This window comes from Pinus tabuliformis, chromosome 2_2 (assembly GCF_031772625.1).
Source record: "Pinus tabuliformis cultivar Carrire ecotype Pingquan chromosome 2_2, CPIR1, whole genome shotgun sequence".
NCBI lineage: Eukaryota > Viridiplantae > Streptophyta > Pinopsida > Pinales > Pinaceae > Pinus > Pinus tabuliformis.
Window position 1 is genome coordinate 1,016,429,844 of NC_142300.1, and position 144,179 is coordinate 1,016,574,022.

General features: G+C 36.5%; 1 protein-coding gene across 1 annotated transcript; it reads right to left on the minus strand.

Annotated features, from left to right (window-relative positions):
* Nucleotides 1-32,362: 32,362 nt before the first annotated feature.
* Nucleotides 32,363-97,993, minus strand: LOC149196819 (GATA transcription factor 28-like). Its single transcript, XM_089408440.1, has 2 exons — nucleotides 97,134-97,993; nucleotides 32,363-32,442 (listed from the first exon to the last, which is right to left on the minus strand). The coding sequence occupies exons 1-2, from the start codon at nucleotides 97,780-97,782 to the stop codon at nucleotides 32,363-32,365; spliced, it is 729 nt and encodes a 242-aa protein (XP_089264566.1). The 5' UTR covers nucleotides 97,783-97,993.
* Nucleotides 97,994-144,179: the final 46,186 nt, after the last annotated feature.

Consider the following 144,179-nt stretch of genomic DNA (forward strand, 5'->3'; position numbering starts at 1 on the left):
ACACAAACCTAATCGCGTCGCTCTTGTATATATTCCTACAGCTGTTATAATCCCATATAGGTATAAACCTCTTGTTTTACCTTCTATTCTTCATGCTTTCCCCAAAAACTATGATCTATACTTGCCAAGATTTGATGGTGAATGTAAAAATGTCAATGCTAAGCAACATGTGCAGAATGTTGAGAATTTTCTAGACCTTTTTGAAATTGATGAAGGAGATGTCAGTATAAGGATTTTTTCTCTTTCTTTGCAAGGCAAAGTCAAGAGTTGGTTCAAAGCCCTGCCGGATGCGAGCATCACAGATTTACAATAGTTCATCAAAGTTTTTCTTGACAGATGGAGGATCGGACAAAACCTTTTCCTTATCGTAGAAGAGTATAATCAGTTGAAAAGACTGCCAGGGGAGATAGTACAACAGTTTTCAGCCAGATTTAATCAAGTTTATTATTCAATGCCGGTTGATATAAGACCCACTCCTGGATCTGCTCTCTTGCACTACCCGGGTGCCTTTGATCCGGAAATGGAGTTTCAGCTGAGAGAAAAGAATGTCGCAACACTTGAAGAGATGCAGAACAATGCAGTAAATGTAGAGGCTCATTTGCTGATCAGAAGGGCAAGGTTGAAAGAAGAAGAGATGAAAAACGTGGATCCAGAGAAAACTACACCTTTAGAGGAAAAGCTTGACATTTTGGTGAGTGCAGTAGAAGAGATGGTGAGGAAAATGACTGCAAAAGATGAAAATGACGTTCATGAACAAGTGGCTGATCCAAAACATTTTGTTTCTTATCTCAGTAGTCATAAGGATTGTTTTGTAGATCATCTTGGAGAAGAAAGACCTGTTGATATGACATGTATGCTTGACGACGTGTTTTATACTGATGATTTGCCTCAGTTTGATCAGTATGATGATGATGATTATGCTCTCCAAACAGAAGCTAATCTTGCAAACAAATCAGTAGTTAGTTTGTGGGATGAGGAAGTTCGCTTACAACAGCTTGAATACAATGATCAAACGATGCATATCAGCTATGGAAACGATGAGGAAAGTGCAACAGATTTTGAAGTAAGTGAAGGATCTTTGCCTTTGTGCTTTGATTCATGTCAGTTCATCAGAGATAATTTCCATGCAATCAGACATCAGCGATCAACAAATCTTGAGTTGGATCCTCTTGAGGGAGATGAAAACTTTGTTCCAGACTTCTTATATTCAGAGTTCCAGCCCCCAAATTCCATTAATAGTCAGGTTGCACATGAAGACATAGAAGCTGGCTTATATGATCAAACGATACAAGAAGATTCCTTACCTCTCTGTTTTGAATCATTTCAGTTTTTGCGGGGTAAATTAAATAGTAAATCTTCAAATGAAAAGCTTGTAGGAAATCAACAATCTCTCAGTTTTAATGTTGAAGATGAGACAGTTGGCGAAATTTTTGAGCAGGTCGTTAATAAGAAATCTTCCCCTGAAATGATTGATGAAATCATTTTGGATATAGAACCAGATTTGTAGCCACTAAACACAATTCAAGGTCAGATTACAGATGAAGGTGAGGCAACCGAAATACATGATTTAATGATGCAAGAGGATTCTATACCCTTGTGTTATGAAGCATTTCAGTTTATAAGGCAGAATCTTCATAATATCTCTAAAGAAAAGGATGAACAACCAATAGGATGTCATACGGTTTCAATAGATACATCGCAGCAGTCTCCTCAAGTTTTTGATGATCCTTTCGCTCAAGTGTTAGATTTTGTTTGCTGTAAAACTTCTTCTCCATCAGCCAACCAGAGACAAAAGAGAATGTTGGTAATCACCTGTTTCAAGGGTCACCTTCATTGTCTTGTTTAACAGATTGTTCATTTCATAGCCCATACCAAAGTTTGCAGTCATATGAGGAGATTGATAAAGGAGGCTTTGGTTCTATTTGGAATCAACAACAGAGTTTGGTTCTTCACGAAATTCAGGATCCTTTTGACCACTTGCTGCAATCATCAGAGAAAGACAGTGCTGATGTGAGGAAAAGTTTAATATCCAGCTATGAAGATTACTTGGACCAGAGTAGTAATGTGTTAATGGAAATCAATGGCGATGCTTATGAAGATCCTTTTGCAATATTCTTGAAGTCATCCAGCCAATTCATTCTTTGCAAGTTTGTCAGCAGTGAACTTGATTCCAAGTTTCCATGGGAGCTGCCTTTCGATTCTTCCCTTTTCCCGCACATCAGAAAGAATTTGGGAAGAAATCAAATATCAGCCATAATGCTTACCTGGTTGCATTGGCTATTCCATCTCACTTGACCGAGTGGTGGAAAGAGTAATTAGGGTAGGTTTGCTGAATAAGCTCAAATATGAGCATCTTTCCAGTTTTTTAGTTAGGATTTAGTCATGTCTGGTTTTATTATGGTTTTCAATTTGAGTCTTCAGTCAGAGTTCGTTTGCATAATGCCAGTTTCCGTGTTTTGACTCCATAGCCCAATGGAAGAAGGCACTGTCTGCTCACCCAAATATTTGCAGTTCTTGGCACCTCCAAGGAGCTGGAGTTGCCATCCCTATTGGAGCCAATGTTAGTGTCAGTCTTTGCAGCCTTCCTCCAGTGATCAAACATGCTCTTACAAAGTGATTTTAAAGTGTCAAGGTCAAATTTTGTCATTTCAGTGAGTCTTCAAGCAAAATTTGGTCACTAGGCATTAGGTCTAGGGTTTGATTTTACCCTTGTCAAAGTTGTCCAAATGACGTTCCATGTCACCATTCAACTAAGTGTACCATCATTCAAAGGGTTTTCATCATCATGTCAAGTTCCACTGGGCCATTTTACACCTTGTTCATGCTTCAGTTGCGCCTAGGCAAGGTTCATTTCCCTCTCCTAGGGTTTTGAAGCTAATTTATCTTGGATGGTCAAATCATTGGAAAAAATTGTATCCTGATGTTCATACACCTTTCCCTATCCATAATTTACCTTATTAAACACTTCCCATCACTAAAATCCCCCAAATTCCTTAGTTTCGCACAAACCCTAGTTTCTTGCTACAACTTGGCAATTTTCTAGGTTGGACCTGTGTTTTGCCTTTTTGGACCCCTTCCCTCACTAAATTTCTGAGAGTCCACTTTCCCCTACTTCCTAACATCCCTCCCTACTTCCCAAAATTTTCTCAAGAATTTAGAAGCCCCCTATGCCCTTCATTTCACTTCATTTCGGCAAATCCCTTGTCCCACACATCGGGATATGTTTCACTCAATTGATGCTTCTGAGCAATAAAAGATGAATTTGGGACAAATGAGAGAGGTTTTGATCCACAACTTGAAAAGGAAGAAAAACCTCCACTTTTTACATAGGTGTCATGGTTTTGGAGAAATGTCAAAAATATAGTTGCCTCGGGAGAATTGATGCACCTTTGAAGTGACCTTGGGAAAATAAAATTTCCTCCTAGCTCAGTTGGCCAAATGACTTGCTTGATGAGTCAAATGATAACTAGACACAAAGAGATTTCCAATGAGCTATCATGAGCTCAATTTGGAGTTGAGAAAGGCATTCAAAAGTTGACTGTAACAGCACTATGCCTTTAGGCAGCCTCATTTGGCACATTTTGACCAGTCTTGGGAGATTTGATTTTTGACAGGTCAAATGAACTCCAAATTGAAAAATTCAACTTGAGTTGGAAATTAGACTCAAATACCTCTCCAACGCGCTATCCTGCACCCAATTTGGACACCAGGAAGGGCTCCAAAAGTCTCCTGCAAAAGCCGCTACGCACAGGCTATATGCACCGCACCTTAAGCCCAGTGCGCCGCGCCACTTCCCTGTGCACCGCGCACTGGCGCGGCGCTAAAAATTTGGAACTCCAAATGAGGAATGGTTTGAATTTTTGGATTAATCATGAAAAATCATGACTACTAGTGCCAGGACAAGAAATTTGGGCAAGATTTGAGTCTCCAGGAGGTCAAAAACACCCCAAAAATGGCCTCTCTGCCCCTTTTTTGACACACAGGAAACAGTCTTGGGAGAATGAAGATTTGGAGAGGAAAATGAGCACCAAATTCATAAATTCTAGTTGGGTTAGAAATTAGATAGGACAAGCTTTCCAACAAGCCCACTTGGGCACATTTTGGACACCTGCAAGTGCCCCAAAACAGGCCCCAAACTAGTGCGATGCACAGAGAAAATGGCACGGCGCACAGAGGAAAAATTGCCAAATTTGCTTCCGTTTCGCGAATTTTCGATTCGCGACTTCTCCAAGTGGGCCCGCTCATCTACACTTCAGTTTTTTGGCACCAAAGGTGGCATTTAAATTATTTTTTCCCCAGATTGGCTTCTATCTAAGTGGCAAAGGAAGGAAAACGGTCACCCAAGCCATTTGTCATGTTTGTAACGCTGCACCTGTAGCTGATGGTTGGCTCTTCATCTCCATTTTGTAATGATTCGAGTAACTCCCCAACCCTTGGGCGTTCTATCTCTTCATGGCACATTCTATATATTGTATGCAAGCTATTTGCAAAGGGTTGGTTGGTTTGTAACTTCTGGGAGACTGTGGGAAAGAAACTTTGTTTCTTCACTGTGTATTTTTGATAGAGAATTAATGAAATGCAGCGGCTCTGTTTCATGAGATTCTTGTGGTTGTGAGTGTAGAAAATGTGTCTCTTATGTTTTCATATGTATTTCGTTATGTTTCATAATTAAATTCATGTTCATTTCTAGTGAAATTTTCTGAGTGAGATTAGGTAGAATTCAATTTTATTGCTCTGCCTGTGGGAAAATTTCATGTTCAATGTTTTTCTTCTGTTGAAAAGGATTCATGTTCCTATGCCCTTTTCACACTCCTCAGCAATCTATTCATTCCACTTTTACTTCAAACTAAATTGCTACATTTTTCGTCTGCCTTGCCTCACGGAATAATCTATGCCTTTGTATTAAATTCTCTGTTCTTTGCTGACCATTGGTCCATACCACCCCAGAAGCTCGGTCATTCATAAAAATTGTTTCTTATACCCATATTCACTTACTAGCCTAAGATCAATATTCCACTATAAGTCATCTCAGACCATTTTTTGCTTATCTATTCACCGAGCGTGGCTCGGAGAGAGCCGTCTCCTGTTCTGGTAGGGCTAGCTACCAGACTGAGCGTGGTTTGTGGTTACCCTAATTTTTGCCTTCCTTCAGCCTAAGGCAGGTTTAGGTGCTAACAAATCTGATATGGTGCATCAATGGATATATGATGCTTGGTCACCAGACTATGAAATATACTTGTGCCCTAAAGGATTCTTTATAGTCCAATTCAAAACAATAAAGGAAAGGGAAAATATACTTAACAAGGGACCATGGTTCTAGGGAAATGCAAGACTTTTTATGACCCCTTTGTTTCCAGATTTCGACGCCAACACAATGGTGGTATCAAAGATGCTAGTTTGGGTTAGGTTACACAACCTCCTGATACATTTCTGGCACCACAATGTATTAATCGCCATGGGAAATACATTGGGAAAATTCCTTAAAATTGACGAGGACAGAATTACAAGAGGAATATTTAATTTTTCCAGGATATGTGTTGAGGTAGATCTGAGTGAAGGATTACCAGCAAGCATAACATTGAACTTTAATAATACATAGTGGACACAACAGCTAGACTATGAAAATACAGCCTTCCGATGCCGTGGGTGTTCACAAACAGGACACTAGGGAAAATTTTAAGAATCCCCCCTAAATTTATATATATAATAAATGGGCGAATCTCCATAGTATATAGGAAAAATGGACGACGATTTTATCAATAATATAATATGTATATATAATTTTTTGGCGAATCTCTCACCAGGCATGGCGAATATTTTACTCAATTATAAAATCTTGTAAGATCTTGGTATTACCATGGGTCAATACCATGGGTTATTATAAACCTAGAGCTTAAAAGTTAGTATTAGTAATTTATTAAAATTAATAAAATTAATAGTTGATTTTTATTTTATTTTTTATTTTAACCAAGCTAAAATGTTTAACATACATTAAATTACAACATCCATTTTAACTCTTGATCCACCCCCGAGAGGGATCAAATATTTTTTCACTCTATGCTAGTTTGTGTATCACGATATTTGATACCTCTCCGGGGTTAGTAGATCCAGAGTAAAGATGGATCTATGCTGGTTTAATTCCCCCATTTAAATAGGCTACATTCCAGGTGAATACCATGGGTCAATACCATGTGCCATTTTGGTGAATACCATGGTTCAATACCAGGTGCCATTTTGGTGAATACCATGGGTCAATACCATGTGCCATTTTTATTTTTATTAATACTAATATTAGGGTTAATAATGTTTTTTTGCATGGTATTAATAACAATCTAGTCCATGGTATTTGTCCCATAGTATTTTGCCCATAGGTTTCACCTAAATATAACGCATTTTTTGAGTGTTCTTAAATATAAGGTGACTTATGGAGTAAATATAAAAAAATGTTTTATTTGTTTACCATACTTCTCGTTTATTTATATTTTTATTAATTTACTATAACTCTTTTACAAATATGGTATAACCTCTTTCTTGAGCCTTCATAAATAGAATGAGGGTTATGGACTAAATATAAAATGAGGTTTTATTTATTTACCATACGTCTAGTTTATTTATACTTTTATTTATTTACCATACCTTTTGAGTAAGTATAAAAAGACGTTTTATTTATTTACCATACCTCCACTTTACTTATATTTTTATTTGTTTACACCCTTGCATGTATATAAGGTGACTTATGGAGTAAATATAAAAAATGTTTTATTTATTTACCATACCTCTCATTTATTTATATTTTTATTAATTTACCATACCTCTTTTATAAATATGGTATTTTGCCCATAGGATTCACTTAAATAAAACCTATTCTTGAAAATGGGCGAATGGATTCACTTAAATAAAATCTATTCTTGAAACTGGGCGAATGGAAGGTTGTAACTCCTAATTTCAAGGGCTAAATTTACCTTTTTTACCCTCTCCCTTAAAATAAGGTGGGCTATTTGAGGTGATTTGTAAAAATGTACTATGATACAAAATATTCGCCCATTAAAAACCCCTTAATTTCGCCAAAGGGCGAACATTAGCCCCTAAAATTTTCTATGCAGGATACCTCCACAGTGCATGTCTGAAAGCCAAACAAACACCCAAATGGAACAAGAAGCAACAAAAATAGCCAAAAGGATGTCAATACACAACCCCCCTGGAGGAAGAAGTAGAAGAAGCAGAAACAACAGAATACAAAGCAAAAATGAAGGAGCAAAAGACACAGAACAACACACCCAATGAGAAAGACCCCAACAACCCATTGCAGAACCAAGAAACTCAACCAACAGGAATGGAAATAATCGGCACCAAGCGAACTCATGGATTAGAGGGATCCAAATCTGACAAAGACTCTCCCAACCATACAAGTGAAAATCAACTTTCCATTGTAACCACCCCCAACATCGGAGGTTGGCGAAAAGTGGAAAAAAGAAAGGGAGAAAAAAGTAATATCAATTTTATTTTATTTTTTATTTTTTTCTTTTTATTTCAGTGTGCCTCATGCACACGAGTCCTGCTGCTCTATGTGCTTCATGCACACGAGGTCCTCCAGGACAACTCTGGAATTCTTCATTGCAAATACTACAAAGTAACTCTTCGTTTTAATTAATAGAAAGTTTCTATAAGTATAAATGTTGGGCGGTATAAATGCAAGATTTACACCAACATTTAATTTGTCAATCCGGATAAGTAAACTTAGAGGTGTAGCACCCTCCCCTCCTACTAGCAACTAGATCCCCTATTTTGCAATAAAATATGAATTACGAAATGTAATCTGGCATCCTCTTCACACCTATGTTACTCCTCTCTTTTTTATTGTTTTTACATGATACTTTCCTTAGAAAATAACATGGGGATAGAATCCCAACTGATTTTCATCAATAGGATATCAGTACAACCATTTACCTATTGAAGGAATGAAGGTTTGACACGAATTTCCCAAATCTTGCCATTTGCTACAATTATGGAAAAATCGGTTTTTTTAACAAAATGCCTCCAACTAATGTATATCTCCTTAACCATTACGAATTTGGGAAAGTTGTTTGGAGGCAACTTTTTTTCTATATTTTCAACAATAACATTTCTCATAATTTTCTGGTTTAGCTCCATTGCCTCGGAAATCATGTCTGAAAATGATTGTTTGAAATCTGAGATCCTAAAATTCTAGAAAAATAACATATTTTTATAAAATTGCCTCAAAGAATGTTATGTAACTTTTAGATCATTACGAATATTAGAAATTTGTTTAAGGCTTAGTCAATTTTATATATTGGGACCGAAACTCATGTCCCATAATTTCTTCATTCACCTTCACCTGTATGGAAAATGAGGTAGAAGTTGACAGTTTGGAAACTACTGCAAATTCGGGGCTGAAACATTAATAATTCCCTAAATATAAATCCATATGACCTGGGTGTATCTTAGCTTATGTGGATGTGTTCAAACAAAATTTTGAACAAAAACCTCTTTCATATTTCCCTAGAGATGTGTCAATGTATGAAAGCCCCAAATTAGTGCACGCATGTTGGTGCAGGCAGAGCTAGTGTAGGAATGTTGGTGCAGGCACAACTAGTACAGGAATGTTAGCACCTACCACAAAAGATCCTAACATTAATGACATTCTCACATTAAATACTTTCAATTTAAAAAAACAAGGAGAATTCATAAATCAATAACTGTTAGCTCTAAATGCCTCTAAATAATAACTTAATAATGTGTAAAAGGAATAATAATGATTATAGACACTTAGTACATGCATAAAATTACTCAGTAAAATCATGAAAATTTGGACAAAATAGAGGCTCAAATATATATATATATATATATATATATATATATATATATATATATATATATATATATATATATATCAAGAATGAGTATATGTATATTATTAAATCTGTGCCTGGTCACAACAAGTACACAGGAAATGTATTACATTCTTGTTCCTTCTGCATCTTATCTCTTTGATGAGTATTGACTACTAACACTTTTGAGAGACTACATAGTTTCTCAAAATCGATTACATTACTGTAGGGATAACGCCCACAAAAACTTCCTAATAAAAGACAAAATTTATAACAATGCATATATAAGTTGTGTTTATCATCTGCCTCCACTAATGGTTTGCTGAGGTCTAGACACTTTCTCACTTATAACTCGTAGAACTAGATTCACTAAGGATGGTGTATAAAATTTGAACTTGTTCCTACAAACTAAAAATCTGTATAGGAAGAGCCTCTAACTCATCCTCTTACCTGGATGACTTTTATTTTAGAGCTTGTACCTCCCCCACCATATTAACATTTGTCTCCAACTGCTCCATTTTTATATTCATCACAATTAGATCAAGTTGGAGTTCTTCCCTGGATGACTTTTATTTTAGAGCTTGTACCTCCTCCACCATATTAACATTTGTCTCCATCTGCTCCATTTTTATATTCATCACAATTATATCAAGTTGGAGTTCTTCCATTTTCTTTGAAAACTAAGCACCCCTTTCCTTGCATTTGCAACTAGTGTGCCTATATTTGCTGTTAATGGCTCATTTTTATGCCACATTCTAATCCAATCTTTCTAGAGAAGTAGCTACAAACTGCAAGTTTCCACAATACCCCACCTTTAGGAGTCGAGTTTGCCTACATCTTGGGATACACTCAGTCACATCTCCTCTTATGTACCACTTAGTGCAATGATCTATTTCTTGAATCAGTTTACTGATATCAAATCCATTCAACCCAAAGGCACAAAACACCTTCTCCTCCCCCCAATCTCCATTTATTATCCCACTTTGAATCAGATGTGCATCCTTTCAAGAGTTTGGTGTTTGTTCTCAAGCTCAGTTTTGTAACCAACAATTTCAGTCCTAGTTCTATTACAAATGATGTCCTTAAACCATCATCTAGCCCAATTCAGAAACAAACCCAATAGGGCCAACCACAAACCACTCTTTTCTTCCTAAGTTTTCTTGAGTTCTAAGACCATCATGAAGTCCTATCTATTAACCCCACACTCATTCTTTCAACAAATTTTTTTCTAAGACGAACCTTCAGAGGTCGAATACATTCCTAGATTTCCAAGACTCTCCATCAAGTTACAGAGATAACATAATCCAAATGCTTTTCTCCTGCACGACATATTCAGAAGGCTATTTGATTGCAAGATGTAATCGAGGTGCCATAACTGAGGAAGATGTCGCACCAAACTGGCTTCTAGGTATGCTCCACAGAACTTTCCAAATTCTCATGTGATTCCCTTGACTTTTTGTTCCTATATTACATCCTGAAGTGGTAATCCAAAATGATTAGTGATGTTGCTGCATCATCAATCCATACACCATTGCTCGTTTCCCACACGAGTCCAACATAATAACGACATTACTCTTCATAAATGCCTCCCCCTTGATTGCCATCATCACTAAGTGTGGATGTGCCTTGTCTCTGTACTGCATCCTTTGATCTGTGTCACTCCCTTGTATAAATTGTGAGGGTGTGCCATTTGCATGCCTCAAAATTAATTGGGGTGCCATGACATCCATTGGCCCCCCTTCCCAAATTTTATAATGAAGCCATTCCCAATCTTTATTCAATTATAATAGTCCTTGTAATAAATTTTTAATAAGGAAAAATAGATCATATTTGCTTCCTGTTGTGCTGTACAACAACCCCCCATTTCATACAAATTTTTATACAAAATCTTAATATGAAATGGGTCCCTCAAAAAATAAACTTAGTTAGATGTGTGAATAAAATGGTATGTACCTCATCACAAGAAAAATCCTTGTTAAAACCCCCGATGTAAATAAATCATTTTATACAACCTTTTAAATAAGAAATAAAGTGTTCCTTTATAATATTAAAAAATCATTCTATATTGCGATAAAGCGATCGGAGATCGCATATCGCAATATTAAAGGAAACACACAAAAAACAATACCTCACCCAATTCTCCAATCCGAAAAGGTAATCGCTATCGGCAAATCGGGGAAAACAAATGCCGACGCATAATAAAGCAAAGCCCCTCAATTCCTCCGATGCGATAAAGCAAATCGCAATCGACAAATCGACCGTGTCAATAATAAAGGGACCTATGAAGAAGCCTAACCAAAAACTCCCGATGCGATAAAGCTAATCGCAATCGGTGATCGGCACTCGACGGAGTCACATGATAAAGATATGAAAGACCATGTCAAATCCCGACTGCGATCTATTAATTGGGTGCACATCTTGAAAAGAAAATATACATTAAGAAAGTCTGCATGCATTATATTGTATCACCTTTCGGTGATTGGAGATATTTAAAGAAAGTCTTAAAATCCTTCCCTTTGACACTCCCGATCGCCGATCAGTGATTTATTGCTGATCGTCGATCAATAAAATCTAAGGCATGCTTGAAACAATCATTCGGCATATGGGCAATGTGATGGGAATTTATGATGTTATTTACCACAATTGACAGTTTAAATGGCTATTCAATATTGTAGTTAAGGATGGATCTTTTAAAGGATTTCATTCGTGGTGATCCTTAACTAGATTGTATTTTATGCCAATCGACGTAATTCTATTCATTATCATATTGGCTCGTAGCAACATTTTCTTTGTATCACTGTTTGTGTAGAATTCTTCCGAAACTAGAGAACCAGAGAAAATGGGTAAGAAATCAAAGAAGTCCATAGCAGCAGGTCCCACAGTAGCAGCTCATCCAGTCAAAGATCCCAAAACAAGCAAAAAAGGATTAATCTCAGATACGACGTGCCTTGGTCTAGGAAACACTAGCTGGGAGAGAATTTACATTCTAATAGAAGCAGAGGAGCCTGAGGAATTATTAGAGGAAGCCACATCTGATTCAACTAACAAATCGGAAGGAACTCTTAAAGAGTTAGCTTGTTCCTATCTACACAGAATAGTAGCGCGAGCTAAAATCCTGCCATATATGGATGTAGTAAGATGGGTGGTTGAAAAATTCCAGTTTCGGACAGAACATTTTGCACAACCGATGGGAGAATATTTGGCTCATTTCAGCTTGAATATCTCATGAAAATATACCACTTACCTCGACCTAAGAAGCGATACAACAAGGTGTTCTTGGAGGTGTTTGCAAAGGAGAATGATTCAGAGTTAGCCCCGATAAAGCAATGGAGACATTTCCCCAAAAAGCATAAGCACGAGTCATCGGGTAAGTACTTTGTTGACTCTTTGGCTTCTCCTTATTGCTATGTTGAGGCTATGATGTGTAGGATGTGGGGAATACATGATTCAGCCAAATTCACCATAGAAATAGTTCCCCTAATGGAAGCTGCAATCAACAGTTATGTGATGGATTGGGCTAATATCTTGTTCGATAAACTAGCCACAACAATTTAAGAGTACAAAACAAATTCACATAAAACTTCCCGGATTATCCCCCCGTTCTATTACAGTGCTTATATTATGGATACTATTTGCTTTAATTTTGAATATCCAATACTTGGGTGGAAATGGACTCCTCAAGACCTGAATCCAATCCATATTTACCACTAACAGTTATGGAAGGCGCATTACAAAAATCATTTGTATAAAATTTGCAATGGTTTTATTCTCATTGTATATTATTCTATTTTTAAATAAACTTTCTCCAAGGATATCCCCAGAAGCAGGAATTGATTTAACAACAGTAAGCAGTTGGTTCAGCAAGGATAAATTTACTTATATAAGGCTTTTTGGTAGCCTTACTAAACCCCATGTTCTTCCCTTGTATGTGCCTGATAAATTGTTAGCTTGGGAGTTGGCCTACCAAATAACAGTAGAAGGGATATCTAGAACCCTTAAGGATTCAAAGAAGCACATGTGGCCAATCTTCCCTTTACGGTGCGGCATTTTCACTCTGCATGACTACAAGCATGCAGAGAAGGAGATAGAAAAGATGCTAATGCTGAATCTGGCCACAATTCCTAACAGGCCATATGATCCAAGACAGGTTGCTTATAATGTCACGTCTCAAGCCAAACATGCTAAGTTTGATCATAAAGCTGATGAATTCGATGATCTATTTTCCTCAGCTGAATTATTATTTCAAGTTAAAACATTGGCCAGGATGAGACATCAAGATGAAGGGATAGAAACGTTTAATATTCTTAGAGACTAGAGGTTGCAAACTCTGCCTCTAGACCTATTAGCCATAACCCCGACAGTCCAGTTAAGTGAAACTGAACAACAAAATGTTGACAAAGCTCCTGCAGTGGAAAAAGTTCCTAAGAAAGAAAAAACACCAGAGCAGGAGCAAGAACAAGAAAAGGGCGGTGAACTTATTGATTCAGATGTTCATATTGATCCCAAACTACTCAAAGAATGGCAACAGTTTGACTCAATTATCAGCAATACTGAGAGCTTGCAAGGATTTAGTACACTTGAAGTAACAACTAGACAGAAGACAGCAACTAATATAGTTCCAACTGAAGGAACTAGCGGCCCATCCATGACCCAGACAGATGTTGAAATGATTCCAGAGAACCCTTCCAATGAGATTGTTCTACGTGTAGAAGAAATACCACCCTTAGATGTCTTCTACAGCCCTAAGCATAGGGCTGTAATAAAGAGACAAAGGAAAAAGAGAAAACTTGATCAATCTTCTCTTTTACCTACATAGATGGAGATAACTAATGTGGTATGGAGAGAGGAAGTCAACCCTTTCGAAGATCTTACTAAACTCTCTCAGTATGCCAGGGCATATGCAATAGCTACTATGGACAAGACATCAAAAATCAACAATTTGCTTAAAGAAAAGGATCAAGCAATCATCTCATTAGAGACACAGGTATGGGAAAGACAACAGAGGATAGAGCAGTTAGAGCAGCAGTTAGCAGCACAAAAGCAATCAAACGAGCAATTAAATGAGAAATTGCTAAAAGAGAAGCAGAGGATAGACCAACATGCAGTGCAAAAGCAGAAAGAGCTATCTCAAGCATTGAACAAACTGAAGACAATGAATGAACAATTGAGCAAATCGAAAGATGAACAGATCGCTCAATTGTCATTACAAATAGAAAGGTTCAAGGAATTTCCTAAAGTAGAGGAATTCAAATCAGAGGCTCTCCAAATTACTAAGGCACTATCTACTCAGTTGGACTTGTTATGTAAGAATATTTCTCTTGTTCCTCCCTTCTGTGAAATTTCCTCGTCCATGATTGATAAGTCAGTTGACGACAGAAAAAAGTTGGAGCAGGCAGATGAAACACTAACAGAGTTCCTCTCCTGGCAAGAAACCAAGGAAGGACAAGCTGCAAATCTGCCTCAAATTCTCGAATCACACAAGGAAATCCTGTTCCTTGAGTGGAAAACTCAACTGATGAAGGAAAAAAGGGCAACATTGAGATGTAGATTTGCGACTGGTAATTTAGTAGAACTGATTAATAATACTCTTTATTTGTCAAATTTAATTTCAGAATGTACCCCAGGGAAATTACCATCAGTCAAAGCATTGGAGCAGACATGGAAGCAGGAGCTAGAAAAGAGGCAGAGATTAATCACGGGCATCCAAACTTTAACATGGGAAACCTTTTGGTTCTTCCTTGTGAAACCATATAGTCAAAGGACAACAATCAAATGCCTGACCGATGCAATCGGTTACATGATTCCTGAAATTACTGATGCCACCTATACTACCCAGTTGCATTCGTGTATGAGTCATCCTCTAGAACTGCAACCGATGCTCACCATATTCCAACTCAAGCTGAAATATAGTCAACCGAAATAATGAACCATCTTTACCGACTGCAAGCATGTCTATTTCGGGGATATTTTCATGTATTTGTGATTTGGTTACACCAGCTCACAACATTTTTATTTCATAGTTACTTAGTCTAGATAGTATTTATAGACCCTTTCATGTTTTTAGAAAGGGTCCTAAAATTTTGTATGAAGACTTGGATTGGAAGTTGCACTATTATACTTCCAATATATATATTATTTATGAAACTAGACCTGAATTCTGAGCTTTTAATAAATAGTACTTTTGTCTGATATGCACTACTGCTTCCAATAAGAGTATTTCTGAGTTAGAAGGTGGAATCCAAATGAAAATTCATGTCGGAGGGGATTCAAACGCATATGGTACTATTATCTATGTTTTGCTTCATTCTTTTATGTGAACTAACATTCATTCATTTTTGCTATTATTGATGTATGTATAAGCTCTTACAACAATCTCTTTTAGTTATCACTATTGAATGTTCAAAAGTTGTTAGATTTCATCTATATATGTGTCAGTGATATATAAAGATCAGTGCAATAATGTTTTAATTATTAATTTGTTCAACTATTTGAACAAAGTAATTATCATATGAATGAATATTTTTGTTTAAAAGTAAAGTTATCTACATGCTTACTTTTCAATAAGAAACATTAAGAGTTGCACTAAAAGAGAGACTTCCCAGGATAGATTAGTTAATTACATTATTGCATTTTAGAATAAATCTTTCACCATTTTCCATTAGATATAAGTAAATTAGACAATTATCCATCCCATTCATAAATCATTGGGAAACTAGTCCCATTATATCCAGTCGGAGCCACCACATCAAACGTAAAAGGAGTTGCCTTTAAGGTCTGGGCCGAGTGATTTTCCCTGATGTCGATGCAGCAATTTTTTAGGCTTCAACATTTTTGGCACTAGAAGGAAGGCATGAGCTATGAATGGCGAGAAAACCCAAATATACAACCCATTCTGAGAGTAAATCTCCCTCCACCTCACCTCCCACTTCTCCCTTGCAGGCTAGAACTCCAATTTCCAAGGAAGAAGTAGAAGAGACAACAACCACTGCTCAACCCCAAAATATCCTAGATAAATTAACTCCAGAATCACCTAAAGTACAGTCTCTCATCCAAAAACTTCAAGGATTCTCAATATCTCCACAGAAATCTGAGGTATCTCAAAGAAGTGTAACTTCTCAATTCATTCCTTCTCACCCTCTCACCAGACTTCAGAGTGAAAAACTTGGTATTGAACCTACTGAGTTACATTTTCCTAAAAGGAAATAGGCAAGGAAAACAACTAAAGGATCTCATAGTGAAACTTTTTTATCATCATCATCCATTTAATCTTCTCTAGTGCGAAGTCAACCATCCACTCCTCCACTCCAGATTGTTGTTCAACAAGGAACTGGGACTTCAACATCTATTTCTCAACCTCCTCAAACTACAATATTTGCTCCTTCCCAATCATCTAGAACTTCATCGGCGTTTTCATCTAGTAGTATTTTGACAATGGCACAGAATCCATGGAATAATCCTGGTGCAGTCACGATGCTTGCACCATTACACCCATTGCCAGCTCATCCTGAAAAATGGTTGCCAAAATTTAATCCAGATGCAGGCATATAGGCAGATGAGCACATTAACAACTTTATGTTGTCAGTCAACTTAAAAGGAGTTACAGAGGAAGATGTGGTTGTTAGGCTTTTTCCTTATACCTTATAAGGATCAACTGGGTCTTGGTACTTTTCATTGCCAACAGGATCCATTACCAGTTGGAATATTTTTCAAGAGCAGTTCTTGACTAAATATGGTGATGACAGATATCTAGCAACGTTAATTAATGATCTTTCAAATCTTAGGATAGAGTCTAAAGGACCTATAAAAGAGTTCAATTCATGGTTCAATAAACTCTTGAATAAGATTTCGACTGCCTCTAAACCTAGTGAGCAAGTTAGAAGCAAATGGTATATAACAACTTTACCCTCAAATATAGATATCTTTGTAGATAGAGCTACAAAACCAACTCTAGCAGAAAATATGAAAGAGGCCCTTGCTAGAGAGAAATGCATCATTGCCTTAGAAAAGAAAGCTGCTCTTGAAGAAAGAAAATAAAAAAAGGTCTCCTTCAAAGATGATTCAAAAAATAAAGTGGCTAAAGATCCCTACGATATAGAAGGTCTCCAAAAAGTTCTCAAAACTATGTCAAATGAAATGATATAAATAAAGAAGAAAGTAGTTGAGACTTCAACAAAAAGGCCATTTAGAAACTTTAAGAAACCTAAATCAAAGCCTCCAAATGCTATATCTAATGCAGACTCAGACCTCAAAGAAGAAGATGAAGAGACAGTCTTATCATCTGAAGAAATTGAAGAAGAGGTAACTGTAGAATGTCATGGGATGTGGGACTTTATCTTGCCTAATTATGATACAGAAAATGAACAGGAAGCTTTTCCTATAACTACCAGGAGTGAAGATACTCTTGCACCTGTTCAAATAACTCAAAAGAAAAGGAATGTAGGTACCACTACTAAAGAAAAAGTTCCCACAAAGAAATCTAAAGTGGTACCTTTTCAAAATCAGTCATCAGCCTCAAATCCACCTTCAACATCTAAAATGTTAGTAGTTACAGACTCTATGGATTACAACATTATTGAAGACATGAAGAAAACAAAGGCAAATATCACAATGTTTGAGCTTAGTAAACTCAAACATCAACAAAAATTGCTACTCAAGGAGTTAGATGCAGTACCTTCTTCTCCTCTTCCAAATGCTGTATTGTCCAAAGCTGCTAATGAAATAGGTAAACCACCTCCTGGTAGGGTAGAAGCTACTGATGTTGTTTTAATCAGAGATAGATCAAATTCCCATACTCCTCCTTTTCTCTTGACCTACGAGATTTATAATAGAAATCTGCACAATTGCTTGATAGACTCAGGGGCTTCTTCGAATATAATGCCAGCCTCAGTTTGTTCTAAACTGAATATTGAACCCCAAAAGTCTGCAATCCATATTGTCCAGTTGGATAGAACTAAGGTCCAAGTATTAGGAGAAATCAATTCAGTTACCATCAGGTTATCAGCTGACCCAAGAGTTGTTCAGAGAATTGATATCTTAATCACTGATATTCCTGAGTTCTATGGTTTGATTTTAAGTAGAGACTGGTCTGAGAAACTTCATGGTTACATTTCCACCGATTGGTCGCACATGTGGCTTCCCTATAAAGGAAAGCCAAATCAGATCAAGATTGATCGGGAGAAACATATGACTCATACTGTTACTGAGTTTGAGCAAGAAAACCAGCCAATAGCATTCAACAATAATATTCTGGGTAACTATTCATCTGAATCATTCTTTGGAAATTTTACTACTCAATCATCACCTTTCTCAGTTAATAGTTTCACATCTCAAATTGAAAATTTTTCACAAACAGATACATCAAGGTGTGTTAAAATTGCTGAAGAAACTGTAAATAAAACTGTAGATAAACCTTTGTTTTGGTCATTATACTTTGATGGGTCTAAATCTAATGAAGGTGCAGGGGCAGGATGTATTTTGGTTAGTCCTGAGGGAGAAAAGACCATGTTATCATGCAGATTAGAATTTGAGTGCACAAACAATACTGCTGAATATGAAGCCTTGATTCAAGGACTTTATAAAGCCATCGGTCTTAAAGTTCAACATTTGAAAGTGTTCGGTGACTCTGAAATTGTTATAAGACAAGTCAGAAATACTATACATTTCCTTTCTAGTCGACTTAAACATTATCAATCCTTGGTGCAATACCTTGTATCTCATTTTATAGCATTTAATATTTCTCCCATCCCGAGATCTCAGAATGCAGCAATAGATTTACTAGTTGATGTTGCTTCTAAACTCCTGCCATCTGAAGATTACAGTCCCGATAGATTTTCAGTAGAGTTAATTTTTAGGCCATTGATTCTTGACAATGTCACTAAATGGCGAGTGTTTAATCATGATGATGACATTTTAAATTTCTTAACCTCTGATAAGTCCTATGATGATCAAATTATAGATGAAAGTGAGCATGATCTTCAAATGAAGGAAAAGCTTGAAGAAAAATCAATACTCAAACCAGTGGTTAAACTTGAAGATCTTTATGACATCAAAGATAGGTTTAAACAGGTTACTAATTCAAAGCTTCAAAGTTCTACTTTGAGATTTGAATTAATAAACCTTGGTACTGAGGAGAATCCACAAAACATCAATTTGGGATTAAGACTTACATCAAAAGAAAGAATTGCATTTATCAGATTATTGCACAAATATAAAAATGTCTTCGTTTAGAAATATGATGATCTAAAAACGTATGATACATCTATCATACAACATACAATTCTGATGATATCTGAAGAAAAACCAGTACAACAAAAATTAAGGAAGATTCATCCTAACTTAGAGAGTCAGATAAAAGCTGAATTAAACAAACTCTTGAAAGCTAAGATAATTTTTCCTGTTAGACATTCAAATTGGGTATCCAACATGGTGCCAGTAAGGAAAAAAAATGGTGACATTAGAATTTGTATTGATTTTAGAAATCTTAATAAAGCAAGTCAAAAGGATAACTTCCCTTTACCTACCATGGAGCAAACTCTCCATTCGGTGGCTGGTTCTGAATTAATGTCCTTCCTAGATGGTTTTTCAGGGTATAACCAAATTTTGGTCCACCCTGATGACAGACTTAAGACTACCTTCAGAACCAAATGGGGAACTTATGCCTATCAAAAAATGCCTTTCGGATTAATCAATGCTGGAGCTACATTTCAAAGAGCAATGGACATCGCATTCAAAGGCCTAATCAATAAATCAGTAGTTGTCTATTTGGATGACATTACTATTTTCTCTAAGAAAAGATCAAATCACTTACATGATTTGAAACAAATCTTTGAGCACTGCAAAAGGTATGGCATTTCACTCAATCCTAAGAAGTCCTTTTTTTCTCTTGACCAAGGTAAGCTCTTGGGTTTCATTGTTTCAAAGGATGGTATTTATATTGATCCAGAAAGAATCAAAGAGATTTCTGATATTCCATTACCACATAATAAAAAAACAATGCAATCATTTTTAGGCCAAATTAATTTTGTAAAAAGAATTTGTCCCAGATTTTTCACAGATTGTTTTACTATTACAAACCATGATTAAGAAGAATTCACTGTTTAAATGGGGACATATAAAAAAGGAAGCTTTTGATTCGATTAAACAAGCAATCATAAATGCTCCTGCATTAAACACTCTTAATTTTCCAAATTATTTCATCCTATATACTCTCACATCTTATTCATCTTACGCAGTAGTGCTGACACAAATCAATAATCAAAACTTGGAAGCACCAATTTCATTTTATAGTTCAAACCTTCAAGGTGCTGAACTCAATTACTCCAAAGTTGAAAAACAAGCCTTTGCTATATATAAAGCCATTAAACACTTCAGGCCCTTTCTCTTAAAGGCTCATACAAAAGTTATAGTCCCTTTTTCAGTAGTAAGATAGTTACTAATTCAAAGGGAATTGGGAGAAAAAATGGCAAATTGGGTCACAACATTACAAGAATATGATTTGGACATAAAACCAGCAAAGATTGTCAAAGGCCAAGGTTTTTGCAGGTTGTTAGCAGGAGCTTCTAATATTCAGGAACATGAAGGTACAAATGGTATTGAAGAAATCAATGAGATAAGTACAAACAATCTTGAATCCCAATATGCAGATTTGATATTTTATTTAAAAAATGGGTACGCTCCTTCTAATCTTTCCTATAAAAATAAACGTGCCATAAGACTAAAGGCAAAGAATTTCATGATTGTTGATGATGTGTTGTTTAGATGGAATTATGATTCAATTTTGTTAAGATGCTTAGAAAAACCTGAAGCGCAAAAGGTCTTGCAGGAACTACATGATGGTTCGGCAGGAGGACATTTTGGAGTTGATACAACAGCCCACAAAATCATTCATGCTGGGTATTATTGGCTCACTTTATTTAGAGATACTCATGAATATGTAAGGAAATGCCAGACATGTCAAACTACCAGTGGAAGACAAAAGAAGTCAGCTTTTCCTTTGCAACTAGTCAACATTGAACAACCCTTTGAATAATGGGGATTGGACATCATTGGAAAAATTATTCCACATTCATCCAAGCAACATAGGTATATCCTTACAGCTACCGATTACTTTACTAAGTGGGTGTAAGCCATTCCTTTGAAGATAGAAAACTCTGAGGTAATCATTGAATTCATAGATCAGTTCATTATTACCAGGTTTGGTGTCCCAAACGCTCTTATTTTGATAATGCATCTTACTTTTCTAGTAATTCTATACTGGAATTTTCTATCAAAAGAGGACTCAAATTGAAATATTCTGCAAACTACTACCCTCAGGGTAATGGTTTAGCAGAATCTACCAATAAAATCTTATCAAAATCATTAAGAGAACTATTGAACAAAATCATAAAAACTGGCATAAATCTTTGATATTTGCATTATGGGTAGACCGTATAACACAGAAGGCCTCAATAGGCACTTCTCCATTTAATCTAGTGTATGGAAAGGAGGTTGTCATACCATCAAATTTAATACTTCCATCACTAGCCTTAGTGCAGTTTATTGAAGAAAATCCCTCATCTTCTATTCAATTAAGACATGATCAGATTCTGAAACTAGAGGAAGAAAGGGAGAAAGCCCGAATTACACATGCAAAGCATCAACAAATTATCAAATCTTCTTTTGATACAACTTCAACAGGCTCAAAACATTTACAAGTTGGTGATCTAGTTTTTAAGTGGGACAAGGCCCATGAGGATAAAGGAAAGCACATTAAGTTTCAAAAAATGTGGCTTGGACCATTCCAAATCAGTGAGAAGATAGAGCCATCTACATTCATATTACAAGATCTATCAGGAAAGAGAGATTCTCTTCCTGTCAATGGCCTTATTTTGAAAAAAATCTTCAATTGAGGAGGTAACCCCTTCTCACTTTGTAAATATTCAATTTCCAGTTATATTTCTGTAGTTATTCTTGTTTTAAGAAATAAAAGTTGTAAATAGCCTGCTATTGGTTTTTACTATATTGAAAAAGTCACTCAAAAGAAAATAGTCTTAATATTTACTTTTGATAGATGAAAAGCCTTGAAGGAAAAAGAAAATTCTAGGGAATTAGGTATGATTGAATTCTGAAAACCCTTTTCATTTTTGTAAAATCTTCTCAAAACTTAAAAATACTGTAAATCATTCTAAAAGTTTTAGAAGCCTAAAAATGGTTATCAATACAAAGCAAAGACTGATTCAAGCCTAGCATCTTCAACTCTCAAAATTGTCATCCATGTTCTCTTAAAGAGAAAATTTTTAACCTTGCCATCAAAGTTTATGATTTTTCAGAGTGTAATTCTAAAATATATTTGATATAAAAGATAAGAGGTCTTATCATAAGCCTACTTACCATGTTCATAGGGGACTAGTTCAACTGACATTACCAATACTGCATACCAAAACAAGGTAATGGCTTATAATTATAAGACAAGGGGTCTCATCACGAGCCAGCTTGTTTAGTTAAATTACAACCAGTGAATGGCATTGTCAACAACTGGCCATCAAACCAGGACAATGGCTTTTTATCTTACAAAATAAAGGAAAAAGAAAATGAAATACAAAAAATATGGAAACATGTCTTTTGGATTCATTCTTTTAAATTATACTCTGAAATGGATGGAACAATGAATAATTAAATGGTTAAAAGGTAACCCTGCCGAGACTATGGACGTTTGCTGGCAGCAGTGGCTCTACCTGTGACAAAGGAGTCATTATACAAGCTAGGTGAGAGAAGTATTTTGTTTTATCATTATCAACCAAGTAAGGTTTACTTAAAACTTAGGATGTATTTAATTTTGAGATGAGAAAGAAATAGCAAAAATAGTTTTCATTACATTCAGAATTTATAATTACCTAGTTATATTAGATTTTCTCTATCTATTAAGGTTTTCAGATTAAGAAGTTAAAGTATTATATTATTTTCTTAGAGATAATTGTTTCTCCCAGTGAATCGCCAATTGTTGTGTTGTACAACAACCCCCCATTTCATACAAATTTTTATACAAAATCTTAATATGAAATGGGTCCCTCAAAAAATAAACTTAGTTAGATGTGTGAATAAAATGATATGTACCTCATCACAAGAAAAATCCTTGTTAAAACCCCTGATGTAAATAAATCATTTTATACAACCTTTTAAATAAGAAATAAAGTGTTCCTTTATAATATTAAAAAATCATTCTATATTGCAATAAAGCGATTGGAGATCGCATATCGCAATATTAAAGGAAACACACAAAAAAATACCTCACCCAATTCTCCAATCCGAAAATGTAATTGCTATTAGCAACTCGGGGAAAACAAATGCCAATGCATAATAAAGCAAAGCCCCTCAATTCCTCCGATGTGATAAAGCAAATCGCAATTAGAAAATCGACCGTGTCAATAATAAAGGGACCTATGAAGAAGCCTAAATAAAAACTCCCGATGCGATAAAGCTAATCGCAATCGGCAATCGACACTTGATAGAGTCACATGATAAAGATATGAAAGACCATGTCAAATCCCGACTGCGATCTATTAATTGGGCGCACATATTGAAAAGAAAATATACATTAAGAAAGTCTGCATGCATTATATTGTATCACCTTTCGGTGATCGGAGATATTTAAAGCAAGTCTTAAAAGCCTTCCCTTTGACACTCCCGATTGCCGATCAATGATTTATTGCTGATCGCTGATCAATAAAATCTAAGGCATGCTTGAAACAATCATTCGACATATGGGCGACGTGATGGGCATTTATGATGTTATTTACCACGATTGACAGTTTAAACAACTATTCAATATTGCAATTAAGGATGGATCTTTCAAAGGATTTCATCCATGGTAATCCTTAACTATATTGTATTTTATGCCAATCGATGTAATTCTATTCATTATCATATTGGCTTGCAGCAACATTTTCTCTGTATCACTGTTTGCAACTGTTTGCGCAAAATTCTTCCGAAACTAGAGAACCAGAGAAAATGGGTAAGAAATCAAAGAAGTCCACAGCAGCAGCTCATCCAGTCAAAGATCCTAGACCAAGCAAAAAAGGATTAATCTCAGATACGACATGCCTTGGTCTAGGAAACACTAGCTGGGAGAGCATTTACAATCTAATAGAAGCAGAGGAGCCTGAGGAATTATCAGAGGAAGCCACAGCTGATTCAACTAACAAATCAGAAGGAACTCTTAAAGAGTTAGCCTGTTCCTATCTACATAGAATAGCAGCGCGAGCTAAAATCCTGCCATATACGGACGTAGTAAGATGGGTGGTGGAAAAAATTCCAGTCTCGGACAGAACCTTTTGCACAGCTGATGGGAGGATATTTGGCTCATTTCAGCCTGAAGATCTCATGAAAATGTACCACTTACCTCGACCTGAGAAGCGATACAACAAGGCATTCTTGGAGGCATTTTCAAAGGAGAACGATTCAGAGTTAGCCCCGATAAAACAACGGAGACATTTCCCCGAAAAGCACAAGCACGAGTCATCGGGTAAATACTTTGTTGAATCTTTGGCTTCCCCTTATTGTTATGTTGGGGCTATGATGTGTAGAATGTGGGGAATACATGATTCAGCCAAATTCACCATAGAAATGGTTCCCCTAATGGAAGCTGCAATCAATGGTTATGTGATGGATTGGGCTAATATCTTGTCTGATAAACTAGCCACAACAATTTTAGAGTACAAAACAAATGCGCATAAAACTTCCCGGATTATCCCCCCGTTCTATTACAATGCTTATATTATGGATACTATTTGCTTTAATTCTGAATATCCAATACTTGGGTGGAAATGGACTCCTCAAGACCCGAATCCAATCCATATTTACCACCAACAGTTATGGAAGGCGCATTACAAAAATCATTTGTATAAAATTTGCAATGGTTTTATTCTCCCTGTATATTATTCTATTTTTAATAAACCTGCTCCAAGGATATCCCCGAAAGTAGTAATTGATTTAACAACAGTAGGCAGTTGGTTTGGGGAGGAGAAATTTAATTATATAAGGCTTTTCAGTAGCCTTACTAAACCCCATGTTCTTCCCTTGTATGTGCCTGATAAATTGTTAGCTCAGGAGTTGGCCTACCAAATAACAGTAGAAGGGACATCCAGAACCCTTAAGGATTCAAAGAAGCACATGTGGCCAATATTCCCTTTACATTGCGACATTTTCACTCTATATGACTAAAAGAATGCAGAGAAGGAGATAGAAAAGATGCTAATGTTGAATCTGGCCACAATTCCTAACAGGCCATATGATCCAAGATAGGTTTCTTATAATGTCACGTCTCAAGCCAAACTTGCTAAGTTTGATCTTAAAGCCGATGAATTCGATGATCCATTTTCCTTAGATGGATCATTATTTCAAGTTAAAACATTGGCCAGGGTGAGGTATCAAGATGAAGGGCTAGAAATGTTTAATATGCTTAGAGACCAGAGGTTGCAAACTCTGCCTCTAGACCTATTAGCCACAACCCTGACAGTCCAGTCAAGCGAAACTGAACAACAAATTGTTGACAAAGCTCCTGCAGTGGAAAAAGTCTTGAGAAAGAAAAAACACCAGAGTAGGAGCAAGAACAAGAAAAGGGTGGTGAACTTATTTATTCAGACGTTCATATTGATCCCAAACTACTCAAAGAATGGCAACAATTTGACTCAATTATCAGCAATACTGAGAGCTTGCAAGGATTTAGTACACCCGAAGTAACAACTGGACAAAAGACAACAACTAATACAATTCCAACTGAAGGAACTAGTGGCCCATCCATGACCCAGACAGATCTTGAAATGATTCTAGAGAACCGTTCCAATGAGATTGTTCTACGTGTAGAAGAAATACCACCCTTAGATGTCTTCTACATCCCTAAGCATAGGGCCGTAATAAAGAGACAAAGGAAAAAGAGAAAACTTGATCAATCTTCTCTTTTACCTACACAGCTGGAGATAACTAATGTGGTATGAAGAGAAGAATTCAACCCTTCCAAAGATCTTACTAAACGCTCCCAGTATGCCGGGGCATATACAATAGCTACTATGGACAAGGCATCGGAAGTCAGCAATTTGCTTAAAGAAAAGGATCAAGCAATCATCTCACTGGAGACACAGGTACAGGAAAGACAGCAGAGGATAGAGCAGTTAGAGCAGTAGTTAGCAGCACAGAAGCAATCAAACGAGCAATTAAATGAGCAATTGCTAAAAGAGAAGCAGAGGATAGACCAACATGCAATGCAGAAGTAGAAAGAGCTATCTCAAGCATTGAACAAGCTGAAGACAATGAATGAACAATTGAGAAAATCGAAAGATGAACATATCGCTCAACTGTCATTGTGAATAGAAAGGTTCAAGGAATTTCCTAAAGTAGAGGAATTCAAATCAGAGGGTCTCCAAATTACTAAGGCACTATCTACTCAGTTGAACTTGTTATGTAAGAATATTTCTCTTGTTCCTCCCTTCTATGAAATTTCCTCATCCATGATTGATAAGTCAGTTGACGATAGACAAAAGTTAGAGCAGGCAGATGAAACACTAACAGAGTTCCTCTCCTGGCAAGAAACCAAGGAAGGACAAGCCACAAATCTGCCTCAAATTCTAGAATCACACAAGGAAATCTTGTTCCTTGAGTGGCAAACTCAACTGATGAAGACAGAAAGGGAAAGATCGAAATATAGATCGATGACTGGTAATTTAGTAGAATTGATTAATAATACTCTTTATTTGTCAAATTTAATTTTAGAATGTACCCCAGGGAAATTACCATCAGTCAAAGCATTGGAGCAGACATGGAAGCAGGAGCTGGAAAAGAGGCAGAGATTAATCGCGGGCATCCAAACTTTAACATGGGAAACCTTTTGGTTCTTCCTTGTGAAACCATATAGTCAAAGGACAACAATCAAATGCCTGACCGATGCAATCGGTTACATGATTCCTGAAATTATTGATGCCACCTATACTGCCCAGCTGCATTCGCATATGAGTCATCCTCCAGAGTTGCAGCCGATGCTCACCATATGCCAGCTCAAGCCAAAAGATAGTCAACTGAAACAATGAACCATCTTTACCGACTGCAAACATGTCTATTTCGAGGATATTTTCATGTATTTGTGATTTGGTTACACCAGCTCATAGCATTTTTATTTCATAGTTAGTTAGTTTAAATAGTATTTATAGACCCTTTCATGTTTTTAGAAAGGGTCCTAAAATTTTGTATGAAGACTTGGATTGGAAGTTGCACTATTGTACTTCCAATATATATATATATTTTTATGAAACTGGACCTGAATTTTGAGCTTTTAATAAAGAGTACTTTTGTCTGATATGCACTACTGCTTCCTATAAGAGTATTTCTAAGTTAGAAGGTGGAATCCAAATGCAAATTCATGTCAGAGGGGATTCAAACACATATGGTACTATTATCTATGTTTTGCTTCATTCTTTTATGTGAACTAGCATTCATTCATTTTTGCTATTATTGATGTATGTATAAGCTCTTACAGCAATCTCTTTTACTTATCACTATTGAATGTTCAAGAGTTGTTATCTTTCATCTATATATGTGTCAATGATATATAAAGATCAGTGCAATAATGTTTTAATTATTACTTTGTTCAACTATTTGAACAAATTAATTATCATATGAATGAATATTTTTGTTTAAAAGTAAAGTCATCTACATGCTTACTTTTCAATAAGAACCATTAAGAGTTGCACTAAAACAGAGACTTCCCCAGATAGATTAGTTAATTGCATTATTTGATTTTAGAATAAATCTTTCAGTATTTTCCATTAGATAGAAGTAAATTAGACACTTACCCATCCAATTCATAAATCATTGGGAAACTGGTCCCATTATATCCAGTCGGAGCCACCACTCCAAACGGAAAAGGAGTTGCTTTTAAGTTCTGAACCAGGTGGTTTTCCCCGATGTTGATGTAACGATTTTCGAGGCTTCAACACTTCCTTAAACAATGCTTGTGTCTTTAAGATTAGGGTAGTTGCACAACTCCAATTCTCTATTTACTTTTAATTATCATGCTTGAACCTGGAAAGCTTGATTGACACACTTATTGGCTTCTTCATTTTGACTTCTTACTAAATGAAAGTATTGTTTTTGCGGAATGTCATCTAGAATCCTCCTTATTCGCTTCAATAATTTCTACAAATGCTTGTCCCGAGGTGAGGTTCCTTTGCATAAGTGTCAAATGATGATAATCAAGTCTCCCAAGATTATAATGTTGGACACTTGAGTGGTTTTGGCCAATATCAGACCCTACAAAAACCAATGTTTTTTTGCGAGATTATTTGTCATTTGTCCTAATACCCATGCGTACTTCTTAAGATAATTTCCTTCGGGGCTATACCCATCAACCTCCTACCACCCTTATATATATTATTTTAATTAACACAACAATATACATTAAATCGCTTATAAACACTAATAAAAATCAAAATACTTTTGTGTCATTTGTAATTTTTAGAATTTGTAAAGCTAGGAAGAGGAGTGGATCCTTGGAAATCGAAAAATTGTTGGGAAACCCTTAATTTCATCCGTTATGTTGTGTATTTGCCTCAAAACATTCTTACATTATTAAATCTAAACCATCCATAATTTCAAATTGTTAAAAATTCCAATTTTTAAAAACTTATTCTAAAATAAAATATATCTACTTTTTATATAGCAATTCTTTTAACATACATATAAACAATTATTATAACTTGAATTATAATTACTTACCTATATAAATGTTAATATCTATCTATATATATATATATATATATATATATATATATATATATATATATATATATATATATATATATATATATATATATATATATATATATATATATATATATATATATATATATATATATATATAAATAAAAGTTAAACTTAAAGTTAATTAATTAATCCCCTGATCGGGGTGATGAAGAGGGAAAGTACGAGAAGGAGGACAACGCAAGGGAGAGGACGGCTAGGACGACCACCTACTGCCCTCATCGTAGATCAAATGGTCGTGGTGGCATCTTGCATGCCTGCGGGAGTTTCGAGGCAGCGTAGTGGCAGGAGAGTGGGGGGAGAGGAGGTAAGAAACGGCGACGGTAGTGGGATGGGACGTGGGCCAGATGGGCTGGGGTACATGAGGGTGGCAAGGGTGGGAAGAGAGCTTAGTATGCAGCGAAGGGAGGAGGAGAACAGAGCAGCATGGGCGTTGGGATCTTCGGCGGTCGAGCGTGATTACGAGTATGTCTCCTTTGGCTCACCTCCTGCATTTCACTCTGGCTTGCTTAGTATGGTGGAGGAGGGGGGAAAGATGGGAATTGCAGGGGAGGGGTGGCGTATGAGCGGGCTTGCAATTTACTCTGCCATGCATAGTAAGGCGGAAGAGGGGGGTAAGCTGGGAATTGCAGGAGAGGGGCTGTGCCCGAGCGGGTCAGAGGTATGCATGGTGAGGAAGCACGAGGATCAGAGCATAGGTATGCCGGGGAATTGTATTAGTGGGGCAGAGGGTCAGCCCGAGAAAACTAAGAACCCTATCCATGCGGAGGACAGCAAGATAGAGGGCTTGCCCATCTACCTTAGTCCCAGGAGGGGGAGACCATCGACTCTCCAGAATAACGGGGGAGGTCGGAGTGGGGCAGGAAGGCTAAGCGACAAGGAAATGTTGACTGATGGGAAGATCGTAGCTCCTAGAAAGCTAACTTTTGCTATTGATAATTGCAAGCAGGAGGTAATAAAGGAAAAAATGGCTCGCTTGGGTAGAGGCAGGGGTCGTGGAGGCAGAGGGTGACAGAGCCAGCCAGGCAGAAGTGATCCGTCAACCTCGGCGCCAGCAAGTCAGAGGCGAGGAAGGAAATCCATGAGGACGGCAGTCCAAGAAGCTGCTCGCGCTTATAGAGAAGGGACGGACGCTGACATTCGTCAGCTAATTCAGGAGATGGAAGACAACGTAATGGAAGAGGATTCTGAACCAGAGATGGAGGAATGGGGGGATATTATCCCGATCCAGGGCACACCAGAGGTAGAATGACGCTTTATAGGCAAGCTCTGCATGTGTACTAGGTTTTGAAGCGTTTACTAGCTAAGGCTCTGGAGCAGGTGGCAGGAGAAGTGGTAGCAATAGCCCAAGGCATGCCCAATATAAAAAAGGACATGAAAAACCTACAGATTATCATGATTATGCAAGACAGTAAGCTGGATGAGATCCAACAACGTTTGATGAAGCTGTCTCCAACACCAGGCGACTCGACCGCAGCACCTGCTAATGCGGAATTCAACAATGATGACTGGAAGGATTAGTCTTTTACAGTTTCCTGTTTGATCATTTTGTGGCTAGCTTTTTCTTTTTAGACGTTCGTATGTTAGTTTGTAGCATGATTAGTGTTTTTAGATGTGTAGTTCACGTAGCTTGGATTGAAAGATTGATTAAATTTTGTTATTGGATGGCATATAACAAACTCAGGTGGCTAACAGATTTGGTTTCCCATATGGGCAAGTTGAGGCCACCAAATTACTATATCTGGATCAACTTATTTTTGTAAATAGAAAAGGAAGGTACTACCCTAGCTTACAAAAAAAAGTTAATTAATTAATTAATTACTTTTAATTATACTGATTTAAACGTGCAATATATAACTTTAATTATACCTAGTTACACATATAAAACTATACACATACATATACTTAAACATATTTAACCATTCTTTTAAAACTGTAAACATGCATACATGTATATTTACCCATTCTTTCAATTCTTCTAATTTTGTTATAGTGATTTACACATATAAAATCTAATTTAAAAGTTAAGTTTTTTTTAATATTTTAAACAAGTATAAATATAATTAAAATTATATATTTTTTTATTAAAAATCACAAAATAAAGAAAACATTCTTGTATATTTTAATAGTTATTTTTTTAACAAAAAAATTTCATATATTAATTTAGTGTTTTATATTAAATACATTTTTGTATATTTTAATAATTGTTTTTGAAATATATATATATATATATATATATATATATATATATATATATATATATATATATAAATTTATTGTTTATATTAAATTTAAAATTAAATTATTATTTGTATTATTTATATTTTAAATTTTTTTTGATGATTTAAAATAAATTATTAAGAAAAAGACTTTGTTTAACACATACATATATTTAAATGATCAAAAAAATTTAGTAATAAAAATTTTCTTCCCTAAAAAATAAAACATTTTTGATATACAAAGTTATTAGCCTAGTGGCATCCTTAAATTTACAGCTACATTATTCTATACAAACAAACTTAATTATCTATCATAATTATTAATAATTCATAAAAATAAAATAAAACTCCTTAACATATTTCTTTACATCCCAAAAAAAAAATAAACTAAACTTTTACCTGAACAAAATTAATTTAAAATTTTAATTCAAAAATTAAAAATAATTTTATATAAGTCATTGTTGAACTACTTACAAAAGAGTTACAAATAGTTTCTTTTTCTTTTTTTTTTTTTTTTTTTTTTTTCAAAAGGTGGAAAAACCTATCAAACTCAGTACCATCACAACATACATTAAAAAAGATATTAACCTTAATTTTAATTTAACGAAATGACGTAAAAAGTTTTATATTGAATTAATAAAATATATTTTACACCCTTATCTTAGCCTTAGCTCGTGGGATTCCAAAGATCAGCTCAAAACGGTTTTTCCTCATATATAAGCGATCCTACCACGAGAATGGTACTTGTGAATTTCAGCAAGCAACCTTTAAAATTCAAAATTCAAAATATAAAATATATTTTTGGTTGTGTTTTTTATTTTAGAGTTTGTAAAACATATTTATATGGAGTTGTTTTTAGTGTGATTTTTTGGACTTTCTAGTGTTGAAATCTGACGGAAAAATTTGACTTGAAACCTTAATTTGTATTATTTAAATTAGTTTTTTGATTGTATATATGGCATCTAAAAAACCCTTAGGGCACTTCCATTGTGCATGGATTACCCATCAAGCTTGTGATTTCAATAAATTCCTGCCGGATTTTAGAGAAATTAGACTAGAAAAACCCACCAGAAAAACTTCCAAAAAGTCTCACTAAAGACAACTCTTATATATATATATATATATATATATATATATATATATATATATATATATAACACTCATTTTCAATAATACCTATTTCACTCGAGTCATAGAACAAATGAATTCAATTATTATATTAATATGGTAAGGTGTATTTCTATGCGACATCGGATAACAAAATCTGTATTAATTAGTTTATTCATGAGCTGCATTTTATGTTGCACCTACAACTTTGTTTAAAGGTTTCATTAATATTACTACACCGAAAGGACTATACAGCCACATTTATGTGACAACACCCGCCTTGGGATTTTCCCGTTGAACTTTCTGGACTCATGCACAATCACGACCCCTAGAGGCATGCTAGTATTGGGATGACTAGGGTTTCCATCGAACAATTCAACATGGTTTTCACAACAATGATAACTATATTCCTATAGCCGGAGACCCGCTTGGCAATTCATTGCTACTCTCTGCGACGGATTTCCCTGTATCCGAATCTAAACCTGTTACATTGCACAGAGCTGTGCTTGAAAAGGCAATTCGACTGTTTCTGGGAACTTATACTAGTTCGTTGACTCCGCCTAATAGGGAGACAATCTCCAATGCTACATGGAGCATTGTCTTGTTACCATTATCAGTGAATTCAGGTTGCAGCCCCTACCCAGATGAATCTTCGTTACAACTCCTCACATAGGTGAGAGGTTCTACACCTGAATCCTCAATTATTCATTTATTCCAGTGTTTAGTCTTACAAGGGTTTTGTTTATGTGTATCAGGTAACTATTTGAGCTTAATTCATGTGTGTTGGTTTACAAGACAATCTTGGTTCTTGATTAATACTAGGTATTATTCTGTTCTCGGCCAGGTTTATTGTTCCTCAATTAAGTGATGGCGACTAGGCAACTTCCTGTATCATTTGATTTTCTCTGGCCACTCACTGTTATTCTAGTCGTGCCTCACCCACATCTGGAGTAGGGTTTTGATTCTGGTTTACCACACTGTCTATGCCGTGACTGAAGGCTTATGTTTATCAATTCGACTAAGAATTAATTTTCTAGGTAATAATTTTAAGGGTTGTATTTTAAACTAAATGTAGCTATGATAATTTGACTCTTTCCCCATATATGTATAGTCTAGTTTGTTTTTCTAAGTACCACATGGTTCAGTTTCTGATTTAAAGTATCAACTGGATAATATTGATATTATGGACTGTACTCTTTTCGTTCCATGAATGGCACAACTCTCATATCGTTTACAACTTGTATGATTTAATGTATAATTTTGTTCTTCTTTCCAAAGAAAAGAAATGACAGCCAACACATTATCAATGATTTTGTTTTGTTTCTTTACTAGTAATGATATTAAGTTCGTCATATGATTCCTATGGTTTCCAGTCTCTGCATTGTACCATTGGAAAACACAATCTTTCTTTTCTTTAGTATTTCTCTGATATTAAAGTTTTTGTTTTCAGATTCCATGTAATAGCATAACCCCATTTTCTTACTACTAGTTCTGCATTAACTATACATTTATCTCTATTTCTATTTTATGGAAGTTCAATTCATCCTCGCAATGGCTAAAAGTCTCTTATGTTTAATTTACTTCTGTCTAATTTCCTGTTTTACCTCCTCGACTTGTAGGTCGGGGTCCTCCAATGACCTCTTCCTAGTCCACGAGGATCATCATGAATTGGGTATAGGAGTATCCACTATGGGTTTTCTCCTAAAGAGGACTAACCTTACCCCTATTGATTGTTTTGACCCCTTTAATTCCAAGGATTCTGTCTACTAACAACAAACAATTTTGTCTTACAGTAATTTAATTATAGAGGAAGGAAATAACGCAATAACCCAAGACTTTTCCTACAAAAAGAAATACAACTAAGTCACCCTATTAGATTAGAATTTACACAAATAAAATTTATTCTCAAGAAAAAAAATAGTACTAATACATACTTATATGTTACTGCTGGTTATGCAGTCAGGGAACTCTGTCTGAGCATGCTCTCCTCCCTACCAACGAGACTAGAAATTATGTCCGAGTCTCCCTCGAGCCCCTAGACTTCCACAGTTCCTTTATAGTCTTTCTTGAGTTAATCATTTAGATGTCAAGACCGCCTGGGTCTAATCTGAAATCTCTAGACCTTATCTGTAAGATGAAAAACTCCACTGGCTCAGACCAGCTCAAGAGGTATACACCTAATGTAGCTCTAGGCTACTTTCTTGTCCCATTTGAGTCTTCTCTTAGTTATCTTTCTTTTATTTTTCCAGATTCTAAGAAGAAGCTATTTTTCATTCACTGAGATCTTTATTCTCCAGAATGAGGACCAAACTCATAACTATCATAACTACTAGGAAGTTAGGTTTTTCTTGTCAAACATGAGCTCCTTCAAGAGTTCCTTTTTTGTAACAAGTATTCTTATTTTCTTTCAAGAAAATAAGAAAATTTACTTTTATCATATGTGTTTCCAAAATTAATATAATTAAGTCTTTCAACTGTCAACTTTTGCCTACCGTAAAAAACTACAAACAAAAATTACCAACAATTACTAGTATTAACTGGAGGTGTTACATCTTCCCCTCCTGGTTTGAAACATTGTCCCCAATGTTTAATCCTGTATTTGAAACAGATGTGGATATGCTTGTTGCATCATACTTTCCTCTTCCCAAGTAGCCTCCTCCGGGGTAAAGTGCCGCCACTGCACTTGGGTGATAACTCACTTCCATAGCGTTACTTCTTTTCGGTCTAGGATACAATTGTTCTAGCAAGAATTCTCCATCCCATTCTACCTGCATCCAAATAGGACATTATTAAAACAAAACTATATAAGAATTAATTTTAGATCATCATGTACGTTATACAAATATTATGCTTTTACCTGCACTTCCTGCCAGTTTATAATATGCCCGAGATCATATATATATATATATATATATATATATATATATATATATATATAGTAAGGAGATGTGAAATACGTTATGCACCCGCATATAACTTGGTAATGCGAGTCTATAAGCTATAGGCCCAATTCTTTCTAGGACCTGAAAAGGTCCATAATATCGAGGACTTAGTTTGGTGCAACCAACCCATCTCAAAGTACTTCTTTTGGGCTTAACCCTTACATAAACGTGATCTCCTATTTGAAATTCCTTAAATGTCTGCTTCCTATCTACATATACCTTCTACTGATATTGTGCTGCTCTTAAGTTTTGCTTTACCTTCCTCACATCTTGTTCCATTTCTATTAACATGTCTGGCCCAAGCATGAGTCTATTTTTGGGACTATTCCAATTAACTAGAGTTTTACATTTCCTTCCATATAGTACTTCAAATGGACTCATTTTCAATGACTCATGGTAATTATTGTTATATGTGAATTCTACTAAGTGGAGGTACTCCTCCCATTTACTTGGTTGTTGCATTACATACATATGCAACATGTCTTCTAACACTTGATTTACCCGCTCTATTTGTCCATGTGTTTGTGGGTGATAAGATGTGCTGAATCGAATTTGAGTTCCTGACCCTAAGAAAAGGGATTTCCAAAAGGCAGATGTAAATTTTGCATCCGTGTTAGATACTATAGCTTTAAAAATTCCATGGAGCCGGAATATTTCCTTCATAAATATGTTTGCAATTTGTGCAACATTGTATGCAGATTTAACATTGATGAAGTGGGAGAATTTACTCAATTTTTCCACTACAACCATGATAGAATCATTATGTTTTTGTGTTTTTCACAGAAAGTCCATTATGATCGTTTCCCATTTCCATTTGGGTATGGCTAATGGGTGGAGCAAACCAACCGGGTCCTGATGTTTTGCTTTCACTTGTTGTCACTCCAAACACTTAGCCAAGTATTCCACAATATCTTTTCACATTCCTAGCCAGAAATAATTCCTCTTAATAGCATAAAATAGTTTCTGATAACCTGGATGTGCATCATAAGGGTTCCGATGTAATTCATCTAACAACAATCGCTTAATGGATGACAGGTTTTGTACGTCGATCTTTCCTTTAAATGTCAGCAAATTTTCATTGTTAATACCAAAGTCAGTCTATTTTCCTCCATCTCGGCCTTGTTTTCTCTGCTACCATAAAAATTCATACTCTGGGTCTCGATTTGATGCTTCCTTAATTTGTTTTGAAAATTTAGGTTCCACTTGACTGTATTTTATCTCATAAATACATTGCAACTTCCTACTGAGTGCATCCACTACTCGATTTTCCTTTCCTTTTAGATGTTTAATATCAAAATCGAATTCACTTAAAAATGCAGTCCATCTTGCTTGTTAAGCATTTAAAGTAGGTTGTCTAAAGAAATTAGTTAAACTATTATGATCTGTCATAAGTAGAAATTTCTTTCCCAACAATAATGTCGCCACATTTTGAAGGCACGCACCACTGTTGTTAACTCCAAATCATAGGCATTGTATTGTTGCTCATGCTCCTTTAGTTTGTGTGATTCATAAGCCACCACTCTATCATCTTGCATTAGAACTCCCCCAACACCTTCTATGCAGGCGTCCGTATAGACGACAATTTATTTTCTTGGATTAGCAATCTTCAATACCAGAGCTGAAGTCAACCTGTGCTCTAATTCTTCAAAGCTATGCTAATACTCTGTCATCCACTTGAATGCTCTTCTATTCTTCTCTAAAGAAGTGATGGAGTAAGAAATTCATGAAAATCCCTCTGTAAAGTGGTGGTAGTACCTAGCTAATCCCATAAACGATCTAATGTTTGCCATATTCCTAGGTACTGACAATTCCATGATAGTTCTGATTTTCTCAGGATCCACTGCTAATCCTTCAGAGGAAATTACATGCCCCAAATATTGAATCTGGTCTTTATAAAAGTCACACTTTCTAAGTTTAGCATAAAGTTGGTTTTCCCTCAGTGTTTGCAGCACTATCCAAAGGTGTTCTTCTACAATTTTTGAATAAATCAGAATATCATCTATAAAGACTAAGAAAAACTTGTCTAAGTATGGATGGAAAATTCCATTCATCAAACTCATAAACATTGCAGGGGTGTTAGTTAGGCCAAATGGAAGTACAATAAACTCATAATGGCCATAACGAGTTCTGAATGTGGTTTTGTTGATATCTTCTTCCTTTATTCTTATTTGATGATAACCCGAGCACAAGTCTATTTTTGAGAATACTTTTGCTCCCTTCACCTGATCGAATAGATTATCAATCCGGGGCAATGGGTATTTATTTTTAATGGTTAATTTATTTAACTTTCTATAATCAATACATAACCGTAATGTGTCATCTTTCTTCCTCACAAATAATACTGGGGCACCCCATGGCGAGACACTGGGGCATATGTATCCTTTGTCAAGTAGCTCTTGAAGTTGTAATTTCAATTCATTCAGCTCCGGAATACTCATATGGTAAGGGGTTTTCGACACATGAGCTGCTCTAGGAACCAATTCGATTGTAAAATCAATATCTCGCTTGGGCAACAACCTTGAAATTTCTTCTGGAAAAACATCGTTGAATTCCTGCAATACCGGTATATTTTCTAAATAAGAAATATTTCCCTTAGAATTGGTGTATCCAACTTGCATAGTGTAAATCTAAAAACCTTTCCTCATGCATTTACTTAATTGATTAGTTGTGGTTGGATGTAGTCTAATTCCTTTCTTAATGCCCTAAATTTACTGTCTATTTCCTTATTCTGTGAGGAAACTGATGGTATTCTCTCTATAGTTGACCACAGACCAATGTTTTTCCAACTAGTCCATGCCAATCAATATGTCATAAGATCCTAATGGAAACACATTTAAAGTTTCCTTAATCTGCTGGCCACCGATTCCTATCACACACTCCTCTACTTTAGAGGTCACTCTTCGTTTTGTTCTGGTAGCCAATTGTACCAGCCAAGCGTTATTAAACTTAACACTTTGTAAATGACATGATTCAACTACCTTAGGACTAATGTAACTTAAGCTTGCACCAGGATCTATTAAAACAGAAACATAGCGGTTGGCTAATTTACCTTCGAATTCGACCATTGTTGGTTGATATTCGGCTTGGTGATCCTCCAATGCTGCATTAATTCGCAGAATGTTCCTTGCCACCTCTCCAACTGTAGAGGCTTCTTGAATATTCGTAGTTTTCTCTGGTTTTCCCCGATGAGGATAATTTTTATAATAATGAGGTTCTCCACAACCCCAACACTGTGGAGGGGGTTTCAAAACTTGATTTGGATTGGGCTTACTAGATGCCTTCGTTTGTCGGGTCTCATTAGGAATGCAAGTTTTCTGCTGATTCTTTTCCAAAGGTCTGTAAAAGGGTCTTTTTGTAGAATTCCTGTTTTCGATAACTTTAGTCCCTTTCATATTCTGTATGCTTTTCTTCCCTTTTTTTATGCAACCAACCCCTATTGTTCTCATTTTTCAACTTCATTTGCTGATAGAAAATCCTGGCTTTCCAAGTAGCTTCATCCATTGTTTTTGGATTGCCAAATTCCAAACTCCCCTTCATGAATACTGGTAGACTATTGATAAAGCATTGTACCTTAGCTATCTCTTCCTGAATATAGGGAACGTATCTCAACAATGAGGTGAATTTAGTTATAAATTCATCCATGGTTTGCTGACCCACCTTTAGATCATGGAATTCCTTCGATTTTTCATCATAAAAACGTTCTGTCAAATACTTGTATTCAAAATGATTTTGGAATTTGTCCCATGTTACTTCCTTCTCTTCAATCTTTTGAATCTATTTTATCTCCTCCCACGACAGGGTGGATTTATTTTGCAATTGATATATTGCTAGTTGAGCCTTCAAATTATCATCATACTCATATATCTAAAAATACTTATTCATGTTAATCAGCCACGCTTCTGCAGCTTCCTCGACCTCCCCATTGAATGTTGGGGGTTTCATTTTCTTAAACTCCCCATGTAGTTCTACTTTTTGTTTCTTAGTTTTACCAATAGACACATTTTCAGACTCCTCTTCATTATTCATCTGACTTCCTTTGACTTCGGGGTGTCCCTCCCCTTAGGGATTCATTTCTACTCTATTTCCGTTATCTGCGCTTGAGTTTAGATTTCTTTGGTTATGTATGTATGTCAGAGTTTTTATGATCCTTTCTTATTCTAACCTCAACCTTTCATTGTCAGCTTGGTGATTGGTCATTTCTTCCCGCAACTCCTAGACTATTTCCAGTAGTAATTCATTTGTATTTTAGGTGTTTTCCCCTAGCTAAACCCACATTTTTGGGTTAGTTACCATATGGAGTCTCGACTCATCTCTCGGTCATCTAGATAGGCTAGTTTCCACTCCTCTTCGCATGGCACCTAGCTTCCACTTGCTTAGTATCCCTTTTCTGCTGTGAATCATACAACAATTTTATTTTGTTATTATTTTGTGTGCCTATATAGGCCTCAACTTGTAACTAGACTCTAATACCAATTGTAAAACCCATTTTCAATAACACCTATTTCACCTGTCATGATTAATAGTAATAAATATAAAGAAAATTACATTGAATTAAATAGATATACCCTATGTAAGAAATATAGAACAAATGAATTCAATTATTATATCAATATGGTATGATGTATTTCTATGTGACATATAATAAAAGTCATATTAATTAGTTCATTCATGAGCTACATTTTATGTTACACCTACGACATTGTATAAAGGTTTCATTAATTGATCCGAATTTAGACATGGATGCAACAAATTATAGATATAACCATAGATACAGAGTTATAACAGAAATAATACTTCATTTCATTAATATAAAATACTAAAATATGCTTACAAACAGAAATGAGAATAAATGTTATATATATCTAGGGGGGATAATATGGGGTACCAAGGGAGGTACTCAAGGTAATAATGTAATAATGGGATGGGCCATAGTAATAAATAAGGTGGTTAACCCATATCATGTAAGGGACCACAAGTAGTTAGTAATAATGTAATAGGCCCATGGTATTAGTTGATGGTATGAGAGAACCATGGTAATGACGCATGGTATTGTATATATGAGGCCTATATAGAGGCTAGAGACTCCATGTAAAGGAATTGTGTCAAGGATTATTGTACGAACAAGCATATGGCTTGTGGAGTATTCTCCTTCCTTAAGGGGTGAATGTATGGTGTTGCCCTACCATAAGGGTTTTTATCAATAAAGAAGCATTTTTATCTATTTTGATATTGTTATTCTTGGGTTTCTTTATATTATCATATATTTCTGGGTTAGATCCATAACAAGTGGTATCAGAGCACTTTCTTGGGCAAAAAAGTGGAGAAATTTTATTTTATTTTATTTTTAATTTTTAATTTATTTATTTTTGCAGGATTTTGGAGGCGGTGATTTTACAGATCATATCTGTATGTTTTGGTACAAGATTTGCAAAATTTAATTACAGATCTGGATTCTATGTGAAAAAATACCCGATTTAAAAAAAAATCGGCTGAATTGGAGTTTGGATGAAGGAGATATCACTAATCTAAAAATCGATGGTGTTAAAAATGTAAACTTTGAAACGGGAACTGATACTGTTACCCGTTTCGTAGAGATAGCAAAAAAGTGACCTGATTTTGAAAAGGGGTGATGCAGAACGAACATGTTTTTTTTAGAGCATAGTTTTTGGCACTTTAATTCTTTTTATGTACATTACGTTTTAGAATCGTTTTAGAATGGTAGTGATTTTCATGCTGATTTTAAAAAGTGAGTATTCTGCATCACCCCATTTTTTTAAAAGACCTGTGTTTTGGCTTTAAATTTTCTAATGTATAAAATGTAAATAATTATTTTGTAAATTTGATCATTTTTGAAGTGGCTGTTTTCTTCACATTTTTTTGTTTTTTTATTTTAATTTTAATTTTTTTTAGTGAGGTTTTTATTGTTTTGCATTTTTAATTAGGAGGTCGATATTTAGAATTTTCGATATTCTACATATTTATACATCCTTAATTAATTTTTCAATCCACATGAAATAATTGTTTCTAAAAAACAATATTTTTTAACAATGAACATAAAATTAACCATTTTAAACATAAATATAACTAAAAAACTACACGTTTTGATAATTTTTTGCTAGAATTGACATGTCAAAATCACAATTTTTATACGATAATTTTAACTAAAAATGGTTAAATAATAGTTTTTTTTTATGAATTTCATGTCAAAAAAATAATAATAATCACTTTTTTCTTCAAAAAATAATGATTAACTTAAAAATCAATGCGAAAATCACATATTACAAATATTGAACGTACAACAACCCTAATTGAGTGTTTATTCTTCTCATAAAATGTCAAAGTCAAAACATTGCAAAGCTTGATTTACAAGCATAACTTAAATTTAATCAACAATGTCACGTAATCCAAACTCTTCATCCTCTAGAGTTTCATCATTGTCTTCTTCCACAATATTTTCTGTTTCCTTTTGCTCACTTTCCTCTTCTAATGGGTCTTTGATGTCTGCGAATCTCCCAATGTATGTCTTTCCAAACATTACATGTAATGGTGGTTGGGGTTTCTTTGCCTTTTTTGCCACACGTGATTCACTAAAGTCCCCTTTATTCAACCCAATTTCTTGCATTGCATTTGGAAGAAATTGAAGAACATTAATTCTTTGCTGAATGAAATTGCACTGTACTGGATCTTTTTCAATTGCAGTGCAATTTCTTCCTTTTTGAAGGAAACATGCTAGCATTGCACCTAATTATAAAGCAAAAAATAAATAATGAACTAAATTAGTACAATGGCATATTAATTAAAAAATAACATATTGAAATTCAATTCCATATAATAAAACTTACCTAAGCCAGAAAATAAATCCAGAACCCAATCTCCTTCATCTGAACAAATGTCTATAAGATAGTTAATCAATAATTGTGGTTTTTGATAAATGTTAACTATCTCTCCTTTTTCTTTTGATTCCGGGAATCAACCAGTGACCAGCCTGGCGGGCAGTTGGTCGCTGGGTGATTCCCACCAGCCAGGCGGGCGGCTGGTGGCTAGGTGATTCCCACCAGTGGGGCGGGCGGCTAGTGGCTACTTCATTCCCAGAATCACCCAGCCACCAGCAGGGCAGGCAGCTGGGTGATTCCGGGAATCAACCAGCCACCAGCCGGGCGGGCGGCTGGTGACTCCAGAATCACCCAGCCACCAGCCGCCCGCCCGGCTGGTGGCTGGTTGATTCCAGGCGGCTGGTGGCTGGTTGATTCCGGGAATCAACCAGCCACCAGCCAGGTGGCCAGCTGGTGGCTGGTTGATTCCCGGAATCAACCAGCCACCGCCCGGCTGGTGGCTGGTTGATTCCCGGAATCACCCAACCACCAGTCGGCCGCCCGGCTGGTGGCTGGTTGATTCCGGGAATCAACCAGCCACCAGCCGCCCACCCGGCTTCACCTAGCCACTAGCCGGGCAGTGAAGCCGGGCGGGTGGCTGGTGGCTGGTTGATTCCGAGAATCAACCAGCCACCAACTGTCTGCCCGGCTGGTGACTGGTTGATTCCGAGAAGCAACCAGCCACCAGTCGGGTGGCCGGCTGGTGGCTGGTTGATTTCGGGAATCAACCAGCCACTAGCTGGCCGCCCGGCTGGTGGCTAGTTGATTCCGGGAATCAACCAGCCACCAGCCGCCCGCCCGGCTTCACCCAGCCAGCCGGGCGGGCGGCTGGTGGCTGGTTGATTCGCGGAATCAACCAGCGACCAGCCGGCCACCTGGCTGGTTGATTCCGGGAATCAACCAGCCACCAACCGCCCGCCCAGTCGGGTGAAGCTAGGCGGGCGGCTGGTGGCTGGTTGATTCCGGGAATTAACCAATCAACCAGCCACCAACCGGGCGGCCAGCTGGTGGCTGGTAGATTACCAAAATCAACCAGCCACCAGCCGGCGGCCCGCCCGACTGGTGGCTGGTTGATTCCCGAAATCAACTAGCCACTAGCCGGCGGCCCGGCTGGTGGCTGGGTGATTCCGGGAATCAACCAGCCACTAGCCGGGCAGCTGGCTGGTGGCTGGTTGATTCCAGGAATCAAACAGCCACCAGCTGGCCGCCCGGCTGGTGGCTGGTTGATTCTCGGAATCAACCAGCCACCAGCCGGGCGGGCGGCTGGTGGCTCATTGATTCCCGGAATCAACCAGCCACCAGCCGAGCCAGCTGGTGGCTGGTTGATTCCGGGAATCAACCAGCCGCCCGCTGGCCGCCCGGCTGGTGGCTGGTTGATTCCGACAATCAACCAGCCACCAGCCGCCTGCCCGGCTTCACCCAGCCACCAGCCGGGCGGCCAGCTGCTGGCTGGTTGATTCCCGGAATCACCAAGCCACCAGCCGCCCGCCCGGCTGGTGGCTGGGTGATTCCGGGTTGATGCGGCTGGTGGCTGGTTGATTCCGGGAATCAACCAGCCACCAGCGGAATCAACCAGCCACCAGCCGCTCGCGCCTGGTTGATTTCGAGAACCAACCAGCCGCCCGCCCGGCTGGTGACTGGTTGATTCTGAGAATCAACTAGCCACCAGCCACCCGCCCGACTGGTGACTGGTTGATTCTGAGAATCAACCAGCCACCAGCCAGCCGCTGGTTGATTCCGGGAATCAACCAGCCACCAGCCAGCCGGCGGCCCGGCTGCCCGCCCGCTTAGTGGCTGGTTGATTCCCGGAATCAACCAGCCACCAGCCGGGCGGCCATCTGGTGGCTGGGTGATTTCGGGAATCAACCAGGCACCAGCCGGGCGGGCGGCTGGTGGCTGGTTGATTCCCGGAATCAACCAGCCACTAGCTGCCCGCCCGGCGGGTGCTTGGTTGATTCCCAGAATCAACCAGCCACCAGATGGCCGCCCGGGTGGTGGCTGGTTGATTCCGGGAATCAACCAGCCACCAGTTGGCCGCCCGGGTGGTGGCTAGTTGATTCCAGGAATCAACCAGCCACCAGCCCGGCAACCAGTCGCCCGCCCGGCTGGTGGCTGGTTGATTCCAAGAATCAACCAGCCACCAGCCTGGCGGCCATCTGGTCGCATTTCGGGAATCAATCAAGCACCAGTAGGGCGGGCGACTGGTGCTGGTTGATTCCGGGAATCAACCAGCCACCAGCCACCAGATGGCTGCCCGGGTGGTGGCTGATTGATTCCGGGAATCAACCAGCCACCAGCTGGCCGCCCGGGTGGTGGCTGGTTGATTCCAGGAATCAACCAGCCACCAGCTGGCTGCCCGGCTGGTGGCTAGTTGATTCCGGGAATCAACCAGCCACCAGCCGCCCTCCCGGCTTCACCCAGCCACCAGTCGGGCGGGCCACCAACTAGGTGGGCGGCTGGTGGTTGGGTGAAGCCGGGCAGGCGGTTGGTGGCTGGTTGATTCCCGTAATCAACCAGCCACCAGCCAGCTGCCCGGAAAGTGGTTGGTTGATTTCGGGAATCAACCAGTTGGTGGCCACCGGTTGGTGGATGGTTGATTCCAGGAATCAACTAGCCACCAGCTGGTCGCCCGGCTGGTGGCCCACCCGGCTGGTCGCTGGGTGAAGCCGGGCGGGCGACTGGTGGATGGTTGATTCTCAGAATCAACTAGCCACCAGCCGGGCGACCAGCTGGTGGCTGGTTGATTCCTGGAATCAACCAGCCTCCAGCCGCCAGCCCGGCTGGTGGCTAGTTGATTCTTGTAATCAACCAGCCACCACCCGGGCGGCCAGTAGGTGGCTGGTTGATTCCCGGAATCAACCAGCCACCACCCAGGCGGCCATCTGGTGGCTGGTGGCTGGTTGATTCTCAGTTGGTGGCTGGTTGATTCCCGGAATCAACCAGCCACCAGCCGGGCTGGAATCAACCAGCCGCCCGCCCGACTGGTGCCTGGTTGATTCCCGAAATCACCCAGCCACCAGATGGCTGCTAGGCTGGTGGCTGGTTGATTCCCGGAATCAACCAGCCACCAGCCGGGCGGGCGACTGGTTGCCCGGCTGGTGGCTGGTTGATTCCCAGAATCAACCAGCCACCACCCGGGCGGCCAGCTGGTGGCTGGTTGATTCCGGGAATCAACCAGCCACCACCCGGGCGGCCATCTGGTGGCTGGTTGATTCCGGGAATCAACCAAGCACCCGCCGGGCGGGCGGCTAGTGGCTGGTTGATTCCCGGAATCAACCAGCCACCATCCGGGTGGGAATAAGCCAGCCACCAGCCGCCCGCTCGGCTGATGCATGGTTGATTCTCGAAATCACCCAGGCACCAGATAGCCGCCCGCCTGGTGGCTGGTTGATTCCGAGAATCAACCAGCCACTAGGGCCGATGGGCGGTTGGTTGATTCCCGCAAGATAACCATCAAGATGGCAACCAATTAGCCACACGGACAACAACCCCCGTAGGACAGATAGAGAGGAGCGAAGATCCACCTACTACACATCAACACAGAAGAGCTACCACGGTCAACTTCCATCTCAAATGAGCGAGGCACCAGCGAGACCGAGGGTTCACCTCTCTCTTGGATGGCTAGATGCACGTGCATGGTACCAGTGGACTACTCTTTTGAGTAGATCTTATTATTTGTGTTCATCCCATGTTTCAGAGACGAAACATGCTAAGGGGGGTGGAATGTTATATATCTAAGGGGGATAATATGGGGTACCAAGGGAGGTACCCAAGGTAATAATGTAATAATGGGATGGACCATAGTAATAAATAAGGTGGTTAACCCATATCATGTAAGGGACCACAAGTAGTTAGTAATAATGTAATGGGCCCATGGTATTAGTTGATGGTATGAGAGAACCATGGTAATGACCCATGGTATTGTATGTATGAGGCCTATATAGAGGCTAGAGACTCCATGTCAAGGAATTGTGTCAAGGATTATTGTATGAACAAGCATATGGCTTGTGGAGTGTTCTCCTTCCTTAAGGGGTGAATGTATGGTGTTGCCCTACCATAAGGGTTTTGATCAATAAAGAAGCATTTCTATCTATTTTGATGTTGTTATTTTTGGGTTTCTTTATATTATCATATATTTCTGGGTTAGATCCATAACAATAAACTAGCTCAGGCGATGGCAGCTACATGCTTCTGAACTGTGTTACAATGAGGCTCAAAGGCCTATTTATTGTTTAGAAACAATGGAAAACCCTAAACATCCAAAAACCTAATCCTAGGAGATGAAATGCCAAACTATGGGCCCTGTTTGGGTAAATTGGTATATCAACTTCCTAGGGTCGTAAATTTGGCATACGATCTCCATTTGACGTGCACAACTTTTGAGTGAGAAAAATCAGTTAATGACCCATGTTGCTCCTGGTTTTGCCAAAAAATGTCGTTCAGGGCTTCAAAACAGCTCCGGAAGTTCAGGACCCGAAAAATTGCCAAAAATAGTAAATTGTGATATAATTAAGGAAACTGAGAAGCTGAAAGACAGTTGTGGGGGTCCAAGTGGGATAGGTGGGTGGCCACCAACATCCACCTGGATCATTAATATTGCTAAACCGTAATGACCATAGAGTCACATTTATGTGACAACACCCGCCTTGGGATTTTCCCATTGAAATTTTTGGAATCATGCACGATCATGACACCTGGATGAAACTTGGCCCTTGGATGACTAGGGTTTCCATTGAATAGTTCAACATCATTTTCATAACAATGGTAATTGTTTTCCTCTGGCTAGAGACCTTGTTGGAAATTCATTTTTACTCTCAATAGCAGAGCTCTGCAACAATGAGGATTTCGGCTCTAAGCTTCACAAGCAATATTCTCGTGCAAATGAATGACCATTTTCCTCTTTTACCAATCTATTTCCCTGTTTCCAAATTTAAACCTATTACATTGCACAGAGCTGCACTTGAAAAGGGGATTCGACTATTTCTTGGCACTTATACTGGTTCGTTGATTCCGCCTGACAGGTAGACAATCTCCATTTCTTGCTAACAATGCTACATGGAGCCTTGTCTTGTTACCATTTTCAATGAATTTGGGTTGCAATCCCTGTTCAAATGAATCTTCGTTACAACTCCTCACACAGGTGAGAGCTTCTACACTCGACTCCTCAATTATTCATTTATTCCAGTGTTTAGTCTAACAATGGTTTTGTTTATGTGTATCAGGTAACTATTCCAGCTTAATTCCTGTGCACTATTTTACAATACAATATTGGTTCTTGATTAATACCAGGTATTATTTTGTTCTTAACTAGTTTTACCGTTCCTTAGTTAAGTAATGGCGACTAGGTAGCTTCCTGTAAATTTTATTTTCTCTATTTTCTCATCGTTATTCTGGTGGTGCCTCACCCACATCTGGAGTAGGGTTTTGATTCTGGTTTACCACACAGCCTATGCCATGAATTGAAGGATTTTGTTTATCAATTCGGCTACAAATTTGATTTTTTGGGCACTAATATTAAGGGTTTTATTTCAAACTGAATGTAGTTATGATAATTTGATTGTTTCCACAAATATGTATAGTCTGGTTCGTTTTTCTGAGCACCACATGGTTCAGATTCTGATTTAAAATATCCACCTGACAATATTGATATTATGGATTGTACTATTTTCGTTCAATGAATGGCATAAGTCTAATTTCATTTGCAACATGTATGATTTAATTTACCATTTTTTTCTTCTTTCCAAAGAAAAGAAATGACAGTCAGCATGTTATCAATGATTTTTTTGTTTGTTTCTTTACTAGTAATGATATTAAGTTCGTCATATGATTCCTATAGTTTCTAGTCTCTGCATTATACCATTGGAAAACATAATCTTTCTTTGATTTAGTATTTCTCTGATATTAAAGTTTCCACTTTTAGATTCCATGTAATAAAAGACCCCCATTTACTTACCACTAGTTTTGTATTAACTATACAATTATCTCTATTTCTGTTTTATGGAATTTCAATTCATCCTCGCAACAATTAAAACTCTCTTCTATTTAATTTACTTCTATCTAATTGTTTGGTTTACCCCCTCGGGTTGTAGGCCAGGGTCCTTCAAAGACCTCTTCCTGTCCCACGAGGGGCATCATTAATTGGGTATGAGACTGTCCACTCTAGGTTTTCTCCCGAAGAGGACTAACCTTACCTCTATTGATTATTTTGACCCCTTTAATTCCAAGGATTCTATCTATCAACAACAAATGATTTTATCCTACAATAATTTAATTACAGAGGAAGGAAATAACACGGTAAGCCAAGATGTTTCTTACAAAAATAAATATAACTAAGTCACCCTATTAGATTAGAATTTACACAAATAAAATTTATTCTCAAGAAAAACAACAGTACTAATAAATACTTATGTGTTACTAATGCTTATGCAATTAGGGAACTCTGTTTGAGCGTGATCTCATCCCTACCAACAATACCGAAAATTATGTCTGAGTCTCCCCCTGAGACCTTAGACTTCCACAGTTCCTTTGTAGTCTTTCTTGAGTCAAGCATTCAAATGTCAAGACCACCCAGGTCCAATTTGAAATCTCCAGACCTTTTTCGTAAGACGAAAAAGTCCACTAGCTCAGACCAGCTCAAGAGTGGTACACCTAATGTAACTCTAGGCTACTTTCTTGTCCCATCTGAGCCTTATCTTAGTTATCTCTCTTTTATTTTTCCAGATTATAAGAAGAATCTCTTTTTCGTTCACTAAGATATTTATTCTCTAGAATGAGTATTGGACTCATCACTCTCGTAACTGCTAGGAAGTTAGGTTTTTCTTGTCAAACATGAGCTCCTTCAAGAGTTCCTTTTTTGTAACAAGTATTCTTATCATTTTTCTTTCAAGAAAATAAGAACATTTACTTTTACCAAATATCAACTTTTACCTACGGTAACAAACTACAAACAAAAATTACCAAATGTTACTAGTATTAATTGGAGGTGAAACATATATGAAGCTTAGGTTAATCTTTAGAATAGTTTATAAGAGCTAAAAGGTTTTTTAGTTGAGACTTATTGTGATAAGGTTGTATAAAAAATTTATTATCAAGTTTATGAACATTGAATATTGGTTGGAAGAAACTAATTGTAGCATAGTAGTTAAGAAAAGTTGTTCCTTTTCTCCTATTTTTTTTGTACATATATTAATAGTTTAGAAAGTTATTTGAAAGAATAATGTTGTGTCAACCTAACTCTTACAGGAATAGTCATCATTCTTTTGCTTTATGTTGATTATTTTGTTCTTATGGTGAGGGATTCCTATGACCTTGACAAGCAACTAAACATCTTCAAGGATTTATGCTCTAGTAAGTATAACTATTAACATTGACAAAATGGAGGTTATGATAATTAAATTAAAAATGATCACTTAAACTAATTTTTTGTATGGCAACAACAACTTGGAGAAAGTGACTTTAATATCTCTTGATTGATCTTCATCACAAGCTCGAATCAAATTATAACTTGGAGAAAGGGATAACAAGAGGGTGGAAAGCATACTATGGACATGGAAATAGTTGTAAGTCAATGAACTTTTTTCTATGGGATAAGAAGAAACTCCTCTTTAAGACTCTTGTCACTCATATTATCTTATTTGGTTGTGAAGTCTAGAGCTACAACATATCAAGAGAGTCATGAAGGAAGATTGAGTAAATCTAATATCATTTAGGACTTTGTTGAGGGCCCCGAAATCGGGTCGACAACAAGGGGGATACCCACCCGGTCCGGAACCTGGTTGGCGGCTCCTTGCCCGTTTGGAGTAGCGGGTCCGACTGGGGGTAACGGGACCAGCTTCCCGATGCATGGGATGTGTGTGTGTGTGTAGAGTTTGATTATGTTGATTCTGGAAGCATTCTAAAACTAATTTAAATCTAACTTGCAAACCGACTTTAAGCTATTGTAATCTAATGAAAACAACATATATAATCTACACTAACCCGGGATGTATCTTTTCCATTATGCGATTTAGAAAGATTTCATATAATAACTGGTAATAAAGATCGTTCAGTTATCATAAGAATATAAACCATTAAAGATGAACCATTCTGCATAAGAAGTTAAACAAAACAGTTGTGAACAGCATATCGCATAATCAAATCATTCATATGTCAAGCATAAATAAAAAGGTCCACCGCACAGAAGTGCCAAATGATAACCCATATGCTCATACATTAACATATAAACAATACTAGCTGTATATCACTCTAAGAATATGAGCAGGAATTAGTCAAGAGATAAAAGTACCATTTATGACTGATTTCTATTCACAGACTTCAAGCAAATAACGATTTATCTCTACTTGTTCTAATATCTACTAAGAGTATAGAAGTGCAACATCAGTAGCAGACATTAAAATGCAAACATAAATAAATCTCGATCCTTCCATTCATCAAAACCTCCTCTGAGGGTGCAGAAGTGCATGTTTCGAGGGTAAGTTTTTGACAAATTTCTGGACCCTTCTCCAATGCAATGAGAAGGGTTGAAATACTACTACCTAATCTTAATAATAGTATGTTACAAAAATGAGGATACGGTTCGCAAATGACCGCCCTTTTTCTAATTTAGTTAATAAGGAAAAAACAACATTCTAAATGAAATTACTTGTGAATTTAGTCTCTGAAGTTGCAGCTGTCAAGCATAGGCTTGAGAAGAGTAGGCTGGCTGATTTCTGTGCTTAGCTGGGCTGCAAAAACGACATCCATAAGAGCCGGCGCTACCTTCTCGGCTGCGTTCATGATGCATCTTACTGTCATGCATTGGCTGTGCGGCTTAACTAAGTAAGTGCAGTAACTTTCCCAATTTAGTTTAGCCAATGCCTGGATTGTTTTCCCGCTTGCCTGTGCTTTTTGCCTCCATTCTGCTTCCAGTTGCAACGTGCTTGGTAGGTACCTCGGGGTGGTCTCTGAAATCAAATTGGCCCTATGTAAATTTTCATTTACACAGTCGATAAGGATGCTCGCTTGTGTCGCCGCTGTCTCTGCTGCTTGCTCAGCCTGTGTGATTTGTTCGTCCCACTTATTAAAGAGCAGCTCCTTATGATTTTCATTAATCTTGGGTGCCCCTGCTCTTTTCCCCTCCTCGTCATTTTGCCAAGTTAGATATTCCGTTACTCTTCTGTTGGTCTGGTCATAGTCGTTCCGCAATTCCACCACCTGGCTGGTGATCTTGTCGCTTAGTTCACAAAAATGCCTCCACTGTGATATTCTACGTACCATATCTTCCTGTTGCTATGATAGTTGGTCGTTCAAGCTGATGGACTCTGAAATGAACTCTGTCAGTTTAGGTTCATCTTTATGCATTTCTTGCACCGTCTGCAGCTGCTTTTCTTTTTCTTCAAGACTTCTTTGATAGCTTACCTGCATCTGGCGAAAGTCTTCCTGTAGCTTTTCGAGCTGTCTGGAAGCTTCAATGTTCGCATTGGCTTGTTGCAACTGTTGTTGTAGCAGTTGTATTTGATTTTCATGTTCTTTTAGAAGTTGCTAGACTTCAGAGGCCTTGTCGATAGTTGCAGAAGCATATGCTCCTGCAATCTGAGACAGTTTCGTGAGATTCTCGGTTGGATTATTATTTGGGTCTCTCCACAAGACATCTAGATGTTCAGCATCTTGAGACAGTGCATTCTCAAGTTTTCTCTTCTTTCTTTGTCTCCTTACAACTGCTTTGTGCTGGGGACTGTAGAATACGTCCAGTGGAGGAATTTCTTCTACATTGAGTAGAAGTTCTGAGGATGGAGCGATAGGGAGCTTCTTCGTTTCTGCGGCACTACTGACTATGGTCGGGACGACCTCTTGTACCACCTGTGTATTGCTCACAGGTGTCTTCAGGGCTTGACCTTCCAGATTAATTAATTCATTGAAGGTGTCCCATTCTTTATCCAACTCTACTGTGACAAGAGGTGTTTCGACGACAGGAGGGGGAACCTCTCTTGTTGGTGAGGCGATAACTTGCTGCTGAGCCATCGTACTTGACTGAGCTATGTCTTTGATTTCTTCTTCATTCTCCTCTTTGTTGTGCATAGACTCTTGAGGATGTTCAGATATTTCTTTTGCGGCGCCAGACTTAGATCTGGAAGCGCTGGAGTCTTCACTGAGGCTGATGCTCGGAGTCGGTTCTCTAGTAGTCACCCGCAGTCCTTCCAGTGGAATACTAGCCAGCCTTCTTTCTCTATACAATGTGAATTTCCGGAGGTCGTCTGGAGACAATCTTGACTGAGCTTCTTGCATAACTTCCTTGAGCGAGTTCTTGTTCAGAAAGAGATCATCAAACAGATCTTTCTTCCCAGAGAATACCCTTATCCTGACGTTGGTTGTAAATTCTTGGGCCACTTTATTTGGGTCGAATGGTCTTGATGAGAACTTAAATAATTGAAGACACGTCACATTCTCCACTTCATCAAAAGCGTGTCCCACATCAAACAGAGAGAAGGCCCCACAAGTGACGGGAAATAGAGGCCAAATGGCCTTCTTTTTGTCCTTTAGTTCCTTGGTTAAGCCGCCTTCAGAACAAGTTTGATAAGCGATTTCCGGGCCAACAATTTATCAGGGACATACAAGGGTAGGACATGTGGAGGTACAGTGCTTCCAAAAACTCGAATGTAGGTAAACCATTCCTCCTCAAACCATCTCGCGATGGGAAGGGTGTCAATTTGGGCCTCGGGAGAACACCTTGGGGGGTCCTTACCATATATCATTCTATGTAGGGGCAATATGAGCCCATGGCAAATCTGGTAAAAATGAGGGGCAAACTGGGAATCCCATAAGACTTTGTGATAGACATGAATGGGCAATGGGTCTTGGGTAGTCCATTTCCAAGCCATAGTAGGGAATTTCGATACATGACAGACAGAGTCCATTATATAGGCAGACAGATAAAAAGGAGGATAGGTCCTTTGGGAGAAGGATCTCTTAGAACGGTAGTGGAGGACCACTGTGTATAGAGTGTCAGAAAGGATTTTGGCCCAATCCACTATCTCAGAGCTAGTCGCGGCATCAACTAACGGTAGCCATTCAGATGAAAACTTATTGATATCGGGCTTACCAAATAGCCTACAGAGCATGGCTGCAGCAAAACAATATGGAGAGGTAAGGGAACCAGTGCTATACATACCGTTCTTATCTTTTTTCAACGGCTCATCTCTTCTTGACCATTCCTTAGTGGTGTCTGATAAGTCCGGATTCTCCACTGCGAATTTCCTAACAAACTCTGCATTATAAGTCGCTTGTGGCTCAGGAAGATGATACATGAGCTTCAGGTCTTGAGCAGCAAACGATCCCACGAGCCCATGTCCGTGGACTTTGAACTGTCTATGATGCAACTCCGCATCATCTAAAATCCATCTGATCATGTCTGTATACGGTAGAATCTTCGGCCTTGCCGCTATTCTATGGAGGAAAGAACACGCTAGGTCTTCCAGGGATGCCTCTGAAGGACGTGATGCATCCGCGACAACAGCATTTACCTTGACTATTTTAGGGTTCTCTTCTTCTAACAGCCTATACATGCCTTCCCATGTTGAGATACCTGCATCTTTATTGCATGCAGTATTTGTGTACAGGGGCGCCATCTCCTTGGTCTTCTCTCTTGTTTCGGAGCTTTGAGCTTTGTTCTTCTTCCCCATTTCGCTTAGTGTTTCTATCTGATTTTGCCTTCGCACTTTGCTCCTGCAGGTTACGAGTGAAATGGAAAGATTGATCAGAAAGGTGATGGGAGAGTTTTAAATGCAAGAGATAAATCAGATACGCCACCTTACGTGAAGCAAACCCGCATTAAGGCACGCGTCTTTATTCCACTTAATAACTGACAACTGATTTATTACTATCATTAAAAGCACATAATTCCAAGTCAGTTTATAGCAAGTGGCTTTTCTTTGGGTGGCGTGCCCGAAGGATTCGTACTAAGGCGCTTTTATGAATTGCCAACGTACCCTTGCATGTCGCGCAATCGCAAACAACAACGATCGCAACATCGCAGATCGCCATATCGCAGATCGCAATAATTCCATGCTTGCCAATCTTCGCCTGCCTCATTTCTGCGATATGCGATCGCGCGATTGCAATATCGCAGATCGGCGGACTTGTAAGCTTTTCTTTATGGATACTAGTATGTTGTGATGCGATGTTGTTATTAATACTGAGGCGGTGCGTACATTGGTCTTTAGAAGGGAAATGAAGGTTTTTCTTATTCCTTTGTGATGCAACCTTTAAGATTTGCTTTCATGAACACAGGTTTAGGCTTAAGTCATTCAAGAAACCTTTTCTAAGTGTATGCTTGTAACTTCAAAATGAAATCTTTGCTTTTCCAAAAATTTAACTAAGGGTCCCCATTCATTCTAGTATCGTGGCTGATACTAGATTGAACGAGGGGGGTTGTTGCTGGCCACAACAATTGGCGATTCACTTGGGAGAACCAGTTATCTCTGCTCTTTTTCTATTGACGTTTTCAAACTTCTAAAAAAATTTTCTCAGGAATTTTGAACTTTATTATAAAAAGATAAAAATAAATGATACTTCAAAGCATCAATGATGTTTTGTTTCAGCTCCGTTTTATTTCAATTACTTGCATCCCCAGATTGTCTTCGAATTTAAATCAGTCATTACTTGGTCTTGTAAAATATAAAAATAGAGTGTTCTCTGTGTATCAGTCCTTCTTAAATATGCTCCTTTGTCGCAGGTAGAGGCACTGCTGCCAGCAGGCGTCCATAGCCTCGACAGGGTTACCTATTATCCAGGAATGATCCTTTATCCTGCTTAAGGTTATTTACAACTTCTTCAGAAGGAATCCCTTTCTTGATGCTTTTTTCTTTTTATTCTCTAAAGAACAATGTCTTGGTTTGGTGGCCAAATTATGACACAGTCATTCACTTGATTTACACTTTTGCTGAGCAAGCTGGCTCGTGATGAGACCCCTTGTGTTTTGATTGCAACAATCTTGAGTCATTGCCCTGTTTTGGTAGACAGTTTTGGCAAAGTCAGCAAGTTATAATATCTGTGATCATGATAAGTCGGCTCGTGATGAGACCTCTTATTCCTTGAGATATAGCAATCTTTTTAGGTCATTCCTCTGAATGTTGTGTTTTCCCTTCAACAGGGAGGAAGTCAAATTCTCTTTCCTTAAGAAAGTTTTGGACGACAATGTTAGGGCTGCTTTTGGTAACGGCTGCTTTCACAGAGAATCTTTATTTTAGTATTGATACCTTTCATTGTGCTGACTTAAAACAAATTCCTCACTGGGATAACTTTCTTTTAGTTTTTTGGAGTTGAAACTATCATCATTTCTGGGTTAAAGTTCTATTGATAATAAAGATCAAATTCTCAAAGGATTTGCTGATCATAGGAGTCGAAGTTCAAAATCTTTAACAGAGACAAGGTGTCTTTAGTAAAAGTCAAATGCCATTTAGCCAGAACAAACATTATTTGAGAGAGGCAAACATTCTCTAGGGTCGCATAGAGAATATAACTAACTTTGCCTATCAATTATTGAAAACAAAACTAATAACCTAGCTAAATTACTCCTACTCCTATTCTAATTATATACAGGAAATAACTAAGTAAAATGATATTTCCAATGGAACCAACGATTCATTATTATTCCTAGCCGTATGAATTTTCCAAGCATTGGTAAAAAGAATCGAATTTCTCTTGGATCGAAATTGTTGGCTAGGGGATAAGAACTTACAAACTCAATTGGAATTCTATCTGATTTTATTTTCTCATGAGAGGTCTTTTCCAACTGAGTACCTATTGGATCATAAAAATTGGGATGGATTTCTTTTGTGAATTGGTGATCTTTCAATAGGAGGGATAACAAGTCAAATTGTGAAATGGGTTTTTTAATTTCGATGGCTTGTAACCCGTTGCTTGTTGACGTTGAGTTTTTAGTGATTTCTTTCGAAATAAAAGTTCTTATATATAAATCGCCAAAATCTAATCTGTCAAAAATTCGAAAATTTAAAAGGAAATTTGATTTTGTACAAAATGAACGTGAGTGAGAAAGAAATGATTGGGTATTTATACAAATAGTGGTATCGCACAACTGGGAGTTATTTGTGACTTTTTGATTTTCACAAGAACTGGCCAAGTTTTGTGAATCAGGAACTGAGTTATGATTGCGAACAGGGATGGAGCTTTCCTCATGATATGAATCATAGATCGGAGTATCGTCTTGGATAGTAAAATTATTCAAATGAGCTTTTGCTTTGAGGTGAGGATCAGCTAGTATAATTCCGGATCTAAGACGTTTTTTATTATCTGATCCTAGTTGAGTTACTTGTGATAACTCAACATCATTACAATCGGCAAAGCAACTATCACGAAAGTCTTTACAGTCCCCCCTAGGTTCCTCTTTTTCTTTATATGTTTTCAGACAATGGAGGTGGGGCAGCTCTCGTTCAATATGGATCAAAGGCTGTGTTAAAGTGGTCTCTTTATTTTGAAAACCCAATGATGGTTCGTTTGAATAACCCTCTGTGTCCGTTGAACTATGCTTAACATTATGAGGGGAAAAATCGTCATTACTAAAAACATTGGGATAAAGAGAAAAATGTAAATCTGGAACAATGCATTTAACAACATCAAATAAATCTCGTTCATCAGATTCACTATAAGCATCGGGCTTTAGATCATACCTTTTTGTGCCGATACTTTTTGAAAGAGAAACAGTTGGTGGATCTAACCTTGGCATCAGCAATTGTTGATTAGAAATGATATTGTTTGACTCCATGTCAGAGTGATATTCTGGTTCCAAGATATTTTCCCCTTCAGTACTTTCGCCTTTGTTTTCTGGTGTTAGAGCATGCAAGACTCCTAGGCTAAATTTTGTCTGGTCAGGTACAGGAGGTATGGAATACTCATCATTATCTGAAGGTTCCTCATCTGTGAGCTCATTCTCGAGGCCATATTGTAGACATTTAAGATGAAATCGCATATTGAAATCCCTTACGGGTTCGTCTTGTTTCCGCAGATAGTCGATTTCATCATATACCTGGTCTTATTCATAGCAATCAAATTCCAAGATGAAAGTCCTAACGAATTGGTCCCAGCTATGAATTGATGCAACTGGGAGGTTTCTGCACCATTTTCTAGCTTCCGCTGTGAATGTAAGAGTAAAAATCCTGCACAAAACGCCTTCGTCAATTTTTTGGATATCAGAACCCGAAACTATTTGAATGAATTGCAGGGCATGATGAAATGCAGAAGAATTGTTCTTACCATTGAATTTTACCTGAGATAATAGCCTTACCACATCTGGTGGAGTGTTGGAAGAGGCAGGGACATGGATGCAACTCCAAATAGGAATTCTGTGAGCAGACATCTTTTTCCAAGATTTCTAATTTAAAAACATTCCAACAGACAATATGCTCAGGCCCTCCTTCTAGCGCTAGAAATATTGAGGGCCCCGAAATCGGGTCGACAACAAGGGGGATACCCACCCGGTCCGGAACCTGGTTGGCGGCTCCTTGCCCGTTTAGAGTAGTGGGTCCGACTGGGGGTAACGGGACCAGCTTCCCGATGCATGGGATGTGTGTGTGTGTGTAGAGTTTCATTATGTTGATTCTGGAAGCATTCTAAAACTAATTTAAATCTAACTTGCAAACCGACTTTAAGCTATTGTAATCTAATGAAAACAACATATATAATCTACACTAACCCGGGATGTATCTTTTCCATTATGCGATTTAGAAAGATTTCATATAATAACTGGTAATAAAGATCGTTCAGTTATCATAAGAATATAAACCATTAAAGATGAACCATTCTGCATAAGAAGTTAAACAAAACAGTTGTGAACAGCATATCGCATAATCAAATCATTCATATGTCAAGCATAAATAAATAAGTCCACCGTACAAAAGTGCCAAATGATAACCCATATGCTCATACATTAACATATAAACAATACCAGCTGTATATCACTCTAAGAATATGATCAGGAATTAGTCAAGAGATAAAAGTACCATTTATGACTGATTTCTATTCACAGACTTCAAGCAAATAACGATTTATCTCTACTTGTTCTAATATCTACTAAGAGTACAGAAGTGCAACATCAGTAGCAGACATTAAAATGCAAACATAAATAAATCTCGATCCTTCCATTCATCAAAACCTCCTCTGAGGGTGCAGAAGTGCATGTTCCGAGGGTAAGTTTTTGACAAATTTCTGGACCCTTCTCCAATGCAATGAGAAGGGTTGAAATACTACTACCTAATCTTAATAATAGTATGTTACAAAATTGAGGATACGGTTCTCAAATGACCGCCCTTTTTCTAATTTAGTTAATAAGGAAAAAACAACATTCTAAATGAAATTACTTGTGAATTTGGTCTCTGAAGTTGCAGCTGTCAAGCATAGGCTTGAGAAGAGTAGGCTGGCTGATTTCTGTGCTTAGCTGGGCTGCGAAAACGGCATCCATAAGAGCCGGCGCTACCTTCTCGGCTGCGTTCATGATGCATCTTACTATCATGCATTGGCTGTGCGGCTTAACTAAGTAAGTCCAGTAACTTTCCCAATTTAGTTTAGCCAATGCCTGGATTGTTTTCCCGCTTGCCTGTGCTTTCTGCCTCCATTCTGCTTCCAGTTGCAACGTGCTTGGTAGGTACCCCGGGGTGGTCTCTGAAATCAAATTGGCCCTATGTAAATTTTCATTTACACAGTCGATAAGGATGCTCGCTTGTGTCGCCGCTGTCTCTGCTGCTTGCTCAGCTTGTGTGATTTGTTCGTCCCACTTATTAAAGAGCAGCTCCTTATGATTTTCATTAATCTTGGGTGCCCCTGCTCTTTTCCCCTCCTTGTCATTTTTCCAAGTCAGATATTCCGTTACTCTTCTGTTGGTATGGTCATAGTCGTTCCGCAATTCCACCACCTGGCTGGTGATCTTGTCGCTTAGTTCACAAAAATGCCTCCACTGTGATATTCTACGTACCATATCTTCCTGTTGCTGTGATAGTTGGTCGTTCAAGCTGATGGACTCTGAAATGAACTCTGTCAGTTTAGTTTCATCTTTATGCATTTCTTGCACCGTCTGCAGCTGCTTTTCTTTTTCTTCAAGACTTCTTTGATAGCTTACCTGCATCTGGCGAAAGTCTTCCTGTAGCTTTTCAAGCTGTCTGGAAGCTTCAGTGTTCGCATTGGCTTATTGCAACTATTGTTGTAGCAGTTGTATTTGATTTTCATGTTCTTTTATAAGTTGCTGGACTTCAGAGGCCTTGTCGATAGTTGCAGAAGCATATGCTCCTGCAATCTGAGACAGTTTCGTGAGATTCTCGGTTGGATTATTATTTGGGTCTCTCCACAAGACATCTAGATGTTCAGCATCTTGAGACAGTGCATTCTCAAGTTTTCTCTTCTTTCTTTGTCTCCTTACAACTGCTTTGTGCTGGGGATTGTAGAATACGTCCAGTGGAGGAATTTCTTCTACATTGAGTAGAAGTTCTGAGGATGGAGCGATAGTGAGCTGCTCCGTTTCTGCGGCACTACTGACTATGGTCGGGACGACCTCTTGTACCACCTGTGTATTGCTCACAGGTGTCTTCGGGGCTTGACCTTCCAGATTAATTAATTCATTGAAGGTGTCCCATTCTTTATCCAACTCTACTGTGACAAGAGGTGTTTCGACGACAGGAGGGGGAACCTCTCTTGTTGGTGAGGCGATAACTTGCTGCTGAGCCATCGTACTTGACTGAGCTGTGTCTTTGATTGCTTCTTCGTTCTCCTCTTTGTTGTGCACAGACTCTTGAGGATGTTTAGATATTTCTTTTGCGGCGCCAGACTTAGATCTGGAAGCGCTGGAGTCTTCACTGAGGCTGATGCTCGGAGTCGGTTCTCTAGTAGTCACCCGCAGTCCTTCCAGTGGAATACTAGCCAGCATTCTTTCTCTATACAACGTGAATTTCCGGAGGTCGTCTGGAGACAATCTTGACTGAGCTTCTTGCAAAACTTCCTTGAGCGAGTTCTTGTTCAGAAAGAGATCATCAAACAGATCTTTCTTCCCAGAGAATACCCTTATCCTAACGTTGGTTGTAAATTCTTGGGCCACTTTATTTGGGTCGAATGGTCTTGATGAGAACTTAAATAATTGAAGACACGTCACATTCTCCACTTCATCAAAAGCGTGTCCCACATCGAACAGAGAGAAGGCCCCACAAGTGACGGGAAATAGAGGCCAAATGGCCTTCTTTTTGTCCTTTAGTTCCTTGGTTAAGCCGCCTTCAGAACAAGTTTGATAAGCGATTTCCCGGGCCAACAATTTATCAGGGACATACAAGGGTAGGACATGTGGAGGTACAATGCTTCCAAAAACTCGAATGTAGGTAAACCATTCCTCCCCAAACCATCTCGCGATGGGAAGGGTGTCAATTTGGGCCTCGGGAGAACACCTTGGGGGGTCCTTACCATATATCATTCTATGTAGGGGCAATATGAGCCCATGGCAAATCTGGTAAAAATGAGGGGCAAACTGGGAATCCCATAAGACTTTGTGATAGACATGAATGGGCAATGGGTCTTGGGTAGTCCATTTCCAACCCATAGTAGGGAATTTCGATACATGACAGACAGAGTCCATTATATAGGCAGACAGATAAAAAGGAGGATAGGTCCTTTGGGAGAAGGATCTCTTAGAACGGTAGTGGAGGACCACTGTGTATAGAGTGTCAGAAAGGATTTTGGCCCAATCCACTATCTCAGAGCTAGTCGCGGCATCAACTAACGGTAGCCATTCAGATGAAAACTTATTGATATCGGGCTTACCAAATAGCCTACAGAGCATGGCTGCAACAAAACAATATGGAGAGGTAAGGGAACCAGTGCTATACATACCGTTCTTATCTTTTTTCAACGGCTCATCTCTTCTTGACCATTCCTTAGTGGTGTCTGATAAGTCCGGATTCTCCACTGTGAATTTCCTAACAAACTCTGCATTATAAGTCACTTGTGGCTCAGGAAGATGATACATGAGCTTCAGGTCTTGAGCAGCAAACGATCCCACGAGCCCATGTCCGTGGACTTTGAACTGTCTATGATGCAACTCCGCATCATCTAAAATCCATCTGATCATGTCTGTATACGGTAGAATCTTCGGCCTTGCCGCTATTCTATGGAGGAAAGAACACGCTAGGTCTTCCAAGGATGCCTCTGAAGGACGTGATGCATCCGCGACAACAACATTTACCTTGACTATTTTAGGGTTCTCTTCTTCTAACAGCCTATACATGCCTTCCCATGTTGAGATACCTGCATCTTTATTGCATGCAGTATCTGTGTACAGGGGCGCCATCTCCTTGGTCTTCTCTCTTGTTTCAGAGCTTTGAGCTTTGTTCTTCTTCCCCATTTCGCTTAGTGTTTCTATCTGATTTTGCCTTCGCACTTTGCTCCTGCAGGTTACGAGTGAAATGGAAAGATTGATCAGAAAGGTGATGGGAGAGTTTTAAATGCAAGAGATAAATCAGATACGCCACCTTACGTGAAGCAAACCCGCATTAAGGCACGCGTCTTTATTCCACTTAATAACTGACAACTGATTTATTACTATCATTAAAAGCGCATAATTCCAAGTCAGTTTATAGAAAGTGGCTTTTCTTTGGGTGGCGTGCCCGAAGGATTCGTACTAAGGCGCTTTTATGAATTGCCAACGTACCCTTGCATGTCGCGCAATCGAAAACAGCAGCGATCGCAACATTGCAGATCGCCATATCGCAGATCACAATAATTCCATGCTTGCCAATCTTCGCCTGCCTTATTTCTGCGATATGCGATCGCGCGATTGCAATATCGCAGATCGGCGGACTTGTAAGCTTTTCTTTATGGATACTAGTATGTTGCGATGCGATGTTGTTATTAATACTGAGGCGGTGTGTACATTGGTCTTTAGAAGGGAAATGAAGGTTTTTCTTATTCCTTTGTGATGCAACTTTTAAGATTTGCTTTCATGAACACAGGTTTAGGCTTAAGTCATTCAAGAAACCTTTTCTAAGTGTATGCTTGTAACTTCAAAATGAAATCTTTGCTTTTCCAAAAATTTAACTAAGGGTCCCCATTCATTCTAGTATCGTGGCTGATACTAGATTGAACGAGGGGGGTTGTTGCTGGCCACAACAGACTTATAACATAAAAATTAGCAACAATACACAATACCCTATCATCATTATAGAAGCTAAGTCTTTCCTCCATTGAGAGAATGACTATGATTAGGGACCTAATGTACAAGGATAAGATAAACAAGATGAAAAATAAACCCTAGTTCTCTACATTGTTGTACTCAGATTCAATTTTTCTATGAGGGTTACTACTTTGTGAAATATTTACATCTACTTATTCAACTCAACCTTAAAGTTTATATTTACATCGCAAATATGAAATTTTCATTTACTATACCCTCCTCAAAATCATTTCTCCATACATTGAACTTTACTCACTTTAACTTATTTGAATCCTTGTAAAGTATAACTCCATAATGACTAGTACCCTTGTCAAAATTGCAGTTAACACTCATGATAACCCTTGAATAACATTCCATAAGGTTTCTAAATGCCTTTTTCCTTAAACTCGAGCTTTCATGGACTTGTACTCATTCACCTTTACACTAGTCTTTAATGACTTTGAAAACACAAACATTTGAACCCCTTCATATAGCTCTATAGAATAGTGTAAAAGTTAATTTTCTTCTATGTTATTGCACCGAGAGGTGATCTACAACCTTAATGTCTATAAAACATATATAATTCCAGCTAAATTAAAATGTAATAAAAATAATAAATTGATTTAGTTCAAATTTGTTATATTGTAATTTTGAATTTATTAATAAAATTACAAACCATATTTTTACTTGCAGAGGTGTTTTGTAGTCCAATACGAGGGAGATGCGACGGAGATGCGAAGGCCAATACGAGGGAGATGTGAAGGCCAGTACGAGGGAGATGCCCCATATCATTACATTTAATAATAATAATAAAATAATTATGTTAACAAATAAAATAATAATAATAACAAAAAGATATTTCAATGTCCGCCATAAATAAAATAATTTAATTTCCTCCTTAATATTAGATCAACTTTATATAGAGAGATAAAATATTTGGAAGTAATAAATATTTTTATTGCATTCTACTTATTAGTATGAGGGAGATGTGTAACTCCTTCATTACTCACACATGGTATCTAGAAATAACATTGTTATTACAATATAATTTGAAAGGTATGCGACATTCATTTGTTGTTTATGTGACATGTGATATTTAAATAAATTATATTATTAACACAAATATTTTAGTGCCAACCATAAATAAAATATTTCAATATCCATATTAACTATAACATAATTTTATATCAACTTTTTATTGAGAGAGATAAAGTATTTGCAGTTGAAAATTTTCTTATATTTTCACTTTCCATTCTGAGAATATGTGTAATTTATTAGATTCTTAATATGGAGTTGATATGCAATATTTAATAGTATTATCAACAAAAATAATCTCAATGTAGGTCATAAGTGAAATATTTCAATATCTCACACACACACACACATGTTTCTAGCTCTGATCCTACCATGAGAGGGGTTAGGGGACTCATATATATCTCTAATTGTTATGCTTACTTTTTTTCCTGTAATATCTGATAAATAACAAATAATAGTTTTTACATAGTTATTAATATATGTCTTGAAAAATCATGGTTATAAATATAAATTAGTATTATTTAAATTTATTTTAATGTAATATGTGTTAGGATCAACAAATCGAGATAATACATGGCGTGTAAAGGAATTGTTGCTTGGTTTCCATTGGCCTAGAAGGACAAATTGACTTGGAGTATTTTCACCTTTAAAAATAAGCTATATTCAACATTAATATCATGGGTTCTCATAAACGTGGAGCTCAAAAACTACCAGTAACTTCATTTAGTCAAGTTTACCTGAACTATCCTAATAATTCCCCCTTTAAACTTGACCAAGGGATATTAACCTGGTCCCAATCACTTTGTCAAAATCCATATAAAATGGTTACCATCTATTAAAGTACATGGATAACTAGCCCCTGTTTTCGCGACTTATCTAGGATACCTTTTCATATACATGGTTCACCAACAATATCACTTTCTCACATCACCCCCCTCAAGCTAGGAGACTAGTGCACCTTTCACCCTGGTACCTATCCAAGTGGTCCATTCCACAACAAGATAACTCCATATGCCACCGCACTACATGTATTCTTGATCAAGGTCTTAAGGTCTTACAACAATTGACCTCAAACTAGTGTATGAGTAAACTTTCCACCCTCATACCTATCTAAGTGTTTCATTCCTCAACTTGCGTCATCACGCGATCCTACACAACATGTATGCTTGAACAACAAGCCTTACAACTTCCTACAGAATACATTTTCCTATGGAAATATTCACATCTTGGACCAAAAACCCTTAGGTCATTCACACACCACTATGGTTCTCATCACATGTTGACTCCTTCACTAAACTTTAAACCATTAGCTCCTTTATTCTTTCTCTTGTCTATGCCACCTCTCTCTCTATTGCTATAAATGACTAAATTCATACCTTGACCTAGGATTTCAGCATGACATGCACTTGCATGGCCATTTATAACCATGCTCTAATCAACACACAACAACTTTGATATTCATCAAGCTTTGAAACTAGTTGTTAGGATGAGGAAACCGAGAGAAGTGGTGGTGTCTAAAGACATTGTTGTTGGGATTCCATTGTTCAGTAGGACAAATTAAAGACAGATTTGTTGGGATCCCACTAGTCACTAGGAAAAATTAACATTGAGTCTTTTTGCCTTTAAATATGCTATATTCCACATGAATACCATGGATCAATACCACAGGTTCTCATAAATTTGGAGCTCATAAATGCTAGTAACTTGATTGAATCAAGTTTAACTCAATTACCTTAATAATATGCATATTATGATTTTTTGTTAGAAATATTGTTTGTACTCTTTATTAATAAAAAATAAAATTATAATATAACAAGAGAAATAACTGCAAAGCAACTAGTCCATGCCTTTTAAATTAGTATAGGAAATTTAACCTTTTAAATTTAAGGGTTATAACGCTCCATATATACAAAAATATTTTGTATTATTTGTATTATAATAACTACTATTTATTAGATTGTGATTGACATATTTGTCATGATTTTGTCCTTTTTATACTTATTTGCATATTGAATAATCCTTTTACCTTGTTGATATATATATATATATATATATATAAACTATTTTTGTTTGTTGATATATATATATATATATATATATATAAACTATTTTTGTTGGTGGTTTAATATTTACGTTAAATAACAACCTTCCATGGTGGTTTTTGTTGAATATAATTCGATGTCATATGACATTGCAGCTTGCGGTCTTCACGACTTTTTTGTGACATCAAGCTATACCCTTGGGACTGATATTTTGTATCAATTTATATAATAAGGTTGTTAATGGATGACTACGCCAACTAATGGTTTGTTTACATTCAAACATCAATTGGCATCAATTAACTGTCGCTGTCAACTGTTTGTTAAATGACGACCAACGGGCCTACGTACTTTGCGGCCTGTTGGCATTTTCTAATGTCATTGAATGCCCCCATGACTTGGATGCGCTGTGGGTGGGGACAATAGCTTCATTTAATATTATTATATTGAAAATTATTCATCAGAAACTAAGTTAGGTGCAACATTTGTTTTTTCACACAATAAGCTAAATGAAAACTCGTCTTCATGTTCTTTTAATTGGAAAACGTGTTATCATTAAAATTTATTAATACATCAACACATTTGCAAATCTAGTCATCGATTTTTTTACATTGGAGGTTTAATTGGTGTGAATTATTTTTTTTTCTCTGCTTGTTAAATGACAATCACATTAGAAAATAAGGTAAATGCAACACCTATTTTTGCATACAAAAGTTAAATGAAACACTTGTGAAAAATAAAAATGTTTGGAGAAGAATGTGTGCAAAGGAAAATATGTAAGAATGGAGATTTAATATCCCCTTTGCACATGCTTGTCCTGCACAACAATTTTCAATTATAGTAAGAACAAAATCTATATTTGGTTTTGACTTAACATCCTTTGTTAGTAGCTTTCTTCCCTTTAGTTGTACTTTTCTTATTCTTACCCAAATATAGTTGAGAAATTATCTAAGTATAACATATACTACCTTATAAAACAAATATGTGATTTGGTATGCAAAGTCATGGTCCTTGTGTAATATTTACCATTGAGGATTTCTTTTGATATGTGAATTTTTGTAATATCTCTTGCACATTTTTATCCATAGAAAATTATGGGGAAGATCATTTCCTCAAAATATTTGTCATGGAAAATCCACAATGGAATATATCCCTCACTAGGGGAAATGTTCCACTAATTACTTTGAATATGATAAATACTATGTGATTGTGGAATCCATGCAACAACGTTTTTATCACTATCTCTTCATTGTCGTCATTATTATCAGTGTCTATTTCAATATTTGTCTCATCTACTAGTGTACTTGTGGCCCTTAGCAAATTTTCCTTCTAATTGTCATTTATGATAATCCTCTCCATTTGATAAAGCATGTTTTTTCATAAGTGATTCAATTATTTTAGGATCATGTAGGGATGACGACCATAAGAATAAGCACTTTTGTAACAAATTTTTTTCTTTATCTCCAAATTAATTGAATCAATTTCTTTTATGTCATGTGGAAGCACACATTGAATATGAGACAATCTTGAATTTGCACGGACAGTAAGCACATTGATAATAGTCATTCTTTTAACTCAATTAATTTGCATATGGTTCAGATACATTTATTGTGTCTAATTTCTTGAAGGCATGAAAATATGGGAATCTCATCATTATCCAAGGATTTTTGAAAATTATCACAAACATATTCATGTTTTAGTTCCATGTCCCTAGTTTCAACATTCTTTGTTGCACAATCAATTTGTTTATTTGTTACAACATCCTTTCGAAAGAAAGTTTGAAAACAACATGAACACTCTTAGATAAGCATGTCAACAATTGCTTTTTCAAACATTTGCTTAGTGAGGGTGACGATGTTCTTTGATTTATACTTTCTCTTCCTATCATGAACAGTAATTGCTTTTGATTTTTTGTTCATGTTTTTATCGCTTGCCCCAATCTTGTTTCTAAGATTGTTTTTTATTGTTTGGAGGGAATTGTTTTTGTGTTCCATAATATTGCTACATTTTGAAAGCATTGATGTATTATTCATTAATATGTTGCCTCTAAGTTCTAACTGTTCAAAATAACATGTTTTTTGATATTGCATTAGATTAAATGTGACTGATTGAGATTGCTTGTGTTGAAGTGAGTGAAAATATCTCCTCCTTCTACAAACCACACACAAATGTCTAACCACAAAACGTAAACCATCCAAGAAAAAAAAAACCACCTTGTATGTCTCATTTTTCATATGGGAGTGCCAAAAGAAAAATATCATGCTCACAATCCATGTTTTTTTTTTTCTTTTGTATATTAAATTTGACAAAGTGGTCTATACATTTTAACGCAAAAGGATTATCTTGTAAAACTTTGTTTGAGGAAGTTTGGGCCATAATGCGACAAAAGAAACTCACATCATATTCATGTTGCATTAGATGAAAAATGTATTGAAATGAGATTTCACCTAAGCACCCTTGAAAATTTTCATTTGTTGAAGTCCTTGTGATAGCATCTTGGCTTCTATTTGTGTCTAGTGTTGTTTGATCAATGCATACAATGAAGAATCTACATTGCCTCTAGAACAATCAATATCTGCATTTTCCTTTTTTTCATAAGAGTGGCTCAAAATGTCCAACAAGGGGATTGTTATCATGAAATAATGTGTCATATGTGTGTATGCCTACAGATGAATTGAAATGCATGTATGGCCTATTTTGCATCGTTGACCAAATTCTAATTGGTATGTTGAGCCACTTTGATGACCAATGTATGAAAAAAATGTCTCCCCAAATCCCACTCGCGATCGATGCGTGTTCAAGTGAAGCATATAGTGACATATGTTGAAGATAAACCTAAATATCATCAACATTATGCATTTCCATAAATGGATATGTATTTAACTAATTTCTATAAGACAATAATTCTTCATTGCAATTATTTCACAAACAAAGTTTCAAATGTTGTATTGTTCCTTGTTTCAACTCTATATAAGTATTTCTATTTTGTAAAAGGAATAACAAAGAATCAAACAAGAAATATCCTATAGTAATATTGAAGTTGTTTATATGAGTTTGATGGTCTTTTTCCAAAACAACATTAATATCAAGTTCTTCATGCATTCCAAATTTGTCTAGTTCAGTCATATGCTTGTTTGCATTTTCTTATTTGTTTTGTGCCTCAACCCCATCCATTTGTTGTCTTTTTCTTTTTGTTATTTACGGACTATGGTTTTATAAAAACTTCTAGGGAAGAAAAAGAACAACAATGCTTTTTTCCTTTTTCATTTCCACTTTTCATTTTTATCTCTTTCTAGATACTAGCAAAAAACATTTCTATTAATTGAATTTACATGTTGCTAAAATGTGCATACCTTGTATCAAATGGAAATTGTATAGATATGGAATGACCAAAAAAAAGTTGGAAAATTCCACCCTAGATTGAGGTGAATTGTTCCCTTCCAAATCAACAAAGAATCTAATCAAAATAAGCAAATATCTCAATGTTTCAACATTTTGTTAATCTAAATGTTACTTTCCTTTGCAAAATGCAAAAATCATTACTACAAACAACAAAAACAAAAAATGATTCAATATCAACATACTAACCAATAGTGACACTGTAAAATTACACATTGTTGAAAGAACACTTATCTTTAAAATCATATATAGTGATTCATTATAGAAAGGGGATCAATCAAACAAACCAATATATGCATTTCAAAAACAACATATATTTTCTCAATTTTAACACTTAGGCATGTTTTTCATATAACAAAAACAAAATTCAAACTGAATAAAAATTTCAAAATGACTTAGACTGAACCTTATAAAAGAAAATAAAAATAATCTCTCCTAGAAATTTGCCAACAAAATAATTTATGTATTCTGTCTCAAATTCCATGGGTGTGAAAGAAATGTCTTTCTTGTTCTGCACATGAAATTTCTTCTCACACTCGTTCTCTTGCACAATAGCTATGAGATGTGGATTTCTACATTATTTAATGAAAAATTTGGAATCTTTCCTTAGAACTTCATGTAAGCACTTACAACTTAACAAGAAGTCAATGGGGCGCAATTAACAAAAATAGAGACACATGAAAGTCTTGCAATATACTTAAAATTTGACGTCATGCCATGATACTGCATTACTCAGGATCATTCCCTAAGTCTATCACTCCCAAAAACCTTACCAAGTCTAACGCAATTACCCATGAATACATGAATTTATTAAAAGATTACACTCATCATTATAGCTAAACTTTGTGCAAAGTTCAAGTCTATATGGAATGAAAAATTGTGTAGAACTAAAATCTGTGTGGAACAAAGAAATGTGTGGACCTAATATAAGTGCGGAACTATGGACCTAAAGAGGAAATTTCTACTGTTCCACACAAGCTATAGAAAAAACCAAATATTTAATCAATTGTATTGAAAAATCGACATAGATATCTGGACTTCGGTGTAATGATTTCTCTAGTCATAGAATTTATTTTTTCATTGGATGCAGAGAAAGGAAGATGGCCTTATCCTAATAAAATGAAAGTTAAAATGCTTCTAGCTAATCTCTTGCCAACATTTTTTAGATACATACATAACTATTATTGTTTATGCATATTTTGATTATTATAACCTATGGCATGCTTTCCAGTGTGTTTCACTAATGCATGGCCATGTATATTTATGAGCTAGTAACATCAACAATTGCAAAACTACCCAAAAGCAGTTAGCTACCAAGCACTTACAATGAGCCTAGCCCATTTCCCTTCACATATCCTATACATTTTCACATGCCTTCCACCAACTTTAGACCTAGCAATATTGTTGAATCAAGAAGACTTATGAGTGTAGCTAAAGTTTGTGAAGAACAAATACATGTGCAGAAGTACACTTTTAAGGGTAAGTTTCATTTCTCTAGACAATGCACTCAAAAGAAAATATTTAGTTTATACTGGCAAGATTATTGAATCAAGAATACTTATGACTATAGCTTAAGTTTGTGCAGAAAAAATGCATGTGTAGAAGTACGCTTTTAAGGATAAGTTTCACTGCTCTAGATAGTTCACCCAAAAATAAATATTTAGTTTATAATTGTGTTGGGAAAGAAACCCAAATATTTACCCTTGAGTATAACGATTTCTCTAGCCGTATAATTCCTTATTCCATTACGTGGAGAAATGAAGCTACTTCGATGCATGGAAGACATATAGACCTCAAAGTAGCTACACTTGGCTATAAATTATAAACAGTAAAGCAATAAAGTTGTCATAAATAAATTAATAACAACTTACAAATGATTATATTTCTTTGTTGAAAAACGCAACAAGAAATTCTCAATTTTATTTTGCCTTAATTAAATTGAGAAAATTCGAATTTCCACATCCGCAGAAAACTTGGATGATGTTAACTTGTGTGACATGGCTTTTGTCACCTAGTTTACTCAGTAAATTCGGGTTAGAGGAGTTATAGTTTAGTTATGCATGTGTGATTACTAATTTGTAGCAATCAAGGTCAGTCATCTCAAGTTGTTTTCAGTTAAACTAGTTCCAACTTTTGAAGGAACTAGTGGAAGGTCAATTAAGCAATGGGACTTCAGTCAAACTCAGTGATCATACAACTAACTAATCAATCAACCCAAAATAGCTAGTGCATGCAGAGAATTTGAGTTACCTAGTTGAGGTGGAGATTCCAAGACAGTGTAACATTAGTTTCATACTAGTCTTAAGTGTACAAGTGTTGCATGTTGTCAGATCATCAACCTAAATGAATTGAAAAATTCAATTGAGGTAATTTCCTAAATAATAGGGGAAATTCCTCAAAGAACAATGAAAGGAAATAAGAGCTCAATGCGAGGAAAATTTTAACTAAGTCTCGGTCAGAGGCCTTCAATGAGTAGAGAGATAGGTTGTGCACTTGTAGGGTGAGCTTAGTTGAGAAAAGCAATTGTAATACATCTTTATCTCATTTGATTAATTCAAGAGGAATCAGGGATTTTAGTAGGTTTATTTCCCTAGATAAAAATACTTGTTGCATGTGTGTTATTTCTTCATGCATGTCTGAGATTTTTGTTCTAAATTGTGAAATAATATCCACAGAGAAGTAGTGTAGGCTTGTGTAGTGTGATTTTGATTAAAAATTCATGAGAATTTGCAAATATAAAACCTAATTTATACATGGTATCAGATTTGGATTCACATTAGAGCATGAAATTCAAAGTTGTATCTTAGAAGTTCAAATTTGAAGATCAATGTAGCATTATTTCTTCAGATTTGAGAAAATGGCCTTCAATGGACGTTAGAGTATGCCTTAGAAGACACCTTTAATTTTGTTGCATGGAAGGACCATATGGAGGCAATATTGGATGACAATGGGTTGCTAGAATGCATCAAGAAAAATGTTGCAAAACCTCATCCATATGATGCCTAGAACCTTGCTCAGTGGAAGAAATATGTAACCAAGGCGAGGAGAATAATCTTGGAGGGAGTATGAGATCATATTATCTTGAATCTCCATGGAAAGGAAACTCCAATCGTGATGTGGAAAGAACTGGAAAAATTGTTTTAGAATAGTAGTGACCACAGGAAGATGGCGCTCAGGGATAAACTTTGAAGTATCAAGATGCAGAAGAATGACACAATTCTGCAATATTTGAGCAAGTTTACACTGTGTCGTGATGAACTTGACGGGGTCAGTGTTAATTTACTTGAAGAAGACTTGGTAACCTTAACCCTTCTATGCCTTCCCAAGAGATGGCATAACTATTAAGGTTTGGTGAATCGGAGGGAGAAACTACTAAGTTGGGAGTGCTAATTATGGTTTGATTTGGTTTAGGAGGAAATAAGGTGGAATACCAGAGATAGGACTTCATCCCAGGTTGAGGATGAAGAAAAATTGCATTGGATGGAAAGGAAAATAAGGGAAAAGGGAATAAATCCTAATGCAAACTAGAATCTAGTCAAGGGGGCAAGAAGAAATATTTTTCAAAAATCAAATGCTTCCATTGTCATGAATTCAAACACTATGCCACGAAGTGTCCACACAAGAAAGAAAGCAAGAATACCTCAAGAGGAGAAAAATGTGAAGCTTTGGATCCATAGTTTGAGCTTAACTTTACCCTCATTGCATGCATTGCCATCATAGTGATGAGGAGCGTATGATACTTGGAATCAGGTGCATTGTTCCATATGATGGGGAATAAAGACTTTTTTAGTGACCTGGAGGAGAAATATTTGTAGATGCACATCAATATAGGGGACGAAGGAAGGCATAGCATAATCGAGATTGGTACAATCACCTTTTAAAGGGAATTAGGCTTGCCTCAGGCTCAAGGATGTCATGTTCATTTCGGGCCTAAAGAAAAATATCATCTCTATTGCAGTTTTGGAAGACTGTGGTTATGATGTGATCTTCAATAAATGAAAGGAATTCTTGAGACACATAGCTACAAGACAGGTGAAGCAGATCAAGATTCGTGTGAAGAACCTATACAATATAGATGTGGAGGATTGTGTTGCATTAAGCACAATGGTGGAAAAGGTACAGAGCTACGATATCGATGAAATTTGGCATAAAATACTCATCCATTTGCATCATGATGCTTTGAAGATCATGTAGCAGATAACCAAATGCCTTTCCACAGGAGAAATTGAGAAACAAGATTTTTTCAAAGGACTTACTTTAGGGAAGTACAAAAAGTCCACCCTCCATGATCGAGACAACAAAGCACATGTAGTCCTGGAAAGGATCCAATCTGATGCCTATGGAATTTCTTGAAAACCTCCACTTCCAGACAAATATTTTTTCATTTTTATTGATGACTTCTCACGGAAGTGCTGGATATTCTTCATGCAAAATAATGATGATAGAATTCAAGGCACTGGTTGATAAAGAAACAAGAAAGAAGGTGAAGGCTCTCAGGAGATAATGGAGGTGAGTACATGTCGAATAAATTTGAAAATTGAATCTATGCAAAAGAAGGGATTCAACGAGAGTTGAAAACACCCCACAACCCATAATATAATGGGGTGGCTGAGAGGAAGAACCATAGCATTGTAGGAGCAACAAGGGCGATGTTGCATGATTAAGGCCTACCTCTGAATTTGTGGGCCAAGGCATGCAACACAACAGTCTATTGGTAGAACTGGTGTCCTCACCAAATTATTGGCATGGTTACATCAGAGGAGGATTTCTTGGGGATCAAGTTGGATGTATCACACTTCAATATTTTTGGAGCCTTTTTTTACTGCCATGTCTCCAAAGAATTAAGGAAGAAGTTAGAGCTGACAACAGAAACTCCCCACAACTATCCTAGTACATGCCATCCCTCAGAATGAAAATTGTGTGAAGGGATGTAAAATTTGATGAAGAAAAAGGTATGTGGTGCTCTCTTGAGAGGAAGCTTCAGAACCCACTAGAAGAGGATATTTTAAATCCAAAGGAGGAGCCTCAAGAAGTTGTGGAGCAACCACAAATTGAGGAGTAGAGAGTGGAGACAACCACTCAAGAAGAACCATCTAGAGAAGGTAGAAAAAAGGACCAGGGAAGTTGAGATACTTGTGCATGATGCAAGGGAGAATGTGGTTGCTCCCTAAAATAAGTGTAGGTAGAGAAGGTAACTAGATTAGTACACTAGCTATATGGCTCTAATGATTGAGATTGTAGAGACTTAGCCATCCTCTTTCAAGGAAGTAGTAGAGAAACCAATATGGGTTAATGCAATGGTGGAGGAATATAAATCCACTGTAAAGAACAGTTTTTGGAGTGGTCCCAAGACCAACAGATAAATCAGTTGTGGGTTTGAGATGGATCTTCAAGGTGAAGAATGCATCAATTGGAAGCATAGAAAAGTACAATTCCATATTTTTGGCCAAGGGGTACTCTCAAGTTGAGAGAATTGATTATGAGGAGACATTTTCTCCTATAGCAAGGTACTCATCCATTAAATCAATTCTCACTCTAGCTACACAGATGGGGTAGAATATCCACCAAATAGATGTGATAAAAACATTCCTCAATGGATTTATTGAGGAGGAGGTGTATATTAAGCAACCAAAAGGCTTCGTAACTTTTGATCAAGAGTCTCATGTGCGTAGGCTCAAGCAAGAATTGTATGGTCTCAAGCAAGCACTCTGTGCTTGGTACACCAGGATTGATGGCTATCTCATTGGTTTGGGCTTCAACAAAAGTGAAGTGGATGCAAACCTATATCATATCTTGGTAGAAGGTAAATTGTTGATTATTGTCTTATATGTTGATGACTTGATTTTAACTGGTGATGAGCACCTGATGAGATATTGCAAGGAGGACCTTGCAAGAGAGTTTGAAATGAAGGACATGGGTCTCATGCACTGCTTCCTCGAATTGGAAGTATGGCAAGGGGATGGGTAAATATTTGTCTCTTAGGGAAAGTATGCCACTGAGATACTTTAGAGGTTTTACATGGATAGTTGCAAACCCATGGAGACACCTCTAACGACCAACTAGAGAAAAGAGGATGCCACTTCAGATGAGGAAGTGGATGCTACTATTTACTGAAAGTTGGTGGGTTCAATAACATATCTTCTGAACACATGACTAGATATGTGCTATGTAGTAAACCAACTAAGCCAAGATATGGTTAGGCCAACCAAACTATTTTGGAGGGTAGCTAAGCATGTTCTACCACACCTCAAAGGCAGTACCCAATTTTCACTATGGTACAAATGGACAAAGGGAGTGAAGTTGTGTGGCTTCACAGATGCATATTGGGGGGGAGTCCATCAGACTGAAAGAGAATAGTAGGTGGAATTTTGAGTGTTAGGTTGGAAATGGTTTCTTGGTACAACAAGAAGCAAATATTTGTGGCACTCAGCGCGACAGAAGTAGAATACATGGCTACTAGTCAAGCAACATGTGAGGCAATATGAATGAGCAAGATACTTGTTGGATTGTTTTTTCAGATGATGTATCTAACTATAATCTACTGTGATGATCAGATTTGCACCAAGCTATCTGAAAATCTTGTTTTTCACGACCAATCTAAGAATATAGATATTCGGTATCACAATATACAAGATTGTGTGCAGAGGCAGATAATGTTTTTGCGGTACATTTCGACAAAGGAACAAGATGCTAATATTTTGAAAAAGGCATTATTAAGAGAGAAGTTCAAGTTCCACAGGTGCAGGATAGGGGTGTTTGATAATCCATTTCTTGTTGAGAGGGAGTGTTGAAAAATACAACAAGAAATTCTTAATTTGATTTTTCCTTGATTAAATTGAGAAAAATTGAATTTCCACATCAACAGACAACTTGGATGATGTTAACTTGTGTGACATGGATCTTTTCACCCACTTTACTCAGTAAATTCGAGTTTAGGAGTTAGAGTTTAGTTCTTTATGTGTGATTACTAGTTTGTATCAATTGAGGTCAGTTATTTCAAGTTGGTTTCAGTTAAACTAGTTCCAACTTTTGGAGGAACTAGTGGAAGGTCAGTTAAATAGTGGGAATTTAGTAAAACTCAATGATCATCTAGTTAAATGATCAATCAACCCAAAATAGCTAGTGCATGCTGAGAATTTGAGTTACCTAGTCGTGGTGGAGATTCCAAGGAACTGTAACATCAGTTGTAGACTAGTTTTGAGTGTATAGGTGTCGCATGCAGTTAGATGATCAACCTAAGGGAATTGCACAATTCAATTGAGGGAATTTACTAAATAATAAGGGATAATTCCTCAAGGAATAACACAAGGAAATAGGAGCTCAAGACAAGGTAAATTTTGACTAAGTCTGGGTTAGAGGCATTCAGTGAGAAGAGAGATAGGTTGTGCACTTGCAAGGTGACCTTAGTTGAGAAAAGAGATTGTAATACATCTCTATTTCATTTTATTAATGCAAGAGGCAATGGGGTTTTAGAAGATTTCTTTCCCTAGATAAAAGTACTTGTTGCATGTGTGTTATTTCTTTTTGCATGCTTGAGATTTTTGTTCTAAATTGTGAAATAATGTCTGTAGAGCAGTAATGTAGGTTTGTGTCTTGTGATTTTGATTAAAAATTCATGAGAAGTTTCAATTCTACAACCTAATTTCTACATTCTTTTTTTCAAATAATAATATAATGCAATTATGGAAAAAAAAAGGTAATAGTTTCAGAAAATATTTTCAAATTACTGCCATTATGACGATGTAAATTTACGATCCACTAACATCAATGATAAAACAACTATATGAAAGAAGTTAGCTACCAAGTTTTTACCATTTATATTCGCATATGCCATAAATTTTCACAAGCCTTCCATAAGTTTTAGACCTATCAAGATTTTAAAATTGAGAAGACTTTACTGTAGCTAAATTCTGTGCAGAACAACCACATGTGAAAAAGTATACATATATATCAGTAAGTTTCACCACTTTGTGGTGGGCACAATAGGAAATATTTAATTTATAATCATGTTCGAAAAGTATCCTAGATATTTACACAAGTATAATGATTTCTCTAGTTGTAAAATTCCTTCTTGCATTATGTGGAGAGAAATGAAGCTACTTTGATGCATCAAAGAAAAATATAGACCCCAATGTAGCTACACTTAGCTATAACTTATAAATAATAAAGTTTTCATAAATAAATTAAGATTTTGTATTTTTTTAACTAATAAAATAATAAAAATATGAAAAAAAAAGGTAATAGTTTAAGACAACAGTTTCAAGTTACTGCCATTTTGGATTTGAATAATTTTGTTAAGTCATTTGAGGATCCAAACTAAATGCCATGAAATCTCTAATTGTTCTATATCGTGTTGTTGACGGTGCTAGATACTGCCAACATATATGGGATATCCCTGATATGAATTCCTAATTAGAATTCACATTGTTTGGTAAAAGAGTCCCATCCAGAAGTAAGGCTTGAACGCAATTTACTTAAATATTTTCCTTGGCTTGAGAAATTAGCATAAGAGAGTAGTTCACATATACTTTTGAGTAAACAAGTAAGCGTGCCTTGTGAAGTTTTCAATTGTAGAATGTGCCAAGGTTCTTTTACTGAAATGAAACAAAAGTGAGTCCTTAAAATAAAAGTATTAGTACTAACCTAGTAAAGACACACACACACACACACATGAAAGGATTGTTAGTCATCAAGCGAAATAGTTCACATAGATGCCACGATCATTAAAAAAAAAACACATATTCAATATGATGATCACCAAAGTTACTAAAATTGTTCAATTTCGTTAGTATAAGTGAATGAAAAAATATAATGCAAACATACAAGAATACTCTTAAAACATCCATTATATACACACGAAAATGTGTTCATTGAATGGATTCAAGTATTAAGCTAAAGTTCCAAGATAAATTGATACAATGAACACCACTCGCTCCAATAGTGGAGCATTAGAGCCACTACTTTCTCCCCAAGAGAACTATCTCTATCTCTCCAATGCCTTGTGGGAGAAGCCAAGGTGAAAATACCTTTATTTGAGTAATGACGCTTCTTTTATAACTAGAGGCATGACCTCTCATATCCCCATGACTCTTGAACTTCCCACATGACCTTCAAACTTCTACTATGAGATTTGGATTTCTAAACAACTTTTGAACTTTTAAATGACCTTTGACCCTCCATATGACTCTTGGACTTCTCCATGTGGCTCTTTTGTCCATATATGACTCTTGCACTTCCACATATTTACAATTTACAATAATTGAAAAAATTACATCATCGTTTCCATATCAACATGTGATGAAAACATGAGATGTCACTAACATTAATGACTTGGACCCATAGTGACTCATGACATGGACTTTCACAATGCATGACAATGTTGCCACCTATGTCTTCAGTACTTGATGAAGATTTCTTGTTGTTGTTCTCTACCCTCCAAAGGGTCTTGATATCCAATGTTCTTTCACTTGTCGCAACATGTGTGCTTGGATTGCTTCCGTCAATAGATCTCCTCATGCATCCTTTTCATAATATCTTGAGAGTGCCCACAAGTAAAATCACTCATGAAAAGCAACCATCATCTCGAAAATCTCCTATTCTATGATGTGTAATTTAAATCTTTTGATTGTGTTTCAACAGTGCACTCAGGAAGGGAAGATGAAGATTCTGGGAAAAGGGTGCACTGTTAAGAGACACATGCTATTTGTTGAGCACTAAGAATACACTATACACTTTGTTGGGAAGTAGAGTCTTGATGGAGGGTGCAGGGTGCAATCTTAATGGACAAGGAAGGATCAATGTTGACTTTTGATGCACCATGTGCTCAACTGGGGAGGCTTGAGTGATAAAAGGGAAAAGGGAATAGTGTTTAGGCTCAAGGAAGGCTTGATGCTCATTGTTGGTGCGTTGTGCACTCAACTGGGATAGAGGCATGAAGGAGGGTGTAGTTCGAAAGAACAAGGAGGGATTGATGCTTGAGAGTGAAATATGTGCCAAAGAGGGGGGGTGTATGGTGTGGTATGAAAAAGGAATAAGGTTTCAATGAGCCTTGGGAGTGCACTTTGTGCTCACCCTTTCCTATAAGGTGGGATTGCAAGTTTGGGAATTTGTCTAAGTCTAGAAGGTGAAACATGGCAGAACACAATGAGTTAGGAGTAAAACCAAGTGCGACACATACCAAATCATTATTAAAAATTAGATAGGACCTGATATTGAGAAGTATACATCTAAATTACCATTTACAAACGTTCTCCAAGTGTGGTAGACAAAGTATGTGTAATTGTGACCAAAAGTGTTGTTTTGTGACTAATAAATGTACTACGACTATGAAGTGCACTATAGATGTTCGTAATGATTTGGCGACACCTAGGAAAGAACAATGAGCCTTAAACATACATAATATCATGAAACAACACTTAGATAACCAAAATAGATACTTAGTATGATAGTAGGTAGGCTCCAAAATTTGAGTGTAACAAAATTTTAGAGGGTGTTGTAGCAACGACAACACTTGGAGACACACTGGGCAAAGTTCTTCAACTTCTATTCTTAGGAATAAATTTCAGTAATGATTCAACCCTTCAAGAATTATTAATTCATAAGTCATATTTCCTTGGATTTCCTATTAAACCTGATTGTGTAATACCCACCATTCCTTTCCTTTATTTCAACACACAAAATATTATGCTATATCATAGTTGTTTCAATCCAGGAAAGGGTAATATATAATCAAGTGTTAGAGATATTTCAGAGTATGATTTTTCATCTCCAACGTTGCTCTGCTACCATCAGGCCTATTCAGTACCTTGACAAAGTCACTATAGGAACATAAGAATCGCTTTATTTCCAGTGGGCTTGTTCAGTACCTCGATGAAGTTACTTGCTTCAACTCATTATGTAGGAATCCTTTCTCTTCTTCACTCTTTATTTAATTCTAAAAGTTTAAATGTAATTTAGCACTTATTTTCCAATTGGGTAGAAGAGGGATCCTGACTTATAGAGAGAAAATGAGGTTGTTCCTTGAAATTCAAGTATATTTCCTCTAATGTAGATTTCCCCCTTAACCTTTCTCCACTTGATTGGATAAGCATGTAAAACACCAAGCATATTTAAAACTAAGTTGAGGAGTGGAGATGATAGAATAAATACGGCTGTCATAGGTTCAATCAAGGTTCTCTTCTTGAATGTATATTATTTTTTCCTCTGGATCTTACTTGACCAAAGGCCTCTTCCTGATCAAAGAGGGAGAATTAAAAGATAACCTAGTATTGTAGTTGTCACATCCCTTATCTATTTTTCTACACAGTCCTTTAAATTCACATACACACTTTCACAGAAAGGTATTATTTATGTAAAATGATCAAAGCAAAGGAAAACATGACATGACACGACAAAAATGCAAAAATAAACAAACAAAAAAAGGAGAAAACTATACAAAGGAACACAACTTAGAGTTTCTACTGAAAATAGTGTTTGAAACCTGAACTATTGACAAGAAGAGGGCTAATCCTCCCATCTAAATATTTTAGCTTGAAAGCATTATGGCCAAGATTTTCTTTGATGGTGAAGGGGAGAATCCACAGATATTGAAACTTCATGTGTTTCCCTTTCTCTTTGTGGGCTTTATCCCACTTCAATACTAAGTCACCCACATCGAAATTATTAGTCCCAACGAATTTCCTATCAAACCCACACTTGATATGATCTTGGTGTATGACAAATATCCCTTTGGATTTGAGCCTTTCTTCCTCAAGTTTAAGCATAGTATCTATCCTACTTTGAACCAAAAGACATGATGTGCATTGCGACTCTTGGGAAAGTTGCAAGGCTGGGAGATACATGTTCGGTGGTAGGATAACTTCTTTATCATATACGAGGAAGTATGGAGAGGTTTTGAGAGAGGGTTTAGGTGTTACACGATCAACCCAAAGTGCATTCACCTAAGTGTTATGCCAGTTCCTTTTTTCATAAAAGGAAACCTTTTTGATAATGTGGATAATATATTTATTAGTTGATTATGCTAAATCGTTTCCCTGCGGGTAATAATTTGATTCATGTTTCAAAACAATACCATTTTATAATGAAAACTCATAAAGTTTCAATGAGAAAAAATAAGTTCCATTATCAAAGACAAGCAACTTTGGAATGACAAACCTGGTTATGATATTTTTCTTCAGAAATTGGATGACTTCTTAGTTGTTGGTGTTGGAAATGTATTCACTACTAATTGCGGGAGGTGAATCAGTAGTGGCAGTGTATATTTAATTGTTAAAATATTTTTCAATTACCACAACACAATATTCACTAAACCTTTAGTATATTAAATCATATATAAAAACACATGAGAACCATGATAAATAACCAAAGAATCATGCACAAGAAGACAAAATATTTTTCTGATGTAAAACCAACTTCAGGTCAAAAACCACCCTTGCTATTCCGCTACTCAAATAATTATATTATCATCAAGAAATTCAATTACATATACTATATGAATTGGTATTATCATATAGAACTATGATCCTCATCTAAAACTTTATAGACACCCATTTGATCAATAAGTCATTCCCAACACCCATTGGACTTATAAGGAAATTTGTTCTTTGTACTGAATTTGCCAGAGCACCCACTCCACTCTTATATCTTACCCTCGTTTTACAATATTTCAGGCTGGATTCAATCTGAATCTCTCAACTAGAACAACAAAACAACCTATGACAATATAGGATTAATATAATATAGAAAAACCAATGAAAACCAATCTGCACAACTTAGTTAATGACTGCAACCATCAATGATAGACCCTGCAACTGATCATACAAGCTAAAACCCATCCATACACACACCTAGTACCATAAACATGACTTGACAGTCTCCAATACTATCAACTAGGTGTAGCAGCTCCACATCCTACCAAGGCATCCACACACAAGCCAACAACCTGCACTAACATATGCAACCACCAAGCTAAGGTCTGCAACCAATGCACAAGTCAAGTACCATCTCACTAGCATAAAACCAATAAACCAATAAACCATGTACCAATCAACCATGTGCATAAACAATCACATACTACTAGGTTGACATTAATGCCAACCAACATCAATGCAACCTCCAACACTAATGCTACTAGGTTGACATCAATGCCAACCAAAAAATTGAGCCATAATGCCAAAAATCTCCCCCTTTGGCATTGATGTAAACCCCAACTAAACCAACCAACTGGCCTCTAAAAATGATTAGGTGAGCATGTCCTAAGTGGAAAAAATGCTCAAATTTTGAATTTCTTAGAATTGGTTGAAACAAGAACGATTGGATAAATCTCGTCTTCCTAATTCCGGCTCCACAAATGATTCGAAAAACTGACATCGTATGGAGGTGTTATCGCATTTAAAAAATGTCCACTAAACTTTAATTTTTGAGTTTTGGAAAACTTAAAAAAAGAATATTTCGAAGAATATTCCTTGGAATATTTTGAGGAATATTCCTTGGAATATTCTCTAGAATATTCCCCAAAATATTCCCTAGAATATGCTATTTGGTTGACCAATCTGAAGCTGACACGTGGCCTACCCAGAGGCTGCCACATGGCCCCAAGACTGTAGTTTATTATGGTAAAATTTTTGGCACTTCGCAAGGGTTGACCCTGGGTCGGGTGGCCGCTAGCCCACAGGACCGACCGACCTGCCTACATAGTGGTTCTTAACCACATAGGGTCACATTGCATATTTGAAGTTTTTCAAAGGTTAAGTTTGGGGCGGAAAGGGACTAGCCCCCTATCCATAAGACTAGGGCTCAGAACCACAGGCCATGTCCCGGCAGTGATGGTTAAGCGCTATGGTTATGGTAGTTGTTCACATGTCATGGTGGGGGTTTCACTAACGTAAAATGCCATGGTTTCATAACCATTGGCTTAACGGTTCCACTGGCGGGGGTCTAGCCGGCCCATGTGACCACGACACCTTAACCATTAATGTCACCCCTAACGGTTCCGACAAATTTGGCAGAGTGTGCCATTCTGGGCAGAGTTTGCCAAAGTTAGCGGGCCTAACTCCAATTAATCCAAGTTTAGTGGAGTTTCTTTAGGGGAGATTGGACAAAAACTTCTGGAGGTCATAACTTTCACTAGGGAGATCCTTTTGGAGCAAATTTGTTTTTGATTTTGGGTATTCTAAGCATTCCAGAGCTAATGGTACAGGTTTCAGAGCCAACAGAGCTCATCTTCAGGTGCTTTTTTAGTAGAGAAGCTTGGAGAGCCATCAGGGCCTAGGGAGTGTTGGAGCTGTATTAGGTTATGGTTAACCATTGGAGGTGAAACAAAAGTCATTCTTCATTGTTTTCTGTGTTCTGAACTCAATTTCACAGCTTATTTTGCCTGTTCAGGCTTTCTTATCATTGTATAACCATTTTGAACATCTTATAAGAGAAAGGACATGCCCATTTGGGGGCCTTGGACCCGACATATGTAGCCCAGGAGGGGTGAACTGCCTTATCAGTTGCCGTGTTATATTATGTGAATTTATCTTGATATGTTTTTCAGATTTGATATGATAAATAGTAATTGAAATAATTCTCCTTCACACATAAGACTCAGAAATTTACCAAAAACACTTTGTTTCAATTGCAAGACATCAGTAATAGTTTGCACATATAATTTAATGGAGATGAATACCTCGAACAACAAAAAAATTAATTTCATTTTCAGATCAGTTGGTATCGGAGCTCAGTTTTAAGTATTCATTTTGTGCAAAGATATTTTTCACTATTTTGCAAGTTTTAATGCTTACCAGGCTTAAGCTTCAAAGAGGGAAAGCACAATTGGTCAGAGCACAAGACAATCCTCAACCAAGGAGGGCCAGGGTTCCATTATCTCCACCTTCTAATTCACCCTCAATAGCCTTAGAAGAAGCTTCAAGTATGTCTGAAAGGGAAGGAGAAGTTCCTGAAGACATGGATCGAAGAAAAGAAGAATGGGTATTCAAAAAAGCTTTTTTGGACATGACTGAGATGGTAATAATCTTATACCAGGAAAGGAATGATAGGTTGTTTGGAGAAGGGTCTAAACATCAGAAAGAAGGAGAGGGCTCTTCATGAGGAAAGAAAGGTGATGATAATTCAAAGAAAGGACATGGAGGAAATGGTGATCCACCATCTCCATCATCATCCTCTTCCTCTACATCATCATCCTTTACCTCTATAAATCAACCTCATAAGCTTAAATCTTTTGGAAAAAGTCCATTTTTAAAGCTAGATGTTAAATTTGAATTACCCATGTTTAACGGTGAAGTCAACGCAGAGAAACTTGACAACTGGATAAGACAGTTGGAAGTTTATTTAAGGATTCAGAACTTACATGATGATGACACCAAGATTCAGTTAGCCTCATTAAGGATGGAAGGAGCAGCATTGGTATGGTGTGAAGCCAAGACCAAGGATGAAATTCGAAAACATGGCAAGCTTACTTTATCATGGGCTGAATTTATTTCCACAATTATGAAGCAATTTTATCCTCTTGCTCATTTACAAAAGGGTATAATGAATTGGCAAAGTTTTAGACAATTTAAAGGACAAAGTGTTCAAGAATACACTCAAGAGTTTAGAGAAGAGCACTCTTATTAGGAGTAGACTTACAAAGTCAAGACACTTTGCTGAAATATATAGGTGGTTCACACAGCTACCTTAAACATACTATCCTTATGTTCAATCCTACTAGTCTAGACGAAGTTTGTGCACAAGCTATGCATTTAGAGACTAGAGGGAAAAACACTTTTGATGGAAATGAGGGTAGTGATTTTAAAGTCAAAGGAAGAAAAAGGATTGCAAACTCTAGAAAGGAAAAAGGGAAATTGCAAGAATTGTTCAAAAACAAGCCACAATGAAGACCATTGTTGGAAGCTTCATCTAGAGCTGAAACTAGAGAAATATAAAACCAAAGACAAAACCAAAGAAAAGGGAAAAACTATAGCAGGTGATGAGACAAAAAGTATCACCATGGTATTAAAGAACATAAAGGGGAAAGAGGTTTTACAAGAAACAAATCCTAGATCTAGTACATTAAACTTTCACAAAGAAACTCAAAATGAAAAGAGGAGGATAGAGCTATTTCATGTGAGGATAATCTCAAACCACACAAAGATAGACACACTTTTTGATAGTGGGTCTCAAGCTAATCTCATCTCAAAATACTTGGTCAAACAGCTGAAAGTTGAGACAATTCCACATCCAAAGCCTTATCCACTTGGGTGGATATGCAAGGATGCAAACTTACAAGTCTCAAAGAAGTGCATCTTGCACTTTGCCATAACAGCTCATTATGTTGATTGGGTTGAATTGGATGTAGTACCACTTGAAATTACATGCGTTGTGTTGGGTAGTCCATATTTATTTGACATAAAGGTAATCTTCCATCGACATGAGAATAAGTATCACTTGTTCAAGGATGGAAAAGAGTACATTGTGAGAGCACATTGTGAGAGCACATAAGAAAAATCTAGAATCTTCTTTAGTCCATGTAGGGCAATTGAAAAGGCTAGTTAATGCAAGTCAAAATATGACTTTGTTGATGGTTAAACAACAAGATTTTGTACAATTTCTTTTTCATATTATTGCTGATATAAATGATGATATTTTTCATTCTGATAACAGTTCATCTTTGAAAGAAGACGACAAAAGGTTGTACAAGATACCTTTGGCGTCGATCGTTGCAGAGAACGAAGTGTCGGTGCAAGATTCCATGTGAAGGAAAGACATGCAAGAAAAGAGGGCACATAGTTCAGCATGGGTCAATGTTGGTTTTAGAATGGTAGATTGGTATGGCGAGAAAACTTGGTCAGGATTCGGTGCAAGTACAGGGATCATTCAGCAAAAATTCACCATGTGAACAGTGCACAAGGTGAATTTTATTTTAAGTCTTCTTTGAAGTTTGACCATTGTAGAAACAGTACGATTTCTACAAAATATGGTTGTTGTTTTGCAAATTTCAAGAATTTGCATCATGACTCAGTCAATTTTAGCAACGGTCGGTTAGTGAATTCAAGGGAAAATTTATCTTTTTATGAGAAGCTCAATTTGATGAAGTCAGGAAGATTTCAATTATTCAAGGTTGGAAGAGTGGAGAGTCAGTGTCCTTGTCTTCATTTTTGGTAATCAGAGAGCTTTTGTGGTCCAAAAGCTTCCCATTTGGCAGGTGTGATTAGGTGATCATGTCCTAAGTGGAAAAATGCTCAAATTTTGAATTGCTCAGAATTGGTTGAAACTAGAACAACCAGATAGATCTCATTTTCCTGATTTTGGTGCTATGAATGGTTCGAAAAGCTGACATCGTATGTAGGAGTTATCACATTTTAAAAATATCGAGTAAACTGCAATTTTTGAATTTTGGAAAAATAATAAAAAAAATTGAGGAATATTCCATGGAATATTCTCCAAAATATTCTCTGGAATATTCCCCAAAATATGCTATTTGGTTGACCAGTCTAGAGTTGACACGTGGCCTGCTCGAAGGCCGCCACGTGGCCCCAAGACTGCAGTTTATTATGGTAAAACTTTTGGCATTTCGCAGGAATCGACCCTGGGTCAGGTGGTCGCCAGCCCACAGGCTCGACTGGCCCGCCTACACAGTGGTTCTTAACCACATAGGGTCACATTGCATATTTGAAGTTTTTCAAAGGTTAAGTTTGGGGTGGAAAGGGGCCAGCCCCCTATCCATAAGACCAGGGCTCAGAGCCACAGGACATGTCCTGGCGGCGACGGTTAAGCACTACAGTTATGGTAGCTGTTCACATGTCACGACGAGGGTTTCACCAATGTTAAATGCCACAGTTTCATAACTGTTGGCTTAATGGTTGCGCTGGCGGGGGTCTAGCCGGCCCATTTGACCACGACACCTTAACCATTAATGTCACCCCTAACGGTTCCGAAAAATTCAGCGGACCGTGCCATTCTAGGCGGATTTTGCCAAAGTTAGTGGGCCTAACTCCAATTAATCCAAGTTTGGTGGAGTTTCTTTAGGGGAGATTGGGCAAAAATTTCTGGAGGTCATAACTTTCACTAGGGAGATCCTTTTGGAGTGAATTTGTTTTTGATTTTGGGTATTCTGAGCATTCTAGAGCCAATGGTACAGGTTTTAGAGCCAACAGAGCTCATCTTCAGGTGTTTTTTCAGTAGAGAAGCTTGGAGAGCCATTAGGGCCTAGGAAGTGTTTGAGCTGTATTGGGATATGGTTAACCATTGGAGGTGAAACAAAAGTCATTATTGACTATTTTCTATGTTCTGAACTCATTTTCACAGCTTCTTCTTTCCCTGTTTAGGCTTTCTTATCACTGTATAACCATTTTTAGCATCTAATAGGAGCAAGGACATGCCCATTTAGGGGCCTTGGACCTCACAGATGTAGCCCAAGAGGGGTGAACTGCCTTATCAGATGTTGTGTTATATTATGTGAATTTATCTTACTGTGTTTTTCAGATTTGATATGATAAATAGTAATTGAAATAATCCTCCTTCACACATAAGACTTAGAAATTTACCAGAAACACTTTGTTTCAATTGCAAGACATCAGTAACAGTTTGCACATATAATTTAATGGAAATGAATACCTTGAACAACAAAAACAAGTAGTTTCATTTTCAGATCAAAAAACCTCCTCATTTACTCGCCCTTTGACATAAATGGAAAAGGGTTGAGCTCATCCAAATAAGCGTAGTTTAAAGGACACTACTCCCCATAGACACTATTTGTGTCTCAACAAGCAACAACAACTATAACCATCAACATAGTTTGGCCAAAATCATACTATAAACAACAAAATAGAAACACATCATACACATCAACAAGGTCAAAACATAATCCATAAAAAAATAACAACACTCCTCATGGAATCATGACAACAAAACAATAGGAATAATATCTCTCCATCTCTCTCTCTCTCTCTCTAGAAGCAACAACATCAAACTCTTCACGAGAACCACTCTCAACCAACAACAAGAACACCAATATTACATGAGCAAAAATATATCATAAGCAACAATAATAACATCATCACTCAACTCAGCAACACCAACTACATCAACCTCACTCTCATCCAAACCAACAACAACATAGTGTAGCAACAACAACAACAAACCATGTCTGATCAACAATAGAATACTGGATATGCTCCCCCTGAGCATCATCATCCTGTAACCAATGCCTTCTAGTTGAAGGCTACACCTCAAGGACAAAGGGATTGACTATACAATATATGACTGAAACAACACCCATAAACCCATATGAATGGTTGCCCTCATCAATGAATACTAGACATCAAGACTCTCTCTCCAACATGACCATGACCAATGATATACAATACAATGTAGTACATGGCAATAGTAAGGTACAAGGCTACAAAATGAATATGACATGATATATAATAGCCTAGAGATGGCTACAAAAATTCACAACAACACCAACTTGTCATGACTCATAACCTCCCTATCACCAACTCATGCCAATATAAACTCAATTACATGGCTTCATAGATAATATACATGACTAAAACTGATGAAGTACAATATGAAGCATGTGGTTGTTCCATGACCAAAAATTATGCCTCTCCCTAAGACATACTCAAATAAGCTCCTTGACCAACACTACAAACATTTTGGCTAATCAATAAGATGAATAATGATCATATATATATATATATATATATATATATATAAATATCATCATGCATACAACCATCCAAGTACATAAGATAGAGCCATTATCTAGCAGCAAATGAACTGATAACAACAGTAACTGATCTGGTGGGCACCAGTATTGCAGCAATAATGTGGCAACTCCTGGGCTTCCCACTTTACTTTTATCAACCCTGTAGTTTGTAACAAACTTGGAAGTGAGGGTGCTGTATGCACAAGTACTAGTTCTTACTATAGGTTGTTACTTGATCAGCTAGTGCAAGATCACTAGGAGCTCAAGCCAACTTCTATGAATTCCAGAAGAAGCTTTATATGAGATGAAAGAAAGGAAATCTTACTCTACAGAGGCTACTCTACTTGGAGAAAGAGAAAGAAGACTGAAATGCAAAGTAAACCTAGAAAACCCTAATTAGACAACTAATCCTATTTTTGCAGAAAGAGAGATGAAAAACCATGAAATGAATGCTATTACTTAATCTAGGAAGCAAACAACATCTACTCAAGCTATTTCTAGAAGGAAATGAGAAAAAAACATCTTTTTGGATTTTTATGTATTTTTAGGTGAAATTGTCTTGCATGTAATTTATTCGCTTGTGTGTGTGGCAGTGATTAGGTGGTGATGGAGGATGAATTTGGAGTTTGCAGAGGTGTAGGAAGGTGTGGATGGGTCCTAGGAGGTCCCAGGTGGCCTTTTGGAGGCTTTTCCTGTAATTGGACTTCAAAAAGACACCTACAGGAAAATCTACAGGAGGCTGCAGGGGATCTATAGGAGGTCTACAAGAGGATGCTGAGAGCTATTTTAGAGGGTTTTGAAGGTAGGAAAATGGGTGGAAAGGGTAGCTGATGGCTAGGAGGATGTGTTAAGGTGTCTAGGGTTCATCAAGAAGGATTAGGGAAGAGAAGGATGGTTGAACTTGTTCAAAGAAAGAGAGGAAAGTTTATGAGAAAAGTGCAGAAAATTAAGGCAGATTTGTGAGGGACTTTGGATGACCTGTGGAGCATAGATCAAAGAGAGATGGTGATGGCTGATTGGCTAACTTATTGTGAGTAGATATGTATTTCCAGAGTACTAAAAATCAAACACTGAGATTAAGCAAGCAAAGAAACTAGCTACACCAAAAAATCAGACCTTTGCATCAAGCTAAGCTAAATTCTGATCTAGGAAAGTAAATGTTGAAACAATGCTATACGGAAAGGAAGAATGGAAGGAAAACTATTGGAATGACAAAAATGTGCATGGTGAAATAGATCTATAGCAAAACATGAACCTTCTAACAAGTTGTAACACCAGAAATCCTATGGAAAAGGCAAATCTGTGTTTTTTGTGGCAGCAAGACGGTCTTGGCCTTAGTTCATGGTCCCAAAGGGAAGAGAGGAGGTCAAGGCTCTATTGATGACCTTTTTGTATCTTTTTCATATCATTGTTCAACTTTCTACAACAAACTGAAATGGAAACAACCTTTTAAATCACCAAAAACAACCTATCCTTAACTAAGAAAGAAATTTATCTAACAACAATTAATTCATAAACTGAAACAAAACATATAAATACAAGACAAGAGGTGCTTGGCTACTTGGATTAGGCCCTAACCCAAGAGCTTCAGCCCTCTGAGGTGATTCAATGCTATCTCAAAAACAATCTCATCTTCATTATCAAAATAACAGTAAGATTACATGAAACTGTCCACAAAAGTAAGCTCGAAGTTGAGCATAGAAAAACTACAACAAAAGTTCAAGAATTTGACTAACATTCAACAACCTAATGAGGTCCTAGGCCTCTCTACTTATACAACTAAATCTCCCAATAGCTTCCTTAAAATCAGGGAGGCTTGGCTTCCAAAACTTGAGATAGACAAAAGTTATCCTCCACTTGCTCGACTGCCTCTTTAGTGCATTGATGTGGCTGCTTGTGCTCCGAGCTTCCTAAAGGAGAATTCGAAGTAGGGAGTCATAAATTAGGGGGACACCCTCCTATAAATCCTCTCCCTTGTTTTATTCAAATATTTTCTGCCAAACGTCCATTAAATCTTTGACTTTGTCTCCAAAATTGACCAAAAATCTGCATTAAGCACACATTAGACTCCATGACATAATGACCAACCCAACTCACTCTATTAGCATAAATATAATAAAAAAATTCAATAAAATAATGATAATGGTGGATTAACCTAAGTTAGGAGGCAAAATGAGCCCATATAATTACCCATTTATGTGGCTCATCATCACCCCCTACTGAATGTGTTGCTCATCCTCTGGGCAACTAGTCCACCTCCTCATCTTTGATGGCCCTGATGGCCTCCCTGACATCCCATGCTTCTGATGTGAGATCCCCCTTTATCTTGGAATCCTGCCTTTCTATCTACTTCTTCCCACTGCTGTTGTTCTTCTTCCTCTTTTCTACCCTCTAGCAATCCTAGCAGCAATGGGGGACTTAGTTTCAGGCCAATCCAATTGACCTTAAAACTTTGCATAGAGTGATTGCACAATGGAACTCTCCTTAATGCTTCTTTCATCCTTTTCGGGGAGTGATACTCCCTTATCTGCAAGCTATCTGGCAGTGTATTCCACCTCCTCATGCAAGCATGAATACAGTCATCTCTAAGTAATGTTTCCATGTCCTCAAAATGTGCAATGGCCTGAGCTTGATCATTGATATACTCAGGGGCTCTTTGAGGATTATTTGCAAGCAATTGGTGTGTACTAATGAGAGCCATGGGGTCTGATGGCTCAGCTCTGATCATGAGGGGTTCATTTTTCTCTGTTGCCATCAAATTTTTGATTTCTGTTGCCCTTTTCTCCTCATGACTCATCCATGAGGCCATGGCCATTAGTTGTAGGTCCCCTAGCCTAGCATTGGGATCCCATAGGTTCATATCAGTGAGGGTCATGTTATGCAAATAGAACTCTGCTATATTTGCCTTGTCTTCTATTGAAATTTGGCCACATAGGTCCATGAACTGTCTGTAATCCTGAAAAGGTATTGTGCCTCTCTGTGCCAAAGTCTTGATCTGAAACTATAGCCACTGGTATTTGAGGTATACTCCATATGATTTTGCTGGTGTTCTACACTGTAGTGGCTCCATAGACCAGCTATCCATGCATGCCAATTGTGTTTCCTTTTCTTGCAGTTGTCTTCTTAACATATCATTTTTTGTTTCCAAGTGAGTTCTTCTGATTGCCTCTCTATTTCTTACAACACTTAGCTCCCTGTCCATCTCTTTAAGTTGGTTCTCCATGTGGCCAATATCCTCTACCCCCTTGGATTTGGAGATTTGCATCCATCTATAGTTCCTTATCCTTTCTTTCTCCAACTCAAAGAAAAGTGGGGCTACAAATTTCTGTGGAATGATTCCCCCCCCCCCCCCTCAAGAAGATTGTAGTAAGAGCCCAAACTAGGCCGAGGGTCAGGTTCTTGAGTCTCTGTTGTTTCCTCCTTCCCTTTTGGTTTTTCTTCCACCCTTTTCTCAAGTTTTTTTGTCTCCTATAGCTTAGTTAGGGTCTCCTGTAGAACAGTCTGTGCCTCCTGTAGAGCTGTTTTTGAGTCCTGTAGTTGCACTCTTTCCTTTCAGGTGGAAGATCTGGGACTTCCTCTTTCATATGTGATGGGGGTTTTAAAGGGAGATTCTTCCCCTTTGACAGTGAGTGAATCTTCAATGATGATAGGCACTATTGAATATGGCTGTGGTTTCCCTATTTTTATCCTTGTGCTTTTCCGAGCCCTAAAATACATTGATGTTCGCCTCTTCCTCTTTTTCTTGGGTTTAACTGGGGTGCTGAGGGCAACAAGAATAGCTACTGCCTCCCTTTCTAGGGTCTCAGGAGACACTTCTGTCTTTTCTGCCCCTTTTTCCTCTCCTTTTGTCTTCTCTGTCTTTGCTAGTTTTGTTTCCTCTTGCTCTATTTTGGTTTCTTCCTCCTCTGGTTTAGTTTCCTCCTTCTCTGTTTTGGTGTCTTCCTCCTCTGTTTGTTCCTTAGTTTCCTCCCCTTCTTCCCCTTGTTGCTCTTCCCCCTCACTTTCAGAAGGACTGTGGTCATATGTGAGGGCCTTTATATCATCTTCTCCTGTCATATTTCTAAAGATTTCCCATGCTATGGGGATTGTGAAGGTGTGGAGGGCTTCTTCCACTAATAGTTTAATTAAACTATGGTGAGCCAACTGATCTGCACCTCCTGCCTTCAAATTAATGCTGGAGTCTATAAGGGACTGCAGGAGAAAATAGGGAATGCTGAGTTTCTGGGGTGTTGGAGTGTCCATGCCATATCTTAGCTCATGGAGGAGATTGAAATGGTAGCCATAAACTATACTATACCTCCCTTCACAGGAAATATACTTGATGATTTGGTAACTGACCTCATCCCAAGGGTAAGGTATGCTTGTTCTTCTAATTCCATTTTTGTCTTCTAAAGGATGTTCATTTTGTTGGAAGAAGGTTTGCTTGGCAACTTGTCCCATTGCCTTTTCATCTTTGCTCCAAGGTAATCCAAGGGGAAGGCTGGTAACCCTACTGATAAATTCTGGGGTGATTTCCATGGAGAGACCCCTCAAAGTAACAGTGGCATGGGTGCTCGAGTGAGGGACTAAAGAAAGGGAAAACTCTTGAGCCACTTCTTCATCAAACCCTTGAAATTTTTCGAAAAATGGTAGCCAATTTTCTCTGGTGAAAATGGCTACCACCTTCGCAAAGTAGGAAGCCCAACATTGCAGCAATAATGTGGCAACTCCTCGGCTTCCTACTTTACTTTTATCAACCTGGTAGTTCATAACAAACTTGGAAGTGATAGTGTTGTACGCACAAGTACTAGTTCTTACTGCAGGCTGTCACTTGGTCAGTTGGCACAAGATCACTAGGAGCTCAAGCCAACTTCTATGAATTCCAGAAGAATCTTTATATGTGATGAAAGAAAGGAAAGCTTACTCTACAGAGGCTACTCTACTTGCAGAAAGAGAAAGAATACTGAAATGCAAAGTAAACCTAGCAAACCCTAATTAACCAACTAATCCTATTTTTGCAGAAAGAGAGATGAAAAACCATGAAATGAATGCTATTACTTAATCTAGGAAGCAAACAACATCTACTCAAGCTATTTCTAGAAGGAAATAAGAAAAAAACATCTTTTTGGATTTTTATGTATTTTTAGGTGAAATTGTCTTGCATGTAATTTATTCGTTTGTGTGTGTGGCAGCAATTAGGTGGCGATGGAGGATGAATTTGGAGTTTACAGAGGTGTAGGAAGGTGTGGATGGGTACTAGGAGGTCCCATGTGGCCTTTTGGAGGCTTTTCTTACAATCAGACTTCAAAAAGACACCTACAGGAAAATCTACAAGAGGCTACAGGGGATCTACAGGAGGTCTACAGGAGGTTTATAGGAGGATGCTGACCGCCATTTTAGAGGGTTTTGTAGGTAGGAAAATGGGTGGAAAGGGTAGCTGATGGCTAGGATGATGTGTTAAGGTGTCTAGGGTTCATCAAGAAGTATTATGGAAGAGAAAGATGGTTGGACTTGTTCAAAGAAAGAGAGGAAAGTTTATGAGAAAAGTGCAGAAAATTAAGGCAGATTTGTGAGGGACTTTGGATGACCTATGGAACATAGATAAAAGAGAGATGGTGATGGCTGATTGGCTGAATTATTGTGAGTGGAGATGTACTAACAGAGAACTGAAAATCAAACACTGAGATTAAGCAAGCAAAGAAACTAACTACACCAAAAAAACAGACCTTTGCATCAAGCTAAGCTAAATTCTGATCTAGGAAAGTAAATGTTGAAAAATTATATATAGAAAGGAAGCATGGAAGGAAATTTATTGCAACGACACAAATGAGCATGGTGAAATAGATCTACAACAAAACATGAACCTTCTAACAAGCTACAACACCAAAAATCCTATGGAAAAGGCAAATCTGTGTTTTTTGTGGCAGCAAGAGAATCTTGGCCTTAGTTCATGTTCCCAAAGGGAGGAAAGGAGGCCAAGGATTTGTTGATGGCCTTTTTGTATCTTTTTCGTATCATTGTTAACCTGCTACAACAAACTGAAATGGAAACAACCTTTTAAATCACCAAAAAGCAACCTATCCTTAACTAAGAAAGAAATTTATCTAATAGAAATTAGTTCATAAACTGAAACAAAACATATAAATACAAGACAAGAGGTGCTTGGTTGCTTGGATTAGGTCCTAACCCAAGAGATTCAGCCCTCTGAGGTGACTTAGTGCTAGCTCAAAAACAATCTCATCTTCATTATCAAAGTAACAGTGAGATTACATGAAACTGTCCACAAAAGTAAGCTTGAAGTTGAACAGAGCAAAACTGTAACAAAAGCTCAAAAATTTGACTAACATTCAACAACATAATGAGGCCCTAGGCCTCTCTACTTATACAACTGAAGCTCCCAACAGCTTCCTTAAAATCAGGGAGGCTTGGCTCCCAAAACTTGAGATAGACAGAAGTTATCCTCCACTTACTCAGCTGCCTCTTTGGTGCATTGATGTGGCTGCTTGTGCTCCGAGCTTCCTGAAGGCGAATTCGAATTAGGGATTCATAAATGAGGGAGACACCCTCCTATAAATCCTCTCCCTTGTTTTCTTTGAATATTTGCTACCAAATTTCCATTAAATCTTTGACTTTGTCTCCAAAATTGACCAAAAATATGCATTAAGCACACATTAGACTCCATGGCATAATGACCAACCCAACTCACTCTATTAGCATAAATATAATAAAAAAATGCAATAAACTAATGAGAATGGTGGATTAAGCTAAGTTAGGAGGAAAAATGAGCCCATATAATTACACATTTATGGGGCTCATCACGATCATCGTGAGATATGGAATAGTGAGAAATAATAACATATAACCATGAACATCAACTGAGAAGCATAAAAATCCAAATTCTAGTAGCAACATAAATATAGCTCATGAACTTGCAGCAACAACATATAACCATCATCTTACATCATCCATAACACATCAACCAACACATCTATATGGTAGCAACAATAACATGTCAAAAATATGTGCACAATTTGCAGTAGCAGGAATTGTTGGGCCTCAAAATGGTCCCTATTTTCACTCCATTATTCACCAATATCTTCGCAATTTACCTTCATGTCACCTCCATTCCACCTCCACATCATTCCATTTACCTCATTATTGGGTTATAACTATGCTTTTCCAAAGTTTATTAATTCTTAACAATTTTAAGTGGATTTACGGCTAAATTTTAGAAAATAATATGCTTATACTTATACCTAACAATTAGAATGAGTTTGTTGACATGTGTAGGTACAAAGGAAGCTTCCAGGGCATCTTTATGTGGCCTTGAATGATCAAATTCGAATTTGATCAGATAAGCCTCATGGAAAAGATCATGATCTCAGGAAGAAGATCATGGAACTCATGGAGGAGATCATGGAGGATAGGGTTATGTATCTAGATGGTTGAGAAATGTATGGAACTAAAGAGAGATTAGTGGATCATCATTATGAGTTTGTTATCTCATCCTATTGTATAAATAGTAGTACCTCCTCCATTCCAAGGGGAGGACTCTTGGAGCATTGTATCCAACTTATGATGGCATAGAATAAAGCTTCATTTTTCATATATTTCCACTATGTAGTTTTAGATATAAGTTGTACATATATTTCCATTATGTAGTTTTAGATATAAATTGTCTTAATGTAGTATATGGAATAGCTTGTCACTTTGTTCTTAGGAGAATTGAGCTCACTCTAGAAGGATCAAAGGAACATGTTATTTCATATTAGACCTGATTTCATTTAGTTGCTTAGATGTTTGAGGATTTGTTTGTGATTGATGAATGAGTTTTAAATTAGAATCTTATCAACATATGAGAAGATATCCAAGGGTCTAAGTTAGGTTCTCTCTCTCCATTTGATTTGCATGATAATTGAAATTCATTCTTTTGCTTTTATGTTTCAAGTATCATATGAGGAGATAACCAAGAGTCTAAGTTAGGCTCTCTCTCCATTTGATTCATATGATAATTGAAATTCATTCTTTTGCTTTTAAGATTCAAGTTATTTCATTTCTTATGCTTATGGATGAATCTTAGTTTAGTTTGGATTAGTACATGAGAGGACAATCAAGAGACTAAGTTAGTCTTTCTCTCTCTTTGAATCTGAACAACAATTAAAGTTCATTCTCTTATCTTTATTTCAAGTTTTTAGTTTCATGTAATCAATGATTTCTCTATGATACTGTAGGGAAGGACAACCAGGACCTCCTTAGTTAGGAGCCTCTTCCCTTGCATATTATACTGAATCGTAAATAATTTAGCTAGACATAGAGTTAGTTTCCTACTCCTGCATATATTTTGCTGGCATCATCACAAGCTTACGAGTTTCCCTGGTTGATAGTTTAATGCAACAATTTAAGCCCAATAAATTGCCCAACATTTTGGCGTCGTTGCCGAGGATGGTGCTAAGGGATTAGGCATTAGAAATTTAATTTAGTACTAGTATTTTTCTTTAGACAAAATAACTTGTGAGACCTGGTGACAGCAGGATCTTCACAATGGAGTTTAAGTTTGAGTTTTCTGATGTTTTAGAGTTTAGCTAGTTTTAAATTCCGTCTTTTCAAAAACACCCCCCTGCATAAATAAAAACAAATCAAGCGATTAGTATGCTCTCTTCTTGCGCTTCGTGCGATCAGGAAGATCAGAAAATCTATTGATTTTGTTCAAATAAAAATACTCTTGCTGGAGAACTAATTTGCAAAAAGACAATAAAGAATTTTGTGAATGAAAAAAAAAACATCTTTAAATTTTTAGATGAAATTTAGTTTTTTAAATTTAAAAAATAAAAATTTCCACGAATAATAATAATATATGTATCATATATACACATATTATTATTAAGAAATAAATGAAAAAAAAAACTAACCATTTTTTTTTTGTTTTTAAAAAAAAAAAAAACACTAATCATTCTTTTTTTTTGTGTTTTTAGATATTTAAAAAAAAAATGCAAAACATTAAAACAACAACAACATTAAATACACACACAAAAAAAAAAAACCCTCAGCTGAATCCCACTTATGTCCAGCAGAGACTAAATCCTTAGAATCAGACTTGTATGATGTAAATTGACCAAGTTTGTTGCGTTGCATCCTTTGAGCAACCTCTTTGCGTACAGTGTAACGGATCTTTTCATCAAAACAACGTTCCTTACGCTTTTCTCGAAATCTTGTAAGAGATGCAAGTCTTTGTGGTTGATTTAAATGATGTGAAACATTTGACAAGCCCTTCTGATGATGAAGAGTGGCAATGGGCATGCCAGCCATGCTATTTGGTATTTCCTGACCCCCCAGCAATAAAAGCACTTGCTGTACCTTCTCTGGTGCCACCATATCAAAGACATAGACCTCGCCTTGATATGAGAGTGTAATTTGATTTGTTCCCTGACTGCGTATAGGGACAACCGACTGGGGTTCTATGAGATTGTCGCCATCTGATTGAACATCTGCTTCCTCCATGCAATTATTGTCTCCATCTCCCTCATTTTGGCCTTGCATCAGTATCCCATGCATAGGGGCATGGTGTGCAGCTACATGAGCATGTGCATTAACAGCATGGATCGGCGCTTGCCGATCAGGATAGAAACTATGATGTTGGTGGTTGTTATGAATAACTCGAGACTCTGGATCAAGATTGTCTGTATCCGACATGTTTCTCGCATAGCTATGCACAGTTCAGCTAGAATAATCTAGTAAGTTGCATCTGTTAATGGCGGCTGAAGGTGCAAGTCATAGCTTCCAGAGAAAATGCAGTGTACAAGTTAATTTCAAAATAGTGGCTGTGGTAGTTCACAAATATCTTTGGGTTTATGCATTTGGTTTTTATATAGGCATTTCGATTTTGTGGATGTCGAATAGCTTCGTGCTCCAATCGTGTGATCACACGTATAATCTCTGTATTAATCACTGGCCTTACGAAAATACACAGAAAAAGAGTAAAGCTCAGAATTGATCCTTTCACCGTATGAATAAGCCGGAGCCATAAAAAATGTAGGAAGAAATGCTAAGTAAAAAAGGCTTGGAACTATAATTGAATAAGCTGGAGCAGCAAAAGAAATAGGAGAAGAGGCATCGATTTTAACATGAGTTAAAAACTAAAATTTCTGTTCGCTGAGTGGTTAAAGCACTCCAACAAACTCCAAGAATTGCGTAGAAGAGGCAGTCAACAAATAAGTGCGAAATGATATGAAATACAGCCATGTGGTTGCCAGAATCTTGGGATAACGTAGTCAGCAAAACGATTAAAAAGGGATTTGGAGTGCTGGATATTCCTTAGCGCTCGTTGACAGCCAGGTAAAATGCTAAAACTACGCATTAAGTCCAGAAGAAATAACTTTAAGGTCGGTTGAATAAATGTAAGGCTTGGCGATGAGATTCATCGCATGTATCGTGGCATAAACAGTATGGAAACAATAATCTAACCCTATTTTGTTGCATGCATAACACGTTATTGGTATGGGCTCGCATGCATATTTTTGCAAACTTGTTTTTTGATGAAGTCTCTACAGGACAAGGTCATTTGGCTACCGAAATGGGAAGTCTAGAACCTTCACCTTCTTTTGTTAATGACAGACTCGAGACCAGAGAGCCGGAGATGAAATCATCATCTTCCTTCGTGAGAAGCTTGTCAATGAACGCTGAAGGCTCTCAATACCGTGACGCAATTCAACCACACAGAATGAGTTCAGTCGATAGAATCCCACTCAGATTGAGTTCTGTGGACTTCGTCCCACCTAGGATGAGTTCTGTGGATGGCATCCCCACTAGGATGACCTTGGCTGGAGTTGTCCCCCACAGAAATAGTTTCACAACTGAAAACAATCTTTTGGATGGTAGGGTTTCATTCGCTACAGAAATGGAGAGGGGCGAGAACAGTGAATCGCACCTAGTTATTTCATTTAAAATTATGGTGCAAATGCAGAAAAACGGTGGCCATAAATTCTCTCCGGCGTTTTCCGATGGGAATTCCTACACAGGCTCCGACAGCAACATTATCAGAGTGAATGTTGTTCCATTGGCTATTGTGGAGGTGAATTTGGCAGCGGTCGCAGCTGCGCTAAAAGTGAGAGTGAAAGCTGCAGATATGCCGGCGTTGCTGTAAGAGCGGGCCTTTAGATGTGCAAGGTTGAGTTTAGATGCCATGGACAAACTTAACATCAAGCAGGTTGCTTTGGCTTTGAAGAAGGAATTTGATACATCTTCTGGTCTTGCGTGGCACTGTATTGTTGGAACAAGTTTTGGATCATTTGTTACACATTCACTGGGAGGCTTCTTTTATTTCTCTATGGACAAAGTATCTATTCTTCTCTTCAAAACTGTTGTTGAACCCTTGGACCAATCATACAGAGAAAGCAGAGTTTTTTGTACAGAGATAAATTCAAGGAAGGTTTTGGTCTCAAGTAGCTTGTTAAGGTTGTAGTGCGCAATACTGTGATATATTACATGCTATCAGTCTGAAGTTGATACTTTGAAGTGTGTGATGGGTTTGTTTCTAGAGAATATCAAGTTCAGAAACTTGTCCTTCACCTGCTTGATTGAAGAAGTTGTAAGACAATCTTCTCTTATTGACATTATGTATTGAAACTCTAGCCTGTTTGCACTGGCTTCCAAGTTGAGGCATGCCTCTGCCAATGATGGAAAACCCTTGTCTCTGAGAATTGTAGGTTCGAGTTCACTTGTTGCTTCATCCATCAGCGAGCCGGATTCAGCGTCAAACAGGTTGAAAGTGAAGACGCTATCTCCAGGTTCAGTTGAGTTGATCTTCCAAAAAAAAGAAACTAATTTTATTTCAGTTATTGTTTAATTTTAGAATTTTTCTTTATTAGGTTTTTTTTTTTTTTTTTGTTGATTTTACAACTTAAAAAAAATCTCAACTTAAATAACAAATTAAAAAAATTGTTTTTTAATTTGTTGTTTAAAAAAAATCTAACGCAATAAATAAAATCAACATAAAAAATAAAAATAAAAATTATGTTTTCATTTCTTTTAATATTTTCTTTTTAAGATTTGTTGTTTAAAATAAATAAATAAATAATAAAAAAAATAAAAAATAAAAAATAAAAAAATAAATAAATAATAAATAAAAGTTCACAAAATTCACACAGCTTTGAAAATAAAAAATGGAATACTTGGAAACACATTTCAAAAATCGATTGGAGGATTCTAAAGACGATAATTATTTCTGATAACTTTAAGTTGGCATTAACTCATCACATCTTTCTGTTCTATGCTTTATGATGCACTAATATGCAGGACAGAATTGCCAAGCACATGAGTTATCTAACACAAAGAGGGAGTATTATTTCTCATGGTTGTTTTTAAAGATGGATTGAAACTGATATCATGAATTGAGTTACTTTCACCACTTGGATTTCTCTTAAATCTGTTTTATTTGGTATGAAATTTTTGCGTAAGAATCATGAAGGAAATGCACAATTCTTCTTGAACAAACTTATGTTTTCTTTCTGCCAAGTTTTTTTACAGGTTACAGGATAACAAAGTGATCATTAAGGAGATTGCATTGTGACGACAATTAGTCTTCCAAAGACTAAATTCATGAAAAATTCTGAAGACAAATCCATCTCCACAACCACTACCTTCCACCTCCCTTTTTGAAAAAGATTTTGAATTCCACCAATCGTACATCCATAAGGCGTGACACTTCCATATCCATTTTTCACAGCAAGAGTTCTTATTTCATACACCATGCATTTCCTTACATCCATTCCTTACAAGCATATTGTCATTTTCCATGTCATTACCATTCCCCTTCATTTCCACCAATAAAACCCTGCTTGAGTCAAAGTCCTAGAGTCTAAAGTATCATTGAAAAAACACCTAGAGGCTTGCATGCCTTAATGGCAAGTACTCTTGCCAATGAACAATGGGAGTACATTAATATCCCTTGTTCGTTGGATCTTGTAGGTGACTCGACCACAACAAACTTATTCGTACCTACAAAGATGCGTTAGGCATCTTGACTCCCATTGGAATCAATGGTGGGAGCTCTTGTGTTGGCTAGGGGCATTCATTAACAGCCACTAAGTCAACAACTTCTTGCTATGTTCGACATCGACACATTTAATCACATAGTAAGATTTGTGCCATCGAGCGTTGAAGACTTGAAGACCCATATTTTGTAGCAGATGAAGCCAATTTCCTTTCATTGTTTTTCAGTTTGTCATCACTTGAGGACAAGTCAATCAATAAGGCTGGGAGGGAAATGTAACTTATATATTTTGTATACCTTCCAAGCCTTATAGATTTTCAGCCATATTTAGCAGACTCATTGGATTCATCATCCAGCAGCAGATACGACTTTCAGCCATGTTCAGCAGACTCCTCAGATTCATCATCTAGTAGCAGAGGATCCAGCAGCCGATACGACAATACAGATCCATCTTTCATCCACAACTTGAAGAAGAAGCTTCAGAGCCAAATCGTGGCAGCTGGACATGCATGATTCATCCACCATTTTCCCAACCAAGTAAAGAAGACTACGAACAACAGTTTTTGCAGCCACACGTGCACAACTCTCATCCATTTTTGGAAGGGTAAGTTAAGGTATGATATTTTCTAACTTTTAACCATTAAATTCCTTGAAAAGTTAGAATAATAATTTTTGGAAAAACTTCACTTTCTTTCCTCATTTCACATAACTGCCCAAACCATCCATTTAAGGGGAAGGATACATTTGCATACATACTTTGTCATATATCATATAACATCCACATTCATATATCACAACCCCACTTAACCCCACTTACCTTCAAAATATATTCTCTATTACATGAGCATACAAATGGCTTTGTCAAAAGTATTTAAAAGTTAATTGGATGCCAACACAATCATGGTTGTTACACAAGAACCAACCATGATGCATTCCTACAAAAATACTCTGCAACAAAAATCACATTATCAATATGCAAAGATCATACATTGAATGCAACAAACAAAATATGGTTGAAACACAAGAACCAACCAAGTTGCAGTTCATCAAAAACGCTTTGCAAAAGTTAAGTAAATGATATCATGCAGAGTTTAAGCCAAAGCTCAAATATCGAAAAATAATGTAATAGATTGCATGAGGACATGCAATACCTTCAGTTTGGGGGTATGTTGGGCCTCAAAATGGTCCCTATTTTCAATCCATTATTCACCAATATCTTCACAATTTACCTTCATGTCACCTCCATTCCACCTCCACATCATTCCATTTACCTCATTATTGGGTTATAACTATGCTTTTCCAAAGTTTATTAATTCTTAACATTTTTAAGTGGATTTATGGCTAAATTTTAGAAAATAATATGCTTATACTTATACCTAACAATTAGAATGAGTTTGTTGACATGTGTAGGTACAAAGGAAGCTTCCAGGGCATCTTTATGTGGCCTTGAATGATCAAATTCAAATTTTATAAGATAAGCCTCATGGAAAAGATCATGATCTCATGAAGAAGATCAAGGAACTCATGGAGGAGATCATGGAGGATAGGGTTATGTGTCTAGATGGTTGAGAAATGTATGGAACTAAAGAGAGATTAGTGGATCATCATTATGAGTTTGTTATCTCATCCTATTGTATAAATAGTAGTACCTCCTCCATTCCAAGGGGAGGACTCTTGGAGCATTGTATCCAACTTATGATGGCATAGAATAAAGCTTCATTTTTCATATATTTCCACTATGTAGTTTTAGATATAAGTTGTACATATATTTCCATTATGTAGTTTTAGATATAAGTTGTCTTAATGTAGTATATGGAATAGCTTGTCACTTTGTTCTTAGGAGAATTGAGCTCACTCTAGAAGGATCAAAGGAACATGTTATTTCATATTAGACCTGATTTCATTTAGTTGCTTAGATGTTTGAGGATTTGTTTGTGATTGATGAATGAGTTTTAAATTAGAATCTTATCAACATATGAGAAGATATCCAAGGGTCTAAGTTAGGCTCCCTCTCTCCATTTGATTTGCATGATAATTGAAATTCATTCTTTTGCTTTTATGTTTCAAGTATCATATGAGGAGATAACCAAGAGTCTAAGTTAGGCTCTCTCTCCATTTGATTCATATGATAATTGAAATTCATTCTTTTGCTTTTAAGTTTCAAGTTATTTCATTTCTTATGCTTATGGATGAATCTTAGTTTAGTTTGGATTAGTACATGAGAGGACAATCAAGAGACTAAGTTAGTCTTTCTCTCTCTTTGAATCTGAACAACAATTAAAGTTCATTCTCTTATCTTTATTTCAAGTTTTTAGTTTCATGTAATCAATGATTTCTCTATGATACTGTAGGGAAGGACAACCAGGACCTCCTTAGTTAGGAGCCTCTTCCCTTGCATATTATACTGAATCGTAAATAATTTAGCTAGACATAGAGTTAGTTGCCTACTCCTGCATATATTTTGCTGGAATCATCACAAGCTTACGAGTTTCCCTGGTTGATAATTTAATGCAGCAATTTAAGCCCAATAAATTGCCCAACAGGAATCAAATCAACACATCTCATCATAAGAAAAACCTCAAATTATTTATGGAAATGAACGATGGATCCATGAACCAATAATAAATTTGATCAAAAAAATTTATAACCAGTACCAACATATTATGTCATTGGTAATCACCAAGCCATATATGCATATTGCCAACAATTAAGAAACAAATAATAATCATCAACTTGGGCCAACACTAAAAACTTGTAGCAACATTTGTGAATAACAAGGCTAGCAACAATAATCCATAAAGAGATCTACCAAAAGCACAATCAACATAGTAACAACAACTAAAATCCTCAACGGTTCCAACCAACAAGACATAAGTGATTGATCATACAATTTAATGTCACAAATACATCCAATCATATGTGCCAAAAACCACCAGCAGTAGAAAATCCATAGACTTGCATATGGAGCATAAACACTATCAATCTAAAAAAATCCAACTGCATGCAACTCATATATGACATGTAAACTCAAGGAAGTTCTCCTCAACCTCTAATATCTCCTGCAATGGCCAATGTTAGATAAATAGATAATCATGAAAAAAATAACAACCTCCTCCAAAAAATCTCATGGATCATGATGCCTTCAATAAATCACCTGAAAATGAAGGCATGTGAGGTGCTCCCCCTGCACATGTTCCATCTCTAAATAATCTCCTGCAACAAACAACTATCAGTGCTACAAAATCATGCAACTTAATTCTCATTCAAACTTTCAATATGGAAACACTTCTAATGATCCACATGAAATCCTAATGCAACCATATGCTCCCCCTGAGACCATGCAGGCCTTAGTTTTTAGTGGGAGTTCTTTGCTACTCCTTTCTTCTCCAAATTTTGTGAGGTTGATCTTTGGCATGCATATTCTTATTTGGCTTCTTGATTGATTGGATTTGCATGACTTTCTTCCTTTGATTTGATTGCCTGAAACACATAGGAAGCTTGTAGTCTTTGGCCTTATGGCCCACATTATCACAAACATAACATCTAATATGCCCAAGAAATGTAGGAAAATGTTCAAATCTTTCTAATTTCTACTCCTTGCTCCATAGGTCCTACAATCAACACCTTTATGACCAAAATCATTACATAAGAAACAATACCCATAAAATAAATTTTTATACTTGAAAATTTTTGGCATTCATCTTTGAGGATCCTCCTTCTTTGGCTACTTATTTTTCTTGAAATAATTTATATTTTTGTTCTTATATTGGCTGAAATGTGCCCAAATTTTTTACAGCTAAAACACTTAACATTTCTCATATCTTTCCTTGGCATATTTTTGGGCTCTTCGCTTGGTACTCAATTTTGTTGGCGGTTTATTTTATTGATGTTCGAACATTCTACTTTGGGTTCTTCTTTTGCTGCCTCATTTGTCCTCTTGATGCTCTTTTCTAATTCAAATTCAAGATTTTCACAGTGGGTGATTTGATTTTTGAGCAGGCTACCAATCTCTTCTTCATTTTTTTTTATTTTTCTCCAACTAATTTTTCAAATCTGAAATATCTTCTTTGAGAGAATGCTCCCTCTCTTCAATAATTTTAATAATGTTCTTCAGATCTTTGTTCTCTATCTTAATATCTTCAATCAACCTTGATTGAGATTTATTTTTAGCTTCAAGGGTCACTATTCTTTTAATTAATTCACCTTTAGGTTCCTGCAATGGAAATACACCTTCCTCACTTCTTGAGGAATCAACTTAAAAACTTTGATCATCAACTTCTTCAATAAACCCAAAATAATCATCACTATAATGACAAGGAAAATGTCCGTGACTAAAAATACTGTTGGCGATACCTTTTACTGGAAGAATTGGTTCTTCAAGTTTTGCAACATTCTTGGATTGTTTGCAACTCTTCTTTTTCTGATTTTTCTTCTTTTTATTCTTCACCATAATCCCATGATCTTATCTCAAGTGATCAAAATTCACTGAGATAACATTGCTTTGATTCCAATTGTTGGAAATGTATTCACTAATGCATGTGCAGGGGGGGTGAATCAATAGCGACAATGTATATTTACTTTTAAAAATCATTTTCAATTATTGTAACACAATATTCATTAACCCGTTAGTAGATTAAATCAAATGTCAAAACACATAAGAACCATGAGAAATAAATAAAGGATCATGCACAAGAAGACACAATAATTTTCTGCTGGAAAACCCCCTCCAGGTCAAAAACCACCCTTGCTACTGTTGCACTGCTCAAATAATTATATCAATCATCAAGAAATTTAATTAGATAAAATATATGAATGACTACTATCAGAGAGAACTATGATCCCCGACTCTATAGACACCCATCTAATCAACAATGCTTACGCAACGCCCATTGGAATTATGAAAAAATCGGTTATGTGTATTGAGTTTGTCAGAGTACCCACTCCACTCTTCTATCTAACCCTCATTTCACAATATTTCAGACTGGAGTTAATATGAATCACTCAAATAGAAAAACACAAAAACCTCTATCAATATGGGATCAATACAATATAGAAAAACCATTGAAAACTAATCTACACAACTCACTCAATCACTGCAACCATCAATGTTAGACCCTGTAACTGATCATATAGGCTAAAACCCATCCATACACACACCTAGTACCATAAACATGACTTGACAGTCTCTAATATTTCCAGCTAGGTGTAGCAACTCCAGATCCTGCCAAGGCATCCGTACACAAGGAAACAACCTACACTAACATCTGCAACCACCAAGCTAATGTATGCAACCAATGCACAAGTCAGGTATTATATCACTAGCATAAAACCAATCAACCAGTAAACGATGTACCAAACAACCATGTGCATAAACAATCACATACTACTAGGTTGAAATCAATGCCAACCAACACCAATGCAACCTCCAACACCAATGCTACTAGGTTGACATCAATGCGAACCAAACAACTAAGCCATAATGCCAACAATTGACTTGCCTTAAAGGAAATGCTTCAAACCACCAAGTGACATAATTCATTCTTCTTATAAGATATAGGTATTGCTTTGATGAATGTGTAAAGAGCTCACTAATAACATCTAGTCCCCACTTTTGGAAAGGTTCCTTGAATGTTATGGATATGTAACACCCTCCTCCCACATCCACCCAAGCAACCATGCAAACCGGGGTAAACATGAGACGAGAGGCTGCTATTATTAGATTCAACCTCTTATGTGACCTTAAGGAAGTGGAATCGGTTGAAGCATCACACACAATCATCCAACATCAACAACAGAACCCTTAGGAGACATGTCATCCATTGAGACAGCCTCTTCCTAGGTCCTACTTCTATTATGGATCTCTTAGGTCATAGTTTCTCTCATGCTATGGGAAAGGGAGCGACCAACAACCTAAAGTCACTCTCACAAGCTTTCTTGGTAGAGACGAAAGACCAAAATTTCCAGTTCTATGCTAGCGACCCTAGGATTTAAGCTACTTTTTCAAGCCCAGAGCCCAGGCCACTGCCTAGAATGGAGTGATAGCTTGAAATCACTAAAAATACAGTGATATAATGATGCAAAAGCAATAAGTTGAATAAGACCATAACCAGACCCCTACTAGCCATGCTAGGAATTTCATCAAACATATCATCAACCTATAGGTGTAAACAACATAATTAAGTGTAGGGATCTCATACTTATCTGAGAATCACTATGAACCATTGTTCCCTCATGTCATTTGTTGCATTATCATCTATCTGGCCATAAATACACTATCCATTCATTTACAAGTAAATACATGTTGAGATCCATACAAAGTTTTTGTCACAAAATATGCATATAACCAACATAATAGGAACAAAATTACCATAAACATATCAACCATCAAAATCCGTATATACATCAATACATTTTCACATGGAAATCAAGGGAATGAATTTATCATTAATGAATGCAATAAACCAACCAGATATGGGACTACCACGTTCCACCTGACCATAGAATGGTTGAGCCAAATCTCTCTTCAGCCATTCACCCCCCTGACATATTCCAAGCATGAATGTGGGACAAAAACCAAAAGAACCAACTAGGGCATACCAAGCCTAAACCACCTCACCCTCATTAATGGAAACCAAACTTTACCATGACCCATCATGGATCACTAGGCCAACACAATGAACACATCATAACAAGATTTATCGTTATCTCCATCCAATCACTAGGCCAAAAAAGAATGGATGCTTGTTGGGACAGGGTACCCTGCGGTCAATTTTGGGGAAAAAGCCCAAGTTTTTGTTATGTAAAGTGTAAAGTCTCCACAAGTTGTGGTCACAGAGTGCATAGATAGTAAGTGTCATAAAGGGATTTTCCCTTCTTTTATGTAAGTTGTGTTGGCTTGTATAGACCTACCCATGGTCCGTGGACCATGGGATTGTATAAAAAGGAGAGTCTTAGAGAGTCTAAGGTAGTTTAGTTCAGTTGATAGTTGATGATGAATGTAATGGGTCATTAGAGTTGAAGAGCGAAGAGTCTTAGAGTAGAAGAGAGGCTTTGCATCTATGTGCATAGAGGCCTAGAGTAGAGTCCGTAGCTGAGTGCGTGGATCCCTGTAGTTGAGTGGGCAGGGTAGTGTTGAGTTTGTAAGAAAATATGAAGCATCAATAAAGAGATTATTCTAGAAATATCTGTGTTTTCCCATTTACTTTTGTTATGAATGAATGTGTTTATGTTATGATGAATATTGGGTTTATGATTTAATAGTATATTGATGTGCAATTCTGCATGGTTTACATTGTTATATGAATGCAAGTAATAATACCTGTTATGTGAATAATATATTAATGCATGCTAAAGATATCAAACACTTAAGCTGATCTAGGTAATAACAGACCTAGGAGTGATTACAGAGGTGCGTAAGTGGTTGATTTGCCTGTTTAGGGTCCGAAAAAGGCAGTCGTAGACCTTCACGAAGGCCTAAAGGCTGGTAAGAGGGAGTTATATCGATAAGCCTCAAGGGCTTATCGATCAATGTGAAGGAAGGTTTAGGGCATAAAATGACATCATAACCATCTCTGGGTGTGGAAACCTAGTTCCAACATCCCCCCATACTGCTTCGGGTGAGAATTTAGTCCACGCTCTACGGATTGATGCCGAAAGGTCCAGTAGTGTAGGGATTTGTTTGGTAAACTTAACTCTGAACTTGAGTCAGGAACCACTAAGCCAACAAATGGTTCCGTTGCCAGGACTGGGATCTACATAAAGAGATGTGTGATGTTGCATCACTAGAATCCAACTAAGAATTAAATTGGAGATTGGTTGGATAGAAAGATCCACGAATTCACGACGCAAGAAAATAGAAATTTGTGGTTGACGAAAGAATAGTGGTTGGACAGGCATCTGTACACAGAGATACACAAAATTTTCTTATGTTCCTTCCTGGTTGAATTATACGAGTGGATCGCTAAATTGGCAGATGGCCAGGGAAGGTGGAGGCTTGATGGTCCAATAGTGTGGACCCCAGAGTTAGTGCAAAGATTGGAAACCTCTGATGATAAGATCATGCGCACCATTGATCACTGGCTTGATCATCTCCTCAGAGGATTTGTGACAGAGTTCACAGTTGATATCTCGGTCAACTACAACAAAGCAGAGCGACGCTTCTTCAAGGGACCGCGAGGTAAGTATTTAATATGTTTGAACACTTTGACTAAAATTCTCTTGTGTGAAAAGTGGGTTATGCAACTACCTTGATGTTTTGAGCTACGTGAAGTGGAAATTTATTCAGAGATAGAAGGGGAATAGGACATGAATATAGCCCACTGGTTGATCCTCCTTTGAGTGATGATGAAGAAGCAGCATAGGCTTCTTTGTAGAGCACTATCTAGCTAATAAGGTGAGGGTTCCCACAAATAACCCATCCACCCACACGACCTCCATCTTCACCTCCACCACATACACCTTCACCCACACCACCACTACCTCCACCACCATTCAATATGGCAAATACAGTGAAGTGTCCCACTTTCAAGGGCTTGGTAAATGAGGACCTGGACCAGTTTTGGTTCGTTACGAAGGCTGTGTGGCAAGCCCAGAACATTACAAACGATCAGATTAAGGAAACAACATTGGTTACTACTTTACAGGAACGTGCACTAACGTGGTACATTAAGTACTACACTGATAACCTGACAACTGTGTTGGCAGACATTCAGACTGCGCTGAATAATTAATTCAGTAGGCCCAAATCTGAAGCGCAATCAATCATTGGATTCAAAGAGATCATGATGAAGCCTGGCGAGACACCCTAGAGTATGGATCAAAGATTGAAGTGCAAGATCCACATAGCTAATATCAATCTTATGGATGGGCAACACTACGAATAGTTTGTGGCTTTAATCTTGCCTCATCTAAGGGTTGCTTTATCACAGCAAAAGATTGGGACTGAGGCGGAAGCCCTAGAAATTACGATGAGATTGCATGAGACACTGATTCAAGATGCTTCTTTGGGAGTTCAACAGATTGAGTTGTACAACATTCGCCAAGAATTCCAAAGTCTGAAGAAGGATAGGGTGGCTCGACCAAAAGTGCACGAAGAAGTTTGGTGTTTGAAATGTAAAATTAAAGGGCATGATAAAGATCATTTCCCTGTCTTCACAAATTATGTTTCAGGAGGAGGGTCGATGCCTCTGAGGCCGGAAGCTCAAGCAGGGCCGAGTATAGGGCTTGCATTGTGGTGTGTTATCTGTTGCGTAGCTGGAAAACATGTGACAGATAATTGCCACTTGCTGCAGAAATTTGTACAGACACCGCAAAAACTCTTCTTCAACTTCTGCAAATTAGTAGGTCACGAGGAGCACAATTTCCATAGTTACGAGTTAGTGATGGAGAAGATTCCCGTATATCAAATATAGACAAAAACTCGGCCTCTGAATCAAGTCGCTGGGGGAGTGCAAGGAGGATATTAGGGGCGCGGGCGAGGCCGAGATGGAGGAGGACCTACACGAGGTCAGGGACAAGTTATTTGCTACAATTGTGGAGGGCCAGGACACTACGCGCGAGAATGTACAAACCCAATGTGCCTGTCATGCCGATACTGTACTCAGTTTGGCCACACGACTGAAGAATGCCTTGTATTAATATCTAAGATGCACGAAAAGGGGATGCAACCTCAACAGCCTACCCAGAACCTGCAGATGATGAGGGTTGAACCCCCGCGAAGAGGATCTTAATGTGAATATTGTGTTGCGAAGTGGAATGACAACTGACGAAGATAAGGGAAAGAGACCTGAAGAAAGGGTATGGGTCCGTAAAGCTCTGGAGAAGGAGGTTGGCTTTGATCTATAACGTGCAAAAGAGAGCTTCATGGAAGCGAAGAAAAGATTTGCTAAGGCTTCTACCTCAAGAAGTCAGGATAAGTAGTATGAAGAGATGGACCCATCCATGCTTACTACCTTTCTGGAGAATTGTATGAAGCTGCTACGTGATAGCAAGGCTATAAAAGGATTATAGGAGTTGATCAATAAATGCGATGGTAAAGAAAATACTCCTAAGGGACTGCACGTGGTTAGGAAAATTGGTAAGCATAAGGCAAGAACAGGGCATGAGATGAGGCTCGCCGCACAAATAGCAGAATATGAAATGGACCAAGTTATTCTACATCTTGGGTGAGATGTGAATGTTTTTATGAAACAAACATGGGAGAGAATGGGGAGACCTGTGTTGTAGTGGTATCCTATTTAATTCAGGATGGGGAATCAGTAAAATATTATCCCCATGGGAAGATTGCAGGGAGTGAAAGTAGATATTGAAGGCGTGAGCGCATTGGCTGATTTCAAGGTAATAGAGATTATCGATGATAGCAATACCTCCCCTGCACTCGTTGGGATCGATTGGGCTATTGACATGAAACTAACGGAAAAGCTCCCAAAAGGTCACAATAAAGACAACTAGAAACTAAAGGAGTTTCCTTTAGTGTGACTTTTTGGAGTTTCTAGTGCCGAAATATGGTGCAAATATTTGTGGTGAAATCTTGATTTGTCTTATTTAAACTATTTTTTTTTTATTATATATATGGATTCACCACCGTGGAAAACCCCTAGGGAAATTCTATTATGCAGGGATTACCCACCAACCTTGTGATTTCAATGAATTACTACCAAATTTTAGGGAAATTAGACCGATATAATCCACCAGAAAAGTTTCCAAAAAGTCGCACTATAGACAACTCGAAACTAAAGGAGTTTCCTTTAGTGGGACATTTTGGAGTTTCTAGTACTGGAATCTGATGGAAACATTTATGGTGAAATCTTGATTTGTGTTATTTAAACTAGGTTTTTCAGTGTATATATAAATTTAACACCCTAAAAACCCCCTAGGAAACTTCTATTGTGCAGGGGTTACCCATCAAACTTGTGATTTCAATGAATTCCTACCAGATTTTAGAGAAATTAGTCCGGAATAATCCATCGTAAAATCTTCCAAAAATTCACACTCAAGACAACTTTAAAGTAAAGGATTTGTCTTTAGTGCGAATTTTTGGAGTTTCAGGTGCTTGAATCGAGTAGAAAAAATTGTGGTGACATCTTGATTTGTGTTATATAAAGTAGTTCCTTGATTGTATATATGGATTAAGCATCATGAAAAACCTTGTTTGGACTTCAAAATGTCATACAAATATCACTCATTACCATACATTTTTCACCTATGCTTCCATCATATCACCCATTATTCACCACCATGTCACTTCATTTTCCCTATTATTCACCATTAATGGGTCTCATTTATATTTTCCAAATATTATTTATTTTTAAGCATTTTTAAGAGAAATTCTTGATTAAATATTAAAAAATAATATATTTTACTTTATATATGGAAAGTGGGTTGTTTTTGTGACATGTGTAGGTGCCAAGGAAGCTTCCAAGACACCTTTATGTGGCCTTGAATGATCAAATTCGAATTTGAGAAGATAAACCTCATGGAGAAGATTATGATCTCATGGAGAAGATCAAGGACAAAAGGGGTTATGTGTCTAGATGGTTGAGAGATGTATGGAACTAAAAGAGAGATTAGTGGATGATCATTATGAGTTTGTTACTCATCCCATTGTATAAATAGGAGTGCAATCTCCTCCATTTGAATGTTGAAGTTTTTGTAATCTTAGAATCTTGAAGTTTTTGTAATCTTAGAATTTTGGAGTATGTAATCTTAGAAGCTTAGAGTTGTAATCTTAGAGCTGGTTTGTAATGGAGATTTTGGAATAAAGGATCTTACTTCATTTTTGCTTCTACATTTGAGTCTCCATTGAAGTGGTGTGCTTGTGGAGTTATGGAGGGTCCCCATGGCCTCACTTGCATGCTTATTTGCTTATTTTAGGTATAATTTATTTTATGTTTTTGTTTGATTTCAACTTTCAAGTTTTGTTAAATGTTCTAATATTGGAAGAATCTTATTTGAAAGTGTTCTTGTAAGAGAACCGTAAGATCTCATACAATTATTAGATCTAGGTTTATTTCATTTCAGATTTTAATTTCTTATTAGATGTTCTAATGTTGGAAGAGATCTTGTAGAATTTGTTCTTGTAAGAGAATCATAGATCTCAAACAATTGTAGATCTAAGTTTGATTAGTTATTGAAAGAGATCTTAATGAATATGTTCTTGTAAGGGGACTTTAATATCTTGGACAAATTAGGAATCTTTCTAGATCTATATATTTTAGATAAGCACTTCTAAGTTTACCTTCCTGGGTTGACATTAATTGGACTCTGATTTGCATCTGCATTTTAGACCAAACATTTTGGCACCGTTGTCGGGGAAGTGCAACTAGAAGGATTTAGTAATTATTTTATGCATTTTTTTTTATCGACTAATTTGTGGAACTTGGTGACAGTAGGTTCATAAAGGAGTTCAAAGTTTGGAGCACTTTTATTTTTATTTTCGCACATAGTTAATTTAAATTTGGTTTTTATTTTAAAACCCCCCATTTCTCACTAATCCATCTACGGATGAGGAATCTGATAATGTTGAACAGGTACTTCTTGGAGAGCAATGACAATAACCTTGAGCCAACTCTAAGACAAGATTCTCACATACTTGCAAAACATAATGTAAAATTTTTAAATCTTGATGTGAGCATGTTCGAATTTTTAGTCCGTAGATGGCTTCATTGGAAGCATTCTTTTACATAGAAAATAAAACATCTTTTAAGTTAATGTAGAATAGATTAGAAAAATAAAAATGAGATCTCATTAGAAGTCATTAGAAGTCATTATCATTAGAAGTTTTTAGTCTTGTTTTCAAAAAAAAAGATCATCATGAATAAATTCAGTGGCACATCTTTGCATCTCTATGTCTTGTTTCTGTATCACGGGTGAGTCAGGAGCTTGATTATCGGAAAGCCTTGTCTTCCGAGAGTCTAAACACCCCTGTGACATTGCAGAAAGAGTGTAGATAATGCAAGGTTTTGTCACAAATCTTAATTGTGTTTTATCTGGACATCTATGCTAACCTGCATAAATAAAAATAAATCAAGAGATTAGTATGCTCTCTTCTTGCGCTTCGTGCGATTAGGAAGATCAGAAAATCTATTAATTTATTTCAAATAAAAATTACTTTTGTTGGAAAATTGATTTGCATGAGTGAAAAATCATCTTAAAAAAACATTTTAGATAAAACTTAGTCTTTTTAAATTTTAGTTTTTAAAAATAAAATAAAAAATAAAAAAAAATCCCACATAATAATAATATATATCATATATATATTATTATTATTATTTTAAGATAGATTCAATTGCATTTTTATTTTTATTTTTTTTAAATTAAAAATAAAAAATAACAAAACAAAACCCAACGAAAAAAAAAAAAAAAAAAAAAAAAAAAAAAAAAAACACGGCACAACAAATAACAAATCCTGTCATATCAAAACAGAGCCGAGAGCATTCAAACAAACAAACAAAACACCAAACATTTTCAATACAACGCCAATACAAAACATATCAAACTCAAAATTCTCTGTAGGTACCCAGAACCGAAATCTGCAGTATGATTTTATCAACATCATGGCGAAAAAAGATCGCATTAACATTTGTTTTGTTGTATATAAAGGGTTTGGAAGCTCATTTCGGTGATTTTCTCATTTGTGTTTTCGTTAAGCCTTCGAGGAGAAACCATGGCGGAAGCTGGTGGAGTTGAGACCTTTGCCTTCCAGGCTAAGATCAACCAACTTTGAGTCTTATTATCAACACTTTTTATGGCAACAACGAAATTTTTCTCAGAAATCTCATCAGCAACTCCTCAGATGCTTTGGACAGGATCTGGTTAAGACGTTGACAGAGCTTTGGGCTGTTGGAGAAGGATTACACGAAGAATTTCTCAACATTCTCCATCCCTACATCTGCAATTTCGTCTTCTTAGGCCGCAGAAAACGATGAATTCCAATTCATATTGGAATGCCATCAACCCTCCATATGCCATTTTGCGTTTTGGTTTACGTTTTGTTTTCCATTTGTTTTGGGTTTCTTTTCCATTTTTAGTTTAAATTTGTTTTGTATTTATTGTTATATATTGTATTTATTTTTATTTTTATTTGTTTTGATTTATATTTATATATTTTCAGTTAATGTTTGATTTGTTTTGATTTTTATTTGTATATTTTTAGTTATAATTTTTTAATGATTGATTTGTTTTGATTTATATATTTAGTTAATGTTTGATTTGTATTAATATATGTTATGATTGTATTAATATATTAATATATTAATTATTTGTAAATTTTTTGTGATGATTGTTATGTTTGATATATTGTTTTATATTACATATGATTGTTATTGCTATATTATGTTTGTTATCAAGTTTAAAAAAAAAAAATACAAACAAACAAAAAATAAAAGAAATAAAAAAATTGTTGTGTTTTGTGACAATTGTTGTTTTGAAGGATTTAAAAAGTGAACATTGGCATATGAAGGATATTGGCAATTTATAAAACAAAACTTTGGTGATATGCAAATTGAGAGAATCATGAAAATTACAGGAACTGATTGAAAGTGCAAGAGTTGGTACAAGTGCAAAATTAAAAAAAAAAATAAAAATTTTCCACAAAATTCATGCAGGTCTGAAAATAAATAATGGAACACTTGTAAACAAATTTTGAGGATCGATTTATCAAACATTTGGAGGATTCTATAGATGATGATTATCTTGTTTTGATAGCATCAAGTTGGCATTAAACTCATAACATATTCTTGTTGAATGCTTTTATATGACATACTAATATGCAGAACACAACAGATCTTTCTAATGCCAATCTTTTTGCCAAGCATATTTCATCTGACACAAACAGGGAGTATTACTTTTCATGGTTATTTTTAAAAAAATGGATTGATATTAATATCATGATTAAGTCAATTTCAACACTTTGATTGTCCTTAATTTGTTTTATTTGGTATGAAATTTTTGCGTAAGAATCATGAAGGAACTGGCCATTTCTTCTAGAGCACACTTATGTTTTCTTTGTACCAAGTGTTTTTTACAGGTTACAGGATAATCAAGTATTCATTAAGGAGATTACATTGTGCGCACAATTGGTCTTCAAATGACTAAATTCATGAAAAATTCTAAAGACAAATCCATGTCCACAACCATTACTTTGCAACTCCCTTTTTGCAAAAGATTTTGAATTCCACCAATTGTCAAACCATAAAGCATACCATTTCCATGTCCATTTTTCACAGCAAGAGTTCTTGTTCATTCACCATGCATTTCCTTTTATCTATTCCTAACCCATCAATAAAAGCCATTTTCCATTTCCATTTCCTTTTTCCTACCATTTTTCATTTCCGGCAATAAAACCCTGCTTCTATGTATATCATTGAGTTAAAGTCCTAGAGTCTAATTATCTTTGTAAAAACACCTAGAGGCTTGCATGCCTTAATGGCAAGTACTCTTGCCAATGAACAATGGGAGTACATTAATATCCCTTGTTCGTTGGATCTTGTAGGTGACTCGACCACAACAAACTTATTCGTACCTACAAAGATGTGTTAGGCATCTTGACTCCCATTGGAATCAATGGTGGGAGCTCTCGTGTTGGCTAGTGGCATTCATTAATGGCCACTAAGTCAACAACTTCTTGCTATGTTCGACACCAGCACATTTAATCACATAGTAAGATTTATGCCATCGAGTGTTGAAGACTTGAAGACCCATATTTTGTAGCAGATGAAGCAGATTTCCTTTCATTGTTTTTCAGTTTGTCATGACTTGAGGACAAGTCAATAAATAAGGTTGGGGGGAGGAAAATGTAACTTCTATATTTTGTATACCTTCCAAGCCTTGTACATTTTCAGCCATATTCAGCAGACTCATCAGATTCATCAGACTATCCAGCAGCAGATACGACAATATAGATCCATCTTTCATCCACAACTTGCCTCAGATCAGAATTGCAGCAGCTGAACATGCATGATTCATCCACTTTTGTAGGTAAGTAAGGTATGATGTTTTCTAACCTTTAATCTTGAAATTCTTTTTAGATGCTAAAATGATGATATTTGGAAAATATTCCACTATTTCGCTATTCCCTTTCTCATTAAAAAAATTGCCAAAAACCATCAGTTGGGGAGGGGGGGAATTTCACACTTCACACTTCATTTTTTTCCTCATTCATATTACATCTTAACCCACATAGTTTTCCCACAATAAAACTACTACAAAATGATGAGAATATCAAATGACTTCTTGAAATGATTGATCTCAACAAAGTAAATAATGATTGTAACACAAGAACCAATCATTAAATAGAGATCTCAACAAAGTAAATAATGATTGTAACACAAGAACCAATCATTAAAAGAAGCAAATGCTTTGCAAACAAATAAAAGTTATCCAAAGATGTGCAAAGTTAAAAGGAAGTCCATGATTGAAAGATGTTTGTTACACAAGAACCAAACATCTTGTAAAAGGAAACTCGTCTAAGAAATAAATCAAATAAGTCATTGTAGTAGCTTGCATGAGGACATGCAAGAACTTCAGTTGGGGAGTATGTTTGGACTTCAAAATGTCATACAAATATCACTCATTACCATACATTTTTCACCTATGCTTCCATCATATCACCCATTATTCACCACCACGACACTTCATTTTCCCTATTATTCCCCATTAATGGGTCTCATTTATATTTTCCAAATATTATTTATTTTTAAGCATTTTTAAGAGAAATTCTTGATTAAATATTAGAAAATAATATATTTTACTTTATATATGGAAAGTGGGTTGTTTTTGTGACATCTTTAGGTGCCAAGGAAGCTTCCAAGACACCTTTATGTGGCCTTGAATGATAAAATTCGAATTTAAGAAGATAAACCTCATGGAGAAGATTATGATCTCATGGAGAAGATCAAGGACAAAAGGGGTTATGTGTCTAGATGGTTGAGAGATGTATGGAACTAAAAGAGAGATTAGTGGATGATCATTATGAGTTTGTTACTCATCCCATTGTATAAATAGGAGTACAATCTCCTCCATTTGAATGTTGAAGTTTTTGTAATCTTAGAATCTTGAAGTTTTTGTAATCTTAGAATTTTGGAGTATGTAATCTTAGAAGCTTAGAGTTGTAATCCTAGAGTTGGTTTGTAATGGAGATTTTGGAATAAAGGATCATACTTCAATTTTGCTTCTACATTTGAGTCTCCATTGAAGTGGTGTGCTTCTGGAGTTATGGAGGGCCCCCATGGCCTCACTTGCATGCTTATTTGCTTATTTTAGGTATAATTTATTTTATGTTTTTGTTTGATTTCAGCTTTCAAGTTTTGTTAAATGTTCTAATATTGGAAGAATCTTATTTGAAAGTGTTATTGTAAGAGAACCGTAAGATCTCATACAATTATTAGATCTAGGTTGATTTCATTTCAGCTTTTAATTTATTATTAGATGTTCTAATGTTAGAAGAGATCTTGTAGAATATGTTCTTGTAAGATAATCATAGATCTCAAACAATTGTTAGATCTAAGTTTGATTAGTTATTGAAAGAGATCTTAATGGATATGTTCTTGTAAGGGGACTTTAAGATCTTGGACAAATTAGGAATCTTTCTAGATCTATATATTTTAGATAAGCACTTCTAAGTTTACCTTCCTGGGTTGACATTAATTGAACCCTAATTTGCATCTGCATTTTAGACCAAACAAACCCCTATGGAACTTTTATTATATAGGGGTTACCCATCATACTTGTGATTTCAATTAATTCCTCCCATATTTTAGAGAAATTAGACTAGAATAATCCGTCAAAAAATCTTCTAAAAAGTCACACTAAAGACAACTCGTAACTAAAGGAGTTGTCTTTAGTGTGACTTTTTGGAGTTTCCAGTGTCGAAATCCAGTCGAACATTTGTGGTGAAATCTCGATTTGTGTTATTTAAACTAGTTTTTTGACTATATATGGATTCATTACCGTGAAAAACCCCTACAACACTTCTATTGTGTAGGGTTTACCCATCAAAATTTTGATTTCAATGAATTCTTGCTGGATTTTAGAGAAATTAGGCCGGTATAATCCATTAGAAAATCTTCCTAAAATTCACACTAAAGGCAACCTGAAACAAAAGTAGTTGCCTTTAGTGCGAATGTTTGGAGTTTTTGGTGCCAGAATTCAATGAAGAAATTTGTGGTGAAATCTTGATTTGTGTTATTTAAACTAGTGTTTTTTACTGGATATATGAATTCAACACCCTGAAAAACACCTAGGGAACCTCTATTGTGTAGGGACTACCCATCAAACTTGTGATTTCAATGAATTCCTATCGTATTTTAGAGAAATTAGATCAAAATTACCCACCGAAAAAATCAAAAAAATTGTGGTGAAACCTTGATTTTTGTTATTTAAGCAAGATTTTTTATTGTATATATGGATTCAACACCCTAAAAAACCGCTAGGGTACTTCTATTGTGCAAGGGTTACCCATCAAACTTGTGATTTCAATGAATTCCTGCCAGATTTTAGAAAAATTAGACTAGAATAATCCATTCGAAAAGCTTCCAAAAAGTCACACTAAATACAACTCGAAAATAAATGAATTGTCTTTAGTGCAACTTTTTGGAGTTTCCGGTGTCAGAATTAGGTGGAAACATTTCTGGTGAAATCTTGATTTGTGTTATTTAAACTAGTTTTTTTACATTATATATGGATTCAGTACCCTAAAAAACCCCTAAGGCTCTTCTATTGTGGAGGGGTTACCCATCAAACTTGTGATTTCAATGAATTCCTGTTAGATATTAGAGAAATTAGTCGAAAATAATCCACCGGAAAAGCTTCCAAAAATTCGTAGTAAATACAACTTGAAATTAGAGGAATTCCCTTTAATTCGATTTTTTGGAGTTTCCGGTGCTGGAATCGGGTTGAAAAAATTGTTGTGCAATCTTGATTTGTGTTATTTAAACTAGTTTTATTACTGTATATATGGATTCAACACCCTAAAAAACCCCTAGAGCACATCTATTGTGCAGGGGTTAACCATCAAACTTGTGATTTCAATGAATTCCTGACGGATTTTAGAGAAATTAGACTAGAAAAATCCACCGGCAAAGCTTCCAAAAATTCGCACTAAAGACAACTCGAAAGAAAAGGAGTTGTCTTTAGTGCGACTTTTTGGAGTTTCTGATGTCAAAATATGGTGGAAATTTTTTTGGTGAAATCTTGATTTGTGTTATTTAAACTAGTTTTTTCTACTATATATATGGGTTTAACAACTTAAAAAACCCCTTGGGTACTTCTATTGTGCAGGGGTTACCCATCAAACTTGTGATTTCAATGAATTCCTGCCGATTTTAGAAAAATTAGACTGGAATTATCCACCGGAAAATCTTTCAAAAAGTCGCACTAAAGACAACTTGAAACTAAACGAGTTGTCTTTAGTGCGACTTATTGGAGTTTCCGGTGTCGGAATCGGGTGGAAACATTTGTGGTGAAATCTTGATTTGTGTTATTTAAACTTTTTTTTTACTGTATATATGGATTTAGTGCCCTGAAAAAGCCCCAGAGCACTTCTATTGTGTAGGTGTTACCCATCAAACTTGTGATTTCAGTGAATTCCTGCTGTATTTTAGAGAAATTAGATCGGAATAATCCATCGGAAAAGCTTCCAAAAAGTCGCACTAAAGGCAACTTGAAACTAAAGGAGTTGTCTTTAGTGCGAGTTTTAAGAGTTTTAGGTGCCTGAATCCGGTGGAAAAATTTGTGGTGAAATCTTGATTTCTGTTATATAAACTAGTTTCTTGACTTTATATATGGATTCAACACCGTCGAAAACCCATAGGCGCTTCTATTGTGTAGGGGTACCCACCAAAATTGGAGAAACTAGACAAGAATAATCAAATGAAAAAGCTTCGAAAAGCTCACACTAAAGACACCTCGTAACTAAAGGAGTTGTCTTTAGTTTGACTTTTTGAGTTCCTGGTGTCAGAATCCGGTGGAAAATTTTATGGTGAAATCTTGATTTGTGTTATTTAAACTAGTTTTTTGACTGTATATATGGATTCAGCACCCCGAAAAGCCCGTACAACACTTCTATTGTGTGGGGGTTACCCATAAAACTTGTGATTTCAATGAATTCTTGTCGGATTTTAGAGAAATTAGATCGACATAATCCATTGGAAAAGCTTCCAAAAAGGCGCAGTAAAGGCAACTCGAAGCTAAATGAATTTTCTTTACTGTGACTTTTTGGAGTTTTCAATGTCGGAATCCGGTGGAAAAATTTATGTTGAAATCTTGATTTGTGTTATTTAAACTAGTTTTTTGACTGTATATATGGATTCAGCACTTGAGAAACCCCTAGGGCACTTCTATTGTGAAGGGGTGACCCATCAAAATTGTGATTTCAATGATTTCCTGCCGAGTTATAGAGAAATTAGATGAGAATAATCCATTGCAAAAGCTTCCAAATGGTAGCAGTAAATACATCTCGCAACTAAAGAAGTTGTCTTTAATGCAACTTTTTGGAGTTTCTAGTGCAAGAATTCGGTGGAAAACATTGTGGTTAAATCTTGATTATTGTTATTTAAACTAGTTTTTTGACTATATATATCGATTCGTCACACTAAAAAACCCCTAGGGACTTCTATTGTGCAGCGATTACCAACAAAACTTGTGATTTCAATGAATTCCTTCCAAATTTTAGAGAAATAAAAATGGAATAATCCATCAGAAAAGATTCCAAAAAGTCACACTCAATAAAACTCGAAACTAAAAGAGTTGTATTTAGTGCGACTTTTTGGAGCTTTTAATGTCGGAATTCGGTGGAAATTTTTGTGGTGAAATCTTGATTTGTGTTATTTAAAGTAGATTTTTTACTATATATATGGATTCAACACCTTGAAAAATAGCTAGGACACTTCTATTGGGTAGGGGTTACCCATCAAACTTGTAATTTCAATGAATTCCTGCTGGATTTTAGGGAAATTAGACCGGAATAATCCATGTGAAAAGCTTCCAAAAGCTCGCACTAGAGACAACTCAAAAGTAAAGGAGTTGTCTTTAATATGAATTTTTGGAGTTTCCGGTGCTAGAATCATGTGGAAACATTTGTGGTCAAATCTTGATTTGTGTTATTTAAACTAGTTTTCTGACTCTATATATGGATTCAGCTCCTTGAAAAACACCTAGGGCACTTCTATTGCACAGGGGTTACCCATCAAACTTGTGATTTCAATGAATTCCTATTGGATTTTAGAGAAATTAGATTGGAATAATCCACAAGAAAAGATTCCAAAAGGTCACACTAGAGACAACTCGAAGCTAAAGGAGTTGTATTTAGTGTGACTTTTTGGAGTTTCCGGTGCTGGAATCCAGTGCATAAATTTATGGTGAAATCTTGATTTGTGTTATTTAAACTTGTTTTTTGACTATATATATGGATTCAACACCCTGTAAAAATGCTAGAGAACTTTTATTGTGCAGGGGTTACCCATTAAACTTGTGATTTTAGTGAATTCTTGCCGGAGTTTAGAGAAATTAGACCTGAATAATTCATGGAAAAGCTTCCAAAAGTTATCACTAAAGACAACTTGAAACTAAAGGAGTTGTCTTTAGTACGACATTTTGACTATATATATGGATTCAACACCCTGAAAATCCCCTAGGGAACTTCTATTATGCAGGAGTTACCCATCAAATTTGTGATTTCAATGAATTGTTGTCAGATTTTAGAGAATTTAAACCTTAATAATGCACCGCTGTCAGAATACAGTGTCTTATGTAGGGTTTACCCATCAAACTTGTGGTTTCAATGAAATCCTACTGGATTTTAAAGAAATTAGATAGGAATAATCAACTGGAAAAGCTTATAAAAGGTTGCACTAAAGACAACTTGAAACTAAAGGAGTTATATTTAGTGCGACCTTTTTGAGTTTCATGTGCCAGAGTTTGGTTGAAACATTTGTGTTGAAGTCTTGATTTGTGTTATTTGAATGAGGTTTTTTATTGTATATATGGATTCAACTCCCTCAAAAACCCCTAGGGCACTGCTATTGTGCAAGGGTTACCCATCAAACTTGTGGTTTCAATTAATTCCTACCAGATTTTAAAGAAATTAGACTTGAATAATCAACCGGAAAAGCTTCCAAAAAGATGCACTAAAGACAACTCGAAACTAAAGGCGTTATCTTTAGTGAGACTTTTTGGAGTTTCATGTGCCAGAGTTTGGTGGAAAAAATTGTGATGAAATCTTTATTTGTGTTATTTAAACAAGTTTTTTTGATTGTATACATGTATTTAGCACCCTAAAAAACCCCTAGGGCACTTCTATTTTGTAGGGGTTATCGCAAAACTTGTGATTTCAATGAATTACTGCTGGATTTTAAAGAAATTAGAGAGGAATAATTCACCGAAAAAGCTTCCAAAAAGTCACACTAAAGACAACTTGTAATAAAAGGGGTTGTCTTTAGTGTGACTTTTTGGAGTTTCTGATGTCAGAATCTGGTGGAAAACGTTGTGGTGAAAACTTAATTTGTGTTATTTAATCTAGTTTTTTGACTGTATATATGGATTCAGTACCATGAAAAATGCCTAGGGAACTTCTATTGTGTAGCTCTTATCCATCAAACTTGTGATTTCAATTAATTCTTGATAGATTATATATAAATTAGATCGGAAAAGCTTCCAAAAATGTCGCACTAAAAACAACTTGAAACTAAAGGTTTTTTCTTTAGTGCGACTTTCTGGAGTTTGTGTGCCGGAATCGGTGGAAACATTTGTGGTGAAATCTTGATTTGTGTTATTTAAACTAGGTTTTGGGCTATATATATGGATTCAACACTACGAAAAACCCCTAGGGAATTTTTATTGTGTAGGGTTTACCCATCAAACTTGTGATTTCAATGAATTCCTGCTAGATTTTAGATAAATTAGACTAGAATAATCCACCAGAAAAGCTTCCAAAAGTTGCACTAAACACAACTCAAAACTAAAGGAGTTACCTTTAGTGTGACTTTTTCGAGTTTCATGTGCTAGAGTTTGGTGGAAAAATTTGCGGTTAAATCTTGATTTGTGTTATTTAAAAAAAAAATTGACTGTATATATGGATTCAACACCTAATAAAATCCCTAGGGCACTTCTATTTTGCACAGGTTACCCGTCAAACTTGTGATTTCAATGAATTCATGCCGTATTTTAGAGAAATTTGACATGAATAATCAACTAGAAAAGCTTCCAAAAATTCATAGTAAAGACAACTCATAACTAAATGCGATGTCTGGAGTGCGACTTTTTGGAGTTTTCAGTCTCAGAATCTGGTGGAAATATTTTTGATGAAATCCTTTTTTTGGTTATTTAAACTAGTTTTTTGATTGTATATATGGATTCAACACCATGAAAAACCTCTAGGGCACTTCTAGTATGCAGGGATTACCCATCAATCTTGTGATTTCAATGAATTTCTGTTGGACTTTAAAGAAATTAAACTAGAATAATCCACCAAAAAGCTTCCAAAAAGTCGCAGTAAAGACAACTCGAAACTAAAGGAGTTGTCCTTAGTGCGACTTTTTGGAGTTTCTGGTGCCGAAATACGGTGGAAATATTTGTGGTGAAATCTTGATTTGTGTTATTTAAACTAGTTTTTTACTGTATATATGAATTCAACACCGTGAAAAACCATAGGGTAGTTCTACTGTTGAGGGGTTACCCACCAAACTTGTGATTTCAATGAATTCCTCCCAGATTTTAGAGAAATTAGAACAGTATAATCCATTCGAAAGTTTCCAAAAATTCACACTAAAGACAACTCAGAACTAAAGGAGTTTCCATTAGTGGGAAATTTTGGAGTTTCCAGTGCTGGAATGCGGTGGAAAAATTTACAGCGATATCTTGATTTGTGTTATTTAAACTAGGTTTTTGACTGTATATATGGATTCAACACCATGAAAAACCCTTAGGGCACTTCTATTGTGTAGCTGGCACCCATTAAACTTGTGATCGCAATGAATTCCTACCGGATTTGGAGAAATTAGATAAGAATAATCCATCGGAAAAGCTTGCAAAAAGTCACACTAAAGACAACTTGAAACTAAAGGATTTGTCTTTAATGCGACTTTTTGGAGTTTCAAGTGTGTGAATCCGGTTGAAAAATTTGTGGTGAAATCTTGATTTCTGTTATATAAACTAGTTTCTTGATTTTATATATGGATTCAACACCCTAAAAAACCCTAGGTGCTTCTATTGTGTAGGGGTTACCCATCAAAATTTTGATTTCAATGAATTTCTGCTGGAGTTTAGAGAAATTAGATCGGAATAAATCAACTGAAAAAGCTTCCAAAAAGTCACACTAAAGACAAATGATAACTAAATAATGTTAGAAAATTATATATTACGGAGCAATGGAACACATAAAATATTGCAGAAATATAAACACAGAAAACGCACAAAACGGGAGAGACACAGATATACGTGGTTCACCCAGTTTGGGCTACGTCCACCCCGAACAGCCAGTCCTTCCTTTCTATTATCTAGCAAAATGAAGAGATACAACCTACAGCAAAACCGCTGTAATATCCTCTGTTTTCTCTCACAGTCTCACCTCTATGTTTCTCGCTCATCGAATACACATCTATATCACAACCTCAAATACAATGCCCTCATATAAAGAGAGGGGTTGCCTTCTAGGGCAAAAAACCCTAAACTAAACATAAGTTCTACCGTCAGATCATCCGCCTAATGAATGGCCCAGATTGACTAGAAATTACTATACTTTTACAAGGCAATTTTACAGCTGTTTTTATCTTTGGGGGCGCTGCCCCCGAAACCCCCTGCCAAGGGGGGGCTCCCAAAAGACCCCCCACGGCAGCGATTATTTTACGGGCGGCGTTGCCGCCCCATTTTGAACTGGGGTCCAATATGCCGGTACTATAGAAGATAATCAGGCTCCACACCCAACAAATAAGTTGTCTTTAGTGCGACCTTTTGTAGTTCTCGGTGCCAAAATCCAGTGTAAAATTTTGTGGTGAAATCTTGATTTGTGTTATTTAAACTAGTTTTTTTACTGTATATATGGATTCAGCACCCTGAAAAACCCCTACGACAGTTCTATTGTGTGGGGGTTACCCATAAACTTGTGATTTCAATGAATTCTTGTCGGATTTTAAAGTAATTAGATCAATATAATCCATCAGAAAAGCTTCCAAAAAGGTGCAGTAAAGACAACTCGAAACTAAAGGAGTTGTCTTTAGTGCGACTTTTCGGATTTTCTGATGCCAAAATTCGGTGGAGAAATTTGTGGCGAAATCTTTATTTGTGGTATTTAAACTAGTTTTTTTTACTGTATATATGGATTCACCACCTTGAAAAACACTTGGGGCACTTCTATTATGTAGGAGTTAACCATCAAACTTGTGATTTCAATGAATTCCTATAAGATTTTAGAGAAATTAGACCAGAATAATCCAGTGGAAATGATTCCAAAAAGGCGCACTAAAGACAACTTGAAACTAAAGGAGTTGCCTTTAGTGTGACTTTTTGGAGTTTCTAGTGCCATAATATGGTGGAACAATTTGTGGTGAAATCTTGATTTGGGTTATTTAAACTAGTTTTTTAAAACTGTATATATGGATTCAACACCCTAAAAAACCCCTAGGGTACTTCTATTGTCCAAGGGTTATGCATCAAACTTGTGACTTCAATGAATTACTACTTGATTTTAGAAAAATTAGACCAGAATAATGGACCAAAAAAGCTTCCAAAAAGTCGCACTAAAGACAACTCGAAACTAAAGGAGTTGTCTTTAGTGCGACTTTTTGGAGTTTCCGGTGTGAGAATCCAGTGGAAAAATTTGTGGTGAAATCTTGATTTGTGTTATTTGAACTAGTGTTTTGACTGTATATATGGATTCAACACCCTGAAAAACACCTAGGGCACATCTATTGTGCAGGGGTTACCCATCAAACTTGTGATTTCAATGAATTCTTGCCGGTTTTAGAGAAATTAGACTCGAATAATCCACTAAAAAGTCACTCTAAAGACAACTCAAAACTAAAGGAGTTGTCTTTAGTGCGACTTTTTGGAGTATCTGGTTCCAGAATCCGGTGGAAATTGTTTTGGTGAAATCTTGGTTTGTGTTATTCAAGCTAGTTTTTTGACTTTATTAATGGATTCAACACTGTGACAAACTCCTAGGGAACTTCTATTGTGCAAGGGTTACCCATCAAACTTGTGATTTCAATGAATTTTAACAAGATGCTAGAGAAATTAGACTAGAATATACCACCGGAAAAGCTTCCAAAAAGTCGTACTAAAGACAACTCGAAACTAAAAGATTTCTCTTTAGTGCGACTTTTTGGAGGTTTCGGTGCCAGAATCCGGTGAAAATATTTGTGGTGAAATCTTGATTTGTGTTATTTAAACTAGTTTTTTGGCTGTATATATGGATTCAACACCCTAAAAATCCCCTAGGGTACTTCTATTTTGTAGGGGTTACCCATCAAACTTGCAATTTCAATGAATTCCTACTATATTTTAGAGAAATTAGACCAGAATAATCCACCATAAAAGCTTCCAAAAAGTCTCACTAAAGACAACTCGAAACTAAAGGAGTTGTCTTTAGTGTGACTTTTCGGAGTTTCTGGTGCTGGAATCTAGTGGAAATATTTGTGGTGATATCTTGATTTGTGTTATTTAAATTAGTTTTTTAATTGTACATATGGATTCAACACCCTGAAAAATCTCTAGGGCACTTCTATTGTGCAGGGGTTACCCACAAAACTCGAGATTTCAATGAATTCCTATCAGATTTTATAGAAATTAGACCGGAATATTCCACCAGAAAATCTTCGAAAAAGTAACACTAAAGACCACTTGAAACTAAAGGAGTTGTCTTTAGTGCGACTTTTTGGAGTTTCTCGTGCCAGAATCTGGTGGAAAAATTTGTGGTGAAATATTGATTTGTGTTAAAACTAGTTTTTTGACTGTATATATGGATCAGCACCCTGAAAAACACCTAGGGCGCTTATTGCATAGGGTTTACCAATCAAACTTGTGATTTCAATGAATTCCTACTAGATTTTAGGGAAATTAGACCAGAATAATCCACCGGAAAATCTTCCAAAAACTCACACTAGAGACAAATCAGAATGAAAGGAGTTGTCTTTGGTATGAATTTTTGGAGTTTCGAGTGAAAACATTTGTGGTCAAATCTTGATTTGTGTTATTTAAACTAGTTTTTTGACTCTATATATGGATTCATCACCCTGAAAAACACCTAGGTCACTACTATTGCACAGGGGTTACCCATGAAACTTGTGATTTCAATGAATTCCTATCAGATTTTAGAGAAATTAGACTGGAATAATCCATAGGAAAAGCTTCCAAAAGGTCACACTAAAGACAAATCGAAACTAAAGGAGTTGTGTTGAGTGTGACTTTTGGAGTTTGGGGTGCCAGAATTTGATGGATAAATTTATTGTGAAATCTTGATTTGTGGTATTTAAACTTGTCTTTTGACTATATATATGGATTCAACACCCTTTAAAAATCCTAGAGAACTTCTATTGTGCAGGGGTTACCCATTAAACATGTGATTTGAGTGAATTCTTTCTGGACTTTAGAGAAATTAGACTAGAATAATTCACTGGAAAAGCTTCCAAAAGGTATCACTAAAGACAACTTGAAACTAAAGGAGTTGTCTTTAGTATGACGTTTTGAAGTTTCTAGAGTTGGAATCCAGTGGAAAAAATTGTTGTGAAATCTTCATTTGTGTTATTTAAACTAGTTTTTTTTTACTGTATATATGGATTGAGCACCCTAAAAAACCCCTAGGGCACTTCTATTATGTAGGGGTTACCCATCAAACTTGTGATTTCAATGAATTGTTGGTGGATTTTAGAGAATTTAGACTTGAATAATCCACCAGAAAAGCTTCCAAAAATTCACACTAATGACAACTCCAAACTAAAGGAATTGTCTTTAGTGCGACTTTTTGGAATTTCCAGTGTTAGAATCTGGTGTAAAAATTTGTGTTGAAATCTTGATTTGTGTTATTTAAACTAGTTTTTTTTTGTATAGATGGATTCAACACTCTGAAAAATCCCTATGGCACTTCTATTATTGAGGGGTTACCCATCAATCTTGTGATTTCAATCAATTCCTGCCGGAATTTAGAGAAATTAGACAGGTATAATCCATTGGAAAAGCTTCCCAAAAGTCGCACTAAAGATAACTCAAAACTAAGTGAGTTGTCTTTAGTACGACTTTTTTTAGTTTCCGATGCTAAAATCCAGTGGAATAATTTGTGATGAAATCTTGATTTGTGTTATTTAAACTAGTTTTTTGACTTTATATATTGATTCAACACCCTGAAAATCCCCTAGGGTACTTCTATTGTGCAAGGGTTACCCATAAAACTTGTGATTTAAATGAATTCATATTGGATTTTAGAGAAATTAGACAGGAATAATCCACCGGAAAAGCTTCCAAAAAGTCACACTAAAGACAAATCAAAACTAACAGAGTTTTCTTTACAGTGACTTTTTGGAATTTTTGGTAACAAATTCCGGTGGAAAACATTGTGATCAAATATTGATTTATGTTATTTAAAATAGTTTCTTTTACTGTATATATGGATTTAGCACCCTGAAAAACCCCTAAGACACTTCTATTGTGCAGGGTTGACCCATCAAACCTATGATTTCAGTGAATTCCTATCAGTTTTTAGAGAAATTAGATTGAATAATCCACCGAAAAGCTTCCAAAAGTCACACTAAAGACAACTCTAAATGAAATGAGTTGTCTTTAGTGTGACTTTTTGTTGTTTCTGGTGCTGAAATCCAGTAGAAACATTTGTGATGAAATCTTGATTGTGTTATTTAACTAGTTTTTTTACTGTATATATAGATTCAACGCTGTGAAAAACATATCAGGCACTTCTACTATGTATGGCTTACCAATCAAAATTTTGATTTCAATGAATTCCTAATAGGTTTTAGAGAAATTAGATCGGAAAAGCTTCCAAAAAGTCGCACTAAATACAACTTGAAACTAAAGGAGTTGTCTTTAGTGCGACTTTTTGGAGTTTCCAGTGATGGAATCTGGAGGAAACATTTGTGGTGAAATCTTGATTTGTGTTATTTAAACGAGGTTTTCGATTGTATATATGGATTCAACACCCAGAAAAACCTCTAGGGCACTGCTATTATGTAGGGGTTACCCATCAAACTTGTGGTTTCAATGAATTCCTACTAGATTTTAAAGAAATTAGACTAGAATAATCAACCGAAAAAGCTTCCAAAACGTTGAACTAAAGAAAACTAGAAACTAAAGGAGTTATCTTTAGTGCAACTTTTTGGAGTTTCATGTGCCTGAGTTTGGTGGAAACATTGGTGATGAAATCTTGATTTGTTTTATTTAAACAAGTTTTTTGATTGTATATATGTATTCAACACCCTAAAAACCCCTAGGGCACTTTTATTTTGTAGGGGTTACCTGTAAAACTTGTGATTTCAATGAATTCCTATTGGGTTTTAGAGAAATTAGCCAGGAATAATCCACTGAAAAAGCTTCCAAAAAGTCACACTAAAGACAACTCATAATAAAAGGGGTTGTCTTTAGTGCAACTTTTGGAGTTTTTGGTGTCTTAATCCGGTGGAAAATGTTTTGGTGAAATCTTGATTTGTGTTATTTAAACTAGTTTTTTCACTGTATATATGGATTCAGCACCATGAAAAATGCCTAGGGAACTTCTATTGTGTAGGATTTACCCATCAAACTTGTGGTTTGAATGAATTCCTGATAGATTTTAGAGAAATTAGACTGAAAAAGCTTTTAAAATGTCACACTAAAGACAACTTGAAACTAAAGGTGTTGTGTTTAGTGCGACTTTTTGGAGTTTGCGTGCCAGAATACGGTGGAAGAATTTGTGGTGAAATCTTGATTTGTGTTATTTAAACTAGGTTTTTGACTATATATATCAATTCAACATCGTGAAAAACCCTAGGGAATTGCTATTGTGAAGGGGTTACCCATAAAACTTGTGATTTCAATGAATTCCTAATAGATTTTAGAGAAATTATACCGAAAAAGCTTCCAAAATGTCACACTAAAGACAACTTGAAACTAAAGGTGTTGTGTTTAGTGCAAATTTTTGGAGTTTGCGTGTTGGAATATAGTGGAAAAATTTGTGGTGAAATCTTGATTTGTGTTATTTAAACTAGGTTTTTGACTATATATATATATATCGATTCAACATCGTGAAAAACCCTAGGGCATTGCTATTGTTAAGTGCTTACCCATCAAACTTGTGATTTCAATGAATTCCTTATGGATTTTAGAGAAATTATACCGGAATAATCCACTAGAAAAGATTCCAAAAAGTTGTACTAAAGACAACTCAAAACTAAAGGAGTTACCTTTAGTGCGACTTCTTGGAGTTTCATGTGCCAGAGTTTGGTGGAAAAATTTGTGGTGAACTCTTGATTTGTGTTATTTAAAAAAGTTTTTTGACTGTATATATGGATTCAACAACCAATCAAATGCCTATGGCACTTCTATTTTGTAGGGGTTACCCGTCAAACTTGTGATTTCAATGAATTCTTGTTGGATTTTAGAGAAATTAAACTAGAATCATTGACTAGAAAAGCTTCCAAAAATTCATAGTAAAGAAAACTCATAAATAAATGAGTTGTCTGTAATGCGATTTTTTGGAGTTTTCATTGTCAGAATATAGTGGAAACGTTTTTGGTGAAATCCTTATTTGTGTTATTTAAACTTTCTTTTTGACTGTATATATGGATTCAACACCCTAAAAGACCCCTAGGGCACTATGCAGGGGTTACCCATCAAACTTGTGATTTCTATGAATTCCTTCCAAATTTTAGAGAAATTAGACCGGTATAATCCATTGGAAAAGCTTCCAAAAAGTTGTAGTAAAGACAAATTGAAACTAAAGGAGTTGTCTATAGTGTGACTTTTTGGATTTTTTGGTGCCAGAATCCAGTGGAAATATTTGTGGTGAAATCTTGATTTGTGTTATTTAAACTAGTTCTTTTTACTATATATATGGATTCAGCACCATGAAAAATCCTTAGGGAAGTTCTACTGTGCAGGGATTACCCACCAAACTTGTGATTTCAATGAATTCCTACCGGATTTTAGAGAAACTAGACTAGTATAATCCACTGAAAGTTTCTGAAAAGTTGCACTAAAGACAACTCAGAACTAAAGGAGTTTCCTTTAGTGGGACATTTTAGTGTTTCCGGTGCTCGAATCCGGTGGCAAAATTTGAGGTGCAATCTTGTTTTGTCTTATTTAAACTAGTTTTTTGACTCTATATATGGATTCAACACCCTGAAAAACCCATAAGGCAATTCTATTGTGCAGGTGTTACCCATCAAACTTGTGATTTCAATGAATTCCCGCCAAATTTTAGATAAATTAGACCAAAATAATCCATCAGAAGAGATTCCAAAAAGGCACACTAAAGATAGCTTGAAACTAAAGGAGTTGTCTTTAGTGTGAATTTTTGGAGTTTTAGGTGCCTAAATCAAGTGGAAAAAATTATGGTGAAATCTTGATTTCTATTATATAAACTAGTTTCTTAACTTTATATATGGATTCAACACCCTGAAAAACCCTTAGGCACTTCTATTGTGTAGGGGTTACCCATCAAAATCATGATTTCAATGAATTCCTACATGATTTTAGAGAAATTAGATCAGAATAATCGACTAGAAAAGCTTCCAAAAATTCATATTAAAGGCAACTCGTAACTAAAGGAGTTGCCTGTAGTGTGAGTTTTTGGTGTTTCTAGTGTTGGAAGCTAGTGGAAATGTTTTTTGGTGAAATCCTTATTTTTGTTATTTAAACTAATTTTTTGAGTGTACATATGGATTCAACACCCTCAAAAACCCTAGGGAACTTCTATTATGTAGGGGTTACCCATGAAACTTGTGATTTCAATGAATTCCTTTCAGATATTAGATAAATTAGATCGGTATAATGCACCGGAAAAACTTCCAAAAAGTCGCAGTAAAGACAACTCGAAAGTAAAGGAGTTGTCTTTACTGTGACATTTTGGAATTTTCGGTGCAGGAATCCGGTGGATATATTTGTGGTTAAATCTTGATTTTTGTTATTGAAACTAGTTTTTTTACTGCATATATGGATTCAACGCCGTGAAAAATCCCTAGGGCAATTCTACTATGCAAGGGTTACCCACCAAAATTGTGATTTCAATGAATTCCCGTCGGATTTTAGAGAAATTAGATTAGTATAATCCATTGGAAAGTTTCCAAAAAGTCGCACTAAAGACAACTTGGAACTAAAGGAGTTTCCTTTAGTGGAACATTTTGGATTTTCCAGTGCTAGAATGCGGTGGAAAAATTTGTGGTGAAATTTTGATTTGTGTTATTTAAACAAGGTTTTTGATTGTATATATGGATTCAACACCTTGAAAAACCCCTAGGGCACTTCTATTGTAAAGGTGTTACCCATCAAACTTGTGATTTCAATGAATTCTTGCTAGATTTTAAAGAAATTAGACCGGAATAATCTATTGGAAAAGCTTCCAAAAAGTCGCACTAAGGACAACTTGAAACTAAAGGAGTTGTCTTTAGTACGACTTTTTGGAGTTTTGGGTGCCTGAATCCAATGGAAAAATTTGTGGTGAAATCTTGATTTCTATTATATAAACTAGTTTCTTGACTTTATATATGGATTCAACACCCTGAAAAACACTTCGGCACTTCCATTGTGTAGAGATTACCCATCAAAATTGTGATTTCAATGAATTCCTGCTGGATTTTAGAGAAATTGGACTCGAATAATCCACCGAAAAGCTTCCAAAAAGTCACACTAAAGAAAACTCGTAACTAAAGGAGTTGTCTTTAGTGCGACTTTTTAGAGTTCTCGGTGCCGGATTACGATGGAAAAGTTTGTGGTGAAATCTTGATTTATGTTATTTAAACTAGCTTTTTGATAGTATATATGCATTCAACACCCTGAAAATCCCCTACGAAACTTCTATTGTGCAAGGGTTACCCATAAAACTTGTGATTTCGATGAATTCTTATCGGATTTTAGAGAAATTAGATCGGTATAATCCATTGGAAAAGCTTCCAAAAAGACGCACTAAAGACAACTTGAAACTAAAGCAGTTGTCTTTAGTGCGACTTTTTGGAGTTTTTGGTGCCAGAATTTGGTGGAAAAATTTGTGGTGAAATCTTGATTTGTGTTATTTAAACTAGTTTTTTTTACTATATATATGGATTCACCACCATGAAAAACACCTAGGGCACTTCTATTGTGTAGGGGTTACCCATCAAACTTGTGATTTCAATGAATTCATGTTGGATTTTACAGAAATTAGACTGGAATAATCCACCAGAAAATCTTCCAAAAAGTCGCACTAAAGACAACTTGAAACTAACGGAGTTGTCTTTAGTGCGACTTTTTGGAGTTTCCGGTGCCAGAATCTAGTGGAAACAATTGTGGTGAAATCTTGATTTGTGTTATTTAAACTAGTTTTTTGACTATATATATGGATTTAGCATGCTATAAAACCCCTAGGGCACTTCTATTATGTAGGGGTTACCCATCAAACTTGCCATTTCAATGAATTCCTACTGGATTTTAGAGAAATTAGACTAGAGAAATCCACCGTAAAAGCTTCCAAAAAGTTACACTAAAGACAACTTGATACTAAAGGAGTTGTCTTTAGTGTGACTTTTTGGAGTTTTCGGTGCTGGAATCTAGTGGAAATATTTGTGTTGAAATCTTGATTTGTGTTATTTAAACTAGTTTTTTAATTGTATATATGGATTCAGGATCCTGAAAAATCCTTAGGGCACTTCTATTATGCAGGGGTTACCCATAAAACTTGTGATTTCAATGAATTCTTGTGGGTTTTAGATAAATTAGAGTGGAATATTCCACCGGAAAAGCTTCGAAAAAGTAGCACTAAAGACCACTCGAAACTAAAGGAGATGTCTTTAGTGCGACTTTTTGTAGTTTCTGGTGCCAAAATTCAGTGGAAACATTTGTGGTGAAATCTTGATTTGTGTTATTTAAACTAGTTTTTTTTAATGTATATATGGATTCAACACCCTGAAAGACCCCTAGGGCACTTCTATTGTGTAGCGGTTACCCATAAAACGTGTGATTTCAATGAATTCCTGTTGGATTTTAGAGAAATTATACCGTAATAATCCACCGGAAAAGCTTCCAAAAAGTCGCACTAGAGACAACTGGAAACTAAATGAGTTATCTTTAGTGTGACATTTTGGAGTTCCCACTGTCGGAATTTGGTAGAAAACATTATGATGAAATCTTAATTTGTTTTATTTAAACTAGTTTTTTCACTGTGTATATGGATTCAACACCCTGAAAAATCCCTAGGGAACTTCTATTGGTTAGGGGTTACCCATCAAACTCATGATTTCAACGAATTCGTGCCAGATTTTAGAGAAATTAGTCCAAAATTATCCATCGGAAAAGATTCCAAAAAGTCACACTAAAGACAACTCAAAACTAAAGGGTTGTCTTTAGTGCGAATTTTTGGAGTTTTTGGTGCCAGAATCTGGTCAAATTTTTTTTGGTGGAATCTTGATTTGTGTTATTTAAACTAGTTTTTTTACTGTATATATGGATTCAACACACTAAAAAACCCCTAGTGCACTTCTATTGTTTAGGGGTTACCCATCAAACTTGTGATTTCAATAAATTCCTGCCGGATTTTAGCAAATTAGTCTAAAATAATCCACTGGAAAAGCTTCCAAAAATTCACACTAAAGATAACTTGAAATTAGAGGAGTTGTCTTTAGTTCAACTTTTTTGAGTTTCCAGTGTCGAAATCAGGTGGAAAATTTATTGTGAAATCTTGATTTGTGTTATTTAAACTAGTTTTTTATTATTGTTTATATGGATTCAACAACCTCAAAAAAACCTAGGGCACATCTATTATGCATGGGTTAACCATAAAACTTGTGATTCCAATGAATTTATGCCAGATTTTAGAGAAATTAGACAGAAATAATTCACCAGAAAAGCTTCCAAAAAGTCGCACTAAAGACAACTTGAAACTAAAGGAGTTGTCTTTAGTCCGACTTTTTGGAGTTTCCATTGTCGGAATCCCATGGTAAAATTTGTGGTGAAATCTTGATTTGTGTTATTTAAACTAGTTTTTTGACCATATATATGGATTCAGCACCCTAAAAGACCCCTAGGGAACTTCTATTATGAAGGAGTTACCCATCAAGCTTTTGATTTTAATGACTTCCTACCGGATTTTAGAGAAACTGGACAGGAATAATCCATCAGAAAAGCTTCCAAAAAGTCACTCTAAAGACAACTTGAAATTAACAGAGTTGTCTTTAGTGTGACTTTTCAGAGTCTTCAGTGCCGAAATCTAGTGGTAAATGTTGCGGTGAAATCTTGATCTATGTTATTTAAACTAGTTTTTTTATTGTATATATGGATTCAACACTCTGAAAAACCCCTAGGGAACTTCTATTGTTGAGTCGTTACCGATCAAACTTGTGATTTCATGGAATTACTTCCAGATTTTAGAGAAATTAGGCAGGAATAATCCATCAGAAAAGCTTCGAAAAGTTTGCACTAAAGATAACTTGAAACTAAAGGAGTTGTCTTTAGTCCTACTTTTTGGAGTTTTCGGTGCTGGAATTTGGTGGAAAATTTTGTGGTGAAATCTTGATTTGTGTTATTTAAACTATTTTTTTCACTTTATATATGGATTCAACACCCTGAAAAACCCCTAGGGCACTTCTATTGTGCAGGGGTTACCCATCAAACTTGTGATTTCAATGAATTCCTCTATTTTAGAGAAATTAGGCTGGAATAAACGATTTCCACTATCTCAAAATTCCAAAAAAAAGATATAAAGCAAGGGTTGGTTAACCCCAACTTATTGACTAGTTACAATGGGTAGTAAAAAGTATATATGGTGGAGTCCGATAATAAGAATAGGTGGTTCTTTTCTCTCGTGCTGCTGTTGGGAAAATTTGTAATGAGTCGTGGTTATTGACTACTAATCGAGATTTGGCATTGCAGGCTCGTAACTCTGTTTCCTTCAATCTACTGAGCTTCCGTCCTTGATTTCATCAAAATTATATAAGTTTCTAAGAGTCTCCCTAGTTTCTGTAGGTTCTTCAGTATGCCATAGCCGCAGCTTTACGTCAAAATTCTGCAACTTTCTAAGAGTCTCCCTAGTTCTTTAGTATGCATAGCCAGGGCTTGCATTAATTATAAAAAATTATAAGTGATTTATGGTTTTTTCTTTTTGCGTTCAAAGCTTCCTTTCAATCAAGGGAGGATGGGAGGAGCGATTTATGGGGCCACTAGGACAAACTTGAGTTATCTTATCTGCCCCACTATGTTAGTCTGAATGGAATCTCATGTGAAGGACCGATTTTGTGTTCTCTTTACCCTTCATTGATTTCAGTTGGAATTTTGAATTTGAGCCATGTGATTCATTTTATAAAATATCTGTATTCCAGATCTATCACACATTCTTTTAAATTGGATAGGCATTTAGAATCAGTTAGTGTTAGTTCCAAAAGTTTTGGTAAATTAAAAGTTTATGTGATAGCAGATTTCACATTAACTCTACACACAAGCTTTTATTTAGTTAGTTTTTTGAATAATTTTACTTACAAAAACTTTTATTCAATTCAAAAAGCTTTAGTAATTTAAAAAATTATGTGATAGCAGATCTCTAAATAATTCTACACACAAAAGCTTTTTTATTCATTTAAATCTCTAAATAAGTCTCCACACAAAAGCTTCCCTATTTGATTAGATTTTTGAATAGCTTTACTCACAAAAACCTTCATGAAAGTTATTCAATGTCTTCAATTTCTTAAGTGAATGTGATGTTGCACAACCTTTCCCAATTTTAGGTGTCACGTTGCTTTAGCGAATTTTGCCTCTTTTGTATCTTAATTAATGGCGTGTAACAGTAAGATGGCAAAAGATTCCTTTTTCTTTCTTACCAGCAGTGGATTGCTGCATGTATCTGGGAATATTGTGGATGCGAAGTTAAACCGGGTTGAAGCATATTTTATCAGCCTTGTGGATGTGAAGTAAAATTGGATTTTGGATTTTGCATCCCTTTTATCATCGTTGTTAATGCAATGGCTAGGGAAAGAAGCGGGTTTTATGTGCCCATGAGTAAGAAGTGGGATTTTTGTGCCTATGAGGCCATGCATTTCTGTGCCTCGGATGTATGACTGACAAGTTGGACCAATAATAGAAGGTCATGTGACACACATTTATTGGATGAAAGGTTTTTGTCGTGGACAAAACATAGGTCGCCATGTGGGCCAACCAGAGGGCATCATGTGTCTCTATGAGAGGGCGCCATGTAGCTCTATGAGAGGCCACCAATTATCTTGGTTTTTCACACCAAAATTTTGGTTATGGAATGGATGAACCTTCACAGGAATTGAACCACCGACTACATATCAATTGATCAACTACTCAACCAATGTTCCATTGTGTTTCTTGTTAAACCATAGTGGCCTAGTTATATTTAAGGTTGCTATGTGGAATTTTGTATGATGTCATGCTAACATCATCAACTCACTGCAATGTACAACTGACAAGTTGGACCAATAATAGAAGGGCATGTGGCACACAGTTATTGGATGAAAGGTTGTTGTAGTGGACGAACCATAGGTCACCATGTGGGCCAACCAGAGGGTGCCATGTGTCTCGATGAGAGGGCGCCATGTGGCCTTATGAGAGGCCACTACTTATCTTAGTTTTTCTTGCCAAAATTTTGGTTATGGACTCAATGAACCTTCGCCTACCGACTCCATGTCAATTGACCAACTACTTGACCAATGTTCCATCTTGTTTCTTGTTAAACCATAGTGCCCCGGTTATATTTAAGGTTTACCGAAATTAGTGTTGGGGGGAGGGTTGGGCCTATCAAGCATGAAGTCATATTGTTTTTTGTAACATTTGAATAAGGAAAAAAGGGTTGGGCACATGGCACCTTTCCAACGCCCATCCCTTGGTTTCGTTGAGTTTTTGTGACAGCCGATGGAAGTGCAGGAGGGGCAAGGTGTGTGGCACCCTTCTCATACCATGGCTTGTAGTTCTATGAAGAGGTGACTAGGAGCTGGGTCTAAAGGTGTGTGGGCTATGGCATGTGCCCCATGGTCATATTTTTTCCATGTGGTTTACCAGAAGCAGAAAAATAGGGGCCCGAGTTTAGTTAGTCATTCGATAATTTGCACCCAAATCGACGGGATTTGAGCATTGAACCCACCACCTACAATTACAAAAATTTTGCTTTGCAAGTTCGCCAAAGAATAGTTTCATTGCCAGTTTTGTAGGGAGGTCGAATTTGCAGAACAATTAGTAGAGAAATGGAGAATGAGGCCTAAATTTGCCATTTTTAAGCCTTTTTGAGCCCAAGAAGAACCTACATAGGCGATTTTTTAATTTTTTTTGGACATAATGGTAGTGTTATTTTTTCAACTTGAGCATTGTATGTTGACATAATTTCAAATTTAAACATATAATATAAAGGGCCAACATTGGAACCTTGACCGAGAGATGTAGCCTAGGAGGGGTGAACCTCGTCATCAAATTGTTGTGTTGTGATGCTACATGTTGTCTATTTTTAACTATTTAAATCTGCATAATTCAACTTAGTTTTTGTACTTTTTCAATATCGATCCATTGCCCATAAGACATAAACTAGCTTGCAAAACTTTACATGAAATTTTCAATTTTAATTTCAGATCACTTTCGTATCAAAGAATGATTTTTGTGAAGGTTTGATAGTTTTTGCAAATGTTTTTCTTGAATGATTTTAAGGTCTAAGTTGAAAAGACGAGAAGGAGTGTTTAAATAACCAAACCCTTAAATTAGTTCAATGAGGCCACAAACTCCACCAGTCATGGCACATCAAGAAGAACAAGAGTTGATGTTTGTGGATTAGGGAGCTTTTAGAAAGGTTGCAAGGAGAATGTTCTAATTGACCAAAAGGTAATAGTGATAATGGGAGAAAGCTTCCACGTCTACCTCCTCATTCACCTCCACCCTCACCTCCTTCTTCACCTCCTTCATCTCATAGATCTACTCCTCCATCTCCAAAGGACATTCTAAGTCTCCTTTTCTTAAGCTTGATGTCAAGTTTGAATTGCCTATGTACAATGGGGAAGCAAATGCTGAAAAGTTGGATAATTGGTTTGGTTAAATTCAAGTCTATTGTAGCATTAAAATTTTTTATGATGATGTCACAAATATCTTGCCTGCTTTTCTTCACCTAGAAGGTGAAACCCTCATCTAGTGGGAGGCCAAAACTCAAGAAGATTTCAAGGAAGTGGTAAATTATCTCTTCTTGGAAAGATTTTATAGATGCATTAAGAAGGAAATTTTATCCGTTAGCTTACATGCAAAAAGAAATTGTGGATTGGAAAATCTTAGACAGGCTAAAGGTCAAAGTGTCCAAAGTTACACACAATAATTTGGAAGAAGATCGTTAATCTTGGGTGTTGATTTGTTTTCAGAAGATACTTTCCTTAAATACAGAGGTGGATTACATAGTTATTTGAGACATACTATACTTATTTTCAATCCCATGAATTGAAATGAAGCATGTGTTCAAGAAACTCATTTAGAATCAAGAGGCAAGAATGTTCCTCAAGAGACTAGCAAGAAGCCTTCTAAATCTAAGGACAAAATAAACGGAAAGTTTAAAGGAAAATGAAAAATAATGTTACTATCAAGAAAGAGGGAGAGAAAAATACCTGTAAACATTGTTCAAAAGATGGTGATGATGAAGACCATTCTTGGAAATTACATCCAGAAATGAGAGCAAAGAATTTCAATAACAAGGGGAACAAAATACTATTTCTACAACTTGATAAGATTTTCCATATCAGGGTCATTACAACACAAACAAAAGTTGATACATTTTTTGATATTGGATCCCAAGTCAATCTTATCTATTTATAATCTACACCTCATGCTAAAACTTACCCTTTGGTTTGGGCATGTGATGATTCCAAATTACAAGTAACAAGAAAATCTGAACTCAAATTCGCCATCACTTATAGTTTTATAGATGAGGTAGAGCTTGATGTTGTATCACTTGATATTTGAGGAATTGTTTTAGGGAGTCCATACTTGTATGACCAAAAATCCATATTCTATCGTCATGAGAACAAATATCATCTTTTTAAAGATGGAATTGAGTATATTGTTGGAGCACATTGCAAGAAGATGAACTTATCACTTGTTAGTGTTGGTTAGATGAAAAGGCTTGTAAATGATAGTAACAATTTTGTGTCTTCGATGATTAAAGCTAAAGATAATGTTGAATATGAAGCTTTTATAGGATGTGATTCTAAAATCAAGCATGAATTGGTTGAAGTTGTTAACACTTATGACAATATATTTCAGGAACCTGAAGGGTTACCTCAAAAAAGAGGAATCCAACATGAGATTCATTTGCAGTAAGATGCACCACTTCCAAATATTGGCATGCATAGAATATCATTTTTGGAGAATGTAGAGATAATGAGGAAAATTCAAGATCTTCTCAACAAAGGGGTCATTTGGCCTATCACATCTCATTATGGGTCTCTTATTGTCTTGGTCCCAAAGAAAGATGGTGCATGGCACACGTGTGTGGATTTTCCAGCTTTGAACAAGATCAGGTAAAGAATTGTTATCCTCTTCCTCACATTGATGATTTGCTAGATCATTTAAAGGAAGTTATTTACTTTACTAAGTTAGATTTGAGAAGTAGTTATCATTAGATGAGGATAGCTAAAGATGATATTTGGAAAACTTCGTTCAAGACAAAACAAGGTTTGTTTGAATGGTTAGTTATGTGTTTTGGGATTTGCAATGCATCTGCCACATTCATGAGAGTTATGAATGATGTATTGTGGCCATTCCTTGATGATATTTTCATAGTCTACTTAGATGATATTCTAATTTTTCGTAAGACTTGTGAAGAGCATGTGAAGCATGTGAAACAAGTTTTAGATGTCTTGAAAAAGGAAAAATTGTACTTGAGGATGTCTAAATGTGGATTTGGGAAAACCTCTTTGGCTTATTTGGTTCATATTGTAGGAGGGGATGAATTGTAGATTGAACCCTCAAAATTTTATGTCATTGTGAATTGGTCTAAACCCAACAATGTAACAGAAGTTTGGAGCTTTCTTGAAGCAGCCAAATATTAGAGAAAATTTATCGCTAACTTCTCATTCATTCCAGCACCATTGCATGCTTTGATAAGTGTGAAATAGGTCTTTTACTGGAGATGCAAGAAACATAAATCCTTCAACACTTTGAAAGATAAAATAAATACAACTCGAGTTCTAGCACTTTCAGATCTTAAAAAACCATTGAAAATTCAAAACAATGCAAGAAAATATGCTATGGGAGAAATTTTTATACAACATGGTATGCTAATATGTTATCATTTTGAAACATTTACCAATGAAGTAATTAACTATCCAACTTATGATAAAGATTTGTATGCTTTGGTACAAATCGTGAAGAAATAGAAGCATTATTTGATGGGTAAAGAAACGATGATTCATACTGACCATCAACATTTGAAATATTTACAATTGTAAACCAAGCTACAACAAGTTAGACATTTCAGGTGGATGGGATTCGTACAACAATTTCACTTGGTAATCAAGTATAAGAAAGGTATATACAACAACGTTGCAGATATTTCATCAAGGCCTATTGTTAATGCATCTATTATTATTAAGCATAACTCAATCATGTATGAAAGTTGTATTGAATAGTATGCTCAAGATGAAGATTTTAAAGATGTCTATGCAATTTTGAGTCAAGGAAATCATGTTCAAGAGTTGGATTATCATGTTCATAACAACTTTTTGTATCATCTTAGCAAGTTATATGTTCCACAGGGTGAAAGAGTCAATGTCATAAGGGAATCACACACTTCTTTTATTATTGGCCACTTTGGTGTAGAAAAAATAGTTTCTCAAATTCATAGGTATTATTATTGGCCTCACCTGAATGAAATTGTTTCAAGATATGTGAAAGGATGTTCCATGTGTGCTACTAGCAAGCCAAGTAATAGGAAATTGGGCTTGTATACACCACTTCCTATTCCTTCTCATCCTTGGGAAAGTATTTCTATGGATTTTGTTGGGGGAATTCCAATGTCTATAAATGATCATGATTATCTATATGTTGTTATGGACCTGTTAATGCTATGAATTTTTGTTGTGTCAACAAGGAGGACTAACCCGATCACAAACCCGATTGGATCCGCTTTCATTTGGAATGGCTAGTTCCAACGGGTTTTAAAGGATCTCATAAACTGTTATAGGTGTTGAAAGATTTCTTCTTGGAGGAAGACTTCGATTAAATCAACAAAAGAAACAACTAACCTATATGTATCAAATCCTATCTACAATAATTCTAACTACTTATGTTAGTCCTAACTATTCTAATATATCCTGCAGGAGCATAACAAAAAGAGGTTAAACATCATATATAGATTCCAAGTCCAAATGAATTAATTACCGGTTCACAGATGAAAAATGTTGTATTAAATCTTAATTGAAATCTAATTACTCATACAGGAATACACATTCCTTTCCATACAAATAAAACTTGCAACTGATGTTTAACAAGGTTTCGAATCAACAACCTTTCATGAATTAATCATGGTAAAAAATTATATTTGAATAACCAAGACTGGTCATGAACTGTCTGTTATCAATATGCACAAAAACAAAACATATTCATATTTATGCCAGCAACAACACCCTGATTCTAAACACATGAAAGAAGGGAAAATAAATTTGAAAAAGTCTCCTTGTTGACCCAAACAATCTTCTTTATTAGTACAATAAATCAAAAGTTGTTTTGCCCAAAAAACGTCTTTTACCCATCTCCGTAGGTAATACTTATGTAGAGTATATTGACCCTTCATCTTCCCTCCCCCGACTTTCCACCTCCTTGCTCTTTTCCATATACACATTAAAATACACAGACGTAGAATCGATCGGTGAAATGACTGACATGTAGAGGGCATATCTGCTAGAGCACTTCATTTCCTGGGGAAATGAATATATGTTGATTAAAAGAGAATAACTGTGTGTCA

Excerpts from the sequence above, each read along its gene's own strand:
- LOC149196819 (XM_089408440.1), bottom strand. The coding sequence starts at position 97,782 with ATGTCGGATACAGACAATCTTGATCCAGAGTCTCGAGTTATTCATAAC. Across the intron at positions 32,443-97,133 it reads TAAGTGGGATTCAGCTGAGG|GTTTAGATTCGGATACAGGG; the intron begins GTTTTTTTTTTT and ends GCAATGTAACAG.